Source organism: Nuphar pumila, chromosome 16, assembly GCF_984573655.1.
Source record: "Nuphar pumila chromosome 16, dmNupPumi1.hap1.1, whole genome shotgun sequence".
NCBI classification, from domain to species: Eukaryota; Viridiplantae; Streptophyta; class Magnoliopsida; order Nymphaeales; family Nymphaeaceae; genus Nuphar; species Nuphar pumila.
Window position 1 is genome coordinate 68,316,389 of NC_143264.1, and position 144,179 is coordinate 68,460,567.

The 144,179-nt window shown below is 36.7% G+C and overlaps 3 protein-coding genes across 4 annotated transcripts; 2 read left to right on the forward strand and 1 right to left on the reverse strand.

The window, feature by feature from the left end:
- The first annotated feature begins 17,040 nt into the window (after positions 1-17,040).
- LOC149813425 (pentatricopeptide repeat-containing protein At5g15010, mitochondrial-like) lies at positions 17,041-18,585 on the forward strand. Its single transcript, XM_089991124.1, has one exon. The coding sequence runs from the start codon at positions 17,041-17,043 to the stop codon at positions 18,583-18,585; it is 1,545 nt and encodes a 514-aa protein (XP_089847250.1).
- Positions 18,586-60,001: 41,416 nt separating this feature from the next.
- On the forward strand, positions 60,002-62,665 carry LOC149813426 (protein MODIFYING WALL LIGNIN-2-like). 2 transcript variants are annotated; one of them, XM_089990939.1, is made up of 3 exons: positions 60,002-60,439; positions 60,902-61,107; positions 62,285-62,665. In XM_089990939.1, exons 1-3 carry the CDS (start codon positions 60,335-60,337, stop codon positions 62,334-62,336), a joined length of 363 nt encoding a protein of 120 aa, XP_089847065.1. In that variant the 5' UTR covers positions 60,002-60,334; the 3' UTR covers positions 62,337-62,665. The 2 variants fall into 2 exon arrangements, with proteins under 2 accessions (XP_089847065.1, XP_089847064.1); XM_089990938.1 differs by having other exon boundaries at positions 60,004-60,439; positions 62,247-62,665.
- Positions 62,666-66,329: 3,664 nt separating this feature from the next.
- Positions 66,330-112,729, reverse strand: LOC149813427 (protein decapping 5-like). The gene is made up of 7 exons (XM_089991126.1): positions 112,345-112,729; positions 102,537-102,637; positions 70,136-70,207; positions 68,960-70,027; positions 67,256-67,450; positions 67,015-67,125; positions 66,330-66,814 (listed from the first exon to the last, which is right to left on the reverse strand). The coding sequence occupies exons 1-7, from the start codon at positions 112,487-112,489 to the stop codon at positions 66,671-66,673; spliced, it is 1,836 nt and encodes a 611-aa protein (XP_089847252.1). The 5' UTR covers positions 112,490-112,729; the 3' UTR covers positions 66,330-66,670.
- Between the last annotated feature and the right edge of the window lie 31,450 nt (positions 112,730-144,179).

A 144,179-nucleotide genomic window follows, 5' to 3' on the forward strand; every position in this document is an offset into this window, starting at 1 on the left:
TATGTTAATGTATATGTATAGAAATGTGTGTTTGCATTTTTTTTTTTAATAATTTTCATATGTAGTTGAAAACATGAGCTTAGCTGGATGAGTGAATCTTTGACAGCCAAAACATGGGTGAACCACTAAGTATCACCAGTATTAAACCGAGTTTAGGTCCAAAACGAGTTTTTCTGACTGGTTGATCTATTTGATGCACGACTCAAACTGAGTGGTGGAGTTGCCCAGCCAATTCGGCGAGTTTGCCAACTATGCTATAAAGTTTTTTTTTCTTTTTATAAGCCACACTTGGTTGGTTCAACCTAAATGAACATAAACTATGTTTTTTCATTCAACAAAGAAAAGGAAAAAGTTCTGTCCAAAAGAAACAAAAAGGAAAAACAGAATTATGGGGAGAGGAAAAAAGGGATTTTTTGTTTTGTTTTTTTTATGATGAGGAACCCTCACCCAAGCGAGGAAAAAAAAGTTAAAAGCATGAAGGGTATCACCACAACGAATTTAGGAAGAAAGGCTAGAATCACATATGGAATATTGTGAGTTGTGACAGCCATTCACTTAAACAAATTAGTGGCCCTATAGGGAGAGAGGGTGTTGTGTGTTCTCCCCGGAACACAAATTCGAGTGCTTCAGTGTGTACGGAGGAATATCTTGGGACCTGCGATAATTCATATACCAATGTTGCCCATGATGACTTTATAATAAAATAACATATAAAAAAGGTAGATATGCTTTTGACTGAAATATTCTCCTGTAAGATAGATATGCGTTGGACGAAAATGTCCTCCTGCTCCCCGTAAATAGATTTGCATGTTCCGCCTTTGTTTTTAGCTTGTGTTACAACACATGACCGCCTTCTCGTTCCTGCCTTGTGTTAGATAGAAAACTTTTTCGGGTTCGTTCCTACCTCATGGAGATAACTATAAATCAAACGACTGGTTCGGTCATTGGTGGGCATCATAGGGGGATTTGTCGGCCATCTTTTTTATAGTCTTCTCTTCTTCTTCATTTTCGTTAGGCAGTATGGAAAAAAACAATGATGTACAAACATTCCAATAAGTGCCATTAAAGTGTGATGAGTATCTTTCCATGTCATCATGCTATTGTTGAAAAACGTATGTCGTCGTCAATGTCATTAAGGCATTGTTTTGTTATTGCAGGTAGATTTTATCATTTCGACGGTTGGAAACTTGAAGATATTTGTAAGGCGGTGGGATCTGTTGACAAGAATGCTTGGTTACAGATGCGAGCAAGGCCTCTACCCCATCCGGTATCGTCCATTTACTTAGTATATGCAATGTAATGCAAATCGCGGTTGTAGTAACATGTATATCGATTTGTGAGATATTATTTTATTTGTTAATATCGATTTGTAATATATTATGTTGAATTGCTATATATCGATTTGTAAGATATTATATGTTTTTTAGTATCGATTTGTGAGACATTGATTTGGTCATTAATATCGATTTGTAATATATTATGATGAATTGCCATATATCGATTTATAAGATATTATGTTGAATTACCGTATACTGATTTATAATATATTATGTTGAATTAGTGTATATCGATTTGTAAGATATTATGTGTTTTCTAGTATCGATTTGTGAGATATTGATTTAGTCGTTAATATCGATTTGTAATATATTATGTTGAATTGTCGTATATTGATTTGTAAGATATTATGTTGAATTATTGTATATCAATTTGTAAGATATTATGTATTTTCTAGTATCGATTTGTGAGATATTATTTTGTTTGTTATTATCGATTTGTAATATATTATGTTGAATTGCCGTATATCGATTTGTAAGATATTATGTATTTTCTAGTGTCAATTTGTGAGACATTGTTTTGTTTGTTATTATCGATTTGTAATATATTATGCTGAATTGTTGTACATCGATTTGTAAGATATTATGTAGTTTCTAGTGTCAATTTGTGAGATATTATTTTGGTTGTTAATATCAATTTGTAATATATTATGCTGAATTGTCGTATATCAATTTGTAAGATATTATGTGTTTTCTAGTGTCAATTTGTGAGATATTGTTTTGCTTGTTAATATCGATTTGTAATATATTATGTTGAATTATCGTATATCAATTTGTAAGATATTATGCTGATTGCTGTGTACTGATTTGTAATATATTATGCTAAATTATCGTATATCGATTTGTAAGATATTATGTGTTTTCTACTATCGATTTGTGAGATTTGTTTGTTATTATTGATTTGTAAGCTATTATGTTGTTGCTTTGATACTGTGATTCATTCAATCATTTCTTCGACTTGTTTAACTAATCAGTAGCCATTGTTATATGCATCTTGAATAAATTATAGTAAACGTATGTGCTCGCTAACGCAAATTGATATTTTGCTCATGACAGTGTTGAGCTTATCAACTAGTTGCATTGAAGATGATGTATCTCAATCATTGAAAAGTCATGGAACAATAAGCATTCATACTATCGATGCACCTGAAGAAGTGAATATGTGCACTAATTATGCACATAATAAGAAGGATGTAGGCATTGGATTCACTCTTGACTTGAATATTCCAGCAGACGAAATGCAATTCGATAATGAGGTAGACGATCATGATAGTGCACTTGACAAAGGTGCAGGCACCTCAAGTTTACATGATAGTAACTTGACTTTGTTCCCGTAGAGGGAATGCAGTTTAATAATAAGGAAGCTGCATACAAATTTTACAATGATTATGCCTTAAAACTTGGCTTCAGTATTAGAAGGTATTCCTAGGCAAAAAATGCACAGGGTGTCGTTGTGAGAAAGGCATATGTTTGTTCTAAGCAAGGTTGGAAGAAGTCAAGTGGAAATCCAACAAGGAGCAAGCCAGATTCAAGATGTGGTTGTCCAGCAAGAATGGTGTTAAGAAGACTTCTGAATGGAAAATATGTAGTTCGCACTTTAATCAATGATCATAACCATGAGTTAGCCGCTTCATTTATGACTCTTATGTTAAGGTCACATCGTAAAGTAATTGAAGCGCATGCTGCAATTACTGAAATAGCTGATAGCATCGGCATTGCACCAAGAAAATCATATAATTTGTGCGCGCACGTAGATGGTGGTCGCGAGAATGTACCATTCACACCTATGGATCTAAGAAACCACTTGAGAAGGAAGAGATCAGACAACATGAAGAATAGATGAATATGTTCTTTGGTTGATTACCTACAGAAGCATTCAAGCAATTACCCTGGTTTCTCTACTGCAATGTAACTGGATGAATATGGGTATGTTGTGAATATGTTTTAGGCAGATTCAAAGTCAATAGTAGATTATGAATGATTCAATGATGTGCTTGTTTTTTATACAACAGTGAAGATTAATACGTTATAGTGGCCATTTGCGTAATTTGTCGGAGTAAATCATCACTCATGGAGTTGCATATTAGGCGGCGCTTTTTGTATGATCAGACCAAAGAAACCTTTGAGTGGTTGTTCAAAGTATTTACACAGGCAATAAATGGGAAGTACCCTGGAGTTGTACTTACAGATGGTGATCATGTAATTGCGGCTACAGTATCTCATGTATGGCCATATGCACATCATCGTTTATGTTTGTGGCATATCTTTCAAAATGTAGCAAAGAACATAGGACACATTTTAAATCAGAAGATAGAGTTTGATAAAAAGTTTAGAAAATGTGTGCTTGAGAGCATAGACGAGGTCACCGTTATGTCTGATTGGGAGCAAATGATTCAGATGTACGATCTTGAAGATTGTGTGTGATTATAACATTTATATGCAGACAAAGAGAAGTGAGCATTGACATATGGAAGACAATACTTTTGTACAGGTATGATAAGCACACAAAGAGCTGAATATATGCATGCCACACGGGAAAAAACCTTGTATTCATGTTTAATAATGTTTCGCTTAATGGAAAAATATGAATTATTTGTAGACGGTCTTAGACAGAATGAGCTTGAACAATATATGAAATGCTTCAACACCCGCCCTGTAACTTTGGGCATGAAAATATTGACGTGATCTGCAAATTTGTATACACTAACTGTATTTGAATGGACTAAGAAAGAAGTTGTACAGGTCATGAATAGCAACATAGAAGGACGTATGCAATATGAAAATATGCATAAATACCATGTTGTATGGGAGGGCGAAGAACATCCAAAAAGGAAAGAAATACAAGTTACGTATAATGTTGACAACAAAATAGTTGAATGTACGTACAAAATATTTGAATTCAAAGGTATTTTATGTCGTCATGCATTAAAGGCACTTAATCAAGAGAAGATACAAGAAATACATGCGACATATATAATGTGAAGATGGACGAGATAAGCAAAGATTGAACTGTTGGATACAAATAATGTTAGTCCATCTAGTATTGATAAGAAGTACCACATAGCTTCCCGTTACCAACAACTATATAGGTCACTTATGCATATTGCAGATTTAACATCGAAAAATGAAGAATCCTATGTATGTATGAGAAAAGTGTCAAGAGAATTACTTAAAAAAAGTGCAGTTAATTCACCATGAGTATGTTGCAGCTCATAAAGACCAATCTAAGAAAATGGGATTGAACAACATAGGTGAAAATCACGCTTTCTCTGACCCTTATGAGAAGTTGTGTTGAAGCATAAACATCATCTTCGACAAGTCAATAGTAAACATTTTAGATTATGATGAAAATATTCACCTAGCGAAGGGTATCAAAAGGTAATCTGCATCTGATCACAACCGTTGGAAGACAAAGGGTGCACTGGAATTTGTTGGCAAGAAAATGTTTAAGAAACAACCAACCCCTAAGCAACCAAGCCCTTCGGATGAACAGGTATGTAATACAGTATATTGCTTCCCATGTAAACTGTATTACATGCAACTTATCAATATCTAACTTGTGTAATTTTCAGCATGCGACAATACCCTACTGACGTGCACAACAACGCTGAAACCTGCAATCCTCCTGATCTGTTTGAGTGGAACGATGGCATGAGTTTGACATGTCTTTTGGTATGTAACAATTTTGGGAAGATGTTTGCATTTCTTGTTGAACTTAATGTAGTGTCTAATATTGTTCTGTTTCATGACAGGCTTAGTTCAATTCAAAAGTGAGCAACGCAACACAGAAATCGCGTGTGGATTCTTCAGCTACAAAATAATTGTAGCATTTAACTTTTATTAGTGTAAATCATTGTAATGTTTAGCATTCTATAATTAATTGTCGTAAATCGATAATTTTATGCTGTAATTCTATAATTCTTTATTGTAAATCGATAATTCTTTGTTGTAATGTTATAATTCTTTGTTGTAATTCTACAATAAAAACTATACTATAAATATTATAAAAATTGACACTAGAAAACACATAATATCTTACAAATCGATGTACAATAATTGAGCATAATATATTACAAATCGATATGGCAATTCAACATAATAGCTTACAAATCGATATTAACAAACAAAACTATATCTCATAAATTGATACTAGAAAACACATATTATCTTACAAATCAATATACGACAATTCAGCATAATATATCACAAATTGGTATACAGAAATTTAGCATAATATCTTACAAATCGATATACGACAATTCAACATAATAGCTTATAAATTGATATTAACAACCAAAACAATATCTCACAAATCAATACCAGAAAACACATAATATCTTACAAATCAATATATGGCAATTTAGCATAATATATTATAAATCGATATACGATAATTTAGCATAATATCTTACAAATCGACATATGACAATTCAGCATAATATATTACAAATCGATATTAACGACCAAATCAATATCTCATAAATCGATACTAGAAAACACATAATATCTTACAAATCGATATATGGTAATTCAGCATAATATATTACAAATCGATATTAACAACCAAAGTAATATCTCATAAATTAACACTAGAAAACACAAAATATCTTACAAATCAATATACGATAATTCAACATAATATATTACAAATTGATATTAACAAACAAAATAATATCTTATAAATAGACAATAGAAAACACATAATATCTTATAAATTGATATACAACAATTCAGCATAATATATTACAAATCAATATTAACAAACAAAACATTATCTCACAAAAATTGATATAATATCCTATAAATTTATAGTAGACATCGTGTTAGGAAGCAATATCTGCAAATTGATTATAAAATATTATAAAAATCGAGAGGGGAATTCTAATTAATAGCTTAGAGATAGATATTAAGAATAAGCATACAAATCGATATTAAGAATCAATTTATAATATATTATGTAATATTATATCGATTTGTAATATATTATGCAATATTATATCGATTTATAAGATGTGTCAATTTGGAAGATATTTGTATTATGATTTTGAAACGGGTGCCTGCAGAATTTATATTATTGTGATTTACGCGCTTGAGGTGGTGATTTGTGTATTCAACATGTGTGCCAGGTGCGTAATTTTGGTTTATGGATCAATGTGAATTTTGTACACTCTTACAAAATTTATATACATAGTTTACAAAATTTGTTACAAATGTCTGTACACAAAAAAATTATAATATTTGGGAAATTGAATGTTGAACAAAAAAAAACTATCTCTCTCTCTTAGCAGTAGAACGTAACCCTCTTCACGTTATCCTTGAGAACAAGTAGACGTTTAAAATGACTTGCTCTTATTCCTGTGGGCCTCGCGTCCTTTATTGCTTTATAGGTAATCTTGCAGGCTGAGTTTTTATATCTTTCGTAATTAGAAAATCTATTAATTTTTCGCATAGTTCTGTGTAAAATCCAGGTATATCATCCTGAAAAAAAAAATTGAAAGTCAGACCAATATAGAAATGTAGTCACCAATAATATGGGATAATAAAACATGTTTAAGTGTACAACATACAATGGTGAATTTTGGTTCTTGTTCCATAGTATATTGCTTCTATATACTTCATTACAAAGACGTCACAATCCATGCCATTATTTTGTAAGGGAGCATGCTCTGCGATGTAAAGCCTCTACGGACCAATGACGACACCCAACATATCTCTAAAAAATCCAACTTGTGGTTTATACAAAAGCAAGTAAATTCTGGGTCACGGTACAAGATACAATAATCTTATAGATAGAAACTTACCAAATGTACAATGTCACAGTCTACACCAACGTTAAAGTCAAAGGAGTTGTATAACCATATTTTTTATTTTCGTACATCCAACACGTATAAGACCCAATGCTTTTCTGATTGCCATAATGTAGGAATCAATATCTGCAAATCGATTATAAAATATCTTAAAAACTCGATATGGAAATATGTATTGATAGCATAAAAATTGATGTTAAGAATTAACATATAAATTGATATTAAGAATCAAAATAATATCTTAAATCGATATTAGGAATCAGCATAAAAATCGATATTAGGAATCAGCATAAAAATCGATATTAAGAATCAAAATAATATCTTAAATCGATATGAAAATTCCTAATGATAGCTTAAAAATATATATTAAGAATCAGCATAGAAATCGATATTAAGATTCAAAACAATATCTTAAATCGATATTAAGAATCAACATAGAAATCAATATTAAGATTCAGAGTAATATCATAAATCGATTTGGAAATTTGTATTGATATCTTAAAAATTGATATTAAGAATCAAAACAATATGATAAATCGATATTAGAAATCAAAACGGTAATCTTAAATCGATATTAAGAATCGGCATAAAAATCAATATTAAGAATCAAAACAATATCTTAAATCAATTTGAAAATTCCTATTGATATCTTAAAAATTGATATTTATAATCAACATATAAATCGATATTAAGAATCAAAACAATATCTTAAATCGATACTAGGAATCAACATAGAAATCGATATTAAGAATCAAAACAATATCTTAAATCGATATGAAAATTTCTATTGATAGCTTAAAAATAGATATTAAGAATCACCATAGAAATCGATATTAAGATTCAAAATAATATCTTAAATCGCTATTAAGAATTAGCATAGAAATTGATATTAAGATTCAGAACAATATCTTAAATCGATTTAGAAATTCGTATTGATATCTTAAAAATCGATATTAAGAATCAAAACAATATGATAAATCGATATTAGGAATCAAAATGGTAATCTTAAATCGATATTAAGAATCAACATAGAAATCGATATTAAGAATCAAAACAATATCTTAAATCGATTTGGAAATTCCTATTGATATCTTAAAAATTGATATTTAGAATAAGCATATAAATCAATATTAAGAATCAAAACAATATCTTAAATCGATATTAGGAATCAACATAGAAATCGATATTAAGAATCAGAATAATATCTTAAATTGATATGGAAATTTCTATTAATAGCTTAAAAATAGATATAAAGAAGCAACATAGAAATCGATATTAGAAATCAAACGATAATCTTAAATCGATATTAAGAATCAACATAGAAATCAATATTAAGAATCAAAACAATATCTTAAATCGATTTGGAAATTCCTATTGATATCTTAAAAATTGATATTTAGAATCAGTATAGAAATCACTATTAAGAATCAAAACAATGTCTTAAATCGATATGCAAATTCCTATTGATAGTTTAAAAATCAATATTAAGAATCAAAACAACATCTTAAATAGATTTAACATCTTACAAATTGATATGGTCACAAACCTTTTCACTTGACCAAAAGTATTCCATTTAGTCATCGTTACCCCAGTATTGTAGTCCATCTAAAAATCCAACCATGTATGGCATTCGACGGACGCTACTCTGTTGAACGAAACAATAATAATAGTAAGTTTAAAACATGAATGTACATTAGTAAATCAAAAATGAAAATAGACATATAAGATAACCAATATACCATAAAATAAAGGGTGACAACACATACCGGCATGGTTGTTCCCTTGCTTTGGATATACATGACGAAATTGTGTATAGTATGTTTACAACAAATATGCATTTGTTAATATACATACCTATGGCATACATAAATGTATAATTGATAGTGGTTTCATACGTACAAAATTACCGATAGTGTTTTCTTCTGTAAATTTATTTCGCATCCGGTCGATATTCTCTTTGAGTACTTTGCTAAGTTTTTTGGCACCTTGTTTTGTGGATGTTGCACTGAAATTAGCTGAATATTCAGTAAATGAATTGTAAACAACATAAAAAAGATAAAGCGGGTTAAAGGAATCAAAGATATCCTTTTTTGTAGATGTTTGATTGAATCGCAGTGTGCTTCGACATCGATACAACTTTTACGATGAAGGAGCTTAAAGGAAACTTCAGTTTTTCTGTTCGTTGCTCACGGAGCAGGTTATGGGAAAGGCTCTAATTCTTCTTTAAATGAAATGTCGCTTGTTCCATGCTCTTAAAGGAAACGTCTTATGTTCCTTGCGGAACACACTACTAAAGTTATGTGACGCTTCATTCATTTATTCTTCTTGTCGTTTCACGTCCTGCCAGTTTTCAAAAATCACGTCCAAAGAATATTAACAAATAAATAAATTACATTACACATTAATTAAAAGACATCATTTTATTTGCTAGTATCATCGAAACAATGTTAGTACGTGTAAATGGATGACACGTCGCATAATATCAGTAGCATGTCAGATGACGTTTCCCTAAACTCTAGACCACCATAAACTAGTGTTATGTGACGTTCCTTGCACTTAAAGAAAATGCTATAAATAATAAACCCAAAACCAGTAATCGCTTAACGATTGAACAAACCTAAGTATAAATCGTGGTAACTTCATAATCGCTATACTGAGTAATCACCATATTAAGTAATTGCTATTGATCATGCATACATTTTAGCATTTAATTCATATTAAATTATGCATGATTCAGAAGAAAATCGCATTAAAATCCCAAGTTTATTGTTAGTTTCAAGAAAATGCTCAAAAAAGATAAATATTAGAAAAAACATGAATTGCAAGTTTTGTGTTTTTTAAGAAATTAGTCATATTTCTTTTTTTTAGTAGTTTCGATTTTAAGCGAATAAAGTTTGAAAAATAAAATAAAATAAATAAGCATATTTTTAGATAGCTTAAGTAGTTAGGTAAATAGTATAGGATTTTGTGTGTTTTTTTAGGAAAACGTTTTTAGAGAAGCTTCTTTTGGAAATGTGTAGGAAATAGAGGAGCATTTTTTAAAATAATAACAAACCCCCTTCTTTCTCTTTAAAAACCTCACGTAGAGGAAGAAGAGGGGGTCCTCCATTGTGAGAATGTGTTCCCTTCTTCTCTCCCAACCCCTCTCTCCATTGGTTCTCCTTATCCCTTCTCTTCCTCCCTCCTCTTTCTTACAACCCTCTTTCACTGGTGGATCTCTTCTCAACGAGAATGCCGACGACAAGGGAGAGGCCATTCTTTCTCCCAACCTACTCCAACGTTCGGTAAGTTCTTCTTCTCTTCTTTCTCTTTTTCCCCTTCTCCTCCCTTCTCTTTTCACATTTTTTTTGTTGTTGCATTTTTATATTTTTAATTTACTCTGAGTTTTGCATCTGATTCATTCATTCATTTTACTGCATCACTGTTCATCACAATCCTGTGCATCGATCTCCATTGCATTCATCTGCATCTGCATCACATTCTGTATTGATTTCCCCTTTGTTTCATTGTTTCATTGTTTCATCTGCATTCACTCTGCATAGTTTCATTTTGCATCTCATATTCATTTCATTTTCCACATCGCATTCTCATCTCCGCATTCTCAATTTCATTTTTATCTAATTTGCATTCTCAATTCTGCATTTTCATTTCCTTTATTTGGATCATCTGTCGTGTTCAATTCTCATCTTTGCATCTTCATCATTTTTGCATTTGCATCATCATCATCCTGTATCAAACTCATCAGCATCGCATCCTGTTCATCGGTTCATTTTTCATTTTGTTTCAATTCTGCATTTCTGCGATTTTTAGTTTACTCTGTTTCAATGTTTTTTATTTTATTTTGTTAATTCATTCCTGCTTTGCTGCAATTCACGCATTTCATATCGTTTTCATCGCACCTCATCTTCACCTGTGAAATTCTTGTTCATCATTTTCATCATTTTCTTTCATTACCTATTTTGCATCACCTACAATGCATCAATCTCCACTTTGCATCACATATTGTTCATCGCATCATCACTTCTGCAATTTCTCTGCATTTGTGCATCGCATTGTGTTTCTGATCATCACATTCCATTGCAGCATCCTTTTCCCCTGTTTTATCTGACTTGGGTTTCACTGTTATCGTCACCTGTGCATTCCACCTGCATCTGTGTGTTCATCTGCATTTGTTCATTTATTTGCTCTGCATCTTATTTAAATCAGCATCAGCATTGCATTTGTGCATTGCTTTAATTTGCTTGTGTTTTTTCTTATTCATTGTTGCATTTTTTTCGGTTTCATTAGCATTTCAATTCTGCGTGTTTTTATATTTAGTGTTTAAATTTGCAAATAATTTCATTGATGCATTTTACATTCATGTCTTGCGCATTTACATTCTGCATCTTGTTTTGACATTTATGCACTCATTTCATTTTTGCATTTTCGTTATTTATAGTATAGTGCTATTCGTCTCTTGTTGTTGTGTGTTGTTTGTGTCTTGCAGGGAAGCGCGGGAGCGAGCAAGCACGACTTAAAAGCACGCCTTCGAGACGAGACACAAAGACGCGAGTGCATAAGACTTTTGCTTTTCTTTTAGATTAGGAGTCTTAATTTCCATTTAATTTTGGGGTTTATAATAAAACCATATTAATATTCGTTTAAGCCCTATGCGTAGTGTTGAACTGCTGTAATTAGTTAATTAGTTCATTTTCACATTTTCTTTTTGGCAATAAAGCATAGTTTAGTTTGCGTGTTTGAATACAAAGTATCTCCCGTTTGCACTTAACAGGGATTTTGCAAAAAGCAAACTATGAGCACGACCCCAATCATGCGCAATCACCTCTAAATGTATCCTAAAAGTGGGTTGTACAGGAAAAGTTAATTGGTCTCTACAACGTGCAAACACGTGGTTCTAAACCTAATTACAAAAATCAAACTAAGCAATCATAATTAATCAACTGAATTAAACTAGCAACCTATAATACGAGAACAAACAAAGGCAATAAAGTGAATACTCATATTTCACCGTTCTCCGACAACAACGCCAAAATTTGGTGTGAGTTTTGTGAAACGATTTTAGAAATGCCATTTTTATGTAAAAACAACGTGAAATCCAAACACCAAAAATAAAAATCGGCTCATATTGATTTTATTTACTTGCTTTATGGATTGCTATGGTTTGGTCGCTTAGCGCGTTAGGTAGATAGAAAGCTAGTGTCTAGGGCGGTTGCTGCACCGGTCTAACCTTTGGTGCATGCAAGGGCGATGCTTGCTTGACCCCGAGCTTGCTGAGTTTGTCAAGGACCCCGAGTTCCTCATTAGGAGAGCACATCGATCGACTGCCATGGCCGAAGATCAGCAGTTGATCCATTCCCTTAAGGAGTACTTCATGCCCAACACTTACACTTCTGCCTTCTGCATCACGAGACCTGATGTAGGAGCGAATTAGTTTGAAATAAAGACTAGTGTCATTTAAATGCTATCATCCTTTTATGGCCTTAGCAACGAAGACCCATATTGTCATCTCGATGAATTCCTTGAGATCTACTCTACGACATGGATCAATAACTTTGAAGATGATGCGATGAGGTTGACGTTATTCTCATTGTCTTTCAAGGACAAAGCCAAGCACTGGCTAAAGGCTCTAGATACGATTCAAATTACTTGGGAACATATACAAAGAGAGTTCCTAAAGAAATATTTCCCAATTGGTAAGATGAGCCAGTATAAAAAAGTCATCACCAGCTTTTCGTAAATCAAGGGAGAAATGTTCCATGAAACTTGGGAGAGGATGAAAGATCTTTTCCACAAGTGTCCTTACCACCAGGTGCCTCGCTGACAACTTGTGCAATATTTTTATGACGATGTTACTGAGAAGAATTGTCCAATGGTTGATGCTGCCTGTGGGGGCACTTTTATGCTCAAAAGTGAAGATGAAGCATGGACCTTCTTTGAGACTCTGAGCGAAAACTCTATGCACCATGCTGTCACTTTATAATTTGAGAGGGCCACACCTGCACAGGATGGCGCAAAGAAAGCAGGTATTTTCGAGATAGGGATGCACCTTGAGTTGAGTAACAAGTTCGACCAGCTGTCCCAGAAACTGAATTAGCTTCTGTCGGGTCCCTTTCTTGCCATGCAGGTGTGTGCGTTGTGTGCTAGCCCTGCACACCATGTTATTGAATGCCCAGTTGCGCCACAATACCCTGAGTTTGTCCAAGAGCAAGCTCAGATGGAGCAGAATTTTGCTAGGCCTGCACCCAATTCATATGCCAACACATATAACCCAGACTGACAAAACCATCCCAAATTCTCATGGCGAAACCCACAAACCCAACCCCCCAACCCTTCCCAAAACCAACTCAGGCAAGGCGGTTATGAGCCTAGATTTCAGAGACCCAGTTACCCCTAGCCCAACCTGCCTATAGTCAACCCTAGTTTCAAGAGCCTTCGACTAGTCAGTCCTTTGAGAATAAGATGTTGCAAGCCTTTTCAGATATTAAGGTGAATTTGAGCTCCCATACTCACTCCATTGCAAAACTTGAGACATAAATGAGATAACTCATCGAGACACTTAACAAGCAAAGTGAAGGGGCGTTACCTAGCCAAACAGTGGTGAACCCTAGGGGTAAGGAGCTGACACATGACTTACATATGATAGATGCCCATCAAGAGCAAGCCCAAGTGGTGATCACTTTTAGGAGTGAGAAGCAATACCAAGCGAGGGAGGCTGCAGAAGAAAGAGATAAGATAGGTGAGAAGTGGCCTATCCCTATTGCCTCACCTCAGAAAAGCGAGAGGGCTCTACCATCTGAGCCTTCAAAAGCCTACATTCCTAAAACTCCTTTGTTATCATTGCAAAATTTTACTTTTGCAAGTCAAATTGACCTTTGAAAAGATTTTGAAAATAACACACCTTCATTTTAAAATGCAGGATAATTCTGGAGAATGGGACTCACCTGTTGGTACGAGGTTCAACCGTTAGTGGCACCATAACCAGAGGTAATCAAACCAATGATCAATCATGTGCTTTGCTTTGCTCAACTTGTCTAAATCAATGTTCTTCTTCCTAAATGTACAAAGAATCAGGCATGTGCTATAAAATTATGAAAAATGCAGATTGAAAACATGATATTTGTTTAGAATAGTTGGAAAATACTTGGAAAAGGGATAATTGTAAATCGTGAATTGCATTTGAAAAATATTTCTGAAGAAAAGAAAAACCAATTCCTGAAGAATTTTGATGCTTTGAGAAAATCGATTTCTGAAGAAAACTTGGGTAAATTTTAAGAAAATCAATTTTTCTGAAATGGAATTGAAATAAGAGATGGGTGTGTATCCCTATAATTTTTTTTTCATGATGCACTCTAACCTAAATGATGCATGAATGCAATTTGAGAAAATATTTTCTGAAGAAATTTTAAGAAAATCTTCTAAAAAAAGAGGTTTATGTGCCTTATAGAATTTCAATGGAATAGATTCGCCTCATATCCCTGACTATGGCCACAAATATGGATTGAATATAACCCATTTGATTCTAAAAGAAGAAAAATATTTAGAAAACCTTGAAATATGCAATAGTTTTTGAAGATAGCCTAAGAGTGTATGCTGATTATGGCTTAGAAAAAAACAATAAATTTGAGTTTTGTTCGTATTTTGACTATGGCCACAAATACGAAATCCACCGACTTTATCTATTCCTTAGAAGCTAGTGCACGTGCCATTCGTGTAGACCATTGTGAGTTTGAATATGCATGAATCATCATTCATCACACATTGTCATTTATATAAAAAAATAAACTATATGCAATGCAACCCTATTCTAAGGAGGGAAAATAAATTCTTATTCCAAATTTATGATTAATTTACATCACTAATTGAATTAAAATAAAAAAAATAAAAAGAAATACAATCTTGAATATCCCTGCAAAATTAGCAAACTTGTTAATGAAAATATGTCATCTTTTCTGGATTTATCCAATAATATTTGAAAATTACTGAATTTATCCGGATATAAGCCTTTTTCTATGTTTCCCTAAGATAAACATAATAAAAGCTGATATAAAATTGAATAAATCTTAAAGATAAACAATTTTGAAATTCAGAATTTAAAGAAAAATAACAAAAATACCCCTGAAAACAAGACTATGTCCCTGAAATTAGGGTTTTCAGAAAATATTTTGGTAAAACTTTGGATTTAGGGCTCAAATGGATTCAAATAAACACTAAATCGGGTGTGAAGCACCCTAGCATAATTATAAATATAATCAAACATTAAAAATATGAAACGGTTTATAAAAAAATCAAAATATCACAAAAATAGTGATTTTCACCCGTATTTTACTCGAACCGAGACTCCGTGGGCACCCTGTTTTCATGATTTAATCAAATAATATATCAACTGAATTAAAAAATCTATAAAAATCGACATGGATAGTTCTAATAACCCTAAAATTAAACTGCATACAAAAAAATATACTCATCCTCCCTCTTGTGTGTTTCGCCATATCGGGACTCAACAAATTGAACTTTGAACTTAGATTTGGATTTAACATTGGACTTATACTGGACTCAAACTCGGCTCGGTCTAGCTCCAGTCTTAGTCTTGGTCTTGGTTTAACTTTGATCAATTTTTTATCGCTCCTTTTTGGACCATTTTGGACCTCATAAAACCACTTTAAAAGAGATTTAATACCTTTTTAAAAGAATTTTAACACCAAATTGGTTTGTGAGTTTGACCAGCCAATCAAGGGTAATTCTATACCAATATTGGGTGTACCACCTAGCTTTAACCACTAGCCCAACATTTTGTCTCTTCTCAACGACTTGCCTAAATTTTCATAAAATTGTTATCAAAAGCTCAATTCTTAAATCTTCGAAGCAAACCTGGCCATTGTCCTAGGCTAAGTTTGAGGGAAAATATCAAGATTTAGATCCAGAAGGTATTTACCCAAGATCTACTATACAAGATCTCTATTAGAAAAAAAGTATAACATGAAGGATGATGATAACGTGTTGCAAACAACTAAGGCAGCTAAGGATGTGTATACCACCGAGGTGGTATCCCATGTGGTAAGCTGGGTCCTGTGCCAAGCTGAAGGCCCAGGTTCAAATTCCTCTGCCGCATGGAGCTTAAGACATATCTGGCTTGCCTTTTAAAAAAAAGTAAGGATATGTATGACCTGAAGGATAAGGGTAATGTAATGGAAACTACAAAGACATCTAAAGTGTGCCCTTGGTCTGATTGATCCCTTGCCAAATCAAAGATTCAATCAGACTGAACCCTTGCCAAATGAGCGATTCAATCCCAAGATATCAAGGAGAATATATCCCATAGGATTCGAACTGGTTATCTCTAATGCAAGTAATACTTTATAAGTTTTTTTCTGGTTTGATGCCATTCTCATTGCTATGGTCTTGCATACAATCTCATCATTGCTGAGTAATAAGGTATCAAGCGATTGACAGTCAACCGAACCAACCTACGTATATTGTTTTGTTCCTTTTTTTGTTTTGTTTTGCTGCTGCCAAGCTTAAGGCCCAGGTTCGAATCCTTCTGCCACATACGGCTTAAGAGATATCTGGTAGGGGTCTGCCTAGCCCCAGCTTGGCTTAAAAAAAAAATAGAATAAAACGATATTTAGGAGTTTGCGACTTCATGCTATCTTATAATGTTTAGGTTTCTTAGCCCACCCACCTGGGAGAGTGTCTCCGCCGTGGGCTAGAGGTGCAGCGGCGATAGGGGCTCCGGTTCGAATTTTCCGGTGCTCATCATCCCCCGTTCCCTTAGCAAAAGCAAAATCCTTTCCTCTTCAGCCTCAGCCTCAGCCAGCCCCATCCATATCTTCTGTTGCTTTCCATCTTCTCTATTCTCTCGTAGTTCTTCGGCTGTCTTCTTCTTCTTCGTCGTCTAAGTGATGGCAACAGCCAACAACCCAAATCCGTCTTCCAACGGCCACCCTTTCTCCGAATCTGACCTCTCTAAGAAGGCATCGGCATCTTCCTCGCCTTTGCCAACGGCCTCCACCAAGGGAAACAGTGTCACCACCGCTGGAAGGCCACTAACCCAGAGCTTTCCCTCCCACCTCGACTTCCCTGACCTACCTCAGAAGGTCAAATTCCTCTGCGAACTCGTTGCGAAGACGCCGGCTTCCGATATCGACGCCGCCCTCTTCAACACCCACATCCCCATCTCCTCCGAAGACGTCGAAACCGTCCTCAAGCTCTCCTACGGCTCCCCGGCCGCCTCCATCAAGTTCTTCCGGTGGGTTCAGCGCGGTACATCACTTACCCCCTTCACCTGGAACCTGATGGTCGATGTTTTGGGGAAGAACCAGCTCTTCGACGACATGTGGGACGCCGCCAAGTCGATGAAGGCCGGCGGCTTCCTCTCCCTCGCCACCTTCGCCTCCATCTTCAGCAGCTACGTTCAGGCCGGCCGCCTCAACGAGACCTTCATGACCTTCGACGTCATGGACCGGTATGGCATCCCCAAGGACATCGTCGCCGTTAACTCCCTCCTCAGCGCCATCTGCCGGGACGGCGAAACGGAGAAGGCCCTCGAATTCTTCAACGAGATGAAGGACACGGTCCCACCCGACGGGGACACCTTCGCCATCCTGCTCGAAGGATGGGAGAAGGAAGGCAATGCCGCCAAGGCGCGGATCACCTTTGGGGAGATGATCGTCCGGGTGGGATGGAATTCGAAAAGCATGTCGGCTTATGACGCCTTCTTGATCACTCTGGTTAAGGCCTCCCAGGTCGAAGAGGCCGTCAAGTTCCTCAATGCGTTGAAGAGCCGGAACTGCTTTCCGAGTATGAAGTTCTTCAGAAACTCTCTCGGTGTACTCGCCGAGAAGAACGACCCGAGGGGCGCGTCTAAGCTCTGGGACATCATGATCAGTAGCAAATTGATACCCAATTTAGCTATGTACAATTTGATGATCAGTTTATGTTGTGGTGCAACCGAAGACATGGTTGATGATGCTTACAAGTTGTTGGATGAAATGGTATTCAATGGGGCGTTCCCCGATTCACTTACCTACAACATGATCTTTGAATGCTTAATTAAGAGGGAGAAGATGCGGGAGGCGGCTAATTTCTTTGTTGAGATGAAGAAAAATGAGTGCCATCTCAATGATTCGGTTTCCACATTGGCGATCAAGATGTTCTTCGAAAAAGATGACCCCGAAACAGCCACTGAGATATGGAGGTACATGGCAGAGAATGACATGAATCCTATGGAAGAAAGTGCAAATGCTTTGCTTTTGGGTCTGCGGGACCTGGACAGGTTGTATGAAATCCAAATTTTCGCTGAGGATATGGCTGATAAGGGGATTTATTTGCACTCTTCAACAATGGCTAAATTGAAGAGGGCGTTCACTAATGCGGGGAAGGAGGCATCATATGAAAAGATTGCTAGTATGTGGAAGGCACACACTGATGAAATTAGGAAAACATGAATCTTTTCTGCATGGAGCATGATTTTCTCTTCAACTAAACAATGATTGGCAATTATGGTCTCCTGCAAATGTGTAACTTATTACTTTCATGGATGAAGTTTTTGGCTGTTAATGGTTTCTATACATAACAGAAAACATTGGTACTTTAGGCTTGTTGATAACTGCAAGCAATTACATTGAGTTTGTTTCCAAAAACATTTTCCTCGAGTTATTATAAATGTCACTTTACCTTTTATTGGTATTTTTCCATTCGTCCCTTTTTAAATATTGTCTTTGGTGAAAGTCTCTATGCTCATAGATCCTTACTGTTTTCTGCTTGTTCTGTTTTTTGTTTTGTTATCGATCTATTTCTGCAGATACCTGGTTCTTTTTCCCTTTTAATCCCTCATTAATATGTGCAAGTTTATTATGCTGCTTATTATAGTGTACTTGGTGTAGCATTTTGTTCTTTTTTTTTTTGCTGGAGTTATGAGAAATGTTGAATCATGTTATTTATTTTTGTTGTTCTACATCTGTTAGAACTGCAAGTTGGCATTGGTGACGAGTTTCTTCCTTTTGTTCTTTGTTTTTCTTTTTTATTGTTGATGTAGATTTTTTAGCTTAGCTGTTTTTTTGATGCATGTCATGAGATGCATTCTTAGATGGCCTTGCATTTTTTCAATTATGTAGAAACAGAAGGGTGCCTGGGGTCTTACCAAGATTTATTCGAATAGGATGATTCTTTCTTTTCCAAAGATATATAAACTTTCTTTAATTACAATTATTCTATATTTGCATATTTGTTAGTGTTTCCAATGGATATGGGAGATTTTAGGAGCATTTTCAGGTATTTCACATAATTATTTAGCTTTATACATTTTCCCCATTTCTCATTTAGCTCTTAATTAGTTTTTTTTTGGATCACCTTTTCTCTTTAATTATGTAATTCCTTTTGTAGCAGATTATTGAGCAGCTTCTTTCAATATAGAAGGGTTTAGTGTCCAGCTTTTTATCCTGTTTCTTGCTGTAAGACTTCATCACTGTTTTTTGCATTATGTGAAGCCATTTCTGCAGATTTGATCTCATAAAGCCCATTTGCACTAAGGTAAATAATCAAAACTTTTCTCTTTGTTGTAAACTGCTGTAGACTTCCTTCATATATTGTCTATGCAAGTAATTAATATCTGGGACTGCTTCTCTCGTGAAAATCATAGGTTCCCAAACTGCAAATTTGTATGACCATGTTAGTCAAGTTCTTCCCAGTTGCTTAGAGGGAGTCTGAATCCTAAGCAAGAATTGTTTGGTTAATGCCTTCTAGCAACTCTAGTCAACCATGAGGGGGTTAAGAGTTCTCAGATTAGAAGATATGATATTCCATCTCTCCTGGTGGTATTTATGTGGTGTCACAAAATCTAGTGTCAGTACTAATGTTTTGTCTTGTTATATAGAAGTGGTGAATGACAGCTGCTTGGCAAGCACTAAAGTTTGTCACCTAACAAAGTGGACATTGTGTTTCTTTCACTCTTCATGATCTTATTTAATGCCTCATCCTTTTATTTTGTATACACAATAAGGGTAGAAGTTCTACCTTTGTATTTTAAATGTGTTTACATGAGTACTTCATAATTTCACCTGATGCATACCAGGGAAAGGCATCTCATTGATAGGGGGGTAAGTTGTGACACATTTAAATTGGAATATCAAGCATATTTCAATGTTGTCCAAGAAGTGCCGGAATTGTTAAAATATGTGTACATGCATATATAGTGTGTACATAGATGTAGTATATGTGTATCATATATTACATACACATGTATTTTGGGATATGTTTGTAATTTTATTTTTGTTTCTCTATTTTTATTTTTTTGTGTTTTTACTTTTTAGTTCAGACCCATCAAGGGCACTTAGGTCTTTTGGTGAGTCAACTAGCCGTTAGAGCTACCTAATGACTAGTTGAACTAGTCGTTAGGATGCTCTAACGGCTAGATGCTCTCTCATTTGGCTGTTTATATATGGGACTTATATCTCACTCTATGCATACACGTTTTATGCATTTTATGATCAATGATATATTTATTTTTTATATTGTGAGTATGTGCTATTGTAACTCTTGAGAGTAACCCCTTTGTGGGTTGTGTTGTGATCTTGCCCTAGTAGGCATTGTTTTTAGTCCTTGGACATATCACTACATGGTATCAGAGCCATTGGCCCTTGTTACCTTGTTCTTGTCATTGTAATCAAGAATCGGTGCTCTACATTTACAAGTTTTCGTATGTTCGTGGTGTCATTTTTGTTCGATCATCTTTCTTCCTTCATCCTTCTCTTCTTCACACTCTCTCTATTCTACTCTTTTCCATATCATCTTCATGGCCGAAAAGGAAGTTGTCACCATCATCTCTATCATGTGATGAGGAACTATGGCATTTAGTTGATGGTTTTACTTCGAAACCTCAACTTACTCTTACCAAAAACGTGAATAGAGTTGAAGAAGCTCTAAAGGATGGAGGAAAAGAGAAGGCTAAGAAAGCCTTGAGAGAATGGGAAGTGGGCCATGTTAAGGTTCTCTCATAGTTCGTTAATAGCATGGACCAAGACCCATATGCCAATATTTTGAGCTTTGAGAGCGTCGATGAAGCATGGACTTTTCTAAAGGAGATATAGACTCAAAAGGATAACACCTACTTGTGGGAGCTTAGAGACAATATTCACTCATGCAAACAAGGTGATCAAATCGTTATGGAATATTATGAGAAATTAAAAAGATTGTGGGATGGGATGGCTAGACATGATCCTATATGGGACACGCCTAATGACTCAAAACAATGGAAGAAGCGTGTCCAAGCAGAACATTTTTTTCAATTCATGAAAGGACTGAGACCTGATTATGAACAAGTGCGTATGGTGATCATACATCGTCATGAGACTCTCACTACATGAAGTTTTGGTGGAAGTATGTATGAAAGAAACAAGGCTCAAGTCATCTATGGAACCAAAAGAATACAAGGAAACTGTGTTGACTGATTCTAGGCCTGATTCCAATATTAAAGCCTACAAGCGTCCACATTTCAACAAATTCCAACAAGATGATGATTGAAAAAATATTATTTGTCATTTTTGTAGAGAATCGAGGCACATCGAACCATATTGCCCAAAGTTGAAGGTGGACGAAAAGAGAGCGGCTTCGGTTCCTTCCCACAAAAGACAAAAAAATGGATTTGATGATGGTTTCAAAAGCATTGAATCTCTCTCTGTCTCAATTGGTGGATGCTCTATAACCTCTTCTCAAAGCTTCATCAATCATCACTAGTGCTGTGGTCTCCACATTTTCCCCTCTTGGTATGAATTCTTGGCTCTTGGATTCGTGAGCATTTTTTCATATGACCCGAAATGTTAATCTCTTTTTCGATTGTCGCACTAATTCATATGATTATTTTGTCTCTATGGCGGATGAAACTTCTTTACATATAAAAGGCATAGGAAATATTGATAAAACTCTTGAAAAATCTAAAAAGTTTTTTGTTTCATATGTTAGGCATATTCCAAACTTAAATTTAAACCTTCTTTCAGTTTCTCAATTTTTTGACCATGGGTGTGATGTCTCCTTCTCATCAAATTTTCAACCAGGATCGCCGATCAGGGAAGCTGATTGGGCAAGGCCATAGAAAAGGAAGCCTCTACTACATGGGCTTTATTGAACTATAAATTTTTTTTTGGAATATTGACAATTATAGTGATTTTGAACTTTGGCATAAATGATTAGGTCATCCTTGTATATCTAAAGTCCCATATTTTCCTTTTTTAGAATTTTTTTGTAATGATGAAAATCTTAATTGTATTGATTGCATACTTGAAAAAATGAAATCTCTTTCATTTGGTAAACATAATTTCATTTTTTTTTTACTTTGAATTTGTGCATTTGGACATTTGGGGTCCCGCTCCCTTGCCTCCAAAGTAGGTATTTCTTATTATGTTATTTTTGTGGATGATTTTTCTAGATATATTTTCATGATATGATAAAAAATCAATTTAATTTTAACATATCTATTTTTCAAACCGATTAAGGGGGAGAGTATGTTTCAAATAATTTAAAAAACTACCTTGATTTAAATGGTATTTTTCATCAAAGATCTTGCCCTAATATCCTTCAACAAAATGATTTAGCAGAATGAAAATATAGACACATTATAGAAACGGCTAGGAGCGTTTTGATTTCAAACACTACCAAAATATTTGTGGGGCGAGGCTGCTCTTATAACAATTTATCTCATAAACAAAATGCCATCCTCTTCCTTAAAAAAATATCACCCTTGTTGAAAAACTTTTTGGTATTCAACCATATTATAATAGGTTAAGAGTCTTTGGTTGTAAATTTTTTGTTTTTAATGAAAAAAGCGACAAACTTTCACCAAAAGCCATTCCTTTTGTTTTATTAGATATGTTGAAAATAAAAAATTATTTAGGTATTATGATGTTAAAAATAATAAATTATATGTTTCAAGAAATGTTTATTTTGTTGAAAAGGAAAGCTATTTTGACTCTAGTATGCCTAAGAAAGATAATGAATATTTGTTTCTTTTGGATTTATTGCCTAAAGAAAGTGTTGTTGTTGATGATGATGATGTTGATGTGCTTGATCAAGATGATAATGTTACCAATTTGAAACCTCCAGTGGATTTCCATGATAACAATAATGAGAATGTCATCATAGAAGTTGAACCTCCTATCCTCACTTATTCTAGAAGAATCATTGAGAACCAACCTAGTGTTTTAGAAAGATTATCTCAAATAGAACAAGATGAATTATGAGGAAACCTTTGCCCCTGTAGCGAGAATGACCACCGTTAGGACTCTTATAACACTAGCTTCCATTAGAGGTTGACCTATATATCAAATGGATGTAAAAAAATGTTTTTTTAAATGGAGATTTGAAAGAATATATGGACCCATCTCCAAGTCTTGAGGTTCCACCTGGTTACATTCTTTATCTAAGGAAAACTTTGTATGGTTTAAAACAAGCTCCTAAAACCTAGTATGATAGATTCTGTACTGTTATGTTAAATATTGGATATAGACCGTGTTATACTGACACTGCTTTATTTGTTAAGACATTTGATGCAGGTATCGCCATTCTACTTTTGTATGTAGATGGCATGATCATCACAGACAAAGACAAATAGAGAGTTAGTCATATTAAAAATGTTCTTAAAAATAGCTTTGAAATGATTGATATTGGATTTTTTGCATTTTTTCTTGGTATTGAGGTCACAGACTCACCTCGTGGGTATTTATTGACCCAAACTAAATTTGCAATTGAGATCATTGACATATCTGAAATTACTGATGAGAAAAGAGTCGACACTCCAGAAGTGATTAATGCAAAAATAAAAATTGATGATGGAACACCTCTGGGGGATCCTACACTCTTCCGTCAAATGATTGGAGCTCTTACATACTTGTCTATCACTCGACCTGATATCTCTCATTTTGTTCATATTGCAAGTCAATCCAACACTCTCCAACTAGTGTTCATATGAATGTTATGAGGATAATTAAATATATTAAACAATATGCTTCCAAAGGACTTTTTTATCATTTTCTTCCTCTCTTGATTTAGTTGGGTACCCTGATTCGGATTGGGGAGATTCTAATGATCATCTCACAACTACCGGTTTTTGTGTGTTTTTAGGTGACTCGTTCACGTTGTGGAATTGCAAAAGCAGCAAAAATTTCTCTTTCATCAATGGAAGCTAAGTACCGAGCAATGTCCACCACTACCTCGGAAGTTGTATGGTTGAGATGACTACTTGAAGATATGAGGGTGCATCTAATGACACCCTCAAAACTTGCTGTGATAACAAGATTACATTACCAGCAACACCATATGTTTCATGAGAAGTCTAAGCACATGGAGATGGATTGCCACTATGTTTGAGAGGAGTACATGAAGAAAATCATATCATTGCCTACCGTAACCTTTGAATATCAATTGACGGACTTATTCACCAAGGCACTACTTTCTCCTAGATTCTATTTTCTCCTTTACAAACTTTCAGTGATCTCACCATAAGTTTGAGGGAGAGTTAAAAAATGTGTACATATATGTAGTATATATGTATCATATATACACACACGTATGTATTTTGTTTTCTTGTTTGTAAAATGTATTTTAGGATATGTTTGTAATTTTATTTTCGTTTTTCTATTTTTATTTTTTATTTTTTTAATTCAGACCCATCAAGGGCACTTAGGTCTTTTGGTTTGTCAACTAGCTGTTAGAGCTACCTGATGGCTAGTTGAACTAGCCGTTAGGATGCTCTAACACCTAGACACTCTCTCTTTTGGCTGTAATATATATGGAATTTATGTCCCACTCTATGCATGCATGTTTTATGCATTTTATGATCAATAAAATATTTATTTTTTATATTGTGAGTGTGTGTTATTGTGACTCTTGAGAATAACCCTTTGTGGGTTGTGTTGTGATCTTGCCCTAGTAGGCATTGTTTTTAGTCCTTGTACATATCATTACACTTGTGAGCTAAACCATTATAGCTTATAGATGGGTTGAGGTTACGAGCAAATAGATGTATGCCTTCCATCCTTGCAACACTTGAGAGAGTCTGGATAGATCTGCAGACAAATATGTTTTAGGGTGTCAATGGGTAATGATATAAGTGAAGCATAAAGCTGTGGATAGTTATCTAATTCATTTTTGTTTGAAATTTTAAAAAAATTAGTTATGGAAAATTTTTAAGCATTAAAAAAACACTTTTTTTTTGTTTATGTAAACATACATTATTATGAATCTTGTGACTTATTAGCTTAGATTCGTTATTTAATATGCATATTATTTCATAGTTTGCATTTTTCTTGTGAGATTGCCATTTATAGCATTTTATCTTTATTATTTAGTGTTCGATGTCTTATGCATGCCGTTCATAGTGCATAATTGTTTTGATATGTAATATCATAGTTTTATCTTATGCAATTCATCATTGTTTGATGATGTCTTATGCAACTTATAGAGACATAAATGCTTCTTTTGATGATGTCTTATGTTGCTCATAGAGACATAAATGCTTCATATGCTATGTCACATGGGTGCGGGTGCGGCGCAATTTCAAAAATTTTGGATACGGGGACTCAGCTATATATATATATATATATATATATATATATATATATATAAAGACTTGGTCAAAGTTGTGCCCATTAGGGGACAAGTGATGAGTTGTGAAGCCTGATTCAGGGTTTTTTCCCTATAAAAGGGGGGGGGGTTCCCCCCGGCGTGGGTCCCGCTGCGCGGTCAGCGGGCGGGGATCCAGGGGGAGCCGCCCCTGGCGGGGGATTATAGGGGGGCAGCGCCCCCCCCCCTTTTTTTTTTTAAATTCTGTAGCCCAGAAATTTAAAAAAAAAATCTAAAAAATAGACCAAAATGACCTTGGGTGTGTTGACCGCACCCAGGGTCGGGTTGACCGAGTCCGAGCCGCACCCGTGTCGGTGCGTGTCGACGCGGGTGCGTCGACCTTGGAGCCGAGTCCGTGTGACATGGTTCATATGTGATTTTGTGAAATTCATCATTGTTTCATGTGTTATGATTTTTTAGAAAATTTTAAAGTTTTTTCTGATTTTCTTGGTTTTTTTTGAAAAAAAATTTATTAAAACTTTACAAATTTTTATTAAAACTTTACGATGTTTTACGATACGATAGGACACGACATATCTAACTTTGGGCTCGACTGGTATGGGTTACGATACGATACTTACAATACAACCTTTGATAGATCTACAAACATATATATATATATATATATATATATATATATAGAGAGAGAGAGAGAGAGAGAGAGAGAGAGAGAGAGAGAGAGAGAGAGAGAGAGAGAGAGAGAGAGAGAGAGAGAGTTGAACATATTAGGCCCACTTTTCTCGTTCTGCCCCGTTAGGCCCCATAGTTTGAAGTGTTTTATGATAGATCTGAACCATTAGATGTGTTTAACATGCTCGATTTAGTGGGAATCGACTCTTGGATCATGTTTTTCGACCAAAAACCATATTTTTATGAGCTGAGAGAAACTGATACCTTCATAACCATTGATTTCGGATCACCGGAAAAACCTGCATACAGGTCAGATTCCGACGATCCAAAAGCTAGTTCCCACTAGACAAAACCTATAGATCACATCTATGGTGTTAGATGTGAGAAAAAACACCAAAAACTATGATTTAGAAGGGGCCTAACGGGGCAAAACGAGAAAGTGGGGCAGAACCAGCACATTACTCACATATATATATATATATATATATATATATATATATATATATATATATATATATATTAGAGCTTATGTTTTTTAAATAAGCCAGACTGACTATTCATTATTCATTTGTATTGAAGGGCGTGTGATGACAATTTTAATCATATATGTTGATGATATAGTTATTACATGAATGTTTGCTTATCATATAAATGGGTCAAAACATTATGTACAAATAAAATTTCAAATGAAGGACTTGGGAGATTTGAAGCATTTTCTAGGAGTAGAGGTTGATCATAATCTGGAAAGAATGTTTTTATCTCAAGAAAAGTATGGACTTTATTTACTCAACAAGAGTGGCATGAAAGATTGCAAGTTAGTGTCTACTTCTATGTCAGTTAATCAAATATTAAAGGCATGAGAAGGGCAAGCATGTACTGATCCAAGATCATACAAAAGCATTGGTCCATGCAGTTTTCACTTTTACTCATCTAAACATCTTGTATGTTGTGAATCAAGTGTCTGAATGCATTCATGATCCTAGAGATGGGCACTTGAAAGTAGTGGTGTACCCTGAGGTATCTCAAAGGGACCTTGAATGATGGTTAGAAATATATAAGAAAATGTGACAGTCTTTTGATTGTAGTAGGCTTTTCTGATGCAGATTGCGCAGGAAATCCAAAAATGAGGTCAATTTCTAGATACTTTGTTTTGCTTGGATTGAATATAATATTTTGTAGTAAAAAGAAACGAACCATGGCAAGATCGAGTACAGAAGAACATCAGTCAATGGATTCACTCGCAGCAGAGGTCACGTGGATCAGACACTTGCCTCCCATCAAAAAATAGCACTCACAGTAGACGTCACATGGACCAGACACTTATCATGTTGAATAAAAAAACTGACAAATGTATTGTATATTGCCACAATGAAAGTGGCATCAAAATCTCTTTGAATCCTATACATTATGGTAAGACTAAGCATATTCGGATGGATCAATATTTTATAAGGGAGAAGATATGAGAGAAAGATATTGAGTCATGATTTGTGTTGGATCAAAAAATTAAATTTAAGATATTTTACAAAAGTTTGACTGAAGCTCAATTTTAGTTTCTAAATGGCATGCTGTCTGTTATTAAAAGGAGATATACAGTCTTGAGGGAGGTTCTTAAAAATGTTATATTTGTTTATGAACAGGATCATCATTTCTGGTATTCTGTAATAATGTTGTGATATGTTGTACTACCAGGGATAGTTTGGATATTTTTCAAAACCGTAATAACACCTTACAAAAACAATGAGATTAGAGAGCTCCTAATCAATACAGACATAGAGTTTAGGCTGTTTTTCTTCCAAGTCTCCTTTGCCTTCTCTCCATCATTATACCCAAGAATATCAATTTAACAAAGGTGTTTATCATCCTTTTATGGCTAACATCCTATAGTTGTATGTTTTCCAAGTTTGATTGCCTGCCTTGAACAAACTATAGTGGTGAATTGACATCATTGAATCATTTCCCAGCGACAAATTTCTCTGACATTTTGTTATCAATTAGTTACATAAAACATATAAACAAGCCTTTGTGCTTACAATTGAGGTTAATATATATGAGTTTCATGGTCAATGGGTTGTTTTAGCTATGAAACTTTCATTTGTAAGTAGGGATGGCAGTGGGGTGGGGCGGGGAACAAGGTCTCCACCCCCGCCCCGCCTCCGCGGCGGGGATGGATTTTATCCTCCACCCCCGCCTCCATCCCGTTTCATACCCTTCATCCCCGGTCCAAACGGGGATGAGGCGGGGCGGGGCGGGGCGGGGATATTGCGGGGAAAAGTGGTCGGGGCGGGGATGAGGCGGGGATCGTGGCGGGGACGGGGCGGGGCGGGGAAAAGTGCACGTCCACCCCGCCCCGCCTCCGCGGCGGGGATGGATTTTATCCTCCACCCCGCCTCCATCCCCGTTTCATACCCTTCATCCCCGGTCCAAACGGGGCGAGGCGGGGCCCCGCTTTCCCCCGGTCCACTGCCATCCCTATTTGTAAGGACATCTCACTAGATTCTTGAGGTTATTATTTATTATCACATGGTATTTTTTACCAGTGAATGTGTGTTTAGATACTTGAATTGGTTTATGTGATTCCTTTCATCAATTACATGAAAGTTTCATGTAATTGTCCATAAACGGATAAACAGGGGTTGAATCCTGAAATCAATCAAAATACCTTATTGTATTCATCATATCATGACATTTCCCAATCCTAACCAGGTCATTTTTTGAAGGCTCTTCTCCAAACTGTGTGAAGCCTCCTTTCTCAACATTAATGTCATTTTGTGTTGGATAAAGCTGTAATGAAATGAGGGATCACTAGGAATATCCCTAAACACGCAATAACAAGCCACTAATGGGCAAGATACATAAAGTCACAAGGTGTCTAGGCACAATAGCACAAGAGAGCACAAAAGAGCATAAAAATTTTATTGAGAAAAAGCTCTAAAGAGCCATACCTACAAGAGGGGACAAGGTCCCTTGTTTATACACAAAGGGGAACTCAATAGAGCTGTTGGGAGCTCCCCAACGGTCACAAATGTGACCGGGGAGAGTCCTAACAGTCCTAAAAAGTGGACAGTTTAGTACATGGTCAAAAGTCAAAAAGTGAAAATAGAAAAACTAAAAAAATAAAAGGGAGAAAAGTCCCTAATGGACTGTGCTGATTTCATATGATAAAAAAGACAAAAATACCCTGAGGGTTATGGTAATATACAACTATAACTATATATATAATAGCATACAAGAAGGAACATGTAAATGCATACATTTTAACACCCCCTCAAACTAATAGTGAGATCACCGAAAGTTTATTAAGTAGAAAAATAAAACGAGGAGTCGGAAGGGCTTTGGTGAAGAAATCTGCAACTTGGTACTTTGATGTAACATACGGTAACTCAATAGTTCATTTTAACAATTCATCACAAACATAGTGGCATTCCATCTCAATGTGTTTGGTTCTTTCATGGAAGGTGTGATTGCTTGTCATGTAGATTGCACTTTTGTTGTCACAACACATCTTTGAGGATTTGGAGATGAAAACTCCCATGTCTTGAATAAGAGAACAAACTCCATTGTTGTCATTGCCATTGCGCGATATTCTGCCTCAGTTGAAGATAACGTGACGTTCTGCTATTTCTTACACCTCCAAGATATCAACGAATCTCTTAAAAAAATACAAAAATCAGTAGTTGAGATTCTATCATTTGGGTTACCACCCCAGTTACTGTCAGTATAAGCAGTTAGATCTAAAGATGATGAAGAGGATAAGAAAAATCCTTTTGAAATGGTGTTTTTAATTATCACACATTTCTCGTAACTGTTGCCATGTGCACTGTGGTAGGGGCATGTTGAAACTGACTTATTGCATGAACAACATGAGTGATATCAGGTCGGGTGATGGAGAGGTACGTGAGAGATCTAATCAATTGACGATATGGAGTAGGATCTTCAAGCAATACGCCATCTTCAAGTCTTAATTTTGCATTTATGACTTCTGGGGTCTCCACTTTCTTTTTCATCTGAAACTCATGACCTAGCACATATATTAGCAGTTAATTTCATTTGAGAGAGAATATATCCTCTGGAAGAGTAGGCAACCTCAATTTCTAAAAAGTATCTCAAAACCCCCAAGTCAGAGGTATCAAAGGTTTTCTTTAAAATTGATTTAATTTTAATAATACCTTTGTCATTATCTGTGATGATTATATCAACATATAGAAAAAGAATCACAATTGTAGTACCTCTTTTCTTGACAAAGAGAGCAGTGTTTGTATAATCAAAACATTACTATATTTATCATACGAAGCCTTAGGGTCTTGTTTAAGACCATACAAGGCCTTTTTAAGTTTTAATTTTTTTTATTTAAATTAACTCCTGAAGAAGGTTCTATTTAAACTTCCTCACTAAGTTCTTCATTTAAAAAGATATTTTTAACATCTAGTTGAAAAATGAACTATTTTTTAATAGAGGCAATGGCAATGAAAGTTCAAATATTAGTCATTCTTGCGACGGGAGAAAAGGTTTCCTCATAATATATTTCATATTCTTAGGCATACCTTTTGGTGACTAACTTTGCTTTATATCTTTTTAATGATTCATCACTTTTGGTTTTGACTTTAAACACCCATCTACATCCTATAGGTTTCTTGCCTAACGAAGGATTAGCTATTTTTCATGTGTTGACTTTTCTAAGAGCATTAAGTTCTATTTCCATTGCTTCATTCGAATGAAGGTATTGTTTGACATCATTATAATGAGATGGTTGATAATAACGATGGATAGTTATTAAACATGCTCTAAAGCTTGGAGAAAATGAGTCAAATGATATAAATCTACTTAGAGTACTAGAGATTCAATTTGATCTCCTAAGTTGAGATTCTTCTAAAGGTATGTTTTGAGAGAACTTGTCAAGGGCACATGGGTGATTACCTTCCCCTCGTCTAGTATAAACATGCATATCATTTGATACATTTTCATTCAAACTTTCATGTTGATGACTAATTTCATTAACAATCGGATGATCAATACTAAAGTTATTGTCAAAAGAATCAAACATCTCAATAGAGTTAGACTCATCATGTCTTGGTAATAGATCAAATAAAAATAAGTAATCAATTTCTTCTTTAGATCCTTTGCTATCAAACCCATTTTCATTTTCAAGAAGGGTGATATCTTTTGAATAATAGAGCTTGGTATTTATTGGACCAAAACATCAATATCCTTTTGAATTTTCACTATAGCCCAAGAAAACACATTCAATTGTTTTTTGAGATAATTTATCATTTTTATGAGTAAGTACGTAACACTTACAACCAAAGATTCTTAGTATTTTAAAATCGTGAGTCATTTTAAAAAGTTTTTCAAATGGAGAAACATTTTGTAATGAAGACGAATGAGTTTTATTTTTTAAGTTGAGGTTAAAACGGCTTCGGCCCAACAATTTTTTGGAATGTCCCTTGAAATTAAAAGTCCTAGTGGTTTCTGTCATATGTCTATGCTTTGTTTCTGCTAACCCATTTTGTTGCGGAGTTCTAGGACAAGGTCTTTGATGACAAATTTCATTTTGTTTCAAGTAGCTTTGAAAATTATTTGACATGTACTCTCCTTCCGAATCTGATCTAAGTATAGATAAGTTGCTAAAAAATTGATTTTTAACCATTATATGAAATTCCTTAAAAAAAGAGAACACATCGGATTTATGATTTAGAAAATAAATTCATGTATATCTAGCAAAATCATTAACAAAAATAACATAATAAGAGTAACCTCCTTTTGATATGACCGGTGAAGGACCCCATATATCCGAATGCACTAATTCAAAAGGCCGAGTAGAAATAAAGGTTCTATGAGGAAATGGAATGGCTTTCATTTTTTTAAAAAATGCAATCTTCACAAGATATATCTTTTTCATTATATATATTTTCCAAAAAAGGAAAGAGATACGTCTTCGAAAAACTAAGATGCTCAAGTTTCTTATGCCAAGTATCAATACTTTTATCTTGTACATAATTACAAAATGACTATGGTAGAAGGGATACCAAATTCATAAAGTAAAGATTGCCTCTACTATGGCCTTGCCCAATCAGCTTCCTTGACTGGAGATCTTGTACGGTGCAATCTTTAGATGAGAAAAAAATTTTGCAACCATGATTGGAAATTTGAGAGACGGAAAAAAGATTAAAATTTAATTTTGGAACCACCCTTATTCTTGGAAGAAGAAATTTTTGAGGCAAGTGTTCCAATACTATTTATTTTTAAAAAAGTTTCATTGGCCATTGAAATATAGGATAAAGTAGAATTAGTGCAAACTTCGGAGAGAGCATTCTTATAAGGTGTCATATGAAAGGAAGCACTCAAATCAAGAATCTATATACTTGGAGGAGATGAAGAAGATGCAATGGCAGCACCCAAAGTAGAAGATGATTTGAGAAGTTGTTGAAGTGCCTCCGATATTTGGCTAAGTGTGTCTTTAATATCTTCGTTTTTGCTTGTTTCTTCATTCTTAGGTGTGATTTCTCCAACGAAAATTATTTTGCCTTTAAGCTTTTGGGCATACCGGTCTAATGTGTCCCGGTTCATTACAATAATGGCAAATAGCATCCTTCCTATATCCACTATTATAGTTGGAACCATTATTATAGTTATTTTGTTTTACAAAGTGGAGGGGGCTTATAGGCCCTTACATTGGAACCCGACCTAGTAACGACAAAAACATCATCATTCTTATTGGTCATGCCGAGACAAGTTTGTTCTTGACATACCTCGGCAAGAGCATATTCAAGAGGTATAGCTTTAGTTCTATGAAGGAGAGAAACTTTAGTTCTACGAAGAAGAGAGGACTTCACTTGTTCAAATTCCGGTTTTAGAGCATGAAGAAATTAAAAAAAGTGTTCCTTCTCAATTTACTCTCTTCTAATCTCAACATCTTCGGGAGCCACCTATTTAGGATTAAGAAGTGCTAATTCATCCCAAAGAGGAGACAAAATACTAAAATAATCCCGAACACACATGTCCCTTTGGTTAGTGGATCTAATCTTGTCTTAACAAAAATATTGTCTAGCAAGATCTTTTTGGGTATGCATACCCTTAAGAAAGAACCAAGCTTCATTAGCTCTTCTAAATTTCGCAATGTTGACACATATTTTTATGTCAACATTGATCATAAATCATGCCAAAATTTTTACATGGTTGCTTTCTCAATCCTCTACCTTTATTTGATCGCTTTAACACAATCATATCCAACAAGAGCTTTTTCAACACCTTCTTCGACCTTGATGAGCTTTAACGATGGTTAAAGGAAAGTTTCCATCATAAAGCCTCAAAGTTTCTTTCCTCTAAAATGATTTTTCATAGCCAAAGCCCACATTAAGTAGTTGGATCCATTGAGTTTGAAGGAGAGCTCCACTCTTGATTCATACTTCATGACAAAAAGTAGATAGGTAAAGAGGAAGAAAGAGCAACATACCTTTGTCACGATCTTCAATCACCACAAGCAAGACATCCAAGATCAAGAGAACCCAATGGGCTTTGATACCATGTAATGAAATGAGAGATCACAAGGAATATCCCTAAACATGCAATAACAAGCCACTAATGGGCAAAATACATAGTCACAGTGTCTAGGCACAATAGCACAAGAAAGCACAAAAGAACATAAAAAAATAATGTATTTTATTGAGAAAAAGCTCTAAAGAGCCATACCTACAAGAGGGGACATGGTCCCTTATTTATACACAAAGGGGAGCTCCCCAACAGTTACATTTGTGACCGTTGGGGAGAGTTCCAACAGTCCTAAAAAGTGGACAGTTTAGTCCATGGTCAAAAGTCAAAAAGTGAAAATAGAAAAAGTAAAAAAAGGAGAAAAGTCCCTAATGGGCTGTGCTAAGTACATATGATAAAAAGACAAAAATACCCCTGAGGCTTATGTTAATATACAATTATATATATATATATATATAAAATAGCATACTGGAATACATAAATTCTTACATTTTAACAAATGCTTCTTTTAGTATGTTTTAACTTCACATCTTTCATGAAAGAACTAGGACAGTTTCTAGAAATACTCTATGCAATGATGGTGGATATGTCCCTCTCCTTGTCATGAACACCATATTGTCAACTGTGCACTGGATTATAGTCAACATAGTTTTCAAGCATCTTACCTTTATCCAGTAGAATACTTATGCTTCCTTGCAAACTTATTGAAATCTGTCAAGTTTGCAGTCTTGCAGATGTAAGGAGGCCAAAGTGGATCCCACAATATTGATAATTTGCAAACCCTTGCTAACATTTTGACTGTATTTTTGAGAAGATTTTTTTTTTATGATGAGGAACCCTCTCCAAAGTGAGGTAAAACCCTGGGTAGGGTCCCCATGACCACCTTGCCTTAGGTGACCCACCTCTGAAAGCTAGACACACCCATGCACTAGTCGGGTTTGATCCCCGGTCTTCAACTCAACACCTTCAATAACCACCTCGCTGGCCACGTTGGCGACCCCCCACGGTGATATTTTTGAGAAGATTTTTTTACCTTTTTAATACCATCTAAATCTTGTTCTTTTAAATCATTTGCACCTATGTAATATTCTGTAGATTTTGTTGGAAGGGCTTGTTGATAACATGTGGCCTTCTATGTAACTTGGATGCTTCAAAAAGCCAAAGCATACATGTGGATGCTGCACTTCCTACTGCTGTTTGCGACAATGCTGCCTTGTGTAAACATGCCATTAAAAATAGCAATGTTGTAAGTATCTTACCGTATTGTAAGATACGGTATGATACATATCATTACTATGGGCAAAAGCTATACTATACACATTCGTATCATGATACAAGTATCATGATACAAGTGTGTATCTTATCTGTATCAGGTGTATCGTACAATACAACCTTGTATCATGCCGCATCGTACGATATAGGGTGTATCGTACGATACACCTTCAACACACTTCAAATGGCCAAAACTTGTTTTTTATTTTTTGGGTTTTAAAGACCTCTTGAGGGCTGACTTCCTCATTTGTGTAGAGGCCATTAGAGGGGTATCCACATACCCTAGGAGTCGTGAAAGCAATGTGATGGTGAATCCGTGTGCAAGGGAGAGGGCTTTGTTAGGAAATGACTTAGTACACTATCGATAGATCAAAGAAACAAAAACGAGAAAAAGAGGAGAAAATCAACCACACAAAGAATACTGATTTTACGTGGTTCAACAGGAGTTGCCTACGTCCACGGCTACACTAAGATCTACTATTAAGATTGAGATGCCCTCACACATTACAAAAGGCAGATTTTTGCTTCGGGGCTCACGCCCCCAAACCCCTACCTTACATGCAGGGGGATTGCCCCTTGCAGCCCCCACCAACTTACCACGAAGTTGGATTCACGGAAATTAGAGATTTATATAAAGATAGAAATCAGGCTCCACACTTCTCCAATAAGCTTTTGCATTTTGCTCAAGTAAGAGTGCATTTTCACCATTTTTCTACTAAAAGAAGTGGGTTAAGGTAAAAGATTCATATTCTTTGCTTCTTATTGAGTTTTTTTGGAGGAAGATGACACAAGAGGTAGATGATGAAAAACCTGCGTATATTGAAGACGATGTGGATGTCGAAGAAGAAGAAGAAGAAGAAGAAGAAGAAGATGATGATGATCATCGAGGTTATATATTAAAAAAACTTTGTTATTTAACACTTGTGTTCATAAACTTAGTTATTTTGTTTTTGTTTATGTAATATGAAAGTATGAGTCTTGTGGCATGTTCTTATATTCAAGATATTTAATATTTTGCATTGTTCTTGTGAGATAGTTATGTTTGATAATGTCTTACCTAACTCATAGACACATAAATGCTTGATATGTGATTTTATGGTTGTATTTTGTGCAATTCATCGTTGTTTCATTTGTTATGATTTTTTTAAATTTTTGCTCATTTTTTCTGATTTTCATGATTTTTTTTTTAAATTTTGGATTTTTTTTTAAATTATGATTTTTTACGGTACGATACAATACATTTTATTTTGGGCCTGACCGATGCAGGTAACAATACAATACTTACAACCTAAGTCACACGGAATCCGGCTAAAAGGTTGACGCACCCACGTCGACATGCCCCGACAAGGGTGCAGCTTCGGACATGGGACATACACGGTCAACTAAGTGTCGGACTCGGTCAACACACCGGGGCCGAGTTCGTCCACATTTTGGACTCGGTAAACTTTGACCAAGTCTATTTTTGTCCATTTCTGAAAATTAATTTGGACTCGGGTCCGGATTCGGACCCGACCCGGATGCAAGACAATTAATTTACTTTTTTATTTTTGCTTTAAAATTTACAATCTTATTATTATTATATATATATAGCGGTGTCCAAAATTTTGAAATTGCTCCTCACTCGTACCCGCAACTCTGCCTGTGTATAACTGTTTAGTTATACACTGTCGGTCCCAAGCCCGCATAAAGGAGGAGGGTTGCGGTAGGCCAGTGACAACCATCATAAAAACTTAGTCATACCCTATGAATATGAACCAATATGAGAATTTCGTTGGGGCGTTCCCTACTCAGCGACGCGCTGTACTCTATAGGCCCGGAGGCAAGGGTTGCTAGGTCGTCGCCCAGAAGCGATGCATCACACCGGCGCCCAGGTGTGGTGTCAAATAGGCAAGGGTTCCCTCACTTTGTTGGACGGGTGGGGGTAAAGAAATTAGTGCAAGACCATAAAATTAGGTTAGCCACTTGGAACATAGGGTCTTTAACTGGTAAGTTGGTAGAGTTAGTAGATCCTATGTGTAGGAGAAAGATTGATATTTTATGTCTACAAGAGACCAAATGGGTAGGTGAGAAAGCAAAAGTGATAGAACCTTAGGGATATAAGATTTGGTATACAGGAATAAATAGGAATAGGAATGGAGTAAGGATTGTTATGAGTCGTGAGTTTATAGATAATCTAGTTGAGGTCCGTAGGAAGGGTGATAAAATTTTACTTATTAAATTAGTATTAAGTACGGATATTATTAATATTATTAGTGTTTATGCACCTTAAGTAGGTTTAGATGATTCCATTAAGCGCCAATTTTGAAAAGATTTAGATAGAGTAGTACAAGGGATATGTTATAGAGAAAAGCTTTTCATCGGCGGTGACCTTAATGGACATGTAGGCATTAATAGGGATGGATTTGAGAGTATCCATGGAGGCTATGGTATAGGAGAAAGAAACAAAAGTGGAGAAAGGATTTTAGATTTTGGTTTGTTGTATGATATGATCTTAGCAAACACTTGGTTTAGGAAGAGGGAGTCTCACCTAGTAACATTTAAAAGTAGGGTTAATACGAGTCAAATCGATTTTTTCCTACTTAGAAAGAGAGATAGGGGTTGTTGCATCGATTGTAAGGTTATACCGGGAGAAAGTGTAGCTACACAATGCCGCAAAAGATCTTAAAACCAGACAATGCCGCAAAAGAAATAGACATAGGATATATCCTAGAATTAAGTGGTGGGCACTGAAAGGAGCTAAACAAGGAATATTTGTAGAACAGGTAGTTAAGGAAGCTGATTGATGTCTCGAGGAGGATTCAGAATCAAAGTGGAATTAGATAGCGGGTGACATGAGAAAGGTGGCTAAGGAGGTATTGGGTGAGTCTAAAGGCAGTGCACCGCTAGGTAAGGATATATCATGGTGGAACAAGGATGTCAAATTAGCTATTAAGGTTAAAAGAGAGTGTTATAGAAATCTAAGTAAGAGTCGTGATAATGGGAATTTGGAGAAGTATATGATAGCAAAGAAGGAAGCTAAAAAAGTAGTTCGAAACGCGAGGGATAAGGTATATAAGGAGGTTTATGACAAGTTGGATACTAAAGAGGGCGAGAATGATATTTATAGGCTTGCAAAGATAAGAGATAGGAAATCGAGGGATCTGGGTATGGTTAGATGTATCAAAGATGAAACACAAAGGGTTTTAGTCAAAGAGAAGAAGATTAATGAGAGATGAAAAGATTATTTTGATAAGTTATTTAATGGAAGTCATGCTCAGGATCTTGGAGACTTCTCCATTCCTTTTCATGAGATGAATCGTGACTTCATGCGCAAGATTCAAAATAAAGAAATTGCAGAGGCTTTGAAGAAAATGAAATCAAGAAGGGCAGTTGGCCCAGATGGTATACCTATCGAGGCTTGGAAATGCTTGGGAGAGAAAGGTTTAGAATGGTTGACAAATCTTTTTAACAAGATTTGGCGGACAAATAAGACTCCTAATGAGTGGAGGAAGAGTACTTTGATGCCTCTATATAAGAATAAGGGTGGTATACAAGATTGCACAAACTATCGTAGTATAAAACTCATGAGTTATACTATGAAACTTTGAGAGAGGGTGATTGAGTCTAGGTTGAGGAAGGTTGTCATGATATCGGAGAATCAATTTGGTTTTATGCCTGAAAGATCAACTATGAAAGCTATACATCTTCTTAGACAACTTATTGAGAGAAATAGAGAGGAACAAAGATTTGCATATGGTTTTTATTGATTTGGAGAAGGCATACGATAGAGTACCTAGGGACGTTCTCTGGTGGACAATGATGAAGAAAGGTGTTTCTCTCAAGTACATTAGTATAATTAAAGATATGTATGAAGGAGTAGTAACCAATGTCCGCACTTGTGGAGGGGTGACAACCAATTTTCCTATAACGGTTGGGTTACATCAAGGATCTGCTTTAAGCCCTTTCCTATTTGCTATAGTGATGGATGAGCTTACGAGATCAATTCAATAAAATGTGTTGTGGTGTATGTTGTTTGTTAATGATATTGTTTTGATTGATGAGTCTAGAGCTAGGGTTAATGCTAAGTTAGAATTATGGAGACAGACATTGGAAGCAAGAGGTTTTAAGTTGAGTAAGAGTAAGACAGAATATATGGAATATCGATTTAGTAAGCAACGAAGTAGTGATGAGAGTGTAGTGGAGCTTGGTAAGCAAGAAATACCGGTGGATGATTGTTTCAAATATTTGGGATCTATCATTCAAAAGTATGGAGAAATTGATGGAGATGTAAATCATAGGATAAAGGTTGGGTGGATGAAATGAAAAAGTGCAACTGGAGTGTTGTGCGATCGTAGAATGCCATTGCGGTTTAAGGGAAAGTTTTATAGGACGACTATTAGGCCCGTTTTACTATATGGTACTGAATGTTGGGCTGCCAAAAGACATCATATTCAAAAAATAAGTGTAGCTGAGATGCGTATGCTTAGATGAATGTGTGGAAATACAATAAAAGATAAGATTCAGAACGAGGAGATGCGTAAGAAGGTAGGTGCTACACCCATTGAAGATAAGATGAGAGAGAATCGTTTACGGTGGTTTGGACATATTCGGCGAAGGCCTAATGATGCTCCATTTAGAAGGATGGAGAAATGAGAAAATATATTAGTTAAAAGAGGTCGGGGTAGGCCTAGGAAGACATGGATGGAGATGATAGGAAAGGATATGAATGCTTTGAACCTCACCGAGGACATGGCATTGGATAGAAATGATTGGAGGAGAAGGATTCATGTGGAAGACCTAGAATGATTTTCTTTTTTGGTTCATATCGCCGACCCCAATTGTTTTGGGATGAAGGCGTAGTTGTTGTTGTTCTCCGCACCCGTACCCGCACCCATGTGACAGCTTACAACCTTCCCATATATTGTATAGAGAAGTCTTTGTTAAAAGTGTGCCTTGAGGTGAGGTGCAGAGGAAAATTGCTGAAGGTGTACTGAAAGAGCACAGTAGGTCTCAGCTTCTGCCTCAAGGCATGCCTTGAGCATGAGGCACACACCGCATGAGGTTATGGTCAAATGGAGGTCCTATTTTTCCATTAAAAAAACCAGAAAAGAAAAGGTGGGGGGAAAGGGTGGGATTCCCTGATCAATCATGGCAAAGGATATGCATGCATGCTTGAAGAATTGGCTTAATGTTTGTTTTATTTGAATTTTGTTTGTATGCCTGAAAAAGTTTCCTAGAATTTGCTCTAAGGTGATTCTTGTGTATTTAAAAGTGTATTTGCTAGATATTGGTTTCAAACCTTTTAATATTTATTTTAAATTCCCTATTTGTTATTGATTGTTGGTTCATCAATAATGCATTTGTTTCTATTTATTTGTGTTTTTTAATTTTTGTAATTTTTTAACATTTATCTGTGAGGCTTACCCCTTACATCTTGCTTCATATTTGGGCAGTACGCCTCACTACACCTCAGTGCTTTTCACAACATTGGTATAGAGTAAATAATTTATTTTATTTATATGTGCTAATACTTTTACAATATGGCAATGAAGTTGTTTACTTGTGACCTCAAAAAACTACACTACAACACACACACACACACACACACACACACACACAAAACCAGTCATAACTTTTCTCGGGAGAAATGCTTGACATGCCAATTGTACCCATGTGGCATAGGTTTCTTAATGAACCATTTCTCCTTTTTTTATTTGTTGTTGATTGATTTACTTTATATTTAGACAGATGAATGTGTAGGCACATTATGATTATATTTACATGGAAGTGAATGAGCATGCCTTTGTTATGTGGTTACAATTATGAATTGACGATTTGTTTTTCGTTTGCACAGATAGCATCTGGATAGGTTTTTATTTAAATGTAAGCAGCAACATTGTTATAGTACTAGCTAATCAGTATCGAAAACTGGGACTTTATGATTAGGCAACACAGAGTGGGGAACTTTTGATAAGTTTTTCACACATCCATTTGCATGAGAAAGTTGCTTGATGAGTTTTTTCAATATAACTGCACTTTAATTTAGAACACCAAATCAGCTACGTTGGATTAATTGAAGGTCCTGGAGAAGGATTCTGTTTAATCTTTTAAACCATTGCCTGTGGACCGGAATTGACTTGGTGAAAAGATGCATAAATGGGACATATGAAAATGGTTTCTCGAATAGTTATCTTTGGAGTTTTTGGGATCAACCTGGACAATGCTTCAAGATTAGTAGCCTGTAGTGAATGCTGCCACATGGAGCATAAAAAGTCATTATGGGATTCATAATGAGATCTGTTTGATCTGGATGGGAAGATGCAGCTTGAGATAATTGGAAAATGACCAAGCTTGTCAAAAGAAAACATTTATGAATCGTCAGGTGCCTTGTGGCACTTATCAAACTTCTTATTTCTACTGTTTCGGGTGATTGGTTTGTGCGTTCTTGAAGATCAATTGCAGGGACTTTGTTGGAGACCTAAATGATGTTTGAAGTAGTCATAGCACATTCTTTCAAAACTATAAATATGTGTTATCTTTAGATGTTTCAACATTTTCTTTTCTTTTTCTAGTATTTACTATGATATTCTTGATAATTTCAGTATGTTGATATTATTGAAATATCACATTTTTTGACCTCTAAATCAATTTTTTATTAGCCATATCACCCGATATATTTAAAATTTTGGTGATATATGTATGGTTTTGAGAATTGGAAATTGTGCAAAACCTGTACTCATTATGGCGGTTCTAGAGGAATTTATGGTTTGTCATTGATATTTGTTAATAGCCCCTAGAGTGGAATCCAGTTCAAGGCCTCTAAGTTAATAGTGTGACAAACAATCTAGCGATCATATTGGACCTTTGAAGAGACTGTAGCCTAACCACTTAGGATTTGTTTTTCAAAAGAAATCCTTGGTCGTTTAAGACAACCATGAAATATCGTGTAGCATTAATCAAGTTAACCAGTCACCATCCTCGGTGATGAATCATTAAAATCATTCAGAAATTGTAATACTCTCAGTAAGCAATTAGCCGTTTCTGATTTTTCCCTAGAAATTGCATGGTCACCTATTCATCTATGAATTGAAATGGAAAATTTGTGATCAATCCAAGAGCACCATTTTTTCTTCAAAAATGGAAAGAAAACATTTGAAGAATCATCTTTGTCCTTTCCAACCCACTGAGTGAGCTGCAAATGGTCGTTTAGGCTTAAATAACGTTTTAGTGAGTTTTTTCTGGAAATTGCCATCTCCTCTTAAAAATCTTGATATGCTCTTCATTTTTATTAGATTTTTCTCTATTAGGTTTTTGCTTTTTGAATTCTGTCCGGTGCATTTTCCATTTATGGATTCCAATGCCATTTCTTGTGTTTTGCTGTCAAGGTATGGTTCAAACTTCAAGGTGCTCTGAGTTTCTCAGCAATTCTTTAACTAATTGAAGCTCTTTCAAGATGTGGCCTATACTTTCATTAAAAGGTGTGCTTGATCATTTTCTGTGATGAAACCGCTGAATTCGATTATATCGAAAAGTTCCCAGTATAGATGCTTTGCTTTTTTTTTTTTCCTTTTTTTGTGTGGAGGTGTATATCCATATGGTGTCATTGTGATTTAGTTCTTGGTCAATCCGACTTCTAATTCATTTTCTAGGTGCTTTGCTTAACTGGACAAACTAATTATTCAGCTGCACAAAATTGATGAAAATTATTTTGACATGACACAATCTCACAGGTTCGATTCCCACTGGGTGTGCAGGTGCCTTTAACTGGGGGGTTCCCTGAGGGCTTGGGTGTCAGTGACCCGACCCGGGGTTTACCTCGCAAGGAGGCTGGCCCATTTAGTGGCCCGGTTCTCGGCGAGGGTTCCTCCTCATCAAGAAAGACATAACACAATCTCACGACCAGTCTACTTTCATGTTTCACATGATCAATCATACTTGTTCTAAATTTGGTAATGCAGTCGGAGAAAGTGATTAGAATGTGGAGTAATTTACTATGATATGGCAGAATTCGAGACTGAGCAGCAAAAATGATCTCATATTTATCCCATACCACCAGTTTTAGAGATCTATCAAAATGGCAGGAGATTTTTGCTTAGTAGATAATTAAGCTTTCTGCACTAGGACTTCATGAGGCATTTCTGGGATCATGTAGCTCAGGTTTGACTCGATACTCTTGTGTTGGTTCTACAATGCAAGACTTCGAGACTGGTGAACCTGCATGGATGTTCCAATGTTAACTCCATTGTTTGAAAGCGAAGTATAACATATATATTACAAGATGCAGTTATGCCAAGACATTTCTTATTTTGTGACCCGTGATCAATTCAGAGGTAGTAAAATGTATCTTTTTTTAGCATGTTATATAAGTTATTACATGCAGTTACAAGCTGTTTAGCTTGGAGTTGTATATTGATCAGAATGGGATTCCAAGGTGCAATCAAATCCTATTTGACATTATGCATGGCTCAAGAATTACCTGTTAGCATGCCAAAATGAATGAGATGGAGGACTTTCTAATTCTCTAACCAATGACGTTTGCTCATAGAAAATTATAAAAATTGTGTGGAAATTAAAAGTTGGGATAAAAATTATAAAAAATCTTGGACAAAAAGCCATTTGGCGAATTTTTATTTAATTGATATCTACATCGTTTAGCTCATTAATCATGTTGCCAAGAAATTGACTCGCCCATGTTGACTGATTTTTATTGTAAAACCACCCAATGTCGGGTGGGAAGATAATGAAAAAGAAAAAAAAAACGATGAATGGGGAAGACGTTCCCCAACTGTCTTTCTCACTTGTGGGAAGGGGGTAGGATAAACCTTACCGCCCACAACCATAAGGTGGAAAGGTGAGGATTATCCTTGCCCACATGGTGCGCCCTCCTGCCCACTCACATAGTGAGAGATTTTGAGAGAAAGAGAGTTGCAGAGGGTGATAAAGGCATGCCTTGAGAGCGATAGAGGAGGGAGGCAATCATCAAAGCATTGTCGACGACCTCTGTAGGTAATCACCTCTTTTCCTTCTCCCTTAATTTTCTTTCGTTTTGATTTTCTTTAAGAGGTCGGCAGTCATGGCTGCCAGCAAGTTGGAGGACAGACAATTGATAGTTATGGTTGTCGACATCATAACAAAGAGTGAGAGAGAAGAGAAGGAAGCTAGCAATAGAGGAGTTGTCGGCATCCTCTTAGCAGCGAGACAGAACAGACGCCTCTCTCTGTCTCAACTCTTTACAGAGAGAGAGAGAGAGAGAGAGAGAGAGAGAGAGAGAGAGAGAGAGCAACCTCTGTCACAAGGGGGAGGGAGGTCGGGAAGGGGTTGTGCCCCTTTCGCCTTAAACCCCAACCAAAGTTGACAGAACCGACTTGGTTTGGGGGTAAACCTGAGTCAATCAAGTCTCGAGCATCAGATTTATAGCGCCAAATGGGCAACATGCATTTTATTACTGGATCTAAACGTTGGTCTTGTCTCACCTTTGTCTCCATGAGCATATGGTTGAGTCAGGTGTTACTGGGTCTTCTTGATCGAGTTAGGCTCACTACTGGGCCTTAAGCTCTCCAAAGTATTGGAAATGTGAAGTTATTGGTTATGCTCTTAGCATAAATGAATAATCCAATTGTTCAGTGCCTCTTAAAATCATACTGCCAGTCAGGATTGCTTAAGTTTTCATTTTTTTTTAGGGATCAGTAAGGCTCTGTTTGGGAGCCTTGAATTAGAGGTATGTTGTGGTTTTTTGGCCAGTTTTCTCATGCTCTCCGCTGTTTGGAAAACACTGCAGTAGGAATCAAGTTGGCAGCCCCAACACCACATTTTAGGGACGTTTTTGGCTACTCTATCCTCGGCGATTGTAATAGTATGTGAAGTTGCAAATTCTGTACAAATGGAAGCAAGAAGAGCAAATCTAAAATGCCTTTAGAAAGGTCTCCTATGTTAAATAGGACAAATTTACATGGATTTTATGACCATGTGGTTTGCTCGTCACGACTTGCACATAATAGGATGTTGCCTAAACAGATTTGGATTCGGACTCAGATAGTGAAAAACTCATACCAAATCTGCTTTTCAATGCGTAATCAGATTTGGATATCCATCAAATCTGTATATTCGTTGGCAAAAAAGCAAAACTATGTTGCGAAATGGAATCCTAAGCCCAACCTACATAATTTAGTGGGTTTTTTTTTATGCCATTACCCAAATATCCAGGTAAAGATTGGGTTAAGTAACCCAGACAAACCGAAACCATTGACAGCCCTATTCGAGGGAAGACGAATATAATGAACAATGGGAGTGTTTGTATGAGCAATATACATCGGTTTACAAAGTGGATAATTTTCTCAAACTATTTGATAAATCAAACCGTATCAAATTGGCTCAAACCAATTCATTTATATAAATTAAAAAAGTGAAAAATGACCGTACTGTCCGGGTAATTTGATGCATTTTCTTAAAATCCTTATAATTTTTGATATTCTCCCCATGTCTAAAATGACAAATATCTGAATTAAAAAAGACCTTTTTACCTGTCACACATATGCGAACTATCTCCTATATATGCAAACTTTCTTTCAAGTATATGACTATTTTTTGCAGAACAATCTATGTTCTCATATCTATACGTCTCCGATTAGATGTCAAAAACTTGTGTTTTTATAGTTGTTTGAAAGTTGAGATATAAACCTAAAAATTTTATGTTTTGAGTCTGAACAAAAAATCCTTCTGGGATTTCTGTTTATGAGTTCCAAAATCGGAATAGAAACAAGTTCTGCACTCTCTAGGGTTGCATATTTTCTGATTGTTGTATGATATTTTCTAATCACCTATATTGAAAATTCAAAAAAATAAAAGAAGAAAAGAGATAAATCGGGACGTTAGCTTTTCACTACCATCAAGATCATCTTGATCTGACGAGAAATTAGGAAGAATTATCATCTGCAAGATAGACCATTGCTCCTAAATATACAAACAACAAACACATGCAAGTATGAGAAAATCCACATAAAATATAGGTAGACTTGAGGAAGTTTGCATAAAATATATGCAGACTTCCTAAAGTCCTCATATATTTTATTCAAACTTGAAGAAGTCCACATATATTTTAAGCAAATTTGGGAAAGTCTACATAAAATAAAGTTCGCATAAAATATATGCGGACTTCCTCAAGTACACATCATAAAATATGTGCAGCCTTTCTCAAGTCTACATAAAATATAAGAGGACTTGAGAAAGTCCGCATAAAATATATAGGACTTGAGAAAGTCCGCATAAAATATGTGTGAACTTTTTCAAGTTTGCATATAAAAAATGTGTGAACCTCATTTTAAGTGGGAGTTTGCGGCACCCGATGAACAAAGTGATATTTCGTATAAACTTTGTGAGTTTTATGCATGCAAAGGGTAAAAAGGATATTTTAAAGCTGGTTAATTGCGATTTTGAACATGAAAAAATACAAAAATTATAGGTTTTTAGGAAAACACGTCAAATTATTCATAAAGTACGGTCATTTTTCGTTGAAAAAATCAAAATAGTAAATAAAAAATCAAAGAATAAGGCCAATTTATTAAAAATAGGAGAAAACTTCTGATTAATGAAGATCATGACAAAAAAATGAAGGAAATCTTCTTTTTTTCTTATTATCATGGTATAAAAAAAAGAAATGTCAAAGAAAAAGAATTTGATCTTTATGGTTCCAAGGGTTTTGAGTTCTTAAAGGGTCCTAATTTTGGGACGCATCTGGCTTTTGTGTTCCGGACAATTTGCATCGGGCGGTTTTTGTCCACCAAATGCAAACCCCTCCGAGTGAAGGAGCCTGTTGATAAACTAACATCATGCATTATCACCATTGTCAATAATCTTGTCCTCCATATTTTGAGGGCAAGGGAAAAATGACAAATTAGAAAATTAGAAAAAAATCATTAGGAGAATATTTGGCATTAAAAATTCAAAATAAGAAAATAAAAACTAGTTTTTGAAGAAAACAAAAAGAAATAAATGCTATATAAAAAAATACTTAAAAACTATAAAAGATTGTGAAAATATCTTGATAAAAGCAATATATAGCGAGATTTTACCCCCATAACCCTGAACAGACTACCAGTGATAAGCTGGAGGAATTCTTGATCAGATTAACTATTCCTGAAGTGCCACAAAGCATTCTATTCTAGAAAACTGGGCATTCAGGGCATATCCTTCTTCTGTGCGTGTGAATGGGATATCCTATACTATTGATTGAACCAAAGCGCAGTGTTTATCCATGTGTTAGCGAGGTCCGTGTCAAGCTAAAGACCCAGGATCAAATCCCACTGGTGTATGGGGGCTCCTTTTGCTTTATCACAGTTGGGGCACATAAGGTTGGGTGGTCATGTACTCAACCCAGAGTTTTACCTAGCAGGGAGACCGTGACGATTTGCAAGCAGCCTCATGTAACGATTTATAGAAATCGTTGTGAAGGAGAATGATTGGAATCCTCAACTGTGAAAATGAGAAATTTTTGTATATCATTATCTTGCATATACAACCCCTTTTATATACAATCGAGTGTAAAAATAATAAAGTTACAATGGGAAATATACACACTTATGATAAGGTACAACTAAGCTTATCTTAAGAAAATGAGGAAACAAGAAAAAAAATCAATCGTGATCCTCTGAGATCCTCCATCAAATGAGGAAACTAATATAAACGTGAGATTACACATATCACACTGGAAGCCCAATCCAAAATGGATCTTAACACTCCCCCTCAATCTGGAGCATGAAGATCATGAAGGCTCAGATTGGAAGTCAATCTCACAAGTAGATCTTGTCCAAGAGGCTTGGTAAACAAATCAGCGAGTTGACTTGAAGTGTGGACATAAGCATTACTAATGAGTCCTTTACACAGTTTCTCATGAATGATATGACAATCAATGTCGATATGTTTTGTACGTTCATGATACACTGGGTTTGCCGCAATATAAAGCGTAGCTTGATTGTTGCAATAGAGCTTTGTGGGTGAATCATGAGATACTCCGAGAGATAGAAGCAGAAGACGAAGCCAAGTAATCTCACTAACCATATTTGCCATGGCTCGATACTCTGCCTCCGCAGAGGATCTGGACACAGTAGACTGCTTTTTGGTCTTCCACGACACTGGTGTAGATCCTAATAAAATGCACTAGCCAATCACTGAACATCTAGTTTCTGGACACACAGCCCAATCAGAGTCACAATAAGCATGAATCTGAAGAGAAGAGGAGGAAGATAAGAACAGCCTTTGACCCGAAAGGCTCTTCAAGTATTTAACGACTCGAAGGGCTGCATCCATGTGAAGTTGTCGAGGAGTATGCATGAATTGACTTAAGATGTGTACTGAGTATAGAATGTCTGGTCGAGTTATGGTCAAATAGATGAGACGCCCAACAAGACGTCGATATGGGGTTGGGTCATGCAACACCTTGCCCTCAGTACTTGTGAGATGTTGGCGTTGTTCCATAGGGACATTGACATGTTTAGCTCTTAATAAACCAATTTCATCAAGTAATTCCAGGGCATATTTCCTTTGAGAAAGAATGATACCTTCTTTTGAGCGAGCCACCTCGATGCCCAAAAAATATTTTAAAGTGCCCAGGTCCTTCATATGAAACTGATTCTGAAGGTATTGCTTAACGGTCTGAATGACACATGCCTTGTTCCCAACAAGTATGAGGTCATCAACATACACAAGTAATGCAAGGAAAGCATCACCTTGTTGAAAAGTAAATAGAGAATAGTCCGCCGAAGATTGACGAAAACCAAATGTGAGGAGTGCAGAGGAGAATTTGGCAAACCAGTTTCGAGGTGCTTGTTTAAGCCCGTACAAGGACTTTGAAGTTTGCATACTCGATGATGCTCCCCCTGTCAAGCAAATCTAGGTGGTAAAGCCATATAAACATTTTCTTCCAGATCGCTGTGAAAGAAGGCATTATGCATGTTCATTTGTTGGAGAATCTAGTTTTGTGTTGTTGCTACTGAGAGAAGACATCGAACAATCGTCAATTTTGCCACAGGGGCAAAAGTTTCATGAGAGTCGAAACCCTCTTGTTGGGAATACCCTTTAGCAACCAACCGAGCCTTGTAGTGTTCAATGGTCCTGTCTAATTTGTACTTAATTTTGTAGATCCACTTGCTTCCAATGGGTTTAACCCCTGGTAGTAATTCAGTGATAGTCCAAGTATGGTTCGCTTCAAGAGCCCGAATTTCAGCAGCCATAGCCTCTCTCCAACAGGAATGCTTCATAGCTTGGGTGAATGATGTGGGTTCAACTTCATGGGATATGGTAGTGAGGAAGGCTTTATGAGACAAAAAATTTTTGGCAAACAAAACAAAATTTGACAAAGGAAAGCACGTATCTCCAATCAATTTTGATGAAGGTTAAGGTGAAGACTGAATCGATGCACAGTAAAAATCCTTTAATCAGATAGAAGGTTGACGGTCTCTAGTGGACCATCGTAAGTGGGTTGATAAGGATGTGTCAGACGTATGCAGAGAACTAGGTATTATGTTAGAAGGGTGTTCACTTGATGAATATGAATCAGACGCGGAAGGAGATTGCTCTGACCGAGAGTTTAGAGATGTCAATGGGTCAGGATGAGAGGAGTCATGTTGGTCCAAAAGAGGTAAAGGCAACATCGGTTCAGATGGTATCTCTTGACTCGTATCAAATCGAAAAAATTGTTCATCAAAAACGTCGCAACTAAAAAATATTTTATTTTTTTCCAAATCAAAAGCTCTATATGCTTTTGTCCATGAGCATAGCCAAGAAAAACACACTTTGAGGCATGCAAATCAAATTTTGTCCTGATTTCACTAGTGTTGATAGCATAGCACAAATATCCAAATATCCTGAGATTTGTGTAACTAGGTTTTTTTTGAAAAAGTTTCTCAAACGGAGGTTTGCCGCTCAATTTGGAAGAGAGTGTGCGATTGATAAGATATGTGGCTGTTAAAATGCATTCACCCAAAAATTGTAAAGGAAGATTGCCTTGAAAGCGTAAAGCCTTGGCCACTTTGAGAAGATGGCGATGCTTTCTTTCAACAATGGTGTTCTGTTGAGGAGTTGCAACACACGAATGTTGATGAACAACTCCTTGAGAGGACAAAAACTCTTGCATTTCATGTGAAAAAAATTCAGAACCATTGCTAGTTCTGACGATTTTGATTTTGCCTTTATCACTACAAGAAAAACTGTAATTAGCGACGAAAATTTGTGACCGATTTTTTTTGTCGCAAATTTGTGACGGATTAGCTAGAGAAAACTATCTGTCGCTAATTAGCGATGACATTTGGCCATCGCTAATCTGTCGGTAAATAGCGATGGATTAGCGACGAAATTTGTCTGTCGCTAATCCATCGATAAAAAGCGACAAATTAGCGACGACAAAAAAATCATCTCAAACTTCGTCGCAACTTAGCAACGGATTAGTGACAAAAGGCATCCGCTGCTATGAAAGTCGTTACTTAGCGACGGAATAAGTCCATCGCAAATCCGTTGCTATTTTTCGATATAAGCCCCTCTAAGCCGCGACATTCTCTCTCTGATTTTCCCCAAAACCAAACCCTAGTCCACCACGTTCATCTCTGGCCAACAAACCCCAACGCCGCCATCTCCCTCTTCGTTAGCCACTGACGACGTGCTACCAGCGACCATCGCCCCCCTCCTCAGTAGGCATCGCCGATCGAAGCTGCAGGTGACCCCGAGTACTCCCCTCTGCTTCCGTTCGGCAAACCCTACGAGCAGAGCCATCGCCTCTGTCGTCGACACACCGGTGACCTCTCGGTCATGATCTTCGTGCTCCCCCCTTTTCGATGTCATCGTTGCAGTCCCCAGCGCGCCTCACGATCGTCGTTTCCTCCGTTCCCCATCTATGAGCTCCTACAAGTCGGTCCTCCGTGCCAGCCTTGCTGCCGCTATCTTTTCCGGTATCTCCCAGGTAAATTGTGCGACCCTCTCTTGCCTTTTCAGCCTTTCTTTCGGGATCAACGGAGGACCGACAGAGGACCAGTGTCCTCTGTCGGAGCCTCCCCTTTCCCTGGAGTTGTCAGAGTCCGAAAGGGGGGCCAGTGACCTTTGTCGAACCCTCCCCCTTTCTTTTGATAGTTGCCTGAGGGCCGGCAGAGGCCCAAATGCCCCTGTCAGGGCCCTCCCCATCCATCGGGGGTATCCATCCCTGCCCTCGTGATTCTGCCCCCCCCCCCCCCCTATTTTCCCTTGGTTTTCCGGTCTTTTTTTTCTCATCATTTTGGTTTCTTGACCGCATTTGTTTGATCCGAGTTGTTTTGTGTTTCCCCGCTCGGATGATAATGTTTTCCCTTGTTTGTAGTTGTTTATGCTTAAAAGAGATCTTTGAGCTGGGTTCCTTGAGTCAATGAGTAGAGGATGTGAAAAATTGATGCTTGTAATTGCGCCTTTGGAGCATTTTGTGTGGTGCAAGGTCTTGGATAGTTCGTACATTGTTGATTCGTGCAATATTTTCTGCTTTCCTGGTTGTTCCATAGTGAAATTAGTGATGATAGATCTAGTAGTTGAGATTGCAAATGATTTTGCTTGCATTGCATTGATTAAGTAAAATTACTGCAACGATGATAGAGAGTTGAGCCTATGCTTCTAATAGCATATTTGTTGGAGTTCTATTACGTATATCTTTGTTATAGATTTTCAATTTTGATTTGAAATGCTGTTTTTTTTAGCGAACATTGTTCCTTGCTCCTTGAGATGGATGGTTCGTTGAGTACTACATAAGAGATGACCTCTTTACTAAATAATCTGCTTAAGTTGTGTTTAGGACTTGGATAGTTTGTAGCAAACTTCGCCTCCAAAAGTCTATCAAAGACCTCACTACGTCCAAAGATCCAGTCCATTCATAGATCCTAGTTTTAGTTTCTTGTACTTGCTTGGGCATTTTATTACAGAAGCTACTTCTGTTAACTTTAATGCTAATTTTTTACTGAATATTTAGTTTTAATTTGTTTGGATAGTCTAGCCGAGGGTATGCTTTTGGTAAGTCTCTAGTGATCTTTACCAAGATTTTCCCCTGCTCCAGGGGTATCTTTAGTTTGAAAACTGATATTAGGCTTTTATGTTCTGCATTTTTTCTGTATCATGATCACACGGTCTTGTAAAATGTTTTATGTTCCTTCCTGTGTGACATCTCTGCTATTTTCCTCTATTTTTTTGTAATATTCGGGTGAATTGTGATTATTTATATATCCATTGAGATTCTTAAGCCAATATTAATTTCACTAGTGCCTTTCTGATATTGATTCCATTTTGTGGTGTTTCAGGAATGAGGTTGGGGAATATGTATTGTGATCCATTGATGGTTGCTGGCCATAAAATCATCACGAGACAACGTTGGACACCAAGCCAGATGCAACTTCAAGTACTTGAGAATATCTTTGAACAAGGAAATGGGACACCTAGCAAGCAAAAGATAAAAGAGATAGCCTCTGAACTGTTGCAGCATGGACCAATTTCAGAAACCAATGTGTATAATTGGTTCCAGAATAGGAGGGCCCGGTCAAACCAATGTGTCATTGGTGATTTTCTCTTCAGTTTTTTTCTTCTTCCCTCTTGAAAGAAAAGAAATATTAAGAGTTCTATATTTTGTTTTCTTTTCTAGTTCTACTAAATATTTTCTCAGCCTCTGCAGATTCCACATTCTTAACCTTGCATCTAACTTTTGGTGTGTGAATGCGATTGAGCATCTTATGGGAAAAATGGAAGGCCCAGACTTCAGTCCATTCCGTAAGAAATTTTTTTTGAGGCGCGCCTCACCTCACCTCGGTTTGAGGCGCACCTCAAGGCGTATAAGGCGCATGCCTCAGGGCTCTTTTTTTTATTTTTTATTTTAATTTGAGAACGGATTAGAGACGGATAATATCCGTTGCTAATATAAATTTTTGATGCTTTGCAACAGATTATATTTCGTCGCTATCGTAGCGACGGACAAGCGACAGAATATAATCTGTCGCATAACCAAATCAGTCTCGGATTAGTGATGGATCATGTCCGTCGCTAATTAGCGATGGATAAAATCTGTTGCAGTTTAGCGACTAGAATTATGCGATAGACACAATCTGTCGCTAAGCCATCGTGAATCCGTCGCTAAACACGTTAGCGACGGATGTTGTGACATATTAGCGACAGATAGCATCCGTTGCTAATACGCATTTTTCTTGTAGTATATGTTGAGTTTCAATTAAACAAAAATAAGATTTCAATAGACTCTGAGTTTTAGACTTATATCTCATTAGATATACCCAGGTGCATCTAGAAAAGTCATCAACAATGCTTAGAAAATAATGAGCACCATTTAAAGAAGCTTGAGAATAAGGTCCCCAAATATCACAATGGATTAAATCAAATGGTTTTTTTCTGACAATTTCTCTCAATGGAAAAGCAAATCTTGATTGTTTTGCTCTAGGACAAATTTCACAATGACATAAACTATTCATTTGAATACTAGCATCATAGTTATTAAAAATTTTCACACAAGAAGGAGATGGATGCTTGAGGCGCCAATGCCAGAGATGTGTTGTGGTTTGGTGAGACGATAATGCTGATGGCATAAGTAGAGAACGATTGAAGTAATACAATCCATCTTTTTCCTCACCCGCTCCAATCATCATCCTCGATTGTAGGTCCTGAATAAGACAAGAGTTTGAAAAAAATGTTACTGAATAATTTAGCTGCTTAGTCAATTTACTAACTGAAAGTAAATTGAATCTAAAAGAGAGAATGCACAAGACATCCTGGATGTTCATATTGGTGTTTAAAGTGGCTGAACCAATGTGAGACACCAGAATAAGATTATCATTTGGTAATTTGACTGGAGGGACTGAAGTATTTTGAAAGGAGTGCGATAAGAATTCTGGAGAAGCAACCATGTGATCGCTTGCTCCAGAGTCTATAACCCATTTACCTGAGTGTAAATCAGAGTTGGAAATTGACAAACCTACAAGATTTGCAGATGGAGCATTCTGTCAAAGAAGAGACATAAGCTGATGATATTCTTCTAATGTAAATGAAGGAACCATTGAGCTTGGGTTATTAACCGAATCACCAATGAGAGTCTTTTCGTCAGAAACAACGCCACTACGATCTCATGATGTGAAGTTTGCGGCTCCAGTGGTTCTTTGACTGACATTATACGGCTTATGTCTAGGACGATAACATGAAGAACATAATACTTGTCTTTCACATGTCCCACTCTATTGCAATGGGAGCATATAGGTTCGTTTTTCTGATTTTCCTTCCAATTTTGATTTTCCAATTTTTGAAAGTTATTTGAAGACAAACGATTTTCATATCCTGAGTTCACGGCACAAGCTGTTCTATCATTGGTTGGGTTACCCCATGTCGAGCTTCTCGTTGTTTCTCCTCTTAAAGTACCAAGGAGTAGGTTTTTGCAATGGAAGGTAATGGCTCCATTAACAGGATTTGTCCTCTCACTGTATAGAACGAATCATTCAAACCCATTAGAAACTGAATGATTCGTTCCCTATGAAGTTGCTCAGTCATACTTCTAGCAGCCCCACAAGTGCATACTGGCATGGGAGAATATGATGACAACTCATCCCAGTATCGTTTTAGTTTGGTAAAATATGCTGCAACTGAACTAGATTCTTGCTGATGTTTTGCAATTGCATATTAAATTTGATAGATTCTCGAAGCAATACTCGGAGTAAATCTCTCTTTGAGATCATCCCAAACTTCTTTAGCCAAAGTAGTGTAAATGACGTTGTTGGCCAAATCTCTCGAGATAAAATTTAAAATCCAGGAGAGAATCATATGATTGCAACGCATCCATACCAATGATTCGGGTGAAGAAGGGTCTGGTTTGGGTAACGTACCATCTATGAAGCCAATTTTATTCTTTGCACTTAACGCCATTGTCATGGCCCTGCTCCACGTAGGGTAATTGTCACCATCCAGTAGTTGAGTAAGCAAGATTAAATCCGGACTATCTGAATGATGCAGATAATATGAACTTATTGCATCTGAACTTAAATTCATTGAAGACGTCGGGGTGGTACCTGTGCCACTTTCTTCAGTCACCATCAATCAAAGTCAGGCCGAGAATGAACGATATTATAGCACAACAAGGGATGAAGATCAGATTGTGAGGATCTACCCACAATCGTTCAAACACAATATGGACAAACAATAGCAGCCGGAGATGCACGACTAGAACTGGAGCTTAGGCTCTGATACCATGTGACAATTTGCAAGCAGCCTCATGTAACGATTTACAGAAATCACTGTGATCGAAGGAGAACGGTTGAAATCCTCAACCGTGAAAATGAGACATTTTTGTATATCATTATCTTGCATATACAACCCCTTTTATATACAATCGAGTGACAACATGGTAAAAATAATAAAGTTACAATGAAAAATATACACACTTATGATAGGGTACAACTAAGCTTATCTTGAGGAAACAGGAAACAGAATCAGTCATGATCCTCCGTCAAATGAGAAAACAAATGTGAACGTGAGATTACCCATATCACACTGGGAGCCCAATCCAAAATGGATCTTAACATAGGCAGGCCCATTAAGTGACCTAGTTCCTTAGTCATCAATAAATAAATAAATAAATAAATATAGCAGCACAAAATTCTCACACGTGATCGATGGGTCATATGCATGGTAATAATCAAAATATGTTTTATTCGGTCTTACCCGAAAACCTATGTCACAAAACTAGATAAGGACACAAAATATGACTCAATACGAGTTTGCGTGCAAGTTCACAAAAGTTTTATGCAAAATGGAACTAGACACAGTTTTCTTATTATTTTATTGATTAAACATATGATTTAATTGAAATTATTACTAACATTATTGAAGATCATTAAAAATATACAAAGTGTCCCGTGTCGTGTCAAGTCCCTAAACATGAAGCTAAGAGAGGCGTATCCTCTCGACATAGCTAAAAAATATAGGTCAAGAAATAGTTTTCGCAATGTATCACAATATGCCAAGTGAATACACGTTTTTATCTTTTTTATTTTTACTTTTTTTTAATTTTTAGTGCATTTGAGGTAGGTGGATTGAGAAATTTTGGAGTGCGTATCAGGTCAGAGCAAGCCATCCCAAATACCATGGATAGATTCTACGCCTTCAAGATGGGCTCCCACATTTTTTCAGGGCCGTCGATGCCCTAGATGAACGACATCTAAGGTTTTCAAAATGAACGTACAGCTGAAAAAATAGTTCCTCCATGGTAATTGGGATGCCGTTCATCGCAGAGCAAGCACTGTAGGGTTGCTCTGACCTGATACGCACTCAATTTTTTGTGCTAGGCCGATATCAAAAAACGATATTTTGTGTTATTTAAGGAAGAATAAAAAGTCAAGAAAGGATAAAATTAAAAAAAAATATTTTCGTTGTTTTAATAAAAAAAATTTCTTTAATTTTTCCCTCGTGTCTCTAAACTGTTTTTTGTGTCTAAATCATGCTTTCTCATTTTATCAACAGAAAGTAAAGCTTCTTCTCTCTGCTTCAAAGTTGTTTCTATATATATATATATATATATATATTATCTAAGGTCTTTCACTGTTTCCTTTTTTCCCATTGTTATATATATATTTTTATCATTATTTTTTATAAGAGCAATCCTATCTCAAAATCTTTGTTTGAGATTTTGAAGAACCAATGTGGAAAAAATAACTTTTTCTACATTTTTTCAATGCAAGTCTAATATCAACTTATCCGTTCATTTTTTAAGACTAATTAGAGGTAGGGGTGGCAATCGTGTCGGGTTGGCGGGTCAGCATACCTCAACCCGAACCCGACCCGTTTATTAAACGGGTCGGTTGTGGCAAACACGAACCCGGCCCGTTTAATAAACGGGTAACCCGACACAACCTCCAACCCATTTAATAAATGGGTTGGGTTGGGTCGGGTAAACGGGTTCTCAGGTTCGCGGGTCGGGTTGGCCGGTCGGGTTGGCGGGTTGACCCGCCCGCCTAACCCGTTTATTAAACGGGTCAGTCGGGTTGGCAGGTTGGCATACCCTCAACCCGAACCCGACCCGTTTAATAAACAGGTTAGGCGGGTCGACCCGTTTATTAAACGGGTTGGCTTAAGCCCAACCCGAACCCGCCTAAGAGGCGGGTTGGCGGGTCGTGTCAGGTTTTGCCACCCTAGAGGTTGCAACCTGTGCGTTTTCTTGGTAACCTAATTTTGGATTTACCTTGTTCAATAAACAATGAAGAAGATGTGGCTTGCATGTGTTTTTGACCTTCTAGAGATTACAGGGATGAAATTTGGACATGTTGACCTTACCGTCCCAATGAAGTAGAAACCATGGGCGTGTGCCGTGTCAACCCAATTCGACCTCGTGATGGATTCAAGATAGTCCAAATGCATTAAACCAACTTTTGAATTGTATATTTTTTTAACAAAACAACATGATTTATAAACCAATGATATATTGCTATTGCACATTGTACCCAAGAAAATCGTGCACACTTGTTGTAATCATATGATTTAAGAGTCCAATCCCCATTAACCAAATCATGTTGATCATACCAATTCAACGGGGGAATCCGCGTGGTGGGTAGGAACTGTTTCCTTGTGGTGGGACGTTGCACAGTGGTGCGTTGAATAATAACTGGTTGGGTCTGCCTAACCCCAGCTTGCCTTAAAAAAAATCATGTTCATCACGTATATAACGTTAGTTTGATCTCTCTCTCTCTCTCTCTCTCTCTCTATATATATATATATATATATATATATATATATATATAGAGAGAGAGAGAGAGAGAGAGAGAGAGAGAGATGTCAATGCACTTAAGAGAGAGATGTCAATGCACTTAAGTGACACCAGCTAGCAGCCAACTCCCGCGACATCTATCGCGCGCCTAATGGATGTCGCACAAACCTTTTTTCCGTTGAATCATTTTTTAGCGGCAGCGGTGACTGCTGCTAAGCGCTCGCTGCTAAAAACCGTGCGCTTGCGTTTGGGGGCCATCAACGGCCATTGGGAGTTGGCTGCTACCCCCTCTCTCTATATATATAGAACGGTTAAGTGGCACTGGTTCGACCAGCCCAAAACAAGTGACTGGTAGAACACACTTCTTTGAAAATGAAAACCTATATAAAATGATAGGATACCGAATGAAACATGATAATGGATTTATGGTACTTTTTTGAAATTCTGACCTCATAGATGTGTTGAGCATGATTGATTTACTACAAATTGATAATTTTTTTTGACAGAGAAAGATGGGGTTAGGCAGACCCCTACCAGTTGTACAGCTTCAGGCCGAGCCTAGTTTGGATGAAAAAAGTGGTATTTGGAGCTTTAAAAGTTTATGAAAATCATAGGCTGTTGATTTTTGAAACTTTATCAAAACTTATCGATGCATAAGAACCAAACACTCCAAGAATTAATTCTTATAGAAACAATCATATTGGTCACATCTGTACAGTCAGAATTTCAAAAAAACAAAAAAATTCACTAGCATGTTTTTCTTATATATATATATATATATATATATATATATATATATATATATATATATATATATATATATATATAACCAGTAAAACACCAATTCAGTGGTAGTAGGCAGATCATGCATTTTGGATGAAAAAAATGGTATTTGAAGCCTTGAAAATTTATGAAAAATTATAAGCTGTGGACTTATCCATGCATAAGAATCAAATACTCAAAGAAGTAATTCCTATAAAAACAATCATATGGATCACATTTGTACAGTTAGAATTTCAAAAAAATACAAAAATCCACTAGCATGTTTTATTTAGAACCATCTTCATTTGTAAGTTTTCATTTTCTTATTATATATATTAAAAAATACAGTAAAACACCCAATTTGGTGGTAGGCTAAAAATAATGCTAGACAGACTTTTCATATATATATATATATATATATATATATATATATATATATATATATATATATATAGAGAGAGAGAGAGAGAGAGAGAGAGAGAGAGTAACGTGTTCCTTTTACCCTTAAAAAATCATCATTTTTATTATTTTTCTCACGTCTAACACAGTAGTAGATGTGATCTCTAGGTTTTGTTTAGTGGGAACCAACTTTTGGATAATCGGAATCTGATCTGTATACTTGTGATCTAAAATCAATGGTTACAGGGGCAAACAGGGGTGTAGAAAAAAAAAATGTATTTGTGTGATAGTCGGGGGTTCCGAAAATATTTTTTTTTGAGATAAAATAAAAATGACTACAATTATTAATAAAAATCTATTTCATATGGACAAATCAAACTATTTGCTGCAGTCAGGGCTGGGCTAAAAAATGGATAAAAATCTATTTCATATGGAATCAGGGCAGGGCTAGGACTGGGCTTTAAAAAAAAAATTAATTGTTTGGGCCCCCCTAGCTACGCCCCTGAATGGTTATGAAGGTATCAATTCTTTCTTGCTCATAAAAATATATTTTTTCATTGAACATGATTCAAGAGTCTATTCCCACTAAATCGAGCATACTAAACACATCTAACGGTTCAGATTATCATAAGACACTTAAAAACTATGAGACAAGAAATGAAGCCTAATATGTTCAGTTATATATATATATATATATATATATCACATGAGACGCATGGGTCGACCAAGCGTATCCGATGGCAAATCGACACATTTGCGTAAGGCTTGGAAGTGGGCCCCGCTGTTAACGGAGATCTCTTGCTGTTTACATTGAAATAAAGATGTATTCCCTTGTACACCTCACCAATTTCCTTCTTTTCCTTTTCTTTTTTTTTAATCTCGGTTAACCAAACCGTTGAATTCAACTTACTGTCTTTCCCTTTACCCTTCCCCTCCCCCAAAAGAAGATTAAGCGAGATTTTACGAAGTCGGGGTCAAATTACAACCTTTTGATTCATCCTATTGGTCAGCCCAAAGAAAAGACAGGAAGAAGAATCAATCCGAGTCCTCGTCAACGGCGAAAAGAAGGAAACGCAATTCGAACTCTTTGGTGCCATTGCCTGCAACTTAACAGCGTAATGGGTTGATTCGATATTCTTGCAAATGGGACGAAGACCTGAGCTCCCATCATATTGTTGTGCCAACGAAGGCCTCTTGGATTCAAGAAACCACCACGGAAGCATTCTCATTGCGTGATCTGACCTCGAAGTATTCTCGCCAAATTCTTGGTATCCATCTCTTCCCAACTCCACGCCTTCCTCTCCCTCTCCATCTCAATGAGGAAGCCCAAATCCAGAAACAAGGCCGTCTACGCGATCGTCGGATCCCTCGGCCTCCTCTCCTTCGTCACCAGCATCGCTGCAGAACTCAAGAAGAACCAGGTAAGGAACAGAAAGAGGCCCGTTTCTCATGGGTATCTCTCCTCTCTGTGCAACCCAGCCCTTCCTGAGGCCGGGGGGTCTTAGCCTCGAAATTTTACGCTGCCGGCACTATGATCATAGGTATGACAAGCTGAGCCCGTGCAAAAACCAGTTCTTAGAGAGAGAGAGAGAGAGAGAGTTCTTTTTCTTTTCGTTGTCCAGTAGAAACCATTGATTTTTTTGGATTGCTGAGAGTTGGTGCAACATTAATCTATTCTGTTGCCGTTGGTGCAATAAGATTCTTTGTGTTTTGTCACCCTTCCCCATGCCCAATGAAAAAGTTTCCCTTTTTGCTTCGGCTTGTGCAGTGAATGCATCCTCCAGGTTTAAAATTTTCTGTCCTTTCATATGCCCGTTAACGCAAAGGCTTGTTGGGTGCAAAAAAGCATTATATGATTGGTTATTTTATTTTGGATTGTGAAGGTGAAGGACCTAAAATTGGATGAGAAGTTCTGCTCTCTGCCGAAGAGCCCAGCGTTTGGATTGGGGATCACTGCGTCCGCGTGCCTTCTCTGCGCTCAGGTGATAGGATTTGTAGCAATTGCGACCAAGTATTTCTCAAGAGGCACCAATGTTCATTTGCAAGATAAGAAGAAGGCAATCGCCATCGCGCTTTCCCTTCTCTCGTGGTAATTAATCCATTCCCTTTTTTTCATGAAGGTGTTCATACGAATATGCCGTTTCTACGTCTCAAGGACGGCTGGGCGAATGATGAATGGCATCCAAGGCCCCTATGCATGGTTTTATGTCGTAGGGACACCCACTTTTTACCCTGTCGTGTCCCTTTGTATGCTATTCTTATTAGGAAATTACATAAGAATGGCGTGTCTCATGTCCTTTCAGATGTGTACTAGTAACATAGCGGCCATGGATGAACACTGTTGAATGGGACCAACTTTCATCGCCGTTGCCAACGGGGGGGGGGGGGGGGCGGGGGCGGGGGGGGGGGCTCCCTGTGGTTGGTAGAAACTGTCAGTGCGTGTCTCTTTGCGGTGGGACGTTGCAGGTTCAAAACCCAGTGGTACGTTGAATAATAACTGGTGGTGGGTCTGCCTAACCCCAGCTCGCCTTTAAAAAAAAACTTTTATCGCCGTTGATGCTAGAGGCACTGTTTGAAGATGATCTGTCCTTTCAAACTCGGATGAATGTCACCTTCTTAAAAGTTGGTACATGAAACTTGCTACATGGAAAGCCAAAAGAAATAATGAGTTAAACACGAAAACACTATTCAATTCAATTGATCCCTAGCTGGTGAATTTTGCTATATGAGAATTTGGTTGCAATGTATTTTCTGTTTGTGTGTGTGTTTTTTTTTTATGATGAAGGAACCCTCACCGATAACCTGGTCACTCAATGGGTCGGCAGAAAATCAAAATGCATCATCTCTGAATAGGCTATTTTTTAATAAAATTTAAAAAAAAAACTTATTTTTAATACTATTATTTTAATGTCTAACACGCCTCATGTTCTGATTGACATAATATTTTTTGACCTATTCAGAATGATTCACTTGAGTATCGGTATCGGCGGATTCAGCTGAATCGTTGGCCAAACAATACAGGGCCGATACTGATACTGACACCATTGGGTTCACCTTCCTGCGAGCTAAAACTCTGGCTTGAGAACACGACCACCCAGTAAATTCTATTCATTTGAAACTCATTAAAGTGAAAAAATGACTAAATAACTAGCTTGACAGAAAGGTCATGACATTCAGTTATAAACTGTAGAAATGGTTGTCATAAGCTTTGATGTCTAATGCTTGCAGGGCATGTCTTGCATTGGCAATCTTGTTGCTGGGGGTAGGATCAAGCATGAACCAGAGGCAGCCCTACGGAGAAGGATGGCTAGATGGTGAGTGCTACGTTGTTAAGGGAGGGGTATACGCTGCTGCATCCGTGCTTTCTGTAATCACTGTGACTTGTACATTAGTTGCTCAGCTCACTTAGCAATAACAAAGAGACACTAAGGGCTAGTGGAGGATAGTGTGGTCTGAAGAACACGAGGGGAAAGGGAAGTCATCACTGATCTCTTTCTTGGAAACGAAACCAAGGATGGGCCACTTCATTCTTTATCTAAAAAAAGGCAAGCTTTAAAGAATGGTATACCATTTTTTGCAACTTTTAATACAAGTTTGTACATGTGTTAATTATTAAAGAAATGATAATGATAATTGTTCTGCATGGATTAAGAAAAAGTGCACATGGTGCCCAGCTAATTCTTCTTCTCATTTGTCAGTATCCGTATCGGCCCTGAATCGTTTGGCCAATGATTAGAGACATCATATTCAAAAAATTAAGTGTAGCTGAGATGCGTATGCTGAGATGAATGTGTGGAAATACAATAAAAGATAAGATTCAGAACGAGAAGATACGTAAGAAGGTAGGCGTTGCACTCATTGAAAATAAGATGAGAGAGAATCGTTTACGGTGGTTTGAACATATTTAGCGAAGGCCCAATGATGCTCCAGTTAGAAGGATGGAGAAATAAAAAATATATTAGTTAAAAGAGGTCGGGGTAAGCCTAGAAAGACATGGATGAAGGTGATAGGAAAGAATATGAATGCTTTGAACCTCACCGAGGACATGGCATTGGATAGAACCTAAAATGATTTTCTTTTTTGGTTCATAGTTGTTGTTGTATTAAAAAATAGACAATACTCACCAATACTGACAGCATTGCCCAAAACCATCTTTTCCCTTATCCCATATTCCACACCAACTTTTAAGGTGACTTTTTTTTTTTATAATCAACTGGCCACATCATACCATGGAAGAGTTCTGATCCTAACATTTTTTAAAGGTAAAGGCGATTTTCAAAAGTGAAATAAGAAAGATGCTTTTAGATATCGTTCATAAAGCAAGGGGCAGTTATGAAAGTAACTCTTTATTTTTTTAATGGTAACAACAAAAGCGAGTCATCTGAGCAATTTCTTAAAGGATTAGGCACCTATCTTAAATATTTGAAACCTTAGCCAGTAAAACATAAATTTTTCATAAGTTAGTAGCTTATACGTAAATTACCGATTTTATTTATCCTTTGTTCGTAATATTTTAAAATAACAAGATTTTTTTCATTACTTCTTCAGATACACAATATAAAATCTCAAGTCTCATGAGATTTTATTGCTAACAAAAGCCACAGACAAATATTAGTGACTACGGTTACGGGTGTAACTGGGTTCCCATGCCCTAACACGAGTGGGCCCGCCCGACTCAATCGGTGAGGGGAAGGAACCGGTTCCTTTGGGAACCGATTCTGCCCCCACAATCCCACCAGATTCAGGTATTGTAAGCTCGATTAAAGGGGTCCATGATGCAGACCAAGTATCAGGTGAGCTAGGTCCATCTCCAAAGGTTCAAATGATGCAAATGAATCCAAGCTAAGCCAATCCGGATCCATTACCTAAGATCCATTTGTTGCAAGCCACCTCAACTACATGGGACCCAGCCAAGATGCAGCCACCTCTGCCATGCAACCACTTCATGTATGTGGGACCCCCTTGGGTTAATGGCAAGTATAACCCACATGGGGCATCTCCTCTAGAAGCCTCTAAGGGCGTGTGGGCCCCACCTGGTTGGCACCATCCAAGAGGCCATCAAGGCCTTCCAAGGAATGTCGTGTAGACCCTTGGGCCTCTCTCCTCAAGTATACCCAACCCAGCCTGATGTCTCAAACCTATTATACCCAAACCGATATTGGTGAACTTGTGAGAACAGGTCGGGTCTTGCTATTGTAACTTAAGACCCAAACCTGAATGAACCCGACCCAATTATGTACCCAGACCCAAATGGTTTTCCATATTTTAAAACCAAACCGACGTGAACCCAACCCAATTATGTACCCAGACCCAAATCGTTTTCCATATTTTAAAACCACACCGACATGAACCCAACCCAATTATGTACCTGAACCAGCTTTATACCTGAACAAATTATACACCCAAACCTGAACTGACTCTACCATATCCTGAACCGGCACATACCCGAACTCGATTCATACCCAATCAATCTGAAAGTTTCTAATTGGTAAATATTATATATTCAATTAAGAATTTCAAGATATTAATAAATTTAGAATTAATATGCATTGCATTTTAGTAATCCAAACTTTAATTCATTTTTGCATATACTTCCTATTTGTCCTTTTGACGTGGAAATTGTCAGATTGAAGTGAATCACAAAATAATACTGAAGAAGTCATTGAATTTGATATATCATTGATTTTTTTTAACTTAAAATGTTTGGTTGGCTTGAATATATTCTTTTTATATTCAAATTTGACACTATTTGAAATAGTTATTAAGCTTTTATTTTGTTTACAAATAATCTTCTTAATAAACAGTTGATTCCATTAATTTACATAGTTTTTTATTGAGGGGTAATTAGGTCTAGAATACTGATCATATCATGACCTGAGCTGAAACCCAAATTCATTAACCTAGGAATGTCAACGGGTCCACTTTGTACTGGGTACCCACCTGACCCGAACCTGATATTTCAGGTATGGGTAGGGAAAGTGCACCCAATCCGAGCAATATGTGGGCTGGGTTTAGGTTATGGTTTTTGCGGGTACCTGACCTGAGTATTATATATATTTTTAATAAAAATAAAATTTTAAAATATGCAGGTCCGGGTATGGGATTCTATTTTTGTAACCCGATAGAACCCGAACCCAATTAATACTTATATATATGGGCGGGTCCAGGTCAACCCTGACCCAGCCCTGTGTTAGCCCATATGGGTCTACTCTTCCAGTCATATCCAGACCCAAACCTGACTTAAATAAAAAAGGTTTATTAAAGACCCGTCCCTGTTATACCCAACCTGATGTATACTCGAACCTGTTAATTCATATGGATCCACAGTTTCTAGTTGTACCTGAACCTGAACTTGAACTAGAACCCAAATTAGATTGGGTCGGGTTTGGGTCTAATTTTAAACCCCATTCATAATAGAGTCTGATAAGACTCGACCTGAACCCGAGCCTGTTACAACCCCTAGCTACAGTGCAGCTAGAACGGTTGCTCTAGCAAGCAATATATGAACAGTTTATGTGAGGCTCTTTTACTCTAGCCAATCAAGCTGAAACACTGGCTTGTAGGTCAAGTATGTAAGTAAGTATATTCTAAAGCTTGATTAATATCACATAAAAGTAAGGGTAGTCATGATAAAAATTTATTCCTTTTGTAGTTTTCTCTTTCTTAAAATGACCGAAACGGTAAAGGGAAATTCACTAGTTTTAAAATTCACGCCCTTAAACAGTGCGTGCACCTATATATCTTCACTAGGACACCACTTCCAAATGATTCATAAAACCTATCCAAATAATTCTTACGTAATTATTCATTAAACGATTTTACTTATTAAATACAGTAATCATTTCTAAAAGGCATGCCTTCTGTTAATTGTTCTCATAATGTGAACAGTCCCCAGTAATGAATATATTTTATATCACATAATGTAGAAAATAAATAATCAAAATGTTTGCCTTGAAAGCTCTCTCTTTAGAATTGCTTCCAACGTAGAAACACTAAATTTTTTCTGTAAACGAGTGAACTCAAGCTTGGCTCAAAATCTGGGGTTCAAAAAAATGAGCCAAGCTTGAACATCGTTTGTTTTCGTTGAGCTCATTTACTAGGCCTGCTGTCAAGCTTTAGAATATATAAAGTCCAGAATACTACAGGAACACAGTATACTTAAACAGCACTAGTGTTGAAAGCAATCAGCAGGCACCTACAGGTTGAAGCGTCAATACCCTTAAACCTAGTTCCTTCTGAAAGGGAAAATTTAGATTCACAGTAATCAAGTAGGCTTTCACCTTGATAACAACCTCATAAGACCATGACATAATTAAACATTGGAATAGGTATTTCATCCAAAAATCAATGTACCAACTGACGTTGAATGTCAAAAAAAGGAAAAGAAATTTGTGAACTTCCTGAAGCAATTAATGCAGAGAAGTTCCCACAATGGAGGTTGCTCTGAGTCAGTTGCAAATTTGTTATGTTGGGGACATTTCCTCATTGATTGACAAATAATTCATAATGGAAGGGACAACTGGCATGTGAACCGGCAACCAAAACACTTCTGTTCAGCGAGACACCAGAGAGACTGACGTGCATTGTTCAAGGCACAGGCGTACTCCGAGACACTTCACTTAATCATCATATGAGATCTATCCCTTCAACTGTTATCCAAGTCCACCTACACCGCCTCGGCCATGTCCCCTCCAACCATAGCTAAACCCTCTGCCCCGGTAATACGCGCCTCTGTAGTTTACATGGTGACCTGTACCACGGTGTGTATGAGGCCTCTGTTCGAAATCACCAAAAGTCTGCCAATAGTTTTAAAATAATCAATGATGGAAACTGGATGACAATCACGAGAAATCTACAAGAAGAATTTATTTACACCGACCAATTGATAAGCACATGCATCTAGTTTTATCACTTTATGCCTATAGCATGGTCTGCTTAACAGGTTCCAACCTGGACTAAAGGCTTATACAAGAAACAGAAAAGCAAACGTACAAACCTCTGTGTCAACTTTCATTTGCTCATAATATCTGCCCTGTCGATTCCATCTATTGTTATCCAATGAATCACAAGAAATGGAATCAAAGAACTCGTCCTTGATGTACACAGGCTGCAGAAAAATGTCCAAGAAGCAGTTGTTTATAAGTTACAAGGTGTATTGAAAATCTTGATACCAGTAATTTCCTATTGAATGAAATTATAAAATGGAAATCAAGATATATGTCGCTAATTAGACATACTCTATTACTAAACTTTGTGATCTGAGCACCCTCATTTTCGTTTATTCTATCTACTAGATTGTTCTCGTTTCTGCTTCCTGAGCAGTTCCTCTGCATAGCATTGCCTAGACTTCCCCAGACTTCATCTTTCTTAAACTTCTCATTCATAGCCATAAAATCAAATTCCTCAGTATATTGCATCACTTTACGTTGATTCTGCCAAGTATAGGAAACAATAAAAATGAGAAGATGAATCCATGGCATGAAAAAATCACCAAGATTCAAATAAAAAGTATTGATGTAAGAGTAATGCTTTTGAGAATTCCATAAGCAGTTTTTGACTGTAGTATTTGACAGAAACTGTAATAGATGCAAGCAAGCAGCTCCACGAAGACACAACTACATTGTGCATCATTACATAGGTGAAGCATCTGGGTCCTTGTGTCAAACTAAGCCTCAAGTGTATCATGCCATTTGTATATGCTACAAGTATGTGCAAAATATGCAAAGGTTGTGAGCTTATCATCAAAAGTCATCCTGTTCACATGAACAGCATTTACAAGTACAAAGCCTTTACTGTTTTGCGATGTAGACATTCGAGGATCTATGTCACATGGGTACAGGTACGGGTGTGGGTGTGCAGCACTTTAAAAAAACTTGGGTGCGGGGGTGCAGTATATATATATATATATATAAAGTTCAAAAGTTGGACATAAATGATCCTGGATGCGTTGACCGCACCGAGGGTCAGGTTGACTGCACCGGGTGCCGCACCCGCATCGCGTCGATGCGGGTGCGGCACCTAGTTGGCCGAATCCCTGTGACAGTCGAGGATCAGTAAATTATCTGCTAGTCTGATATTTCTGAAGCATGCATCAGGCTGCTACATGTAAATCTAGGATGGGACTTCTGGTTTTTTAGTTGTTTTAAGCATTGCCATTATGAAGTGACCTCTGGTCTTTTAACTAGATCAGATGTTTACATCCTATAGTTCAAAGATAGAAGTAAAAGCCCTCAAGTTCCTTTGGTATCTAAGCATAGCTGACACAATAAAAAATCATGTCATAGCATATGCATACAACAACCAACAAATTCTAAACTACACTTAAGAATTTGATCATCTAAAATCCATTATATATCATAACAAATAGATTTTTCATATTGGTGAATTCCAAAACCATTATAACAAACTAAGATTTTTAAACATGTGCACAAACACTGCAAATGGATGCATGTATAAAGTGAACACAGCAGATGATTTATGTTTTACGTAATTTATTTTATGCCTGCTGCATCACACAAATTTTGGCTTACCAAATGTAAGCCTCCGAAGCCGTATCACCAAATCCAAATTTGTCATTTAAACATCTCCTTCCCTACTTTACTATCTTGGTCAGGCAGAGAATTTCTAGATAAGGAAATATTGTTTCCTTTTTTTTTCTTTTTGAAATCAAATTGACAAGAACTTTGAAGAGTGGGAGGTGCTTGAATGCATGCATGAAATACTGTGATGAAACAAATAGGCTTATTATTTACATGAAAGATACAAGATGCAACAGGCATTCATGAGATGGCATAACAGAAAAAGGTCCAAGAAAAACCAACATTAACCAATCCCATGAGCTTTCAAGATGATGTTGTAATTAAGGGAACTATTCAAATCCCCATGTTAAAAATGCAAAACCCCAGAATGTGCATACAACTTATAAGAGAGAAAAATCAGACCTGCTTATCTGAAGATATAGGCACTGACAGTGAAGCTAGCTCAGTTTTCGAAGTCAAAACCAATGATGATGACTTTGATGAAGATGAAACAAGAGCCTCCTTGTCAGGGGCCTGAGCAGATGAATCTTTGGGTGCACCGGGCTGTAATAATTGCCCTGGTGTCACCAAAGCAGGGTTTGATGCTGAAGGATCTGAAGTAGATGCTTCACTTGAAGATGCAGACTGAGACATAGACCAAACAGCAGGATTTGGTGCTGTTACAGACCAAGCCTTACTAGGGAAAGGTGTCACAATGGCATTCACTTCTTGATTAAAAGAAGGCGGTGACACTGTTAGTGAACTAGCAATCAAGTCTGGCTGTGAAAATGATGTAACAGGAACTTTAATGGGCATCATAGACACCATAGCAGAGGAAGACATGCCACTTTGACTTGGTGCACCCACTGATGACAAACTGGTTGGTACAGAGTTTGCAGCAGGCATAACAGGTAAAAGCATAGAACTGGCAAGTCCTGGCATAGATGAATTCAAATGAACATAAGGATGAACTTCAGAATGTTGTAGTGTGTGCTCCAGCGAGTGAGGAATAGCAGGTCTTTGCAGTGAATTCAAAGTCAAGTCTGGTTGTGGAAATGATGTGACAGGCATCTTAGGGGACATGGCATACAACATAGCAGAGGAGGAAGACACACCACTTTGACTTGGTGCACCCATTGATGACAAACTGGTAGGCACAGAGTTCACAGATGGCATAACAGGCAAAGGCACAGAATTGGCAAGTCCTGATGCAGATGAATTCAAATGAATAGAAGGATGTGGTAAGTTCTCCTGTGAGTGAGAAATAACAGGTCTCTGATCAAAATGAGGAATCCCATTTGATGATCCATTATCCCCATGCCAATAAATTGGCAATGAAGGATTACTATCTTGGATTGGAGGAGAAGGTGAAGGATTGGATCCAGTTTTATATGGAGGCATGTAATCCACATGGTATGGCATACTTGTTGTGGCTCTACATCCAACTGAAGCAAATCCCATGGACACTGATGGTCCATGAGAAAAGTGTGACTGCAAAGGCAGAAACAAAGAAATCAGAGTTTCATTCAAAGCAGTAAGGGACTAGGAAACTAATTAACTCGTGCCTTCATAAATTGAACCATCAAAACCATCAAATACCTGAACAATAGCAGGATCATGGTGCATCTGTCGAACATTATGGGCAGGTGGTGTGTACTTAACTTGCAAATCCTGGACACATTGAGGAAAAGAAAAAGAGTAAAGCAAAAAGAACAACCAGTTTCCTGATCCCATTATGAATAGTGTGGTATCTCAAGAATTGAAATGGTGAAACAAATGGTAACTATCTGATGCAACTGTCTTATACAAAGGACCATGATTAACAGGACATTTAGACAAAACCTATTTGTCGTACGTTCAACTCCAACATGCACTATGGTCATCAAAAGTACATGCATGCAAAGAAGTAAAACATACTTCTAAACAAATTGTTCAAATCAATAGGGATAAGAGTCAAGCTGCACAAACATCTAGCTTTACTAATCTTCTAAGTGGTTTCATCTTTTCAAAAAACTCAAACACCACAGAGGCCTTTTAATAGTAAACAAGCAACCCAAGGATATAGTCAGAATTTAAGAGCTCAATTTCTGAAGGTTTCCATCATATAAAATCATGTTGGGAAAACATGAGAAAATTTTCATATTCCAGTGATGTCAACACAATGCATAGCCCTATGGTGATATTTTGCTGCGAGTAAAATTTGTAACTGTTTCTAATTGAATAGATAAGCAAATCACCAAAGAGCTTCATATGAGGTGGTCATAACTCTAGAAATTAAATTATTATACTAAAATGCAAGCTATTACCTTTCCATAGCCTCCATCTTTCAATTTACTTTGAGAGGCACAGTTCTGTGAATATTCAACTTATTTTTTGAATCAGTAGATGTGATATAGAACCTATGTAGCACTAACATTTTCTAGAAAACTTACATTTCTAGACACATAATTTATCATTTTTGACATCATAGCATCGAAATCTTTTTTGGGTCTCAGAATACCCAAGGAAAGCACATAGAATGGCTTTAGGAGAAAGTTTATCATTTTTATCTGTCAGAATAAAGCATTTGCACCCAAAAATCCTTAACCTGCTATAATCAGGATCCCTTTTATACAAAATTTCAAATGGCAAGATTTTTTCCAAATTTTTGGATGGAAGGCGGTTAATTAGGTAAAAAGATGCAAGAGCCGCTTCGGCCCAAAATCTTTTCGGGATGTTTTGGGAAATGAGCAGAGTTCTGATTGTTTCAATAATGTGCCTATATTTTCTTTCAGTCAAACCATTTTGTTGGGGTGCTTTGGGACATGATTTTTGATGAATTATCCCATATTTCTCAAGATAGCTTTTAAAATCATTTGAGAGATATTCTCCTCCATAATCAAATCTAAAGATTTTTAGATTTGCATCAAATTGATTCTTAATCAAAGTCTTAAATGTTGTAAAAACTTCATGTTTATATTTAAGAAAATATATCCAGGTAAATCTAGAGAAATCATCTACAAATATCACATAATAGAAGAACCCTCCCTTTGAAATAACAGGTGCCGGTCCCCAAACATCCGAATGAATGAATTCAAAAGGTTTTGTAGTAAACATGGATCTTTGATAATACGACAAACTTCTCATTTTTCCAAGTGTGCAATCATTACAAACAAAATTTTTCTTACATAAATGTTTGGCAAAAGGAAGATACAAAATTTTCGTGACATTAGGGTGACCAAGTCGTTTGTGTCATACATTAATGTCTTTGTGATGCATCACATTATAAAAAGAATCTTTTGAAATTTGAAGAAAGTCCACATAGTAGATATCTCGTTTTCTAGAGCCTTCCCCAATCCATTTCCTGGACCGACGATTCTGTATCCAACATTTATCAGATGAGAATTTTACATCACATCCATGATCCGAGAGTTGAGAGACAGAAAGTAAGTTTAAATTTAGCTTTGGAATAAATCTGGTTTTCGAAATAAAAAATCCTTTTTCTTCAAAATTTTCAGTGCCTTTAATTTCTAGAGAAGTGTCATCCGCAGTTGAAGCAAAAGATGGTGATGAATGTTTTAGAAAATCGGATAAAGAACATATGTTGGGGGACATATGAAAGGAGGCACCTGAATCTAAGAGCCAAGAAGTCTTACCAGGACAAGGAGAGGTAGACGTAGCTACTCCAGAAACAACTCCCTTAAGAAGCGGTTGAAGTGCTTCCACGATTTGATGAAGAGACAGACGCCCATTTGAGGAAGTCATATTTTCTTCCTTTTTTAGAAGTGGTGGCCATGGCAAGCAACTTCTTCCATTTAGGGCAAACAGGTTTGATGTGCCCTGGTTCCTTACAAAAATGGCACACAAGTTTGCTGTAGTCTATTTTTCCTCTGTGACCACTTGATCCTTGATTTTGATTTTTGAAGTGAGGAGGCTTATAAGCTCGTACATTGTTTTCCGGTCTTAAAACAACATTAATGGCATCACTTTCTTCATTAGATGAAGTTGTAAGAACACTCAAGTTGTTTTTGCTAGAATTCATACGAGTTTCCTCCCCACTTAGCTTAGTATGACATCTTCAAGCGAAGGGAAAACAAAAGAGGAGAGGAGAGAAGACCAAATTTGCTAGAAATCGAATCTAAGACCATTCAAAAAATTGAAAAAATGATCCTCTTCCAATTGTTTGTACTTAAGCTCAATAGCTTCTCCACTCTACTTAGGCTCAAGCATCGCGAGTTTATCCCAAATGAATGACAATTCCGCAAAATATTCCCTTATGGACATTTCATTTTGTTGAAGGGCCAAAGCCCTTTTTTTGGAGATAGTACTTGTGAGATAAGTCTCTTGATGTGTACATTTTCTCAAGATAATTCCAAGCTTTTGATGCTTTCTTAAACTTGATAATATTGGCATTGATCTTAGTTTCAACTGATGAAAAAATCCAAGAAAGAATCTTGAAAATTTTCATTTCCCATTCCTCATGCCTCTTGGAATATTCTTCAAGAGCCTTGGCTCTTTCATCTCCTTCAAGGATTTTTATTTCTCCTCTCTCCATCAAAGTGATCTTAGGCTCCGGTTCGTGAATCGAGCCTTGGACATAGCCCCAAAGCCCTTTTTCCTTTAATATGTGCCTCCATATTTTCGGCCCAAACGTGATAGTTGGAGCCATTGAGTTTAAAACCGAGAGAAAAAAAGTCTTTTTCACCCATCAGAGAGAAGAGAATAGAGAAAAAATCATGTACCGCAATAAGATTTTAGGTCTTGATGTAAGAATCTTTTAAAATACTGAAGGAAGAGAAACCCCCACTCCAATCTCCAAGAAGCCAAAGGCACGTTTTTCAAGGCACCCGAAAAACGAAGAATCACACGATCTTCAATCTTTGACCAAGCTCTGATACCATGTAAAAATGTTTACAAGGAGACAATACACATACAAGCACTAATACTTCACAAAAGATGTGCACAAAGAACACTTGAACAAATACGCAAAAAATGTAAAATAATGCAAACATGTACAAATGCATGTAATACGAATATATTGAACAAATGGAGAGAAGCTTGAGACTCTCAAGCCACACTAAAATACAAGGGGAAGACCCCTATTTATACACAACTAAAGGAGCCACCTAGGGGGCTCCCAAAGGAGTCGTTGGGAGCCCCCAACGGTCAAATTTGTGACTGTTGGAGGCTCCCCAACGACTCTTTGGGGAGCCTTCCTAGGTGGCCCAAACAACGAAAAATAAAAAAGAAACAAAAAAGAAAAGAAAAAGAAAAAAAATAAAAGAGTAAAAATAAATACAATCATTTCCAAATGGAATATGCGTAAAATAGAAATGTACAAAAATACCCTTTTCAGGTAAAAGAGAAAATAATATATATATATATATATAGAGAGAGAGAGAGAGATGTATACATATATACATAGTATATATGTATATGTATCTATCTCTATATATGTATATAGGACGAAATTGAATACATTTTAACACCCGCACCCAATTTTTTTTTAAGGTGCCACATCGCTCCATCTGCACTCGTATCCGCACCCGCACCTATGTGACATAAGATAAAACCAATCTTTGATACATTCATTATAGATCCATTGGCAGAGCGAAATGCTCCACCACATGGTCTACAATTGGTTCACAAGGACTCATTGGCAGTCATGTGGCATGAAGCCCCTCAGTCTATTAACCAACCTGAATGTATGCTAAGAATATCTGGAAAAGCACTATTAGAAGTAGAGAAAACATGAGATGATTGAGCAAGATAAGGAGAGGCAGCTGAAAAGAACGATTGAGCCAAGAATTGATGAATCTTTTGGATCTCATCCAACAATTGAGAGTAACCTGTTGTGGATCAAAAGTAGCTGCAATTGTAGGAAACGTCTCCTCTCTCCTTGGAGTCCTCTCACCCCCTAAACCACCAGATGCAGTAGAAGTACTAGCCGCTGCTCCAAACTTCTTCTTAAGAGCTGGGCATGCATTTTTCATATGCCCCAGTTCTTTGCAATAGTAGCATCTCACACCACTCATGTCCCCTCTATAAGTCCCAGTTGATCCCATATGCACTCCACCTCGCATTCCTCCTTGTTTAGTAACAACCAACACAAACTCTTCCGGTGATTGAGTACCAAGAGATTTGATCTTGGTTTCATTTATTAAGAGCTCATAAAGTGTATGAGTGAGAGTAGGTAAAGAGGCTTTATGTAGTATGTGTGTTAAAATAGAGCATGCATATGGATCTGGATCCAGATCCATACGCACGATGTTGTTGACATGCGTTTCACATTAATACGCATGATGTTGTTAACGTGCGTGTGTGTTTTATTTTCATTAATGGCATTTATGTAATATAGTCCCATTGTAAATTACTTTATATATGTGGACGATTAGGGCTCGGTGGCTGTGTTCTGCCGCCCCAGCCTATTTGCATCTCTCTCCTTGTCTCTCCCTCTTCGTCTCTCCCTCTTCTTTATTTTCTATTGTTGTGCAGCTTGCATTGCGGTAAAGGCCCCTCACCGAATCTCATATGGTATCAGAGCTTCAATCCAAGTAAGTTCCAAGTATTCTCTTCTCTCCTATTGTTCTTCTTCTCCTTCTCATACTCCCCTATTTATTCCTCTTCTTGTTTCTGCCCTGTTGGGTAGTTAGATCTGCCTGTGTGCCTATTTCTTTACCTTCCTTTCTAATATCATCTTCTTAGTTCTGCTTTATTCACGTTTTGCAAACTTTATCTGTCTAAAATAAGAAATAATGTATTACACTATTTCACGTTATATTTGTCTACAAACTGTTAGCTGATTGATTGATGTGCGTATGAATTGATATCGATATTCCTTCCTCTGGTTATATCAGATCTGGGTTTCCTCCAAACCCTAATCTCAATCCCTCTTTCTTCTCTATTCTTCTCGTTTTCTTCATTACTTTTAAGACATTCTTCATTACTTTTAAGACAGATATGATCACGTCAGATTTGGTATATCGTTCTTCTTGGGATTTAACCTACTCATTTACTGTCGGTAAGTTCTTTGTCGCGAACCACAACATACCATCGCCCCTCTTTGATTTCTGCCTATTCCTTTCTCTGATTTGTTTCTTTGTTCACCATATTGTTGTTTACCTTTATGTATCGTTGATCGTTCATAAAAGATTCCTTTATATATTGTTGTCCCTTATGTAATAGTGATTTTCACATTCACTATTATAAATCTTCCTTCTTCCTTTTAAACCAGCAGTAAAATCAGTCTTGTGCTTCTCTACGCAACGTCTATAGACAGACTTCTTCAAGGCATTGACTGTGCAAGTACATGTTTTATTGAAGCTCTTGTCTTGTCTGCTTATTCATTGTTTCGTTGATATGGATTCCTACTCGACTTCTTTCGGTCCCTCTGCTACTTTTTTAAACCAACTTGTTACAGAAAAACTCACCCATTCTAATTTTTTAACATGGAAAAGACAAATACTTCCGTTCATACGAAGTTAGGATCTTGATGAACATCTGGATGGTTCTGTTTCTGTGCCACCACAACTCATTTTGCAGGAAACCAAGAATGAGAAGGGTGACACAATTACCAAATCTGTTAAAAATCCAGAATTTACAGCTTGGAGGAAGCAGGATCAGTCTTTGGTTGCTTATACTACGTCAACACTCTCTCAAGAAGTGTTGGTTACTCTTTCAGATGATTGCACTGGGGCAGATCTATGGAGTAAGCTCTCTCAGACAAACTCTCAGATATCAGAAGCTCGAGTTATGTAATTGAAAATGAGTTTCAGAGTTTGAAGAAAGGCTTAATGACAGTTATGGAATACATAGGCCGCATGAAGAGTATTACTGACCAATTGACTATTATTGGAAGCGCTATTTCAGATAAAGATAAAGTACAACTTCTTAATGGATTGGGTCCTAATTTTGACATGTTTACCACAACTTTGTCATGTCTTCCCCACTTGCCCAACTTTGCCGATCTTCAGGCAAAACTTCTCCAGCATGAGATGATTATGAAACAAAGTGCGAAAGAAAATCAAGCAACTCGTTCTCATTCAGTTTTGGCTATGGACACTTCTGTAGGTTTTGGATGAGGGAATGGAGGAAATAAAGGAGGCAGAGGCAGAGGCCGAGGACATTTTGGGTAGGGAGGACGTGGTATCTTGCCTACACCTAATATTTCAGGCGCCTTTAATGCAGGGAATCAGAGGAGAGTGCCCACTTGCTTTTTATGTAACAAAAGAGGACATGTGAAAGCTGATTGTTGGTTTAATCTGCAGAATAGAGGCAAAATAAACAAACTTGAGAATAAGTCAGTCACCACTGTGAACACGAAAGTGCTATCTGCAGATGTGCAACAACTTTTACTATCAGCATTGTCACAGATGATGATCAAATAAAATGAACAAGGAGAATGGTATGTTGACTCCGGTGTTGCCACTTATGTCACGGGTAATGCGGATAAGTTATCTCACTTATTGCCTTATCTTGAAAAAGGTAGTAGTTACGGGAGATAAAACTTCTCACTCCATTAGTCATATTGGCAATGCACATATTCCTATGTCAAAGTCCTCACTTCACTTGTCCAATGTCCTTCTTGCTCCAAATATTAAAAAGAACAATGTCTCTGTGGCTAAACTTGTTGACGATATGAATTCTTCAGTTGAATTTACTCCCTCCTCTGTTTATGTTAAGGATCAAAGAACGAAAGAGACATTCGTTGAAGAGGAGCGACGAGGAAACATGTACGTCTTCAAGAAGATTCCCTCAGTTCCAGTCTAAGTCACAGGGACTCGGCAAAACAGGTGTCGTGCCCACGTCGACGCGGGTGCGCGTGCGGTCAACACGACCCTGGGTGCGGTCAACGCACCTAGGGTCATATTTGTCCACATTTTGGCGTTAAAAAAAAATCCCCGATGAAAAGGAGGATTAGGGCAAAAAATTTTTTTTGCCCCTAATCTCTTCTCTCCTCTCCCCCTGAGCTCGAGCTCTCTCCTATCGACACCCCAGCTCCTCCTCTCCTTTCGCAGGTATGTACCCTCTCTCGCTCTCTTCTTGTGTTGGCAGGGGAGGGGCCGAGCCCCCCCCCCCTGCACCCTCTTGCTCTCTTGTTGGGTCAGCAGGGGAGGGGCCGAGCCCCCCTCTCGCTCCCTCTATTTTCAACAGGTGAGGGGCTGAGCCCCCCCCCCCCTCTCACTCTCTTGTTGGGTCGGCAGGGGGGGGGCGAGCACCCCCTTCCCTTCTCGCTCTCTTGTTGGGTCGACAGGGAAGGGGCCAAGCCTTCCCCCCCCCCCCCCGAGGAGGGGCTGAGCACCCCCTGCTCCCTCTATTTTCAGTAGGGAAGGGGTTGAGCCCCTCCCTGTTTTTGGCAGGGGAGGGGCCGAGCCCCCCACCCTACTCCCTTTGATTTCAGGGGAGGGGCTGAGCCCCCCTTCTCGCTCTCTTGTTGGGTCGGCAGGGGAAGGGCTGAGCACCCCCTGCTCCCTCTGTTTTCGGTAGGGAAGGGGCTGAGCCCCTCCCTGTTTTTGGCAAAGGAGGGGCCGAGCCCCCCACCCTACTCCCTTTGATTTCAGGGAAGGGGCCGAGCCACCCCTCTCGCTCTCTTGTTGGGTCGGCAGGGGAGGGGCTGAGCCCCCCCTTCTCCCTGTGTTTTCGACAGGGGGAGGGGGTTGAGTATAATTGATTTGAAAATTTTAATGTATTTTTTTTTGTGTTTTCAGGATAAAAATGACGGATAAAGGGAAAGAACTTGCGTCATCCTCATCCCAACATGTGAGTTCTGCTGCTAGTTTTGCTGATAGTTGAAGTGGGATTGATGATGTGGGGCTACTATGGGTACATGTAGATAAACTTGCAAAAACTGAAGAAGGAGGTGGTGGAAACAAGAGATTTCGATGCAAGCTCTGCAAAAGAGATTTTGTTGGGTCTTGCACAAGAGTGAATGTTCATTTGTTGAAGATGTCGGGACATGGCATTTTAGCTTGCAGAAAAGTTGATGAGGCAATGCGAAGACAATACAAGAAAATACAAGAAGAATATGAGAAGAGAAAGGCAATGGCTGATTCTTTTGCAGTTAGTGTGCCATTTGCAAGCCACCAAGAAGATGCTGAAAAAAAAAGAAAAGTCAATGTAAGAGGTAGATGAATGATACAAGCAACATTCAATACATATGGAAGAGAAGAATTAGATAGAAAAGTTGGGACGTATTTTTATTCTACTTCACTCCCATTTAATGCGGCTCGAAATCCTTATTGGAAGGATTTAGTAACATTCTTGGCAAATTGCAATTTGATCGGTTATGTGCCTCCAAGTTAAAAAAAAAATACGAACCACACTTCTTGCAGAAGAGAGGGCAAATATGAAGAGGTTGCTAGAGATTAAAAAATATTCATGGGAGCAAAATGGAGTTTCTATTGTGTCTGATGGATGGACAGATATTCAAAGGCGTCCATTAATCAATTTCATTGTTTGTTCGCTTAGTGGCCCAATATTCTTGAAAGCAGTTGATGCATCTGGGGAATATAAAAATGCAGAGTATTTGAAGGCATTGTTTATAGAAGTGATAAAATAAGTGGGTGATCAGAAAGTGGTACAAATCATTACAAACAACGCTCCAGTTTATAAAAGTGCAGCGTTGAGTTTGGAGAGTGAGTACCCTTATATTTTTTGGACTCCCTATGTAGCACACAACTTAAATCTAGACCTAAAGAGCATCTGCAACCCCAAAGAAGAAGAAAACTCACAAACATATGCTTTATGTTCATGAATTGAAGATTTAGAAAGAAATGTCAAAAGCATTAGGAATTTTGTTGTTAACCACCATCGTGCTAATGTTATATTTAATAGGCATTCTGATTTGAAATTGTTGAAGATCGCCGAAACACGTTTTGCGTCCATCATTATGATGATGAAGAGGATTAAAAGAGTGAAAAATGCTTTGATTAACATGGTAACTGATGAAAATTGGACATTCCATCGTGTTGATGATGATATCAAGGCTCAAGAAATTAAAAAATTCATTCTTGCGGTAGGCCTGTGACAACCAGCATAAAAACTTAGTCATACCCTATGAATATGAACCAATATGAGAATTTCGTTGGGGCGTTCCCTACTGAGCGACGCGCTGTACTCTATAGGCCCGGAGGCAGTGATAAATGGGCAAGGGTTGCTAGGTCGTCGCCCGGAAGCGGCGCGTCACACCGGCGCCCGGGTGTGGTGTCAAATAGGCAAGGGTTCCCTCACTTTGTTGGACGGGTGGGGGTAAAGAAGTTAGTCCAAGACCATAAAATTAGGTTAGCCACTTGGAACATAGGGTCTTTAACTGGTAAGTTGGTAGAGTTAGTAGATGTTATGTGTAGTAAAAAGATTGATATTTTATGTCTACAAGAGACCAAATGGGTAGGTGAGAAAGCAAAAGTGATAGAACCTTGGAGATATAAGATTTTGTATACAGGAATAAATAGGAATAGGAATGGAGTAGGGATTGTTATGAGTCGTGAGTTTATAGATAATGTAGTTGAGGTCCGTAGGAAGGGTGATAGGATTTTACTTATTAAATTAGTATTAGGTACGGATATTATTAATATTATTAGTGTTTATGCACCGCAAGTAGGTTTAGATGATTCCACTAAGCGTCAATTTTGGGAAGATTTAGATGAAGTAGTACAAGGGATATCTTATGGAGAAAGGCTTTTCATCGGTGGTGACCTTAATGGGCATGTAGGCATTAGTAGGGATGGATTTGAGAGTATCCATGGAGGCTATGGTATAGAAGAAAGAAACGATAGTGGAGAAAGGATTTTAGATTTTGGTTTGTCATATGATATGATCTTAGCAAACACTTGGTTTAGGAAGAGGGGGTCACACCTAGTAACATTTAAAAGTGGGGTTAATACGAGTCATATAGATTTTTTCCTACTTAGAAAGAGAGATAGGGGTTGTTGCATCGATTGTAAGGTTATACCGGGAGAAAGTGTAGCTACACAACATAGAGTCTTAATTTTAGATCTTAGAATTAGACAATGTCGCAAAAGGGATAGACATAGGATAGATCCTAGAATTAAGTGGTGGGGCACTGAAAGAAGCTAAACAAGGAATGTTTGTAGAGCGGGTAGTTAAGGAAGTTGATTGGTGTCTCGAGGAGGATTCAGAATCTATGTGGAATAAGATAGCGGGTGGCATGAGAAAGGTGGCTAAGGAGGTATTGGGTGAGTCTAAAGGCGGTGCACCGCTAGGTAAGGATACATCGTGGTGGAACGAGGATGTCGAATTAGCTATTAAGGTTAAAAGAGAGTGTTATAGAAATCTAAGTAAAAGTCGTGATAATGAGAATTTGGAGAAGTATATGATAGCAAAGAAGGAAGCTAAAAAAGTAGTTCGAAACGCGAGGGATAAGGTATATAAGGAGGTTTATGACAAGTTGGATACCAAAGAGGGTGAGAAGGATATTTATAGGATTGCAAAAATGAGAGATATGAAATCGAGGGATCTGGGTATGGTTAGATGTATCAAAGATGAAACGCAAAGGGTTTTAGTCAAAGATGAAAGGAGAGATGGAAAGATTATTTTGATAAGCTATTTAATGAAAGTCATGCTCAGGATCTTGGAGACTTTTCCATTCCTTTTCATGAGATGAATCGTGACTTCATGCGCAAGATTCAAAAGAAAGAAATTGCAGAGGCTTTGAAGAAAATAAAATCAAGAAGGGCAGTTGGCCCAGATGGTATACCTATCGAGGCTTGGAAATGCTTGGGAGAGAGGTTTAGAATGGTTGACAAATCTTTTTAACAAGATTTGGCGGACAAATAAGATGCCTAATGAGTGGAGGAAGAGTACTTTGGTGCCTCTATATAAGAATAAGGGTGATATACAAGATTGCACAAACTGTCGTGGTATAAAACTCATGAGTCATACTATGAAACTTTGGGAGACGGTGATTGAGTCTAGGTTGAGGAAGGTTGTCATGATATCGGAGAATCAATTTGGTTTTATGCCTGGAAGATCTACTATGGAAGCTATACATCTTCTTAGACAACTTATTGAGAGAAATAAAGAGAGGAACAAAGATTTGCATATGGTTTTTATTGATTTGGAGAAGGCTTACGATAGAGTACCTAGGGACGTTCTCTGCTGGACAATGATGAAGAAAGGTGTTTCTCTCAAGTACATTAGTATAATTAAAGATATGTATGAAGGAGTAGTAACCAATGTCCGCACTTGTGGAGGGGTGACAACCAATTTTCCTATAACGGTTGGGTTACATCAAGGATCTGAAGCCCTTTCCTATTTGCTATAGTGATGGATGAGCTTACGAGATCAATTCAAGAAAATATGCCGTGGTGTATGTTGTTTGTTGATGATATTGTTTTGATTGATGAGTCTAGAGCTGGGGTTAATGCTAAGTTAGAATTATGAAGACAGACATTGGAAGCAAGAGGTTTTAAGTTGAGTAAGAGTAGGACAGAATACATGGAATGTCGATTTAGTAAGCAACGAAATAGAGATCAGAGTGTAGTGAAGCTTGGTGAGCAAGAAATACCGGTGGATGATTCTTTCAAATATTTGGGATCTATCATTCAAAAGTATGGAGAAATTGATGGAGATGTAAATCATAGGATAAAGGTTGGGTGGATGAAATGGAAGAGTGCAACTGGAGTGTTGTGCGATCGTAGAATGCCATTACGGTTGAAGGGAAAGTTTTATAGGACGACTATTAGGCCCGCTTTACTATATGATACGGAATGTTGGGCTGCCAAGAGACATCATATTCAAAAAATGAGTGTAGTTGAGATGCGTATGTTGAGATGGATGTGTGGAAATACAATAAAAGATAAGATTCAGAACGAGGAGATACGTAAGAAGGTAGGCATTGCACCCATTGGAAATAAGATGAGAGAGAATCGTTTATGGTGGTTTGGACATATTCGACGAAGGCCTAATGATGCTCCAGTTAGAAGGATGGAGAAATGGGAAAATATATTAGTTAAAAGAGGTCGGGGTAGGCCTAGGAAGACATGGATGGAGGTGATAGGAAAGGATATGAATGTTTTGAACCTCACCGAGGACATGGCATTGGATAGAAATGATTGGAGGAGAAGGATTCATGTGGAAGACCCAGAATGATTTTCTTTGTTGGTTCATATCGCCGACCCCAATTGTTTTGGGATGAAGGCGTAGTTGTTGTTGTTGTTGTTGTTGTATTATATATATATATATATATATATATATATATATATATATATATATATATATACTTAATTCATATATAATTTATGAACGTATGAGTTATCTATTTGACTGTCTTTATATAATATAATTGTTTTATAATGTTCCACAACGTATTATTTGTTGATTGATTTTATGAGTGTAGCTGAGATGCGTATGCTGAGATGGATGTGTGAAAATACAATAAAAGATAAGATTCGGAACGAGAAGATACGTAAGAAGGTAGGCGTTGCACCCATTGAAAATAAGATGAGAGAGAATCGTTTACGGTGGTTTGGACATATTCGGCGAAGGCCTAATGATGCTCCAGTTAGAAGGATGGAGAAATGGAAAAATATATTAGTTAAAAGAGGTCGGGGTAGGCCTAGGAAGACATGGATGGAGGTGATAGGAAAGGATATGAATGCTTTGAACCACACCGAGGACATGGCATTGGATAGAAATGATTGGAGGAGAAGGATTCATGTGGAAGACCCAAAATGATTTTCTTTTTTGGTTCATATCGCCGACCCCAATTGTTTTGGGATGAAGGCGTAGTTGTTGTTGTTGTTGTATTCTTGATGATGAGTTTTGAGACAGAGTGCTATACTTCCTTCAATTTACGCAACCTATTTGAGAAATGTTAAGAGAAGTTGATAAGGATGAGCCCATGCTTCACAGAGTTTAAGAAATATGGGATAATATGATTGAAAAAATACAAGCTATAGTTTTCAAGTATGAAGAAAAAAATCCTGCATTGGATGATTCAGATTTTTTTAATTCATTCAATTTTAGTCAGAAGATGGGATAAGAGCAACACTCTTTTGCATTGCATGATACATTCTCTTAATCCAAAATATTATGCAAATAAGTGGCGGGCTGGTGGTATTGGTCGTGTCCCTCTAAATTTAGACCCAAAACTATCAAGACATAGAAATATGTGACTTTTTCCATAAGCATATCTTCTACATCAAGTCACACAAGAGTTTGAAAAATTTTCATCTTCGAGATTATATGGACCGACATTATTCGCGAGAGAAGAAGATAATATAGATCCTATCACATAGTGGTCAACATTTGGATAAAAAACACCTCTTCTCCAACGTCTTGCATTAAGATTGATATCGCAGTCTGCTAGTTCATCTTGTTGTGAAAGAAATTGAAGCACATATTCTCAAATCCACAACATGAAGAGAAACAAACTCACCAGCAAGCGTGCAGAGGATTTAATATATGTTCATTCAAATCTTTGATTACTTTCGCGAAGCAATGATGAATACAGGTATTAATTTTCTCTTTTAGTTATTTGATTATTTCTTAGTTTTCATTTAAATATACTTGTATTGTATTTATCATTTTCAAATTGGGTTTGTAACGCAGACAAGGAACATCCAAATTTTGAGATGTAAACCCAGAAGAGTGTGATTTCGAGGGAGAACATAATTTCAACATAACAAACATGGATTTAGCTGAGCCCAGTATTCCCTCTAATGATGCATTTGATGATGAAGAAGAAAATTATTAACATCCATTACTTCATCAGGATATACTTTGGTATGTAATTTAGTTCTTTTATGCTTTACTTATTTGATTGATATTTAGGTCGATTTATGTAATTGTTTTACTTATTTGATTGATAATTTGATATTTAGGTTAATATATTGCATGCATGATGAATGATATTATGACAATGTTAACGGTTAAATGTTAAACTGTTAAAACTTCAAAATTATATATATATATATATATATATATATATATATTTACATTTTTGCCCCTGCCGCACCCCCGCATCCGAGTTTTTTGGAAGTGATGCATCCCCGCACCCGCACCCATGTGACATAGGTTCCAGTTCTCCAGTTAGAGTTGTCCTAGCATTCTTCAGTATCTTCGTCTTCAGAGTCTTTGTCTTTCAGTCCATTTAAAGTCTTTGATTCATCTCATTGTAATAAGCCAGATATCTGACACAGTTGCTTGGGATATTGTAGTTGAGGTTTCATTGAAAATCTTGTATCTGACGGTCTTCTTCCGAAGTCTAGTTTATGTTCCCTTTTAGAGAATAAAAAATGTTCATCTTGTGAACTCTGCAAAAGTCATGTTCTTCCTTTTCATATTATTAATAAAAGAGCTTCAAAGCCATTTGAGATTATTTCTTCTGATGTTTGGGGACCCGCCCCTATTCCTTCTCTCTTTGCCAGTCGTTACTATATTATATTTATTGATTCTTATTCCGTTATACTTGGATATATTTCTTGAAACATAAGCATGAAGTTTTCCAAATATTTCGGGAATTCCATTCGATGGTCAAAACAAAGTTTTCCTGTGATATTGTGCATTTACAATGTGATGGTGGAGGAGAGTATTCATCGAACGAGTTTATTGCCTTTATTCGGGATAAAGAAATAAGTCGATAGGTTTTTTGCCCTCATACCCTTCAACAAAATGGGGTCGCAGAGAGGAAACACCGACATATTGTTGAAAGTGCGATGAGTATGTTACATGACAGCAAGGTGCCCATTAGTCTCTGGACAGAAGCTTTTCACATATCTTTTCATGTCATAAATCGTCTTTCTATGACTCTTCTGGATCAGAAATCTTCTTATTATACTTTATTTGGGCAACATCCCTCTTATGATGAGATGCGTGTTTTTGGTTGTGTATGTTATGTGCATATTGATTCATCTTTGCGAAATAAGTTTCAAGAGAAGGTCGCTAAGTGCAGATTTGTTAGGTATGTAGATGAATACAAAGACTATCGATGCTATGATTCTACTACAAAACGTATTAGGACCTCAAGGAATGTTGTTTTTGATGAGCAGAATTTTCATATCAATGACTCCGAACAGTTGCCATGTCGAGAAATAGAGGTATATGATCCATGGATGAGCACGAACCTTTTTGTCAATACAGGAGAGACATGTCAGGCGGCTTTGTCCTTCCTTTGACTTTGAGTAAAGAGTTGGGTGACTCACAAATGCATGTCGAGCCATCTTCAGTTGAGCCACCTCCAGTTGAACGCTTCTCTGGACAAATTTACAATAGAAGGGATAGAAATACAGGGCCAAGGGATGTGGAAGTCATCTCTAGTGATCCAGTCCAAAGGCCGTCACACATCAAACATCCTATTCAGTGATGGGTAAGTTATGAGACCTTTTCCCTTGATTTTCAGTTGTTTATGTCTCAACTCATAAAGCAGAATGAACCCACTTGTTTTAATCAAGCTCTTCAATCTCGTCATTGGATTGAGGCTATGAATGAAGAAATGGAAGCTCTTTATGAGTGCCAAACTTAGGAAATAGTACCTCGACCAGAAAGAAAGAACATAGTTGGCTCAAAATGGGTTTATAAAACAAAATATAAGCCTGAAGGAAGTATTGACAGATATAAGGCGTGACTTGTTTCTCGGGGATTCACCCAACAATATGGTGAAGATTACGATGAAACATTTAGTCTGGTAGTCAAAATGGGCATAATTTGTGTCATCATATCCTTAGCAGTAGACTAATGATGGAAGCTTAGCTAGATGGATGTTAAAAATGCATTCTTGCATAGGGTTTTAAAGAAGGAAGTATATATGGAACAACCTCCTGGAGTGAAGCTAAGGAAATCTTTATATGGGTTGAAACAGGCGTCTCGCTCTTGGTTTGAAAGTTTCTCCATACAAATTCAAGGCTATGGTTTTAGAAGATGCTCTCTGGACCACTCGCTCTTCATTTACCAGAAGTCAGACATCGTTACACTTCTCATATATGTTGATGATATTGTGATCACTGGGAGTTTAGACAATCATGTGCAAGAAGTAAAGTGGTTTTTGATGAAAATTTTCAAGATGAAAGATTTAGGGGAGTTGAGGTACTTCCTTGGTGTGGAGGTTGACAGACAAAAAGACACATTGACACTCATGCAACAGAAGTACACTCTTGATCTTCTGGAAAGGGCCGGGATGACGAATTGCAAACCAGTCAACACTCTGAGTGTATTACATCAAAGGTTGTGCTCTGAAGATGGCCACCTTTGTGTCAACCCTACAACATATAGAAGTCTTGTAGGGATGCTGCAGTATTTGACTTTTACCAGACCTGATATAGTCTATGTTGTCAATCAGGTATTTCAGTTTATGCATGCTCCAACGGAAGGTCATATGGAAGTCGTGAAGCGTATTTTACGTTATTTAAAAGGAATTATAGGAGATGAACTTGTTTATCGCAAGAACAATAACCTACATCAAGGACATGAACTCATCACTTACATAGACGCAGATTGGGCAGGTGATCCAGATGAGAGATGATCCGCTCTGGATATTGTGTATACATTAGACACAATTTAGTGTCTTGGAGCAGTAGAAAACAAAAAGCAGTGGCACGATCGAGTATAGAGACAAATACAGGTCGATGGTTGCAGGCACGACAAAAGTTACATGGATTAGACACATTGAGTGATCTTGGGGAGACAATTATTCGATCATCTCTTCTATGCGACAATCAAAGCGCAATAAATATTGCATGTAACCCTATTCAACATAGCAGAATGAAGCATATTGAGATTGATCAACATTTTATACGACAGAAAGTCAAGATGAAAGAGATAGAACTATGTCATGTTCAAACAGAAGATCAAGTGGCAGACTTGTTTACCAAGGGGTTAACAGGACGTCAATTGAAGAGCAAGTTGTACATGCTCCAAGGCCATGTACAACTTGAGGGAGGGTGTTAAAATAGAGCATGTGTATGGATCTGGACCCAGATCCATACGCACGATGTTGTTGATGTGTGTTTCACATTAATACGCACGATATTGCTAACGTGCGTGTGTTTTTATTTTCATTAATGGCATTTATATAATATAGTCCCATTGTAAATTACTTTATATATGTGATGATTAGGGCTCGGTGGTTGTGTTTTGCCGCCCCAGCCTTTCTGCATCTCTCTTTGTCTCTCCCTCTTCTCTATTTTTTGTTGTTGTGCAACTTGCATTGCGGTAAAGGCCCCTCACTGAATCTCATAGTATGACACTTCTCACATTGTCATACTCAGGTCGTAGAGCCATCAACAATTCAATGACATGTATCCTCTCCTTCATCTTACTACCCAACTCCATGCACTCCTTACAATCTTTACATTTAGCACACCTCTCATTAGACCCAATCCATGCAAGAGAGTCCCATACTTGAATCTCAGAAAAGAAAATTTTCAATGGATTTATTCTCCTGCCTAAGAGCTCTAAGCTCCCGTAGTAATTGATATTCTCCTGCCCAGTTTTCTTGTTTGTAAACTTGTTCCGAGAAAGTTGATGCATCTTTTGCTTCTTAGAATTTAGCAATATTCATAGCAATGTGCTACTCCACCAAACCAAGTATCCATGACTTTACTCTCACATTGTTCATCTTCCACTCTTTCATCAACTTATCATACTCCAACACCCCTTGCTTAGGCTTCTCACTATGAAAATCTCTCTAAAAAAGAGATTTGTGTATAAACACAATGCTCAAAACATGAAGTGTGCACAAAGGCACAAAGGAGAACTCTCACATGTGCACAAAGGCACGGATACAAATGTTCAAGAGCATAAAAAATATCAACTTCAATATATTAGGTCCCAAGAGGGGCTTTACAAAAGGATAGGAAAACCTAAACGGGATCACCCCTATTTATAAGAGAATGGAGCAACGGGGGGGGGGGGGGGGGGCTCCAATACACATGTTGGAGCCCCCCATGTCACACCAAACCAAAAAGAAGACAACAACAACTACGCCTTCATCCCAAAACAATTGGGGTCGGCGATGTGAACCAAAAAAGAAAATCATTTGGGTCTTCCACATGAATCCTTCTCCTCCAATCATTTCTATCCAATGCCATGTCCTCGGTGAGGTTCAAAGCATTCATATCCTTTCCTATCACCTCCATCCATGTCTTCCTAGGCCTACCCCAACCTCTTTTAACTAATATATTTTCCCATTTCTCCATCCTTCTAACTGGAGCATCATTAGGCCTTCGCTGAATATGTCCAAACCATCGTAAACGATTCTCTCTCATCTTATTTTCAATGGGTGCAACGGCTACCTTCTTACGTATCTCCTCGTTCTGAATCTTATCTTTTATTGTATTTCCACACATCCATCTCAGCATACGCATCTCAGCTACACTCATTTTTTGAATATGATGTCTCTTGGCAGCCCAACATTCTGTACCATATAGTAAAGTGGGCCTAATAGTCGTCCTATAAAACTTTATCTTCAACCGCAATGGCATTCTACGATCGCACAACACTCCAGTTGCACTTTTCCATTTCATCCACCTAACCTTTATCCTATGATTTACATCTCCATCAATTTCTCCATACTTTTGAATGATAGATCCCAAATATTTGAAACAATCATCCACCGGTATTTCTTGCTCACCAAGCTTCACTACACTCCCATCACTACTTCGTTACTTACTAAACCGACATTCCATGTATTCTGTCTTACTCTTACTCAACTTAAAACCTCTTGCTTCCAATGTCTGTCTCCATAATTCTAACTTATCATTAACCCCAACTCTAGACTCATCAATCAAAACAATATCATCAACAAACAACATACACCACGACACATTTTCTTGAATTGATCTCGTAAGCTCATCCATCACTATAGCAAATAGGAAAGGGCTTAAAGCAGATCCTTGATGTAACCCAACCGTAATAGGAAAATTGGTTGTTACCCCTCCACAAGTGCAGATATTGGTTACTACTCCTTCATACATATCTTTAATTATACTAATGTACTTAAGAGAAACACCTTTCTTCGTCATTGTCCACCAGAGAACGTCCCTAGGTACTCTATCGTATGCCTTCTCCAAATCAATAAAAACCATATGCAAATCTTTGTTCCTCTCTCTATTTCTCTCAATAAGTTGTCTAAGAAGATGTATAGCTTCCATACTTGATCTTCCAGGCATAAAACCAAATTGATTCTCCGATATCATGACAACCTTCCTCAACCTAGACTCAATCAAACCAAAAAGAAGAAAAATAAAAATGAAAAAAGAGGAAAAAATACAACAAAAGAAAAAGGAAAATGTACAATCATATTCTTAAGTGAGAATATACGTAAAAGCTGTGAAATTACATAAATACCCTCATTAGGTTTGAGATATATATTTATATACATACTTAGATAGATACATATACATATATAGATCTATATATGTCTATCTCTCTCTCTCTCTCTCTCTCTCTCTCTCTATATATATATATATATATATATATATATATAAGAGACTACATTTTAAGACCCCCCTTCAAACTTAGGGTGTTACAACCGAAAGTTTGCCAAGAAGGAAGTTAAATCTTGGAGACAACAGTGCCTTGGTGAGGAAGTTTGCCAGTTGATATTCCGATGTAACATAAGGAAGGTCAATGGTTCTTCTTAAATATTCTTCACGAACATAGTGACAGTCCATCTCGATATGCTTCGTGCGCTCATGAAATGTGTGATTTTTGGCAATGTAGATTGCACTTTTATTATCACAACATAATTGTGTGGGCCCTAGAACTTAAATATTCATATCTTCCAACAAGTGGTGAATCCAAATAATCTCCATGGTAGTAGATGTAATGGCTCTATACTGAGCTTCGGTGGATGAAAGCGATACTTTTTGTTGCTTCCTGCATTTCCAAGAAATTAATGATTCTCCTAAAAAATACAAAAACCAGTGGTGGAGTGACGGTTATCACCTCCCCAATCAGAGTCAGTATAAGCAATTAAATTCAATTAAGAAGAAGAAGATAAAAATACCCCCTTGTTTACTGTACCCTTTATGTATATGATGATGCGGAGAATGCCGCTCGTATGAACTGTAGTAGGTGCATGTTAAAACTGATTAGCAACATGCACTGCATGAGAAATATCAGGCCTTGTAATGCTGAGATACGTTAATGATCCAACCAGTTGCCGGTAAGGTGTGGGATCTTTTAAGAGAATCCCATCATCAATCTTTATCTTTGAACCTACTATTTCAGGAGTTTCACAGACCTTGTCATCTGTAATTCTTGATCTGTCAATAATCTCACAAGAAAGTTTAGTTTGAGACAAAAAATAGCCTGTGAGAATAGGCAACCTCAATTCCCAAAAAATATGTTAGAAATCCTAAGTCTGACATTTCAAATCTTGAGGTTAAGATAGATTTAATGTTCTTGATTCCTTTGACATCATCATCTGTTATTAACATATCATCAACATATAATAGTAATATAACAATCCCTGCATCAGATTTCTTAACAAACAATGCAGTGTCGGTATAGCATGAAGTAAAACCATTTTCAGTCATTACATTGTTAAACCTATTGTGCCAAGCCTTGGGAGCTTGTTTCAAGCCATAAAGAGTCTTACAAAGACGAAAGACTTTATTTTTAGGAATTTTCATACCAGGTGGAGCATCCATGTAAACTTTTTCATTAAGATCACCATTTAGAAATGCATTTTTGACATCCATTTGATAAATATTCTATTTTCTAATGGAAGCAATGGTGATGAGACATCTGACAGTAACCATATGAGCTATTGAAGCAAATGCCTCTTCATAGTTAATCCCGTATTCTTGACTATACCATTTAGCAACTAGACGAGTTTTATATCTCTAAAGAGATCCATCACTCTTGGTTTTGACTTTGAACACCCATCGGCATCCTATAGTTTTCTTTCCACTGGGAAGCGTTTGAAATTCCCAAGTGTTGGCTTTCTTAAGCGCTTTGAGTTCACTTTCCATGGCTTCTCTCCATTCAACATATCGTTTGGCATCTTCAAAATTTTTTGGTTCAAAATATGAATGAATGGCACTTAAGCAAGCCCGATATTTAGGAGAGAAAGAATCAAAAGATACAAATCTAGAGGGAGTTCTAGTTCTTTCGGTTCTTCTAGGGTTTGAATCATGTGGGGAGATAGATTCACTAGGTTCACTATATTGTTCAATAGCACTTCTAAAGGTGCGTCTATCTCTATGAGTATAGGTGATAGGATCTCTAGTTATATTTTCTTCTTGAGAAGTAGAAGGGTTAGAGGTTATTGTTGATTTCAACCACTTCATTGTCACTGTTATATGTTGATTCATCATCACTAGAGAAATCATCATCTTTAGATAATAGATAAAAAAGAAAAGAATAATCGGCATTTTCTAAGTGAGATTCATTCTTTTCAAAACCACTATCATTTTCCGAAAAAGTTACATTTCTTGAGACATAACTTATCATTTTTAGTAGCATAACATCGAAACCCTTTTTGGGTTTCGGAGTAGCCAAGAAAAGCACAAGGAATGGCTTTTGGTGAGAGCTTATCATTCTTATCTGTAAGGACAAAGCACTTACAACAAAAAAACTCTCAATCTATTATAATCGGGTTCTTTTTCATATAGAGTTTCGAAAAGAGAGATTTTATCTAAATTTTTGGATGGAAGACGATTAATAAGATAAACTGAAGCAAAAGCCGCTTCGGCCCAAATTTTTTTTGGAATACTTTGGGAAATAAGAAGGGTTCTAGTGGTTTCAAAGATATGCCTATGCTTCCTTTCGGCTAACCCATTTTGTTGTGGGGTCTTAGGACACGATCTTTGATGGACAATACCATAGTCATCAAGATATTTTTTAAAATCATTGGAAAGATATTCGCCTCCGGAATCGGTCCTAAATATTTTCAAATTACTATTAAATTGATTCTTAATTATCATATGATATGTTTTAAAACATGAAAACACTTTATGAGGAAATATATCCAACAATATCAAGAATAATCATCCACAAAAATCACATAATAGGTAAAGCTTCCCTTGGATATGATGAGTGTCGGTCCCCAAACATCCGAATGAACAATTTCAAAAGGTTTCGTGGTAAACATAGATCTTTGTTCAAAAGGCATACTTCTCATTTTTCCAAGAATACAATCATTACAAGAGAAAGTACTTTTATAAAAAAATTTAATAAAATACAAATAGGATAACTTGGTGATGTTGGGATGATCAAGTCTTTTGTGCTAAACATGTATGTCTTTATGTTGGGCCACATTACAAAAAGTGGTTTTAGGAATTTGAAGGGAATCCACATAGTACAAGTCTCTCTTCCTAGAGCCTTCCCCAATCAACTTCCCGGACCGGTGATCCTGTATTAAACATTTATTAGATGAAAATTGAATGTCACATCCAAGGTCCGAGAGTTGAGAGACAGAAAGTAAGTTCAAATTCAATTTAGGTATAAATTTAATTTTAGGAATAAAGAAATTTTGAATTTCAAAGTTTTTAATCCCCTTAATTTCAAGAGAAGTGTCATCCGCGGTTGAAACAAAAGATGGTGACAAACTTTTAGAATATTCAGAAAGAGAAGAAATGTTTGGAGACATATGAAATGAAGCACCCAAGTCTAGAAACCAAGAAGTTTTACCTGGAGGGGAAGGAGTAGATACAGCGGCACCGGAAATGGCTCCCTTAAGAAGTGGTTGAAGAACTTCCATAATTTGATTTAAAGAGAGAGAGAGCTCTATTTGTGGAAGTAGATGTACCTTCTTCCTTTTGTGGTTGAGATGTGGTTGCCATAGCTACTAATTTCTTCCATTTGAGACAAACCTTTTTGATGTGTCCCGGTTCCTTGTAAAAGTGACACACGATTTTGCTATAGTCCCTTCTTCCGCCTTGTTCTCCATTGGATCCTTGATTTTGATTTTTAAAATGAGGAGGCTTATATGTCCTCAAGTTGTTCCCGAGCCTAGAAACAACATTCACCCCATCACATTCTTCTTGATTTGTGGGCATTGCAAGAACACTTGGACTTTGCTTGCTAATGCCCATACGAGTTTTCTCTCGACTTAACTTTGTAATGACGTCTTTTAGAGATGGAGAGGTGAAGGAGGATAGAAGAAAAAATCTAATTTGCTCAAACTCGGGCCTTAGCCCATTCAAAAAATTAAAAAATCGATCTTCTTCTAATTGCTTATGACGAAGTTCTATGGCCTCTCCACTTCACTTTGGTTCGAGCATAGCAAGCTCATCCCAAACGGAAGAGAGTTCGGCAAAATACTCTCTTATAGTCATTTTCCCTTGGAGGAGAGTTAACGCCCTCTTTTGGAGATAATACTTATGGGACAAGTCCCTAGAGGTGTACATCTTTTCAAGATACTCCTATGCTTGAGATGCCTTTTTGAACTTTATGATATTGACATTGATTCTTGTCTACACGAAAGAGAAGATCCATGACAAGATTTTGAAGTTCTTCATTTCCCACTCCTCATGTTTTTTACTATATTCTTCAAAAGCCTGGGTTCGTTCATCTCCCTCAAGAATTTTTATTTTCTCTCTTTCAATCAAAATGATTTTAGGCTTCGATTCCGGGATCGAGCCTTGAACGTAACCCCAAAGCCCTTTTCTTTTAACGTGAGCTTCCATATTTCTGACCCACACGTGATAATTGGAGCCATTTAGCTTGAAACCAAGAGAAAAATCAGAGTTTTTTTCACCCATTAGAGAGGAAAGATGAAAGGAGAAACGCGTACCACAAGACTTATAAGTCTTGTTGAAAAAACCTTCTAAAATATTGAATGAAGAGAAGTCTTCATGCCAATTTCGAAAATGTTGAAGGCACGCTTTTCAAGGTACTCAATATTTGTGAAGAACCACACCACTTTCTTCCTCAAGTGACCTTGCTCTGATACCATGTGAAAATCTCTCTAAAAAGAGATTTTGTATATAAACACAATGCTCAAAACACGAAGTGTGCACAAAGGCACAAAGGAGAACTCTCACAAGTGCACAAAGGCACGGATACAAATGCTCAAGAGCATAAAAAATATCAACTTCAATATATTGGGTCCCAAGAGGGGCTTTACAAAAGGATAGAAAAACCTAAAGGGGATCACCCCTATTTATAAGAGAATGGAGCAATGGGGGGCTCCAATACACATGTTGGAGCCCCTCCAACAGTTAGAATTCTAACCGTTGGAGGGGGATCCAACATGTGCATTGAGAGCCCCCCATGTCACATCAAACCAAAAAGAAGAAAAAAGAAAAAAGAGGAAAAATACAACAAAAGAAAAAGGGAAATGTACAATCATATTCTCAAGTGAGAATATGCGTAAAGGCTATGAAATTACATAAATACCCTTATCGGGTTTGATATATATATATATATATATATATATATATATATATATATATATATATATATATATATATATAAGAGACTACATTTTAACACTCACTTGTACCATCTAGATACCCAGTAAGGCCTTGTCCTTCTAACACAACCATCATGAACTCGGCCCAATACGCATAGTTGCTTTCATCCAGTTTCACGAGAATCAACTGAATAGGTTCACTCTTCTCCATGCTTACAACAACCTTCAACTACGATGCAAAAGCATTGCACAAACTCACAACTACAACAATACTAGGGCAGTCCTGCACAATAAACCCCAAAAATGGGTTTATGTTTGCCAATATCACCACAAAATACGAATCTCCTCCAAAACAGTAAACCTAATTAGCCAAGCCGATTTCTTAATCTCCTACATTAAAAATGACCTGAACCCAAGCAATTTCTGGACATAAAACCCCAAAACCTGATCAGATTCAAGATTTCGCAGATCTGGTCAAGAACTCCTCTACAATCCAGAAATTCTTAGAAAAAACACCGAAAATCCAATACTTCTTCAAATCACCTGATATTTTGATAGGGCATCAATCTTGGGATCGGTGCTTTATTAGATTTCTCAAAAATCGTGAAGGGCTTGGGCCCTCATTGATGCGTTCATGAAGCTTGAGAAATCGCGGACACGATCGAAGGCAGAAACATGTTCCCAACAATTGGAGGCGGTGAGTCCAACCAAAGGGAGATCCTCAATCCCGATGAATGTAGCCTCGAAAAAACAGAAAATATGAAGAAAAGGGAATGGTGATCTCAGATGAGGGAATTTCCCCCAAAAGTCTAAGATGTTTTATTTTGGGGCTAAGTCCCCAATATATAGTCCTGGGGTGGATTGGGTCTAGTGTGGAACCGATCTTGTACAAATAGATCAAAACCAAAGCAAATATGAATCAGTCCGAGATAGATCCGATCTCACACAAACAAACCAAACCAAAGCAAACAAGTCCAAAACCCAACCAAATACTCAACCCAGATACACACAAGTCCAAATGAGAAAACATGGATCTAATCGATCCAAACAAAAGGAACGAGATCCAAGTTGATCTGTAACAATGAAGTGGATCTTGTTATCTGGACCGGGATTCTAGATCAGGTCCTCTTCTGGACGGATCGAGATCGTACAAACTAGATCCTCTTACGAATGGATCTGGGTCGGTCTATAACATATCTGCTTCTAAAAACTTCTAAAATCATGAGCTAGTGAATCCCTAACTCAAATATCAAAAAACTGACTTGACTATAACAGTTGACACCTCCAAGGATGATGTCAACACAGTCTTCACATGACCTCAAAATGGAGCCCCTCCTCTCCTCACAAATGCCTTCAATCTTCTCTCAAGATTGCAGACACGGTTCTGATACCACGTGCAACAATGAAGAGAAGAGGGAAAGGAACACAATGGAGGAAAGAGACTTCATTTTTTCAAAAAGAAATGAGTGGTACATCATATAGGGGTTGACTCCCCTTAATATATGTCACATGGGTGCGGGTGCGGAGCAATTTCAAAAATTTTGGACACGGGGACGGCTATATAAATGTATATATATATATATATATAACAATAATAAGACTCGGTCAAAGTTGTGCCCATTAGGAGACATATATATATATATTAAAAAATATATAAAAAGATCATTTCTTTTTTTAGTTTTTATACGTCTTTTGCCCTAAAAATGGACAAAAATAGACTCGGTCAAAGTTGACCGAGTCCGACACTTGGTTGACCGTGTCCGCCCAGTGTCCGAAGCCACACCCGTCGGGCGTGTCGACACAGGTGCGTCGACCTTATAGCCGAGTCTGTGTGACTTAGCCCTTAATACAATAATTTCTGGACTAAAATGCCCTCACTAACATGAATACTTAGAGCATTGACCTATACATGAAAATCTAGACTTATTTAACCATCACAACACATTCTACATTGACTATATTGTTACAACATTAAATATACATGTATGCTTTAACATAGGCTAAGACAACAGCACAGTCAAATTGTCAGCCATTGCCATGTAAAGTCTGCCTCAATGGTAGAATTAGAAATGACGCAAAGATGAAGGCACAATTTCAAGGTCATGAATCCATGGTTTCTTCCATTTACCACATCAATGAGAAAAACATCACCCATTCACACATTTTCGAGGATGATATGGATGTTTAACATGGTTCATTTAGTAGCAAGTACATTCCAACATCTACCGATTTAGATGCAAAGACTCATTTTCTTAAAAGTCATGCTTTTTAGGCATTTTGAACCAGAGTCACTGATATCGCCCATATATTGAAAATATCACGATCAGTGTTATTAAAAACGCTACTAAAACGTTATCGCTGACCCCAATTGTTTTGGGATGAAGGCGTAGTTGTTGTTGTTGTTGTTGTAGTGTTATTAAAAACGCGCCTCAAGGCGCAAAAAGCGTGCCTCGCCTCAAGGCGAGGGCCTTTGTGCCTTGAGGCGCAGGCTTGAAGCGTAAATGCATAGAGGCGTACGCCTCATAGGCCTTGAGGCGTACGCCTCGAGGCAAGGCACGCCTCACGGTGAGGCGCGCATGCCTCATGATTATGGTCAAATGAGGGTCAAAGCCCTCATTTGACCATAATTAAATTCTTGCCCCTGACCCTAACGAGGGTCGGGGGCCCTAATGTTTCGCAGCCCCTCTCTTTCTCGTCTCTCGCAGCCCCTCTCCCTCTCTCTCTCTCTTTCTCACAGCCCCTCTCCTTCTCTCTCACAGTCCCTCTCTAGCGTCTCTCCCTTATCGGCCTCCTCCTTCTCGCCGGAAGCCGCTGCGACGTCGGAAGCCGCTGCGACGCCGGAAGCTGCTGCGACACCGAAATCAGTTGCGACGCCGGAAGCAGCCATACCCCAGGTAACCCGACCCCCTTCATTATTTTTCCTTCGTGTCTGCCTCCCTCTCTTGAATCTTTGTAGCAGGCAGGGGCACGACCCCTGTCGTGCGACTTATTCCGGCAGGCCCGACCCCCTTCGTAGACCTTGAGACCAAGGTTGGGAAGTTGGTTGTACCAATGTTTATAGAGAAGAGCAGTGGGTAAACGAACCAAACTGAAAGCCTTGTTAGGGCTCGGTTCGATTACAGCCTAGCTGAACATGAGCTTGCACAAGCTCGAGTTAGCCAAAACTGAGTTGGCTCGTTAAGCAGAAATAGGTTTTTTTTTACAAGAAGCCACAACAAAAATGAACCAGTGACCTCATTGTTTTTATCATGTCTGCATAACCAGATCATTTACTCTTATGTTTGTTGGCATATGATAAACCTAATCGTGCTCGTTTCACTTATATTGCACAAACTGCTTTTTGCTTATTGCTCATCTCACTGAGCTCAAGTCTGAATGAGCTTTGTGCGAGCCAACTGAGTCAAGCAGTGAGCTGCTCTGTTCGCTTACAATCCCTAACAGTGGGGTGAATGAGATGGGTAGATGGTAAAGCTGCACTAATCTTTTTTTTCCATAGGAAATGTTGGGGAGCAAAAGTTTGGGGACGGTTTCTCCGCGTAAGAATACAAAAAGTAGCTTTTAATATATATTTTGAATTATTTCAATAGAAATGTATAAAAGATGCAGTAAAATATCACAAAATTATTCTTGTGTATTGATTAAAAAGTCAAAAAAATTGGTGTTCTCATGTGCTATGTTTCAAAAATTTTACAAACTCCCATCTCAAAATCTTTCGTTTGTGGGTACATCCTTATTGAGTTGGTGGTTTAGTGGCCACATTTTGAATGACCTTACTTCAGGCCCGTCAGTGGCGCTTTTCTACATGAAAGATACAACAACAACAACAACAACTACGCCTTCATCCCAAAACAATTGGGGTCAGCAATATGAACCAAAAAAGAAATTCATTTTGGGTCTTCCACATGAATCCTTTTCCTCCAATCATTTCTATCTAATGTCATGTCCTCGGTGAGGTTCAAAGCATTCATATCCTTTCCTATCATCTCCATCCAAGTCTTCCTAGGCCTACCCTGACCTCTTTTAACTAATATATTTTCTCATTTCTCCAACCTTCTAACTGGAGCATCATTAGGCCTTCGCCGAATATGTCCAAACCACCGTAAACGATTCTCTCTCATCTTATTTCCAATGGGTGCAATGCCTACCTTCTTACGTATCTCCTCGTTCTGAATCTTATCTTTTATTGTATTTCCACACATCCATCTCAACATACGCATCTCAACTACACTCATTTTTTGAATATGATGTCTCTTGGCAGCCCAACATTCCGTACCATATAGTAAAGCGGGCCTAATAGTCGTCCTATAAAACTTTCCCTTCAACCGTAATGGCATTCTACGATCGCACAACACTCCAGTTGCACTCTTCCATTTCATCCACCCAACCTTTATCCTATGATTTACATCTCCATCAATTTCTCCATACTTTTGAATGATAGATCCCAAATATTTGAAAGAATCATCCACCGGTATTTCTTGCTCACCAAGCTTCACTACACTCTGATCTCTATTTCGTTGCTTACTAAATCGACATTCCATGTATTCTGTCCTACTCTTACTCAACTTAAAACCTCTTGCTTCCAATGTCTGTCTTCATAATTCTAACTTAGCATTAACCCCAGCTCTAGACTCATCAATCAAAACAATATCATCAGCAAACAACATACACCATGGTACATTTTCTTGAATTGATCTCGTAAGCTCATCCATCACTATCGCAAATAGGAAAGGGCTTAAAGCAGATCCTTGATGTAACCCAACCGTTATCGGAAAATTGGTTGTCACCCCTCCACAAGTGCGGACATTGGTTACTACTCCTTCATACATATCTTTAATTATACTAATGTACTTGAGAGAAACACCTTTCTTCATCATTGTCCACCAGAGAACGTCTCTAGGTACTCTATCGTATGCCTTTTCTAAATAAATAAAAACCATATGCAAATCTTTGTTCCTCTCTCTATATCTTTCAATAAGTTGTCTAAGAAGATGTATAGCTTCCATAGTTGATCTTCCAGGCATAAAACCAAATTGATTCTCTGATATCGTGACAACCTTCCTCAACCTAGACTCAATCACCCTCTCCCAAAGTTTCATAGTATGACTCATGAGTTTTATACCACGATAGTTTGTGCAATCTTGTATATCACCCTTATTCTTATATAAAGGCACCAAAGTACTCTTCCTCCACTCATTAGGCATCTTATTTGTTCGCCAAATCAAATTAAAAAGATTTGTCAACCATTCTAAACCTTTCTCTCCCAAGCATTTCCAAGCCTCGATAGGTATACCATCTAGGCCAACTGCCCTTCTTGATTTCATTTTCTTCAAAGCCTCTGCAATTTCTTTCTTTTGAATCTTGCGCATGAAGTCACGATTTATCTCATGAAAAGGAATATAGAAGTCTCCAAGATCTTGAGCATGACTATCATTAAATAGCTTATCAAAATAATCTTTCCATCTCTCCTTAATCTCCTCATCTTTGACTAAAACCCTTTGCGTTTCATCTTTGATACATCTAACCATACCCAAATCCTTCGATTTCCTATCTCTCATCTTTGCAAGCCTATAAATATCCTTTTCGCCTTCTTTGGTATCCAACTTGTTATAAACCTCCTTATATACCTTAGCCCTCGCGTTTCGAACAAATTTTTTAGCTTCCTTCTTTGCTATCATATACTTCTCCAAATTCTCATTATCACGACTCTTAGATTTCTATAACACTCTCTTTTAACCTTAATAGCTAATTTGACATCCTCGTTCCACCATGATGTATCCTTACCTAGTGGTGCACCGCCTTTAGACTCACCCAATACCTCCTTAGTCATTTTTCTCATGCCACCCGCTATCTTATTCCACATTGATTCTGAATCCTCCTCGAGACACCAATCAGCTTCCTTAACTACCTGCTCTACAAACATTCCTTGTTTAGCTCCTTTCAGTGCCCACCACTTAATTCTAGGATCTATCCTATGTCTATCCCTTTTGCGACATTGTCTAATTCTAAGATCTAAAATTAAGACTCTACATGAAAGATATTAGAATTAAATACATTTGCATTAGTTACATTAATGTTACTTTTACATGTTAATCTCATATTTTTTCCGTATTTATTTGAGATTTTTTATTTCGTGTTGGTTGGTGCTTCATCAATAAAGCATTTCTTATTTATTTATAATTTTAGATAATTTTTATAGTTTTTTTAAGTTTAAAAAAAAATTTTTTTGAGGCTTACGCTTTGCGCCTTAAGGCTTACGCCTCGCCTCGGATTTTGGTGGAGCGCCTCGCTACGCCTCAACGCTTTTCACAACACTGATCGCGATATTATCAACTTTTTCAAGGTAGCCAATAATATTGGGAATATATCATGATATTTTCAATATATCTGCAAATTATATATCTCGTGATGATATCACAATAAATATCGCTACAGAAAACTGTCTGTCTTCAGATTTTGCTTTTTTAAAAAAGCCCCAAATTTATTAAAGATAAACTTTTGGAAAAATAACTATAATTAAAAAAACGACCTTGGCCTCAAAATTTGGTTTGAATTGGTTCAAAAACCAAATCAAATCTATGAGTTTTGCACATTTCGTGATTTTTTTGTTACTTGTTAGTTATGTAATATGTACTTGTTACTTGTTATGTTGTTACTTATTATGTTGTGTTATGTCATTACTAATTTACTGTTTGTTAGTTGTTAGCGGATAACTTAGTTACTCATTTATCAATTTACCTTGTCTATTTTTAAGGTCTTTATCTTAGTTTTTTTTTATTTTTCTATTTACTGTAGTTTTACTTTTTAGAATTTTTATTTAATTTTTTATATATTGCCGAGATATTCCCAAGATTTATCAAGTTTAAAAAATTTCTCCGAGAAATACCCTCCGAGAAATTACCATTACTGATACAGGTGACTGTTTTGAACCATCCATCTTTGTGCTTTGGAAAAATATATTTCAATGTTTAATTTTATTGATTCAACCGATGCTCCATAAAGAATACACCACAATAAACCCATCAACATCATGGTCCATTCAGTAGCAAGTACATTTCATATCTATCCTTTTAGATGCAATCATTTTATGCATTCTGCAGCATCTATTTTTGTTCTTTAGAAAAATATTTTGAAATGTTTAATTTTATTGATTCAAACAATGTTCCATAAAAAATACACCACAATCTACATGCCTTAGTCTACTTAAAAACATATGAATAACTGAGATTATACCCCTTTTTTCCTATGGGCGATTTTCTTTGGATGGGCAATAGGAGAGATTATACTGATTGTGGGTTCGCCAAAATGTACACATACACGGCTTTAGTCTACTTAAAAACATATGGATAGCTGAGATTATACTGTTTTTTCCCTTATGGACTCTTTTATTGGGATGGGCAATAGGTGAGATTATACTGATTGCCAAAATGTACACACATGTGCACTCTCTCTCTCTCTCTCTCACACACACACACACACACACAAACAGTTCTAACTGTAATAAAACCAGAACTCCAGTAACTCCACTTATTTAGCCCAAACCAGAAAGGCTCATGAACAAAGTTCAATTTCAGTAGGCAAAAGATAACAAAGATAATACATAATAGCCCATGCTTGTTACATAAAAATAAATGGACACATCCCACTCCTTGCAACTTCCACTGCTCAACCATACAGAGCAAATAATGGAACAAATGCATTTACCTTGATGTCTCTCCCCCTGAATAGAATGTACTCGTAAACTTTATCACTTGGAGGTATTTGTGGGCCATCTTTTTTCCGTCCTTCAGTACCAAATGACCTAACTGTGATAAAATAAATCACAATGAATGCAGGAAAATGCTAACAAACAAGAGCAAGTTAACAATAATTAATAAAATATTATTGATACTAGAGATGAATATCTGCCTTCCGGATGAATTCAATAACTTCAAGATAAAGAAGAGGAGTGGACCCAAAACAGGTCACAGTTAAGCCTTCTACTTCAATTAAGAAGAAAACTTAAATAAAATACAAAAATTTAAAGAAATAGTTTCACTATAACAGCTAATGAAGGGAAGCTAACAAGATGGCTCACGTTTAGACGAAAAAACATCACATGTTTAGATGGTATTTGATGCTTAAAATATTGTATGTTTAGATATTATTATTTGATATTCTCTGTTTCATACAATGGACAAGCAGTAGCAACATACTACAATAGAAATGCCATTTCTTTCCCATTAGACAAATAATTCCACCTCTCTGGTCGGAGAAAGCATTTTTTTCTCTATAACAGAATACTGGATGGATGGGTTGCAGTGCAGATCATAACCCAAAGCAGGGAACCAGGTAGCCACAGATATTGGTCCCCACCAGTTTGGTTTATGTTTGGTTGAACTTTTGATTGTAGATAAATAGATCTATTTTTGCAGTGATATCATAGAATTCCTAGCCAAAAGAAGTTGATCTTCGGTGAAATTTGTTTGTTATATTACCATAGAATTAAATCCAGAGTCAAGGGAGCCCAAGTGCAACATCAGAAAATGAAGTGTACATAGTTATGAGCTGATTAGGCAGGAACCTCGAGAAGCACTGTTGAGAGGAAGATCCCTTGCCCCTCTTCATTCTCTACAGGGGTCTCTGCCATGAATAACTTTAATGGTACTCTTGGTCACCTTCAATTCCTCATTCAACATCCAAAAATTGTACTTGGCCATTGCCTCAAAATCAATAAAAGAAACCTTTGACTTCTAAATTAGTATTTATTAATAATTAAGACCTCCCATATTTCACATTTGCATGTTTATCATAAGGATTAGAATACATAATCTTCTTTCCTAAATAAGTATATAATGTATTTTGTACATTTCCACATCCCCAACCAAGCTGACTAAAAGTGCCATGCCAACATGGGAAGTGTGTTTCAGAAGTGCAAAGTGAGATGCTTTTGAAAAGCTATCATAAGTGCATCTCATTCTTGATTATTCAAATTTGCATGGTACACCTCCCAAACACCTTTCCATGTTTAGGATGAGTGCTCTCAAATGCCTCCAATAGACTTTCCAGTTTGCCTCTACCTGCTTCACATTTCACATGGACTTCAAGGGTATGAATGGTTGCCGGGCTACATAAACTCCAAATCAAATTTGGTTTGGAGTCACATGAATCAGAATCAAAAGAGGCCTTTTGTGATTCTAATTCTCACGTAAATGAGAAAACGACACTGGTTTTGTTAAGATCAATGTACTCTTTTGTGTGTGTATATATATATATATATTTATTATAAATATATATATATATAGGGGACTAAGTCTTGATTTAGTCCCAATGGCTAGAATTCTAATCATTGGGAGGTCTCTCCCTTTGGTTATTTGAGAGGGCTTTTTTCCTCTCTTCCTCTACTTCTTCCTCTCCTTATCCTCTATAAAAAGAGATGTGTGTATGTGTAAGAGTGAGAGAGTAATGTAGTATTAGGTTTGTGTGTAGAGTATATTTGTAGTGAGGTTTATATGTATTTTTTTCTTTTTACTTTTAGTGACCATTATGACTAGAGTTATTCATTCACTAATGTAATTTTCCTTTTGTATTCTTAATGTCCATTATGAATAAAGTTATTCATTTACTTTTTTATGTATCCTTTTAGTTCTTATGTTTTTATCTAAATGTATTATGTTCTTGGAGTCCATTATAGAGTGTGTTGGGATCCGTGTCATTTCGTGACATGGTATCAGAACCTTGGCATCAAGGTCTTAGAAAGGATTCGTATTTATGAATGATATGGACTCAAGGATTTCGCATTCCGGTATGTATCTTTGTCTTTCTACCTTTATATGTATGGTAGGTGGTTTTTCTAAATGGGTGATGTTAATATTACATGTTTTTCTTTTGAAATTAGAATACGTAGAGATTGTTATCTTTTGATATATAAAATATATGTTTTTGAATTATGAATATATAGTGAAAAACTATATTTTTGCAAAGATATATGATTTCTTAAAATCCTATATGTGTTCATGTTTTGCAAAATATTAAATTTCATGTTTTGCCAAATATTAAATTTCATGTTTGAATGTTTCTTAATGTATGTGTGTATACATGGACTATCCTGGGATTGTTAATATATTGTGATATTTTTTAGGTTATTTTTTATTATGAGACCAAGATATTATGCTCTCATAGAGGTCTTTTCTATCAGCATATGATTGTGTTATTTCATTATACAACTTATTAAGTAAGATTATTTTCAAATTAATGACTTGTGAAACCTCTTGGTATATGCCTTAAGTCATTTTTATGAGTATTAAGCATGACTTGTTATCATATACTCGAATGCATATTTTAAAATATTAAATGTGTTTCTCTATTGTGGGTTGTATCCTTCTCTTAGTGGATTATTGTGTTTATGCTTCCTCCTGAGCATTGTTAAAATTTATTTATTTTCCTTTATACTTATCATTTAGTCCTTAGTGGCTTTATGTGTTTTTGTCCATTGATGATTTACTGATTCGGGTACTTGTGCACTTCAGCAACTCCAAGTCGTTTCTCTCTTACGCTTTGATATTTTATATCATGCTTCTTAAAATTTTCATATTTGTTGTATGACATATACAGGTTTGTGATTAAAGATCATTACATATGTTATTTTTATATGTAGATCTTTACGAATTTTTACATGTTTGCTTTCAATTGTTTCATAGTAGACTTATGATTTGGCTCTAACCTCTTATCTTAGTACACTTGTTTCTTGTTGGTAGATTTATGATTTTTTCTCTATGTAGAGTGCCTATATTGGGCATGACTGGTTCAAATTTGTGAAAATTGTCATAAGACATCATGTATTGCATATAATTGCATCAATTGAAATATTCTTGCGCATATGATTGCACAAATTTTTATGCTAAGGTTTTTACCTAACTTTATTGGATTTGATTTGAAACTTGCCTTTTCAAATTGGATATTTGATATGAACTCACTTATTTGGGAATTGAATTATGTGAGTATGTATTGCCTTTTTATGACATTTGGATTGTCCAATGACAAAAATTTATATGATGCATTATTTCTCTTGGCCTTGTTATTTGATTCAGAGATGTTTATTGAGGTGAGGTGAGTTGTGTGCACCTCGTTTTATGTCAGTTTAGATTGTCAACTTATGGTTTGGCTCTGACTGATGGTTGTTTAATCTCTAGATTTGTGAGTGTATTGTATCACTCATTTGTTGTGTGGTCATCATTATTATTATGGATGCTTAAAATTTTGTTCATCCGTGATGGCAATCTATTATTTGAAACCATGGTGTGACTGATGGTTGTTTAATCTCTAGATTTGTGAGTGTATTGTATCACTCATTTGTTGTGTGGCCATCGTTATTATTATGGATGCTTATAATTTTGTTCATCCGTGATGGCAATCTATTATTTGAAACCATGGTGTTTTGAAATATTGTTAAAATTGATATTCTTGTTGGGAACATTAGTGTATTTACATTACAAACTTTCTTACCTCGAGCGTCTTCTCCTTGTTATACCTCCTATATCTAAGTGTTATCAAGAGACGTTTATCAGTGTGGCGAGGTATGTAAACCTCTTGAAACTGATATTGTTTATAAGAGATTTTAGATTATCAATGTAGTGAGGTATGTGCACTCATTAAAACTAATATTGTTTACAGTTTTATAATCATTTGTAAGGTGAGTTATGTGCACCCTATGTCACACGGACTCCGCTAGGGGGTCGACGCACCCGTGTTGACACGCCCCGACACGGGTGCGGACACGGTCAACCAAGTGTCAGACTTGGTCAATGCACCAGGGTCGAGTCCGTCTATATTTTGGACTTGGTCAACTTTGACTGAGTCTCTTTTTGTCTATTTTTTAAGGCAAAAAATTAAAAAAAATTGATATATATATATATATAGCCGTGTCTCCTAATGGGCACAACTTTGACAAAGTCTTATTATTGTTATATATATATATATATACATATATATAGCCGAGTCCCCGTGTCCAAAATTTTTGAAATTGCGTCGCACCCGTGTCGCACCCGCACCCACACCCATGTGACATAGTGTGCACCTTTTCTGGATTGTACTTGTTTTGTATTGTCTGAGAGCTCTGTATTGCTTATGCAAGGTCACACAGATGATTATTGCTGAAATTTGTGACTGATCTCTTAATTTGTATTGGCAGGGAGTCCTCTGTTGCCTGTGTATGGTCACAAAGATGATTGTTGCCGACATTTGTAATTATGCTCTTGTTCTAGTAGCTGATACACTTAAATTTTGAGGTTTTGAGGTTTAGTAAGGTGATTGCTTGTGATGGTCAAACTAGTATTTTAATTTGCAAAATTCATTTATTATGATGTATGAGATTTTTAAAATCTCTTCATAATTTTTCTAAACTGATTTGCTCTTTTATGAGAAATAGTTGTTGAAATATTTTCATGCATTTTGCATTGTATATGTTTTAGTTGCATGAGTTATTCCATGATTAATTGTCTTGCATAATTTGCATAAGGTTATGTTTTTTCCAAGCATATATTTAATAAACAAATATATATTTTTTGCTTATGTTGCCCTTTGTTGGCTCTTTGTATTGTTCCATAGTGGACTTGTGCTTATGCACTTTTGTGCTTGTATTGTACCTTCATGCCTTTATGTTGTCTATGCTTTGACTTGTATGTGCTTTTGTAATTCCGCATATTTCATTTCATGCTTTTCTAAGCATTTCATTAGTGAAATCTCTTATGTGTATGCCCATAGTGGCTATTGTGTCTATTTAACACTTGGTATTATCTTTTGAAAAATTAATGTTTTTTTCGCACTCTTGTCTTTTATGTCTTTCACCGTGTAAATTTGTATTGTGATTTTAACTCTTTTATGAGTTATTTCTTTAGTGATCATGTCTTTTATGTGATAAATGTGTGTTCACTTTAAATAATGCATGTTCTCATGAATGATCAAAGTGATAAAAAGTTTATCGTATGATTTGTTCACGTTAAATGATGTTAAATTAACTTTATATAATGTATGTGTGCTTGACCATCCTCTCTCCATAATATATAATTACTAATCTTTTGAAATCTTTTTATGATATATATTAGTTGAGATTTTGTGTGAGCTCTATTTTCAGGTTCTCAAGCTTTGATGATATTGAAAATCCTAAAGACCTATTTAGAGCATATGATTGAAGATCAAGAGCACCCCTTAAGAAAGAAACGAATACAAGATCTTGATGAAGACAAATGATGATATTTTATGTAAAAGGTTATTTGTTTGTATTTGCAAACTTACATTGAGTTAGTGTAAGTTTGAGGGGGGTGTTAAGATCAATGTATTCTTTTGTTGTTAAGATCAATGTATTCTTTTGTGTATATCAGTATTGTGAAAAGTGTTGAGGTGTAGCAAGGCGCTCTACCAAAAATCGAGGCGAGGCGTAAAGCGTAAGCCTAATTTTTTTTTAAACTTTAAAAAATTATAAAAAAAAAACTAAAAATACAAATAAATAAAGAAATGTTTTATTGATGAAGTAACAACCAATAAGAAATAAAAAATCTCAAATAAGTACTAAAAAATATGAGATTAACATATAAAAGTAACTAAGAAACTGATATACACATGTTTATGTATATATCACATAGTCACCGATATATTGAAAATATCGCGAAAATATCAGCAATTTCAAGCCAAACACTAGTAACGAGAATATATTGTGATATATTCAATATATCGGCAATTCATATATCTCGCGATATTATTGAGAGATATATCTCTACAGAAACTGCGTGATTTTCAGATTCTAATTTTTTTAAAAAGCCCTAAATTTATTATAGATAAATTTTTGGAAAAATCACTATAATTTTAAAAAAAAATGAACTTGGCCTCAAAATTTGGTTTGATTTGGTTCAAAAACCAAATCAAATCGATGTGTTTTGCACATTTCATGATTTTTTTTTCAAAAGATCTTGTTTTCAAAAAACATGAAAAATGGGAGATTTTAAAAACAAAAAAAATACTATTAATTTCTATTAATAAAAATGGAATGATTTGCAAAAAATCTCGAGTATTGGGTGAGATATGAGAAAATCCCCAAATTGAGTGTCGTGAGGGGCTGTTTCTGAAAAAAGGGCATTTTGGGGATTATTCAAAACTTTAAAACGTGGGGTTTTAGAAAGTTTTAAAGAGTAAAATAGAAAATAAAAGTAAAAACATGTTTTAAGGGTTTTAAAAGCTAAATTAGTTGCTCATTTATCAATTTATCTTGTCTTTATATATAATTTGTTTCTCATTTATATAATCGGTGTTTATATATATATATATATATATATATATATATATATATATATATATATATATTGAATTTGTTTTTGTTTATGTTCAATGTTATGCAATTATATTATGCTAAAGTACACACTTAAACTTCATTCATAGTCACAATCATATGTTATGTAAATTTAATAATTTATTGTGATAGTTCTACTATTTTCAATATTTCTTCTTTTGGACCTACCTAGGCTGACTAGTCCGGACTAGGCCTTTTAGGAGTCTTTCACCTAGGCTCTGCCTACCATTTTTGACCAATGTTGCACGTGAGTGTATCGTATGATACAAGGTCAACACTCCTAAAAAAAAGACCAAATCGTTATTTTTTAGTTTTCAATTTTAAAGAGCTTTTGAGGGCCTACTCCCTCAATTGTGTAAAAGCCATTAGACAGGTATACATGCACCCTAGGACTCATGAGAGCGATTTAGATGTTGATCCATGCACAAGGGAGAGGGATTTTGCAGTTTGCTAAAGTAAAAGTGCATTTCCACCACTTTTTCACTCAAGAAAGTGGGTTAATGTAAAAAATCTTTATTATGAGTAAAATTAAAAAGCTACCATCCAAAAAAAATTGCCTCGAAGGGCTCCGCAAAAATTATAGATTTATATCAAGGTAGTAATCAGGTTTCACATTCCTCCAACAAAGATGGCATCAGATGATCCGGCATGGCAATGAGACACACAAGTAATGAGTGGAAACCGAATGAAAATCGAGTGAGACTATTGTCATAATATTTTTGTTTATGTAATATGAAAGTGTTCTCTTGTGGCATGTTCTTAATTGCAAAATATTTAATATTTTGCATCGTTTTTGTGAGATATGCATTCAATATTGTCTATGATTCTATATTAGTCAATGTTTGATGATGTCTTATGTAGTTCATAGACATAAATGCTTCATATATGATTTTATGGTTGTATGTTGTGCAATTCATCATTGTTTCATGTGATATGATTTTTTTAGATTTTTTACCAATTTTTTCTGAAGTTTTTTATTTTTTTGGATTTTTTAGAAAATTTTTATTAAAAATTTATGATACAGTCTTAATTTGGGCCCAACCGATACGGGTAACGATACGATACTTACAACCTTGCTTTTGAAAACTAAGATCATAAGTACGAGATACTAAATTAAATCAAATTAATTCAAACTATGCCTTTAGGATGTCACATCTCAAATATTTTATTTGCATAGGCTTGCAAACATGTATAGCCAAGAGAACACACTGATATAGAATGCAAAAAGAGAGAAAAGGCTTTACCTTTATATCTTTAAGGTGAAGCAGTTCACATTGTTGTCCGTTCTTTGTATAAAGTAATAGTCTTTTCCACCTTATCAACATGCTGCTTATAGGTGTCTCACATGTTAACTGAACCAGGTCTATTTATTTATAGGCACAATTCGATTACATCTCTCTTAAGTTTCTTCATCGTGTATGCTGCTAAAACCTTGCAATTCAAATATTATAGTGTATCATCTTAAAACACCTACCAGGACATGAGTACATGAAAGAGGCAACCGCATAAGATGCGTGAATTTTATTACAAGCATCTGAAACACAGGTATCATATGTATTATGTGTGTATTGGAGAACAAACATTCTTACTGAGTTTATGGATGGAAATTTAATTTTCAAGAAAAACTTCCAGGCAATACTCAGTACTTAAGAAACAGTGAAAAATTATAGCATGAAGAAAAGAGGCTATAATTTTTTTCTACAACAAAACAAAAGTAGAGAATAAAAAAATTAGAAAATAATAACTCAAAGAAAAACTTACAATTTTCAAAATAAAAGCTATCATAATATTTCCACAATATCATGATGTACAAAAAAATACCAATGTCCTCCGAATATCATGTTATACCAATATTGTATTTATTAAAAATCTCATCACAGTATCACCATGTCTCAAAATATGAGAAACATTTGTGACTTTGTTATGTATGTACCGCAGACATGTTTTCAGGGTCAGAAAGTAGTAAATACAAGCAGAGAGGTGAATGTATTCCAAGCCAAAATTGGGCTATTCCAGCGGTTGCATTAAGACTATAGTAGGTTTTCTTCATTATAAATAAAAGTGGCATCATCTATTCAATAATAAGCCCCATGTGTATATTATTTAGGACATAGTATTAAAGGAAAATCTAGAAAAACTGCAACCAGAAATTCAACAGAGCAAGAAACCTAGAACTTTTTTCTTTTTAGAAGGAAGAAAATCCTAGAACATAGAAGTGTTAAGAGTTCACAGATTACAGATATAACATATGGGATGCAATTTTAGCTAGAAGGCAAGTATGTTGAAGTCGACATTGGTGGACTTGTTGAAGAAACAACTAGTAGGATGAGAGAGAGAGAGAGAGCACGTGCATGTATAGGTGTGAGCGCACACACACATGCGCGCGTGCATGCACACAGTCTTATATATAACATATTGTCGAATGGAACTTCAAAAATTCCTTTTTGTTCTTTGTGTTATTAGGTTGAACAACAAGTTCCATATCATAAATGTGAAATGAACTACGTACTGAAAAAACAAGTACTAAATTTGAAAGCAGTGAGACAAGGATTAACAGGCCCTGTCACTTGCTCAAAACAACAAGCATTCGGCATTCACTATACATTGAAGCATCTAAGCTTCATGATAGATCATGTCTTCACCATTCCGAATGGCACCCAAGCAGGTTAGAAGTCATATGATAACACTTTGATCACAACGGAAGGTACCATCCACCAAAACAAAGCAAGAAACCAATTGCAAACAGCAAGACTTTCAAGAGAAAACCATTTCCAAACCAGATATCTCAATCCTCAAACAAAGAACGCTTAAAAGAATCAAACTCCACTGTGAAAAGAAAAGCGCCCAACTTAAAAGCGCTAAGACGATTCCACCTCAACAAAGCTAAACATGAATTTTCCAACCCATCTATTTTAACCGAAACTCTCCTTTGCATTGTCACCCATCTTGAACCAACCTTTCCAAAAAAAAAAAAAAAAACAATGGCTGCTTCTCTTGGGACATCTCATTCATCCCATCGCTCTACATGCAAGCACCAAACTTCTTCCGCAAGAATCGACCAAAGAATCGTGGCTAAACAAAAACGACAATCGACGTATCGACGACGAAACCCTAATCGGCAAGAAAGATGAAAAGAAGCGAGAACAGAAAGAAAGATGAGAGAAAGAGAAGAAGAAGAAGAAGAAGGGATACCGTTCTGCAAGCCGATGCTGGACTCGAGGGTGTTGATGGAGGAAAGGAGGCCTTCGTACCTGATCTCGGACTTGGAAATCAGGCTGATCAAGCTGCCGATGTAGGAATCCGCCGCGTTGGGCGAGGGCTTCCCGGACTCCGCCATTCACGAAACCAACCTCTCTCTCTCTTGTCTCTGTGTGTATGGGGAGTGAAGAAGCTTCTTCTTCTTCTTCTTCTTCTTCTTCTTCTTCTTCTTCTTCTTCTTCTTCTTCTTCTCTGCTTTCCTTCCACGGGAAGGAAGGAAGAAAAGGGAAAAAGGAATGGAGAATGAGGTGCAGTGGAGAGAGCACCAGCGTCTGAGTCTGTCTTGCTTCGTCGGTTACGCTTCCAGCAGGACGGGGCCACCACCGGCTCCACCAATACCCGCCTTTAACCTCTCTGATGTGGAGCTTTAACGGATCGGTCTGGTCCCAACCCTGGTGGACCGATCCGCACCAACGCAACGCTGTGCCAGGACGTGGTCGATTCTTCGCCGGACCAGTTGATGGTCTCTCGGATCCAGACCCGGATGGACATGACCAGACACTCTCACAATTCGCAAATCCTATGTCATGGAGACTTGGGTACGACACGACACGAGATGCGAGATCGAATCTTTTTTTTTATAGGAAGGTCGAACCTTCGAGGTGTGAGCTTTGATAAACTTTTTGAAAAGTTGGACACCAGGACATTGTCTTTTTATTTTTTAGTCAATTGAAATGCAATTTTGTGACACAGTTACATTTTTATTAAAAGTACTAAAATTAGCCATTTTTTATTTTTTATTTTTTAATAAATTGAAATGCAATTTTGTGACACAGTTATATTTTTATTAAACGTACTAAAATTATGATAAAATATTAGAACTTTTCCGCGTATGAACATGGACACCGGCAAAAATGTCTTGTGCCTATGATGATACAATGAGAATCTTCTTATTAGAAGTTGTGGCGAGGTAACATCCGGTGATGTTTTCAAAATAGTAAGTTTTTTCAAAGAAATTCTCAAGAAAATATCACTATATATATATACTTTAAATAGTACATAAACAACCTAAAAACTACAACAATAATGGTTTTTATCATATTAATATTGCGGTAAAAACACTTATCTTCAAAATAACTAGTATTTTGAAAATATGGATCCTTCAAATATTATATCAGAATAAAATCATTATTTTTTCAAAATATGGGTGATATTTGTAACATAAAATATGACAAATCATGTTATACATATTCCTTATATTTGGCTATATAAACCATATGAGTCGAGCTTGAGTAGACAAATCATGCTTAATCAAGCTTGATTGACTGATTAAGCTCAGCTCATTTACAGATACCGCGCTAGAGCCTTTGCTCATGCTGGACTTGTTTACTTACTTGAATGAGTTTGAGCCAAGCTTAAACAGGCTGAGCTCAAGCTAGTTTCGCAAGGGTTAGGAATGTAGGCCATGATCTCTCTCCACCAAGTGACTTCTTTTGATCGACTCCCACTAAACAACATGCCTTCAAAAACTCACCTACATGATTACCAACAGTAAAACCAACCTACCATCTTTCTTCACAAAGACTGAAAAATCATATTTTTATCCAATTAACTAGAGGGGGGTCCGATCTATTACTGCCAAGTCCTCCCATGATTCCAATGACCTTTTCCTGGATGGCATTAAGGATGAAGATTATGATGTTGGGAAACAAGGTGCTCCTTCGTAAGTGCCTCTTCTCATACATCATATCTTTTGGTATGATGCATGGTGACCCTTCAGAAGTATCCTTTGGATACCTACATATGCACCACATGATGAGCTGTGGCTGTGTGTGAAATTGAATGCTTACAGAGATCGGTCTCTGCTCACCCACTGCTTGAAGGCATGTACTCATCGACAGGAGCAGTTCGGCTGAAGAGATCGCCCGTCTCTCGCATAAACGCCATGGCAGGGACAGGTATGTGACGATATTTCTTCACCAACGTGTTATACACAATGTGTTTCTCCTATGATTCTCCATATTGTGGTATCAGAGCTAGGTTATAATACTGGTTCGTCCCCCTACGATCCTTGTTTTTTTTTTCTTCTCTCTGTATTTCTGTTAAAACAGAAAAGAGGGAAAACAGGAACCAGCATTTTTTCCTTAGGGCTGAGTCCATTTTTGGAACCGGTTTTGACTCAGATCCTTTTGGATCTGAGTCAGATCCAGTTGGACTTGACCCGTAGAGAGATCCGATTTTATTAAACCGGGTCGAATCGTTCGTCTCTGGAATCAAATCGTTCGTCTCGGGAATCGAACGGTTTCGGTTCGAAACCCGACTCGACGACTCAGCGACTCGGCTATGCCATTTTTCTCTTCTCTCGTGTCTCGGTCGACGACATTTGTTGCCGGGATACTGCTAAAAAAAACTAGAGAAGGGAAGAGCCTTACCGCCGGGACAGCCGGATCCGGGGTCGTTGCGGGCTGAAGCATCGGAGGGGAGAGGGTTTATCGTCGGGAAATGGGTTTCTTTCGCCGTTCGGCGACATGCGACATTCGAGGGATGTTTGTCGGCGTAAGGTGGCTGAGTGACGCCGGGAAAACCTTTTTCCCGATGTTGTTCTACTCCTTGCTGTCGGAGACGTCGGTCGCCAGAGGACCGACATCCGCTCGCCGCTGCCTCGTCTTTACCCCCTTTTTGCTTTTGGGTCGAGCCTCAACGCCGGGAAACGACAATGCTTTGTTCTCCTCCAGAGGCGTCGGTCGCCGATGGTCCGCCCGCCGGTCACTGGTGGTCGGCCCACCGCCAGCCGTTTCCCCCCCCTTTTTTTCTCTCTGAGGTTTCAAGAAGAATGAAAATAAAACCCTAATAGGTTTTATTTTACTTTTTGGATCGAGTTTGGTGTTTGCAGACCCGATCCGGGGGGGGTCATGACCCGGGCCGTGTCAGGGTTCGGGTCTCCTTCAGATTCGGAGACCCAAACCCACAACTCGGATCCAATAAAGCTTTATGGATCCAGGTCTGACATTGTATCCGACCCAGACTAATGACCCGGTACCTGGATCCATTTGGATTTTGGATCCCAGATATTGTTCATCATTGAACCCGACCCGATCCAGTTCCCGTACCGGATAACAGGGAACAAATTGGTTCCAGAACCAATTTGTTCGAAACTGGAAAAGGCCGTTCCAAAACAAATATGGTCGAAACTCGACAAATCGGTTCCAAAACTGGTTCATCCGGTTCTGGGACCGGTTCTATCAGTTGCAGACCGGTTCCTTGTTTTTCTGAGACCGGTTCTAGGCATAACTGAATCGGTTCTAGGCGTTTGAGGGCCAGTTCAATATTTTATAGAACCGGTTTTGACTGTTCTAGTCCGTTTTAGTATTTTTTTGATCGGTTCAAAGCTTTTTCAAACAGATTTGGGGGTTTTCTGGACCGTTTCACTACTTTATGACCGGTTCAGAAGCCATTTTCACTGTTTTTTCATTCTTTTTGAATATTTTATGTATAAAATGATCGGATTGAATGGTTATGGTGTCGGTTCAATGTTTTTGGGGCTCTCTTGGACCATTTTGGAGTATCGTTGTGATTGATTCATTCAGTTTAGAATCAATTAAGAAGTTTTAAGCACTTCACATGTATAACACTTAGTTTATTTCTCACATTATGTTATGATGCATGATGTTTTCATTAATGTCTTAGAAATATGTATTTTTTTGTGCATCATATGAACAATATTGACATAAAGAATGGTATTTGAATTGTGATTAAAATGCATTTGTAATCACCAAAGTGATCAAATGTATGCTTAATTAAGTTATTCTGTACCAATAATGGGATGAGTCAATATTAGAATTGTGTTATACTTGATGAAATGATGGACTGCCCAAAGACAGTGATGTCATGTTCAGAGTCTAGCAGGATAAAATGAAAAGAATGTATCTCAGTACATGAAACATGTAGCACCCAAAGGTGCCATGTCGACTTGTCTCTGGCTACATGTCTTTTTTAGTTTTATCAAATAGTGGGAGGCCAAGTGCATTTGCGTGTTATGGGTACTCACCAAAGTGGGACCATAATGACCCCTAGCACTTGCCTAGAAAAGTGTAAATGATAAAGAGGTCTTATTATTGCATTTACCTTTTCAAATCTTGAATGTGCTTGAATATTTATTAATGTTCTTTTTGTCATTACAATGTCCAATTTTGTAGTTTCTGATGGTCCAAGTTATATTCCTTTTCTAGACGGCTCGAATTTTATTGATTGGAAGGAAACTGTGTAATTCACATTAGGTTATATGGATCTAGATTTAGCCATGCGCAAGCCTAAGCATGCACCTTTAACTGACAATAGTACAGCTGAACAGAAAATTGATTTTAATAAGTGGGAGCACTCAAATAGACTTAGTCTACTGCTTTTGCAGTCTCGTGTGGCTAAGAATATCAGGAGCGTCATACCCACATGCAGAACAGTAAAAGAATTTTTGGAAGCTATAGAGGCACAGTTTGTCAGTTCACATAAAACAAGGGCTAGCACCTTGATGACAAGGTTAATATCTATGAAATATACCAGTGGGGGGAACAACCGACAACACATTCTAGAAATGAGAAATATGGCAACTCAATTGAATGACATGAAAGTCAGCATATCTGATTCCTTTCTGGTCCACTTAATAATGACTTCTCTGCCTAGTGAATATGGATCTTTCAAGATCTCCTACAACACTCATAATGATGAATGAACATTCAATGACTTGATGTCCAAGTGTGTTGAGGAAGAAGAGAGACTGAAAGGAGAGAAGATACATAGTGCTCACGTATCTTCTCATAAAGGTCACAAAAGGCATAGACCAAAGAAGAATGCCTTTAAGAAAAAGGCAAAGAGGAACTCAGATGCGTCTGTGTCCAATGGGTCAGTCCCCAAGTCCCATGAAGAATCTTCTATCAAGTGTTTCTTTTGCAAGAAGAAGTGACATTTAAAGGCAGACTGCATGAGGCACAAGAAATGGCTGGCAAAGAAAGGTAATTTGTCATTTGTCTCTCATGAATGTAATTTAATCAACATTCCAACTAATAGCTGGTGGATTGATTCAGGTGCCACTGTACATATTGCCAATACCTTGCAGGTCTTCCTGAACAGAAGGAATCCAACAGATCATGAAAGGAGCATCTTCTCAAGAAATAAGATGCGCTCACATGTTAAGGCCGTTGAAACTTGCAGAGTAACTTTGGGAAATGGTTTTATTTTGGACTTATTTGATACATTTTATGTACCTACATACAACAGAAACCTCATTTCTGTGTCAAAACTGGATTCCATTGGATATTATTTTAAATTTGAAAATTCAAAAATGACTATTTATGAGAATTCAGTTCTTGTTGGTTCTGCGAATGTATGTGATGGATTGTATCGTCTGGAAACTAATGTCCAATTTTATGAAACCCTTTCCTCAGAAAATGTGTTGATTGACAATAAATGTGGCTTATTAGATGAGCAATCCTATATACTCTGGCATCGTCGTCTCGGTCATATCTCTAAAGATAGGATCCAACGACTTGTGAAAGAATGGATTCTTAAATCCATTGATTTCACAGTTAAGGAACTGTGTTTGGATTGCATAAAGGCCAAGCAAACCAACACATACAAGAAAGGTTCCAAAAGAAGCAACCACAAGTTAGAAATTGTTCATACGGATGTATGTGGACCCTTTTCTCCTTGTTATACAGGAGAAGGGTACTTTGTCACCTTCATTAATGATTACTCCCGATACATGTATCTCTACTTAATATTTGAAAAGTCTGAAGTCTATAATGTTTTCAAAGACTTCAAGAAATAAGTAGAGAAACAAATAGGGGATGTAATAAAATAGTTAGATCAGATTAAGGTGGCGAGTACTATGGGCGTTTCACTGAGATGGGTCAACGGAAAGGACCATTAGCACGATTTCTTAAGGAAGAATGAATAGTCCCTCAGTACACCATGCCGGGAAGTGTATACCAGAATGGTGTAGCTGAAAGAAGAAATCGTACGCTTAAAGAAATGATGCGTGCAATGCTGAATTATTCAACCCTTCCCATCACCCTATGGGGTGAAGCTCTGCGAACAACTGTACATGTCTTAAACAAGGTCCCTACTAAGGTTGTCTCAACAATACCTTATGAGTTGTGGACAGGTAGGAAACCATGTCTAAGTTACATGTACATATGGGGTTGTCCTACAGAAGCAAAATTATATAATCCCCACATTAAAGCTTTTGACCACAGGACAATCAATGGTTTCTTTATTGGTTATCCAGAAAGGTCAAAAGGTTTCAGGTTTTATTGTCCCTCTCATACACCACAAATAGTGGAAACGGATAAAGCTAGATTTTTAGAAGATGGTTCTGTTGGTATAAATGCATTGCAAAACCTCTCTTTTGAGAAAATTCAGGATAAAGTTACTCCACCTAAAAATTTAAAACTTCCTTTCATTATTCATTCGAATGATGAAACAAAAGTTGATTCTGTTAATAATATACCAACTCAAGAAGAACCATTTGTGGATCATGTTGAAGAGCATCCACAAGTTGATCAAGTTAGTTCACTTGTCAGAAAATCCACAAGAATTAAAAGATCTGCTATTCATCCAGATTATGTGGTGTATCTACAAGAGCCCAATGATTTCATAGATATTGAAAATCCATCTTCTTTTAAGGAAGCTGTTGAGTGTGAGCAATCTTCATCTTGGATAGAGGCCATAAAAGAAGAGCTAGACTCTATGGCCAAAAACCAAGTATGGGACCTTGTCGAATTGCCTAGAGGAGCAATCACATATTGGAGGAGTCTAAAACACAACATCCAATATATTGCCATGGATGCCAACACCAAATTAATTAAAATGAACCCTTGGTTATACTTTTCTGCAACTAAGATCCATGATACACCTTATCGAAGGACCGGATGCAACATCTGTGAAGTTACTTATCTTTGCACATAAAGAAATCACTAGTTAATACATCAATAGTTGTCTCGGCCAAACTCGCTCTATTAACTTCTCGAAGCCGCCCACAAGGGCTTGTTGGTCCTTGATGAAGGAGGAATCTCTCAATCGCAGCTTGCAAGATCAGCAAAGAGGAAACCACAATGGAAGAAGAAAAAGAAAAGATGGAAGGCTTTTCTGAGGTTTGTTTCAAGAGAGCTTCAATTTTAAGTTCATATTATTTTGTATGCCGAGCACGCCTCTTTATAGGCTGCTTTCTCTCTTGGATTCTCTTAGGCTCGGCGAGCAATTGCGCCAGCTGAGAGCGGATCTCGGTGGATCAAGGATTTTGATAAGGATGCTTTTTGAAAAACGGTTTAGAAAAGGTCCATGTTCATCCACGAACTGCCCCTTGTTCGTGGATGAGACCGATATATGCAGTTTATGGCCACATAGACTATCAGCTCCCACTTGGCCATAAATCTGCTGGGCTTGCTCTCACTTTTGTGGGTTTTTCCTTGGAGATTATGATTTTTTTTAAGGATTTTCATCGTAATCATAAATATCTTAAACCCATATAAACAACATGTTTTAAAAATAGATCTTCAAGGATTCTTTTTGTAAGAGGATCATCTATCATGTCTGATGTTGGTAAATAATCAACAATTATCTCATTTCGCTCAATCATGTCATGTATGTAATGGTATTTTACCATTATATGCTTGCCTTTTGAGCTATCAGCTCCACTTTTCATTAAGGAAATGACAGTCTGATTGTCATAAAATAGTTGCATAGGTTCAACTTCTAGATTTAGTTTTAAATCATTTATGAACCTACTGATCCAGACTGCAAATATCGCGGTTGCATTACAAGCGATATACTCAGCCTCTTGAGTATGTTGAGCCACATAACCCTGTTTCTTACAGGACCATGCAATAGCTCCTCCTCCAAAGAGGAAGATGTAGCCAGAAATAGATTTGCTGTCATCTTTGCATCCTGCAAAGTCAGCATCAAAATATTCAATTAAATCAAGGTTGTCAGCTTGAAAACTCAGTTGTAAGCCTTTGGAACCTTTTAAGTATCGGAATATTCTTTTTACTGATTTCCAGTGAGGCCAACCATGATTACTTTGATATCTACTTACAAGACCAACAACAAAGCATATATCCGATCTTGTACACAACATTAGATACAATAAGCTTCCCACAACTTTAGCATATGGTACGTTCAGTTTTTGTTGGCCTTCTGATGGGCAGTCACTTTTACTCAGATTTACTCTTTTAGAAACAGGAGTACCAATGAGTTTTGAGTCATGCATTCTATATTTCTTTAAGATATAGTCAATGTATCTTTCTTGATTTAAGCTGAGAATTCTTGATTTTTTGTCTCGGTAATTTTAATGCCTAGAATATATGTGACTTCACCCATATCTTTCATTTCAAAGTTAGTATACAACCAGCTTTTTGAATTGGCTATCATTTCATTATTATTTTGATTAATAATATATCATCTACGTATAACGACAGAATGCAAAAATGACTCACTTTTCCAAACATAAATACAGTGATCTAACTGATTGGCTACATACCCAATCTTGGTTATTATATTATGAAAAGCCAGATACCACTGTCTTGGTGAATGTTTTATTCCGTATAAAGATTTTTTTAACTTGTATACTTTGTCAGTATATGTGGCATAACCCTCTAGCTAAACCATATAAATGGTTTCTTTTAAGTCACCATTCAAGAAGACAATTTTTACATCCATCTGCCATACATCAAGATCAAAGAAAGCCGCTATGGACAAAATTATCCTTATGGATGCAAACTTGGCCACTGGTGAATAGGTTTCAGTGTAATCAAATTTCCTCTTTTTTTGGAGAAACCTTTAGCCACCAGTCTAGCCTTAAATTTTTTCATGGTTCTATCAGATTTGTAATTTTTCTTTAGAACCCACTTGCGTCCAACAGGTTTTCTTCCTTCAGAAAAATCGGTCGATTCCCATACCTTATTCTTTTCAATAGATTCTATTTCCTCATCCATAACTTTTTTCTATTCTGATGCTTCATGTGATTTTATTGCATCAAAATATGACAAGTTATCAATCATTTCATCCAGGTCCACTGAGTAGCATAGCTCCTTAGACAAATATACATAATAAGCATCCAAATAGGATGGAGGAGCTCTAGACCTTTTATAACCACTCAATCTTTGAGAAGTAGAGGGATCAGAAACAATAGGTTCATTGCCTGACTGTTCCACAGTTGGTTCATTACCAAACTGTTCTGCAGTTGGTTCATTGCCTAACTGCTTATCGTCATCCAGTAAATCAGACAAGTCATCACCTTGATCACTCGATTCATTATTTAGTTCTTCAAGGAACTCTACATCTCTACTCTCGATCAGTCCCAACCTTTGATGATATAACCTATAGCCTTTTGATCCTTTAGGATAACCAATAAAAATGCATCTAGCAAATCTATTGTCTAGTTTATCCATAGTAGGATCTAGAATCTTAGCATGTGCTACAGATCCCCATCTTTTGAGATAGGCTAAGTCTGGTTTCATACCAGTCCACCTTTCGTAAGGTGTGGTTGGGACAACTTTGCAGGGTACACGGATCATTGTATACATAGTTGTACTCACAGCTTCTCCCCAAAATACTTTGGGTAACTGTGCACCTACCAACATGGATCTGACCATGTTCAAGAGTGTTTTGTTACAGCTTTCTGCAACACCATTTTGTTGAGGTGTTCTTGGCATGGTTCTTTGACTGTCAATGCCAAGATCTTTACAAAACTCACATAATTCATTAGAAGTGTATTCACCGCCTCTATCTGACCTTATTTTCTTTATGTTTCTTCCAAGTTGTCTTTCAACTTCACTTTTATATATTTTGAATTTCTCGAGTGCTTCATATTTTTGTCTGATAAGATACATGTATCCATACCTTGAGAAATCATCAATGAATGTTATATAATATAACATACCACTATGAGTTTAGACCCTAAATGGTCCACAAATATCTGTATGAATTATTTCTAATAGTTCACTAGCTCACACAACATTTAATGGAAAGGGTTTTCTTGCCATCTTTCCATATATACAAGACTCACATTTTTCAAAGTGAGACTCATCAAAAGTAAGAATAATGCCTTATTGGGCCATTTTCTTCATCTTTTTAATACTTATGTGACCTAATCTTGTATGCCATGTATTTATATCAGCACTAAAGGCACAATCAATATAGACAGAAAAAGTTTCTTTATTGTCACATAATTTGAACAAGCTATGTTCTTTTACATACTTGCCCTCAAACAAAACTCTACCATGTTGACCCACAGTGACTTTGCCAAGGATAAACCTGACCTCAAACCCTTTTCCAGTGAGGGCTGACACATACACTAGATTCATTCTCATAGAAGGTACATACATAACATCATTAAACAAGACACTTATTCCACCAATGTTCAATCTATATGATCCAATTCTTAGCACATCGCAATAAGAGTTGTTTCCCATAAAGACTTTATGTTTACCAGGTTTCAACTCTTTTAAATCCACATCCCCATTGGTAGTCTTGGCTATGTGACGAGTAACTTCTGAGTCTACCCACCACCCTAAAAGCTCCTCATTTGCAAAGTGGCATTCCGACACAACACAAACAACCTCTTTGTTGTCATTTTTCTTATGGTTGTTGTTGTTGTTGTATCGATTATTCCCATAAGTATTGTTGTTTGAAATCTTGGTTTTGCAGTTTCTCTGGATGTGACCCAATTTGCCACACTTGAAGCACTTGACTTGGGAGTCATTGTTCTTCTGTGGTTTGCGAAAACTTGAGCCCTGTCCTTTGTTGAACTTGCCATTACCTTTTTTTTTAAGTTATTGGTTTTAAAAGGTATTCGACTACTAGTCGGTGTCTCTTGAGCAATCAACAACTTAATTTTTTTCTCTTTGTTCATATGTTCTTGTTCTATAGCTAACTGCAGAGCCAACTCGGTTAGGTTAAGATTTTTAGAGTTAAACCTAAGGGCAGTAGTTACCATCTTCCAAGAAGGTGGTAGGCTGTTCAGGATAGTGGATACTTGCATACGGTCTGAAATAACATTTCCGGCTAAGGCTAGGTCATTTGCCATGACTAACATCCTATTGACATGGTCTACTACACTCTCATTTTCTTTCATTCTATACGGATTATATTGCTCTAACAGTAGTTGGATGTGAACCTCAGATGTTGTATCATATTTTGCAGCAATTGCTTCGATCATATCTTTTGTTGAGGTGTAATCTTCAAACACCCTAATTAGGTTGTCATCCATGTAGGTAAGCATGATTGTCCTAGCCATTAAGTCATCCTTCAAAAACTTTTCATATTTATCTTTTTTGTCCTTAGTTGGGGGTTTCTCAGGCTTAGATATAGGGGCATTTAGGATGTACTCTAGACCTTCTAAGGTAAGGGCTAAGGGTATACGCCTTTTTCAGATGGCAAAGTTTGTTTCACTCAATTTGTCAGTTTTGGCTAGTTCAGAGGCGCATACTCGACTGACCATTTTCTTAAGACTATTGATTTTGACAAGTTCAACAAATTCAAACAAAAGACAAAAAATTAAGGAATTAATTCACGACTTCAAGACCTTAGAAGAATGCACTCTCTTAAGAAAATGCCCCTTTATATATATATATTTGTTTTTATATTATATATATATATATAAAATAAAATTTTTTATTGGATAAACCTCTTTTTGAGATTTTCATAAAAACTAGGTACTCAGAAGTAAATTTAAAAAAAAAATAGAGTTGTTAATGAAATTTCAAAATACGCAAGCCGTTTTTAACAATTTTCGAAAAGAAAAAGCTGCAGGTTAAAAGTTTTTAAATTTTAACCCGTTTTTTGAAAATATCCAAAAGTTACAAGGTGAAACTGAAATTTTTTAAATCCGGGTATAAAAAAAACTTTTCGAGTTTTTTTTTTTCAATTTTCTTTTGCTGATTCTCTCTCCTCTCTCGACCGACTTTAGGGCGGCAGCACCGACGGTGGTCTTTCTGGCCAATCCCGGTGAGTCTCCGGCTTACTGGAGGCTTGGATTTGTAGATCTGGTTGCAGGCTACTAGTTTCTGAGCATTTTGATATTTTTCTCTCTTTCCTCTCTCGGTTTCTCAGAGGTACATGTCTGCCAGAGATTTTTTTCGGTGACACTCCAGTTCAAAGGAGGTTTGGGTTTGTAGATCCGGTTGTAGGCTACTAGTTTCTAAGCGTTTTGATGTTTTTCCCTCTTTCCTCTCTCGGTTTCTCAGAGGTACGGGTCTGCCAGAGATTTTTCAGGCAACACTCTGGCTCAAAGGAGGTTTGGGTTTGTAGATCCGATTACATGCTACTAGTTTCTGAGCCCCAACCCTAGACGCCTTCGGTAAAAACCCTGTTTCCCGTCTGTCTGGGTTTCTCTGTGTTGTGATTTATTATTTTTTTTCTTTTTAATGAGCTTCCTAGTTTTGGGTTAAGGCTCAGTATGCCGGTGGTTGTCTTCCAACCAGTCTTAGGTGGTGTTTTATTGACAAATACGTTGGTGGTTGTCTTTCAACCAGTCGTTCAGAGAGAGAAACAGAAAAGGGCAGGATTTCAAGGTGACACTGAAAAAACAACGTCGACCTGAATATATCCTGCCGACAGAATATATATGTATATATATTTTATGTCTAACATTCAGCTAAGTTCGCAGGTAAGTATGAATATATTGACATGCTAGTTTTCGAATTTCAAATGAAACATATACATGCTTATTTGCAAAGACTGGCCTTTGTATGTTGAAGTCCTAACAATGACTTGAGTAATTTTTAGATAAGCTTTGGTGTGCTATTTCGCACACACAACCCTTAATTTTTTTTTCTTTTAACCCAAAAGGAAAAAATCTTACCTGGTTTTGCAGACACTGATGTGCGGGAACCGGAAAAGACATCATCTGCTTCAGGCCGCAGGCTGTGATTTGGGACCTAGCCTGACTCTGATACCACTGTTGATCCTTGATGAAGGAGGAATCTCTCAATCGCAGCCTGCAAGATCAACAAAGAGGAAACCACAGCCGAAGAAGAAAAAGAAAAGATGGAAGGCTTTTCTGAGGTTTGCTTCAAGAGAGCTTCAATTTCAAGTCCATGTTATTTTGTATGTCGAGCACACCTCTTTATAGGCTGCTTCCTCGCTTGGATTCTCTCAGGCTCGACGAGCAGTTGCGCCAGCTGGTAGAGGATCTCGGTGGACCAAGGATTTTTATAAGGATGCTTTTTTAAAAACGGTTTAGAAAAGGGTCCAGGTTCATCCACGAATGGGCCCTTATTCGTAGATGAGAACGATCTATGCGGTTTATGGCCACATAGACTATAAGGGCCACATAGACTATCAGGGCTCCACTCATCTGGTAGGGGCAACTTGTGAATGTCACCAAGTTGAAGGGACGTCATAAGTTCAAAGTCCACAGCAAGGTCGAAGCTGGGTGTACTCCCTGGTGGGCAGGGGGAACTTTAAGGGTTATACCAACCATTTAAGGCCAGAAAAGATGCGGTTCGTGATTGGGGTTTTCCCTTGGATTATCCACACACAAAAAAAACTTCCTGAAGCCAATGAATGGACCTTCAAGCTTAGTCTTAGAAAGTGTAGACTACTTTATATTATTGCATGAGGTCGTTTTATTTCACTAAGCTTATTTAGCACAACGAATGCCAATACCACCTTGAACCACTCAAGCTTAGTCAATGATATGAACCACTCAAGCATGAATTTTGAAAGATAAAAATACATAGGTGTCTCACGATTCTAACCTTCCTATAATCTCAGAAATAATTTCAGACCTCAAGCTTGGAACAAGGCAACCAGCAAACAACACAAAGCCAAGATATTTAATAGGCACTAGGTCCGTTTTCTACCCTACCAAATTAGCAATATGGTCTACATGGCCTTTTGATACATTTAAAGTAATCATTCACGACTTGGATGGGCTAATCATCATTCCTGCACTAGATTCAAATCTAAAGAATATATTCTTTAAGTGAAATAATAGAATCAAATTCAAGCATAATTACAGAAAAGAAAAGCATTATCAACAAGTACATGTGGGAAACAGTCTAACTCCAATGAGAAAACCTCCTGATGTTGAGTTCACCTTTTCTCTTTGCCATCAAAATTCTTTAGGCTCTCATAATTATCAAGAAATTAAAGACATGGGGATATAGGATTCCCCTTACACATATGCCCTTGAATTTATAAAACTTCTCTCAAGAAGATCCATTAACCAGAAAAGAAAAAGAAGTAAATGTAACACCATAGGATCACTTTATCTACCCATTCTTCACAAAATCCCATTAATGATCACCTCTATCATAAGCTTTCACCGAATCTGACTTTAAATAAACAGAAGGCACTTTATTATGGACAGTAGAATATTCAAATAATTTCATGTGCATGCATTATACTTTGTTGTCTTTCTCTCAAAAAAGCTGCTTGGTTGTGTGAAATAACCTTAGTGAGAATATCTATCATTCTATTGACCATAACTTTAGTGATAATTTTATAAACAAAAATACACGAAGAAATTTGTCTAAATAGGGAATTTCAATCACAATCTTTTCGTTTATAAAACTTCTCTCAAGATCGATTCTTCTCACAATCTTTTCGTTCTAAAGAAGTCTTGTATTGCACTAAGAACATTCTCTCCAATAATATCCCAAATTTTCTAGAAAAAGAAGCCATTTGTACTAGGAGCTCTATCACCACTGGCCTACAAAACTGCATCCTTGAATTCATCTTTGGATACTGGCTGCATCAAGGCTACATTCTCCTTTACACTGATTTTTGGTTCTACTAGAACAGGAAAAAACACGTCCACAAGATTCTGCTTCTTCAGAAAACAATGATAAAAATAAGTGCATTTATCATGAATCTCCTTTGGGCCATCAAACTCATAGCCATCAACAACAATTCTAAATATATATAATTTAAGCGCTGCCTCCCTTCAACTGACACCATAAAATATTTTGGTATTTTTGTCTCCATGCAACCAAATCATTCTAGACTTTTGATGCCAGAAGCTTTCTTCTAGAATAAGAGCATCAAGAAGATTACTCTTAACAAGTATTTCTCTATCAATTAATAGAATCAGGATCACCCATCTTGTTGCAAATTAGAGAGCTCTTCTCTGAAATTCTTGACATTTTTAGAAATATTTTCAAAGAATTCCCAATTCCAAGAAATATGATGATTCCTTACAACATCCAATCTAGCCAGCAATCTAAGTATAGGACAACCATATGTTTGGAATTATATATCCAACAGTGTTCAAGTTTTTCCTGAAACTCAGGATTCGAAGCCCACATGTTTGAAGTTTTTGAATTGGTTTCGGCCAAAAGCATTAATCCTATAAGTTTGAAATTGTATGAGACTATGATCAGATATAGAACATGGAATAAATCCTTTAGGGCCTGTTTGGAATCTGTAACTGAGATGGGCGTTTATGGAGTTTATGCATTCAAGAAGTGGCAGCTGCCAAATCCATGATTTAGTGTAAATACAAAGGAGAAAGGGCCTCATTTCCCGTCTCAAATGCATAAACACCCATCTCAGGGACGCGATTCCAAACAGGATCACCAAGGTAGTTTGACCAAGATTTTACCTCGGGACAACCAAATGCATAAACGCCCATACCAGCGCCGAGATTCCAAACAAGCCCTTAAAGAGTTTCCCTCCCTAGTGGTTAAAATCCAAGCTAAGTCGTTGAAGCATCCATCTAGCTTGCATCAAATGTTATATATCATTCACGTCTATCGTTAGTCCAAGTTTGATGCAAGATCAAAGACCTCCATTAATCCACAACAATCAACAAACTTTTGAACTGAGCTGCGTATCTGACAGTACCAGGATCACCCATCTTCCCAGAGGCATCCAAGACAAAACTAAAGTCACCAAGCAAAAGCCAAGGATTTTCATATGATAGGGTATATCTCTAAACCTTCTAAAGCTTGTGTAACCTTAAGGGTGGGTAATTCTTTAAGGGTGTGTTTGATGGCGCATTCAAGATTGGACAGAACAACATAACATAACATAGGAAACACATGTATTGTCTGTTCTGTAACAACTGTACTACGTCCATCTTTTGTTTCGATTGGACAAGAAGTTGTATTCTTTGTGTCTTTTGATTTTTACATTGTGCTGACAATATAACTTTGTTTTGGATAGTACAACTCTGTTCAACCATATGAGTGTTTTAATATGTTTATTATGGATAAAAAACTAAAAAATGTTTAAAATTTTGGTAATTTGAGAAAAAATAAGAATCAATAAATATATATATATATATATATATATATATATATATATATATATATATATATGTGTGCTTTAATCAGTGTCATATTAGATCTAATTATGAAAATTTATAAAAAAAAAGTATGGATTTCAGCCCCAAATATGGATCTCAAACTAGATCCAAGTACGAAAAAAATTAAATTTTTGGGTAATTTGAGAAATAATAAGAATTCATATTTTTCTATATACAAATGCAAAAACCATAAATAAATCATAAAACCCTAAAATGCAAGAAAATAAATCATAAATAAACCAAAAAACCATAAACTACAAAAATAAACATAAAATCAAAGAAACCATAAATAAAGCATAAAATTAAATATAAAAAGCCTTAATTCAAAACATAATGAAATAAGATGAAAGAAAAACAATCCTAATCAAATACAAGAAAAGCCGTAATCAAATTAAGTATAAGAAGTTTTAATTAAAAAAATTTGATTCAAAATCCTAATCAAAGAAAAAAACTTAATCAAATTAAATATCTAAAACCCTAATTAAACGTATTTGATTCAAAGGCCTGATCAAAGAAAATAAAAAAAGGCCTTCATAAAAAAAATCAAAGAAAAAATGGTCCTGACCAAAAAAAAAAGTCCTTAATAAAATTAAATAACAAAAGCTTTAATTAAAGATATTTGACTTAAAGCCCTAATCAATGAAAATTCAAAGGAAAAAAAACCCTATTCAATGAAAAAAAACCTTAATCAATATAAATCAAATAAAAACCTTAATCAATAAAAATAAAATAAAAAACCTTAATCAATAAAAAAAAACCTAATTAATGAAAAATAACCCTAATGAAAGAAAAAACCCTAACTAGAAAAGAAGAAGAAGAACGAAGAATGAAAAAGGGAGAGAGAGCCGCCGGCCTCTTGCCCAGTCGTTGCACAGGAGAGAGAGAGAGAGAGAGAGAGAGAGAGAGAGAGAGAGAGAGAGAGAGAGGGTGGGTCAGGGTTAGACCCCCACCCCTCAGGATGATTTGTCTTTTAAAGTCATGTTCCCCATCCTGTTCTTAGTGTAACAGGGGGGAGGTGGAACGGTGTTTTCCATGAAAGCGGAGAGGCGCGGAGTCCACCGCATCTGACATTTGATACCCGTAGCGTCCCGTGCGATGTGCAAATGCACGATCGAACACACCCTAAGTACACTACAAACACCAGAAAACTCTTATTCAACCTCAAATTAGCTCCTTTTAAAATAATATAGCAGTCTATAAAAACATGATGGCATCAAAATTTAGACTGATTCCAAAGTGCAATAAGATCCCTCCCATCAACAAAGTCTTCATTACTTAGTCCAATTGTGATTTTATATTGAAATTATTTCTGATTGTAATATCATATATTTTTAATAACAATAGGGATTATCTTTTTATTCAACTTTTCATGATAGAATTGTTGGACTAGTAAATTTAGTTTGTCATATAGCTATATATTCAAGAGAATTATTGAATTGGCACTTTTAATTTGTCATAATAACCATATATTCATTAACATCAATGTCCATAAATATGTGTTAATTTAGCGACGGATATATATTGCTGTAACGATCAAATTTTCAATCTTATTATATTCATGCCTGTTGTATGTGTAAAAGTTATTTTCAAGATATTTTTTGGTCTTGATAAATATGAACATTATTTCTATGATTGATTTGTCAAATTTGTAGTTACAATAGCAGGTGCCTATACAAACAATATGATAGCTTTCTCCAGTTGTGCTCTCTTGTTACCTCAGTTAATTATTTGAATTTGTGAAATTTGAATAAAAGATCCGTTGAAAAATTTCTTGTTACTGATATTAGAAAAGAACTTTTGGATGTGTTGGAAGGCCTTTTTGAGATTGATTCTCTAAGTCTTTGATGGGAATTCCACTAGTCTCCTCCAAATTTGGTTTGATTCAACAAAAATGTAAGGGTTGTAACAAGCTTTGCCTAATTTGTAAAGAGCACGGAATCTCAAAAAATGGGAGAAAGCTTACTATTTATAGTGTTGGCACATTTAATGCAGCGACACTTGAAGTGTTGCCAGATTCAATACCAAGTTTGGGTCAAGGCTGGTCGAGATTAGAATGGATCTGAACGGGTTTGTGGATCATACCTTAGGGATTGAACATAGATTTTTCTGTATCTTTTCAGTTTTGGATGGGTTTTGGCTCAAACATATGGGTTTTATTAGATTTTGTAATGCTTAAAATTGAAATTGACTTCATTCATTTGAAAGCGTAAGTCAAGAACACATACTCCAAATTTTCACATTGACACATTAGTACTAATGTTTAGCCTCTCAAGAGATATTATATCACTAATCTGTTTTACTTACAATGGTTCGAGTATTATTATGAAGCCACAATAATACATTAACCATTTTAAATAAATAATTTTCTCCTATTCAACTTGGTCATTGCCAGACATTGCAGTGTTCTGTGCCACTTATTTTCCTAAGCACGAGAGGAGCTGTAAGATGCGTGAGTTTTTTGAACTACAGCAAGGGGAACTGAGCCTGTCAGAGTACATTTTAAAGTTCTGGAAAATAAAAAAGTATTGTCCCCAGGCATTTACCATTGAGGAAGATAGGGCAATAAAATTTGTCTGAGTCCTAAAACCGGCCCTTCAAACTAAAGTGCTTACCCATGGGCCAAAAACGATAGACAAAGCCATTAAAGTAGCTACAATACTTCAAGATGACTGAGAAGAGTCATAAAACAACAACCTCATTGATCTGAACCACCAAATGGGGCTAGAAGAGTTGCCCCAAGAATTGATTTGAGGATAAGAAGTTTACCCCTCCTGCCAAGAGGCTGCAAAACCGACCTCGACCGCAACAACAACAGTCAGCAGAGCCTTGTTGCACTTGTAATCACAGCCATCCTGATCGACCTTGTTATCGAGAGACTGGTGGTTGCTTATATTTTGGCCAGGAATTTAGGGAATTTTTCATTTCTTATCACCACACCTTACAAAATAAGCTCTATTCAAATGCGTGTGGATTCTGAATATTTAAATATATTTTAGAAGCATACATGTTCACTTATATTACGCATGACATATTCATTTTGTCTCATGAATATATATATATATATATATATATATATATATATATATATATATATATATATATATATATATATATATATATATATATATATATATATATATATATATATATATATATATATATACATTGAATTTTGAATAAAGTACTTTTGATATGTGTCATACTTCGAATAAAACAAATATATAAAGTAATAAGTTTTGGTACGTATCCTACTTGAAATAAAATAATAGTTTTTGTATGTACTATACTGAGGAAAATGATTATAACTCAAATAAAATAATAAAATAGTAGTTTTTGGCACACATCATACTCTGAATAAAATATTATAAAGATGCATGCATATGTTTTTAATAAAACAATACTTTTTGCTCATATTCTGCTTTGCAAAGATAAAATATTGAAAGCATGTATAGAATAACATGCATCTCTGCTTAGCTCAAGAATAGATCTCTGGGTTCAGAGAACCCTACTAACAATAGAATAGTCTACCCCAAATAAAAAAAGGAAAAGACCAAGGTCCTAGAGACCTTTTCAGTACACAGTTGTGTGTAGGGCATATTTCCGTTCTGGGATTGCCTCGTGTATGAGCTTGAAATAGATTAACTCCCAAAGTACAAAATAAAGTGTTGTCTAATAAATAAAACAGGCATACACACAAAACTTAAGATATTGATCTGTCATATTGACAAAATGATCATATATTCAAAGCAAGTACTAATTGAGGCGGGTACATATACATGACTCTAGTTATTACTCAAAAAATGAGTACTTGGATTATTGAACCCCCATTTTCACCTACATAGTGTAAGGTACTTAAAATAATCCCTGTAATAAAGATAACTCTTCTAACCCATTTTGTTCTAATCTCTACCTTGGAGAAGGTAGATGGTATAACCTTGAGTGATTTTGTTATGATTTTTGGGAGTGAGGTGTCTCAGTGGTCTCCACTCACTCTGTAAAATCCAGAAATTTTGAGAATTTTCCAGATAAATAAAGGTGAAATTTTTTGCAAAAGAAATGTGATAATACCATGTTGTTGGAAGTATTTAATGAATCAATGCTGGATCCGAGCTAAATCATGTGAATCCAGTAAGTAGATTCAAATTTGGGAAATTGAATTCGGATTTCCAGGGAGATCCGAAACCCAACCCGATTGCAATTGGATCCTGATGGATCCAAATATCTTGTGGTCCCTATTCGAGAATCGAAGAACAATTAATAAAGTTTTGTAGGTGTGTAAGAGAATTAAGGAGAATCCACTTGGAAAACACGAAGCCGCTAGGGGAAAACGCCAAACAAGAGTTTATTTAAATTAATTCAGACAATACTTGCAACAAAATTGAGTGTGGTGTGATGGAAAGGCCTGTTATCTCTTAGGGATTTGACACAGGTTCAAATCCCACTATGCTCACATAGACGTTTTTTAGAAAAAATGTGTTCTCTTTTTGACAAAAATGCATAGAGGCTTAGACGCGTATAAATGATTTAAAAGTTACACTAATTGCAATGAAAAGAACATAGTGCAGTAAAGAGGTTTGTTGCCTCTTTGGGGATAGAACTTGGTTAAAACCCCCATTGCACATGGATTTTTGCATCTTTGCACTATGAGACCTTTTTACAAAAAAAAAAATGTGAATTGAGGTTAGACGATTTCTAGTTTTTCAAAAAATTTGAATGTCTAACTAAAGGAAATAAGATAGGGGGGGGGATCTCTTATTTGGCAAAAATCGTGAAACCCTATTTTGCTATCATCTCGCTTTCCTCTCTCTTCTCTCTTATCCCTCTCAAGAGCCACCATCAGACTCTCTCACATTAGGAGAAGTTCCAGCAAGAGATCTAAGGAAAACCCCAAAGCAAGCAATACCGTTTTTTGTCAAGGCACATCGAGGTAAGGGGTATTACATCTGTATGTGTGTGCTCAGTGCCCTATAGCACAAGTATACTGCAGCACCTTGCGCATGTATGAAAATGCATACATCTATTTAAAATAGAAAGGGCAGATGGGAGATCAAATAGGTCCTCGTTGCATAGGCTGCAGTTGAATCTCCTATCGTGGGATGTCGATCTGCCCTTAATAAGAAGATTATAGACATAGTCCAAATCACCATGTCATAGATAGTGTTTTCTGTTTATAATATACCTGTATTTATATATTTGATATATATATATAATATAATATAATCCTGATGGTTCCTAGTGGGTATGTTCATTTATGCTTTGAATGTTCATGCAAATACGTTCTAAATGAACCCACCACTTGGTCTTTTTTTTATCACATGGGTCTACACCATCATATAAAATGTTCACTCATATTGATTTGGGCGCATAGAATTTTTTTATAAGTTGTTGAATTGTCATATTTATAAAGAAACACATTCACGCATATTAAAGATGTTCAAATGGAAAAAGTGTGAATCGGTTTTTAACAGACTGATGAAGCTAGACGTCATGCCTACTGATTGGTTCACATAGCATTTTTTTTAATAGGTTTGGACGGACTGATGAAATTAGACGTCACACATACTGATTTACTCATATTGCAAAGGATGTTCTTTTCTATTTGCAAACATGCACCATGATCATGTTAAGAAGCACATTATTTTTCTGGGTATGAAAGCATATGCAAGTTAATAGTTACAAACTCATGTTTAATAAAACCACTACTCAAGGTGAAGAAGTATGGTATAGATAAATGTTACTCATTGTACTACATTAAGTTCTGTTTGATATAGTCCTTATTCAATGAAAACTGCAGCAAAATGTACATGTAATAAAACCTAGAGTCCATACGTGATAATCATTGTCCCTTTTGCATTATTCTTAGAAATATGTATATGTTTTTTTCTTTGCATCATCCATGGGTATGCCTGCTGCATGTAAGTTTCGGATGTTTTGAACCATTTCAAAAAAATCATAATTTTTGCAACATCCCCATTTGCATGGTTATGAGTCATATAATGGGTAGCTGATTTAGTTTATTTAATGTCACACACACCCACGCATGCTTCTCCTGTTTGATAGAGCTGTTAGTACACATCACCCAGTGTTGGGACATTGCAAGTTTAAACCCCATTTGGTATGTTGTGCAACAGGTGGGGGTCTGCCTAACCCCAGCTTGCCTTGAAAAAAAAAGGTGAATACCTATGGGGATGGGCGATGGAATGGAGAATGGGTGGGGGTCGGTTTGACCCCAGCCTCGTTTCTTGGTGCCTTCACTACCAGGGACATACCCGACTATGTTGGTCGACCTGCTTCCAGCCTGTTCTGGGTTGACTCGGCCCCGAGGTGGGCTGGCCATGTACTAGACGCAGCTTGCACGACAGGGTGCATCACACACTATTGGTGCTACGGGTGTTGCGGATGTATTGCAAGTCACCGCCTATGGCAGGCTGCAGCCTGATAGGTGGCTACCATGGAAATTGGATAGAGATCTGGGCTGTGTATCTTCTTGGGTCCGACGGGGCTACAGAGGTCGGTTCTGTCAGGCCATGTTTACTGACTTATGTTGTTAATGTTATATGTAATACGAGGGTTAAGAAAATGCTAGTGGTATGCATAACCTGATAACACATGCTTAGAAATGAAGGCTTAAATGTTGGAAGTGCTCGACTCAGGGTCTAGCCAAATTCTCGAAAAAAAAAAAATTTGTTAGTGCCTAATGGCCATTGGTTGGGTAATATGCATACACAGAAATCACCCTGAATATAGGTTGGCATTTTTGAAATCCCTTGTGGTGCTATGACTCGCACAGAGAAATAAATAAAATGTAAAGTATGCACACAGAACCTAACCACGAGATTCTGGGTATACATGAAAGACAATATATGTTACCGGTTTTCTCAGAGCTCTAGGTATACATGAAAGATGGTGTATGTTACCGGACCCATGTTCTACCTTGGAGAGGGTAGATGGTACAAGCTCTGTGAGGCAGTTACATTTTTGTGAGAGCTAGACACACAAAAAAAAATGCGAATTAGCGATAGACTCTTTCCATCGCTAATCCGTTGCTAACGTGTTTAGCAATAGATTAACGATGGAAAGAGTCTGTCGCATAATCTTGGTTGCTAAATAGCGACAGAATTGATCTGTCATGAATTCGTTGCTAAATATGTGACAAATTTAGTTTTGCGATGGATAATATCTGTCGCTATTGTAGCAACAAATTAGTGATGGATAATATCCATCGCTAGTTAGCTACAGATTAGCGACGAATAATATCCATCGCTAATCCGTCATAAAAGTTTAAAAAAAAATTAAAAAAAATTGAAATATAACACCAACTATTTTAATAGAAGGCAATGATATTCATGATAAAGTTTTCCATGTCTAATTCTTGTCCATAGATAATCTGACATTGTTATGAAAATGAATCATGAATAGTTTTGTTCTTATAGGAGACACAGGAAGAAATGCTATTATAAGCACCGATCTCAGGTTATATTCATTTGTAGCCATTTCACTGGAGGGTCGGGTCACACCAAAGCCCACTTCAAGTGCATATGCCAAATCAAGTGTTTGGTTAGCAAGAGGTAAAGCAACCTGCCCACAAGAAAAACCTTTAAACCTGGAACCAGGAATGGCATAAGGGCTATCCTTGAGAGAGGCAGCAGAAAAAGCATCACCACAATCATCCCACTCTGAACGGCGTTCTCTAAGAAATTGAACAAGCAATGTCGGAGGCACATTCTACACAACATAAATTAAACCCATTAGAGTACGGTAAAAGCAGACTCATATATTTGGAAAATAGAAAGGAAGCCAGGACAACCAAAGCAACTCTAATAACTTAACCTAACATTGGTATTACAAGTATCACAACAGAATAATGAAAAGTAGAAGATTAAATAAGCACAAAAGGAAAAACTAAATGCTCAAGATAAAATTATATGATCATCTAATTCATATATTAAATGTAGAGATAGAAGGCTGACTAAAATCAAACCTGAAGTATCATGGATGCCTTTGCACAGAGGATACCACTACCAGAATTACAGAGTGTCGTGGAAGAATTAAGGTGACCACCCAAAAGTTGGCTAGAAGAAGCATTCACAACGATAGTCACATCCTCCACCCCATCACTACTCATTAAAGACCATCCATCATCAACAAACCCATTCACAACATCATTGAATCCCCTGCAAACAATTCATTGTAAATGAGAGAGACAATAAAGCTAAGCATTCATCAAGAAGACAAACATGAATTCATGTTAAATAGAATGGTTTACCTGCTCAATCTTTGACTGAAGGTCTTAAGAACAGTCGGTTGATGGCCCCCACCAGAAACAATTTTGCCACTTGTCTCAAGTGTTACTTGTCTGATGTGACGCATTGCCTGTTAAAAAGAATCCAAGCACATCATTTCTCACTTGCATAAGATGTAAAAGGATGCAAAAGGAAAAGGATATTGCCAGAAAAGGTGTTTACAACAAGGGTCATTTTCTGAGCAAGGATTTTAGATGATCCATACAGTGGTTGATGCTTAAAATGTAGTGAAAATCGGTGGTGCCTTCGCAATAACCCATTTATCCAAGAAAAACCAAAATAAGCTATGAAAAATCGCATTTTGGTAAGAAAATAAAGAGTGCAAAAATCAGATTGATGGGGTGATCGTACAGAGACCACAAAAAACTCAAGTTTGGGCAGTATTTGGCGATCGCGGTGGCGAGGGACTTAACAATTCCGACGTTGATGTTGAAGAGATCATCACACGTTATCCCGGGCTTGTGGGGGATGTCGGCCGGGATGACGATCACATCAGAACCCTCCAATGCTTGCCCTAGTTGATCCTCACCCATGTACCCAATCACCTAAAACACATCTTTCTCCCAAAACATAAGACACCAAAAAAAAATGACATATGCAATCTTATCTCAGAAAACACCAAAAAGAACGCGAAGAAAGAAGAGTAGGGGGAAAGGGAAGAAGAGGTCGGCGACCGAAGCCCTAGAGTTGATGTGGCTGACGTTGTCGGCAACATCGAGGGTTCCAGCGATATCGTAGAGGGCAAGGCTAGAGATAAAGGGGTTGAGCTTCATGAGGAGGGCGAGCGACTGCCCGATACCTCCCGCCGCCCCCAACACCACCACCTTTCGCTCGGGGGCGCTCCCCAAGGAGGAAAAGCATCGGTGCTGAGCGGAGGAGCAGAAAAGTGACCTCCTCAACGCCATCCCGATGGATCGAACAATCACACCGTCATCTTTTTCCTTTCACTGCAGAAACCTACATGTCGAGAGAAAATAGGAAAGTGAGTACGGTTTTTTTATCGAAAAGTAGACTTTTGCGCCCTAGATGGGTTGGTTTAAATCGAACCGTAGCGAAGGAAAAAATGTTGCTATTTCGTCGCTAATTAGTGACAGATTCACGATAAAAAATTTTTGTCGCTCATTCTGTTGCTAAGTTGCGACAGAGTCTAAAATATAATTTTTCTGTCGCTAAGTTGCGACAGAGTCTAAAATATAATTTTTCTGTCCCGAATCTGTCGCTAATTAGCGACGGATCTACGACGGAATTTTTTTCATTGCTAATTTTGCAAATATTTCGAATGTTAGCAACAAATAGTTTTCTCTCGCTAATCTGTCGCAAATTTGCGATGAAAAAAATCTGTCATAAATTTTCGTCGCTAATTAGCGCTTTTCTTGTAGTGACATCTCACCCAGTCCCTAGTCCTTGGAGTTAGGGGGCCAAGACTACCAATGTGTCCTAGGTGATAGATTCAAGTCTTCTACAGAAGTTATCGGGTGCATCCTAATTCTAGTTCTAGCCACTGGGGAGTACTCTCTCAGTCGTGAACCGTCCTCTTTGGATATCCGTATGGCTAGTCATACGAGGTATTAAATTAAAAAGCATAATAAACCCCCGTGTGATCTTGGTCTGATACGATGTTGAATGCCTATGCATACCCACACGGTAATTAATAAGAAAAACTTAAAGTCAGTTCACTTTTAGATCTTTCTAAGTATACTTACTACTTGTAGTTCACATTTTAAAACTTATAGATGTGAAACATTCATGTGATGAGTGACTTTATCAAGATCATTGTACATTTCAATTATTGTCTTAAATTCGCAATTCATGTGTTAGAATACATAGTTTAATTGATGATTCCATGTTGAGCAAGTTGTAATACATGAATTCTTATTGTTTCAATATCACTATGAAAATTGTTGCACATATATTTGTACACATGACACTGAGAACATTCATATTGATATAATACTTCTTACTCAGACGGGGTAGTCTGACCCCTTCTGAATTTACTATTTTTCAGGTAGCGATAAAGTTTGAGCGATTGCAGATGTCGTTGCAGAGGAAGTCACGGGATCTCAATTTTTAATGATCCTATATCAAACTCTAATAATTTATTTGTTGTTACATTAATGAGTTTGTGATAAATGGAAGATGATTTTTATTTATAATGTTATTGAATGGTTAGCGAGTATTCTCAGGATGACCCTGTAACCCGCCCAACTCTTGGACCAGGTACTTTTGTTGTTTAAAAAAAAATTTCTGTCTAAATTGTTGGGGCATTACACACTCGTAGGTGTACGGAGGCCAGGACTATCCACGCGTCCTAGGTAATAGATCATTAACTACTACAGTAGTTCATGATGCATCCTACTTTCTATTTTGCTTTAGCGGTGATTCTCTCAGCCACGGACCGCCTGCTTTGGGTCCTCTACAGTCAGGTACCCAGGATTAAAATATCTGAGAATAATACACCCCCGAAATACCTTGGCTGTTTGCGATGGTTTTCCCCCATGTACCAGGGTGGATGGTTAATTATCGAAACAAAGACCTTTTTTAATCATAGTTTGAAATAAAAATATGCCCTAATTATGCAAACAATTCTATTATGTATTCGGTCTTACTTTTCAATAAAAATGCTTTATCTGAATTGACTGAATATGTTTAATATTCTGAATTACCGGAATTGGTATAGAGTTACCAGATTGTCAGAAGTCTAACCCTTTAATGAATTTTTGTTCAGGTATAGGTCAGTGAATGCACCGGGGTAGGAGCGGCATCAAGGAACTAATACTCTCTGAAGGATCCAAGGACCAGCTTAGGACTTTTGTTCATAATATTTTGTATTCTCAAGTTTTAAACTATCTGTACATTTTGTTAAAAAATGATGCAAGTAATATTTTGGTTTTCACTCTGATAATAGCTTTGTCTTATTTCACCCCTGTGGCTCGCTCGAAATTTTCAAAACCGGGCTTAATATTAAATTGTTTTTTGCTGCCAATATTTAAAAAAAAAATAAAAAATTTTGGTAAAATTCCAGGTTTTAAATTTTGGGGCGTCACAGAGCTGGGGCAGGGTTGGAAGACACAAAACTGAGAATGGACCAGAGATAAAAGTGAAAATCAAAACCCGTGTAGGAATGGAGGCGTGGATGAACTTACTCTTTTCTCTGCCCCGTCCCCTATCTTCGGTATTGAAATTCCTAATATACCATTATTATATTATAAAATAACATTTAAATCACATATACATTTCTAACCCTAAGTTCCTACTTTCTAACCCTAAAAATGGGTCATCCTTTTCTCATATCTCCTTCTAAAGGCTTTAAAGAAGGACCATGTAAATCTTAGATCGGGAGAAAACGGGAATCCCTCTGAACCCATCCCATTTGGGGCGGGGATGGACATGAAACATAGAATGAACTGGGGATAGAGGTGAAAATCAAAACTACCACCGGAATGGATGGAGAATGGATGGCAAAATTTTGAGACGAGGAGAGGGTAGAGAGCTTGTCCCCCACACCCGCCACGGTCCACTGCCATCCCTAAGTGGAGATTGGTTGCCTACATTGTGTGGCCTTTGTGTGATACCACTGTGAAGATATGGCAAAACACGCTAAAGGATTGGGATGTTTGGGTTATGTGTACATATGATTTTAAAGCGTAATTGAGCTTTTGCTATACAGTTTGACATTCTTTTATTATTCTTCATGTACATTTGTTAAAGAAAGAGAGTCATCCCCTATCTCTTTTATCGAAAAAAAGAACTTTTAATTCCATTATCTTTATTTCATAAATTAGTTTAATTCCGCCATTAAAAGTACTTGCACTTAGTTAGCTATAAGAATCATAATAAAATTGTAATTAATTGATTATTATTCTAGTTTTTATGTATGTAACATGTTAAAAATATATAACACATTTTACCTAATTTTGGCATCTAAAAAAAAATCTCTTTGGATTGTTTTATTGATTTTGAGTGCATTGGTGCAATTAATCTACATTCACAGAACACTTTTAACACTGCATTATGCAACTAGTCAGAACAATAGCAATCATCTATTTGTAAAATAAAAATAAAGTTCAGACCTAAGAAGATGATGAAACACTTGAGTCTATTGATCCATTTGAACCATCCAAGATCATATTTGATTTGCTGGAAACCATTCTTCGAAGCTGTGGATTAAAATCTATGTTTACAAATTTGTGTGTGTCAACACTAAGAAAAGTACCTATTCAAACTATAGAATAATTTTTTCCTTATCGATGAACCAAAACCTAAAATGAGACCAAAATAGTCAATTTTTGAAAAGTTACTTGGTAATTAGTTAACATCTCTATAATAGGGATGCTATCGTTGCTAAGATTTTTTTTTTTGAAAGAACATTGCTAAGAAAAATTTTATTTGAAGGATATACATTTATTAGGGCGGAGTAAACTAGTATTTAAGAGGATAATGATATCATGCATGACTATTAAATGTAATAATTGTAAAAGCCACTAGTGATCTTCTAAGCGGACCCAATATCCTATTGGATGGGTTTCTAGAGGGTTCGGATCAAGTTATTTGTCAAATGAGACCAACTCTCATCTGACAATCCTGACCATTGGTCACGCTCCAGGATTGCTGGACTCCAATTCAAAAAAACCTCATGAAAAAGTAAAATATTAATAAAGCATACAACTCCTGGAAACATCTTTTGGTTTCCTCTCTCTCTCTCTCTTGCTCCTGGTTTGCATCATTTTCCTCTTAACTTTTGTTGTTTAATACCATCCATATTCTATTTTTTCTTTTCTGGCCAAATAAGTCATGCTTAAATTCCATTCAAATAACTCATCACTTGGCTTAACTTTCGTGTGATGAATTTGGCTTTTGTTTTGTTTTTGCAGCCTAATTGAACCAGCACCCTGAGGAGCTCAAGACCAACAATGATGAGATTAATAGGCTTTTGGTTGGAAAGGACCAGTGACAAGAGTGAGGGCTAATCAACAACCGATTATGCTAGAATACATACGGCAGTCCAACCACATTTATTTACCAGTAATTGACAAATTTCAGGACATTAGAGTTTGTCTAAACTGTATCAAGTAATTAGGATTTAAGTTTTTTTTAAGCTCGAAGTAGCTCTTGTTATTTTATTATAAATTTTTTAGCATTCAAATCTCCTATAAAACTAGTCTGCTACCAATATAATGTATTTTTCCATTTTTTAAACTCTTTTATTGATTTCATAAATAGTTGAATATCGTTAATTTTGTTTTTTTTTCCTAAAACGTATGATGGGGTTAGGCAGATCCCTACCTATATATTAATCAAAATTTACATTAAAAAATGGGAGGATAGTAGTCAGGAGGTTTATTCTTTGACTGACGTTGCTCATTAATCGAAATTAATCTAGCCAAATGACATGGCAATATGATGGAGTTAGGATCGTAGTGTGCACAGTGAAAGTTAAGGGAGAAGAGAAGAATGGTTGATATTAACGACCTGCTTTAGGGAGGATCTTCGATATGGATATCGAGTTCTCTGTGTTTCTTACAGAGGCAGGCGCTGGGATATTTATCCTCTCTTGGGTAGCCGTTATCTAGCCCTAACCAACTTTATTGGATTCTCAAACTTTCTAGGAATCCAATGAGGATTGAGCTCATCACTATTTTGGTAGTTTCTATCTCAATGGCCCATTACTCAAGTGGGTCATTGGATTTCATGTGAGATCCATTTGGCCACACTGGATCTGTACCAGGATCCAACATCTCTCACTAGGCCATATGGGGGTGAACACCCACATTTTATCATAGTGAGTGCATTATATATTGCATTCATGACATTACAAGGTTTTACATACGTTAGTTGGATTTCTCCTTCATGATATATCCCTATTATAAGGTTATTTACAAACTAGGTTGTTTTTTCATCATGTTATACAATTTTATCATAACCTTTAATCAGTTTATTTCAAGTATCCATAGTTTACTGCATACTAAATCATGCAGTTCATAAATTAAGAATGAATACATTATAATGTGGGTCTCACATAGTCATGGGGTTCTATAGCTCTTTTATAACTATACCATAGGCATGCACACTAGTGGAGTAATATGAAATTTATTAATTCATAAATCTATGATTCGTCAAACATAGTAAATACTCTCACTTTTCAAAATTTTACCATAGCTTATACTCTTACTTTCCATGTACATTATCACATGTTGATTTACCTGATCATTTTAAATCAATATATTCGAATCCAAATAGTTACAAATGTGACTGACCAACACCATTTAGCATTTCATACAAAAGCTTTAAAAACATGAAAAATATCCTTTCATGTATTTATATCAACATACTATAGGAAGAATTATGATATTTATCATTATTATAGATAAATATCCTTATATGCATTAGTAAAATTATAATGTAGCTCCTATTTTTTCAATGCATTGAATTTAAGCAATATTTGCATTAAGCCACAACATCATGTGGTTTTACATACACTAATTGGATTTCTCTTTCATAATATATCACCATCATGAAGATACTCACAAATTAAGTTCATTTTTCATCATAAAGTTAAGCATAAATCTCTATATCCAAATCCAATTTGGATATACACCAGATCCATATCCAATGAGAGTTATCTCATTATCATTTGGATATGCCAAAATATGATAAGCCAATTACAAGACTTTAATCAAACCACAAGTTTGAACATTTAAGTTCAAATCCTTTACCGGATCTATATATATATATATCCAAATTTATTGGATTTGTAAAAGTTCATATCTAAATTTGACTTGAGATGTTATTTATCAAGTCTAACATGATCTATATTAAAATGAATCTCCATATAGGCTTAAATGAAACTATGAATCACTCAGGATTTGAACATAATCCAAATTCATATCTAAAATCATATATTTTAAATGCAAATGAATCCATATTACACATCCAGTATTCTATTTATCTGGATCTAACTGAGTCAATCCTGAACCCATACAAAATATATATCATTATTAGGTCCAAAAATATTTGGGCCGATACTATCAAGATTCAACATAAAACTTAGATCAAATTTAGATCCATATAACATATCTAACAATATATATATATATATATATATATATTTGTCTTTGGATCAATTTTAGATTCATATCTCATATCTGGGCATAACATTCATCCGGATCCAATTACAAAACTAGATCAAACTAGATTCATATTTCATATTCGGGCATAACACTCAT

Bases quoted from the DNA above. Each gene is read 5' to 3' on its own strand.
- LOC149813425 (XM_089991124.1), top strand. From the start codon at position 17,041: ATGGCAACAGCCAACAACCCAAATCCGTCTTCCAACGGCCACCCTTTC.
- LOC149813426 (XM_089990938.1), top strand. From the start codon at position 60,335: ATGAGGAAGCCCAAATCCAGAAACAAGGCCGTCTACGCGATCGTCGGA. The intron at 60,440-60,901 runs GTAAGGAACAGA...TGGATTGTGAAG, and splicing joins CAGAACTCAAGAAGAACCAG to GTGAAGGACCTAAAATTGGA. The intron at 61,108-62,246 runs GTAATTAATCCA...TAATGCTTGCAG, and splicing joins GCGCTTTCCCTTCTCTCGTG to GGCATGTCTTGCATTGGCAA.
- LOC149813427 (XM_089991126.1), bottom strand. From the start codon at position 112,489: ATGGCGGAGTCCGGGAAGCCCTCGCCCAACGCGGCGGATTCCTACATC. The intron at 67,451-68,959 runs GTCTGATTTTTC...TATACTTGGCAG, and splicing joins CTATATCTTCAGATAAGCAG to AATCAACGTAAAGTGATGCA. The intron at 67,126-67,255 runs GTATGTCTAATT...ATTTTTCTGCAG, and splicing joins TCACAAAGTTTAGTAATAGA to CCTGTGTACATCAAGGACGA.